The sequence below is a fragment of the Nuphar pumila genome, chromosome 11 (assembly GCF_984573655.1).
Source record: "Nuphar pumila chromosome 11, dmNupPumi1.hap1.1, whole genome shotgun sequence".
Lineage (NCBI taxonomy): Eukaryota > Viridiplantae > Streptophyta > Magnoliopsida > Nymphaeales > Nymphaeaceae > Nuphar > Nuphar pumila.
Window position 1 is genome coordinate 40,471,830 of NC_143259.1, and position 144,179 is coordinate 40,616,008.

At 37.3% G+C, this 144,179-nt stretch overlaps 2 protein-coding genes across 3 annotated transcripts; one reads left to right on the plus strand and one right to left on the minus strand.

The window, feature by feature from the left end:
• The first annotated feature begins 25,157 nt into the window (after nucleotides 1–25,157).
• On the plus strand, nucleotides 25,158–43,320 carry LOC149822296 (sec-independent protein translocase protein TATB, chloroplastic-like). Of its 2 annotated transcripts, none has more exons than XM_089981012.1 (6): nucleotides 25,158–25,646; nucleotides 25,759–25,880; nucleotides 26,916–26,975; nucleotides 28,181–28,307; nucleotides 42,521–42,646; nucleotides 42,887–43,320. In XM_089981012.1, exons 1-6 carry the CDS (start codon nucleotides 25,439–25,441, stop codon nucleotides 42,940–42,942), a joined length of 699 nt encoding a protein of 232 aa, XP_089837138.1. In that variant the 5' UTR covers nucleotides 25,158–25,438; the 3' UTR covers nucleotides 42,943–43,320. The 2 variants fall into 2 exon arrangements, with proteins under 2 accessions (XP_089837138.1, XP_089837139.1); XM_089981013.1 differs by having other exon boundaries at nucleotides 42,903–43,196.
• A 2,381-nt stretch (nucleotides 43,321–45,701) lies between these two features.
• LOC149822297 (uncharacterized) lies at nucleotides 45,702–86,416 on the minus strand. Its single transcript, XM_089981017.1, has 7 exons — nucleotides 86,229–86,416; nucleotides 81,812–84,933; nucleotides 56,406–56,489; nucleotides 53,825–53,929; nucleotides 53,443–53,551; nucleotides 46,786–46,937; nucleotides 45,702–46,241 (listed from the first exon to the last, which is right to left on the minus strand). Exons 2-7 carry the CDS (start codon nucleotides 84,911–84,913, stop codon nucleotides 45,774–45,776), a joined length of 4,020 nt encoding a protein of 1,339 aa, XP_089837143.1. The 5' UTR covers nucleotides 84,914–84,933; nucleotides 86,229–86,416; the 3' UTR covers nucleotides 45,702–45,773.
• Nucleotides 86,417–144,179: the final 57,763 nt, after the last annotated feature.

The following is a 144,179-nucleotide window of genomic DNA, read 5'->3' on the forward strand; positions in this document are numbered from 1 at the left end:
GTTGCATTGCACTAAAGAAACCAGGGTCATTGCTTGAATTCTTCTGTAGGTAATCAACCAAAGAACATATTCCTCCATTCTTCATGTTGTCTGACCTCTTCTTTCTCAAATGGTTTCTAAGATCCATAAGTATGAATGGTACATTCTCACAACTACCATTTATGTGCGCGCACAAATTGTATGTCTTCCTCGGTGCAATGCCGATGTTATCAACTATTTTAGCAATTACAGCATGTACTTCAGTTACTTTACGATGTGACCTTAACATAGGAGTCATAAATGAATGTGCTAATTCATGGTTATGATCATTGATTAAAGTACGAACTATATATTTCTCATTCAGAAGTCTTCTTAACACCATTCTCGCTGGACACCCACGTCTTGAATCTGGCTTGCTCCTTCTTGGATTTTCACTTGACTTCTTCTAACCTTGCTTAGAACAAACATATGCCTTTCTCACCATGACACCCTGTGCATTTTTTGCCCAAGAGTACCTTCTAACACTGAAGCCAAGTTATAAGGCATAATCATTGTAAAATTTGTATGCAACTTCCTCATTATTAAATTGTATTCCCTCTATGGGAACAGAGTCAAGTATACTATCATGTAGACTTGAGATGCCTGCACCTTTGTGAACTACATTGTCATGATCGTATACCTCATTATCAAATTGCATTTCATCTGATGGAATATCATTATCGAATTGCATTTTGTCTGCTATAATATTCAAGTCTAGAGTGAATCCAATGCTTGCACCCTTCTTATCATGTGCATCATTAGTGCACATATTCACTTCTTCAGGTGTGTCGATAGTACGGATGTTTGTTGCTCCATGACTTTCCAGTGATTGAGACACATCATCTTCACTGCAACTAGTTGATATGCTCAACACTGTCATGAGCAAAATATCATTTTGTGTTAGCCAACACATATGTTTACTACGATTTATTCAAGATGCATATAACAACGGCTACCGATTAGTTAAGCAAGTCAAAGAAACGATTGAATGAATCACAGTATCAAAGCAAACAACATAATATCTTACAATTAGATAATAACAAACAAAACTATATCTCACAAATTGACACTAGAAAACACATAATATCTTATAAATCAATATACGACAATTCAACATAATATATTACAAATCGCTATACGGTAATTCAGCATAATATCCTACAAATCGATATATGATAATTCAGCATAATATATTATAAATCGATATTAACAACCACTTATTATATCCCACAAATCGACACTAGAAAACACATAATATCTTACAAATCGATATACGACAATTCAACATAACATATTACAAATCGATATTAACAAACAAAACAATATCTCACAAATCGACACTGAAAAATACATAACATCTTACAAATCGATATACGAAAATTTAATATAATATACTATAAATCGACATTAACAACCAAAATAATATCTCATAAATCGACACTAAAAATTACATAATACCATACAAATTAATATATGATAATTCAACAAAATATATTACAAATCAATATTAACAAACAAAACAATATCTCACAAATCGACACTAGAAAATACATAATATCTTACAAATTGATATACGACAATTCAGCATAATATATTACAAATCAATATTAACAAACAAAATATCTCACAAATTGATACTAGAAAATATATAATATCTTACAAATCGATATATGGCAATTCAATATAATATATTATAAATCAATATTAACAAACAAAATAATATCTCACAAATCGACACTAGAAAACACATAATATCTTACAAATCGATATACATCAATTCAACATAATATATTACAAATCAATCGTAACAAACAAAACAATAGCTCACAAATCAACACTAGAAAACATATAATATCTTGCAGATCGATATACAGCAATTCAACATAATATATTACAAATCGAGATTAACAACCAAAATAATATCTCATAAATCGACACTAGAAATTACATAACACCTTACAAATCGATATACGAAAATTCAACATAATATATTACAAATCGAGATTAAAAACTGAAACAATATCTCATAAATCAATACTAGAAAATACATAATATCTTACAAATCGATATACAACAATTCAACATAATATATTATAAATCAATATTACACTACAAGAAACCTCTGGATTACCGATGACCTAAATTTGTCGCTAATCTGACGCTAATCTATCGCTAAACAGCTTAGCGATGAATTAGCATCAGATTAGAGACAGATAGCTTCCATCATAATTTTTTCGACGCTAATTAGCGATGGAATATATCTGTCGCTAAGTAGCGACAAAATGTATTTGTCGCTAGTTTCGTCGCTAAGTTACGACGGAATAACGAATGCCAACACCCATCGCAAGGTTGTCGTTACTATACGATGATTTTGGTGTTGCGATGGATTTATAGTCATCGCTAATCCGTTGTTGCATTCAACGCTAATAGTAATTAGCGATGGGTATATCCGTCGCTAATCCGTCGCAAACAAGGAAAAAAATAAAAAAAAAATATTTGAAAATTAAATATCGAGAAAAAATTTCTCGTGATATAATTTATATTTTCTGTACAATTTATATTTCCTGTGAATAAAAAACAAAGTACATATCAAAATACATATAAAAGGAAACTAAAACAATTAATCGATCCACTATAAAATTCGCAAGTTCTAATTATTTACAATTCAACATTTACATTTTTGAAACAAAAAGAAGGTAGAACAAATTAAACACATGAATCTAATCATCGCCAAGATTTTGTGCATCCTCTTATACATTGTCTTGATCTGTCCCTTTAGCTCCACTACGTTGATTATCATCAGCAACCTACACGAGAAAAGAAAGGTCAGTATTGATAAACAAAATATACTGAAATAAATTATACTCTATATGTGATTCTATCATGCTCATGTGTTCTAAGGCAGTAAAAAAACTGTATATGTGATTCTATCATGCTCATATGTGTTCTAAGGCAGTAAATAAACTGTATATGTGATTCTATCATGCTCATATGTGTTCTTAGGGCAGTAAAAAAAACTTATATGTGATTCAATCATGCTCATATGTACTCTAAGGCAGTCAAAAAAATGTATATGTGATTCTACCATGCTCATATGTGTTCTAAGGCAGTAAAAAAACTTTATATGTGATTCAATCATGCTCATATGTGTTCTAAAGATAGTAAAAAAATTATTTTTGTGATTCTATCATACTCATATATATGTGCTCTAAGGCAGTAAAAAAAAACCGTATATGTGATTCTATCATGCTCATATGTGTTCAAAGGCAGGCAAAAAATTGTATATATGATTATATCATGCTCATATGTGTTCTAAGGTGGTTAAAAAACTTTATATATGATTCAATCATACTCATATGTGTTCTAAAGGCAGTAAAAAAACTTTATATGTGATTCTACCATGCTCATATGTACTCTAAGGCAGTAAAAAAACTGTATATGGGATTCTACCATGCTCATATATGTTCTAAGGCAGTAAAAAAACTGTATATGTGATTCTATCATGCTCATATGTGTTCTAAGGCAGGCAAAAAACTTTATATGTGATTCTATCATGCTCATATGTGTTCTAAGGTAGGCAAAAAACTGTATATGTGATTATATCATGCTCATATGTGTTCTAAGGCAGTCAAAAAAACTGTATATGTGATTCTACCATGCTCATATGTACTCTAAGGCAGTCAAAAAACTGTATATGTGATTCTATCATGCTCATGTATGTTCTAAGGTAGGCAAAAAACTGTATATGTGATTATATCATGCTCATATGTGTTATAAGGCAGTCAAAAAAACAGTATATGTGATTCTATCATGCTCATATGTGCTCTAAGGCAGTCAAAAAATTGTATATGTGATTCTATCATGCTCATATATGTTCTAAGGCAGACAAAAAACTGTATATGTGATTATATCATACTCATATGTGTTCTAAGGCAGTAAAAAAAATTGTATATGTGATTCTATCATGCTCATATGTGCTCTAAGGCAGTCAAAAAACTGTATATGTGATTCTACCATGCTCATATGTGCTCTAAGGCAGTAAAAAAATTGTATATGTGATTCTATCATGTTCATATGTGTTCAAAGGCAGTAAAAAAACTGTATATGTGATTCTATCATGCTCATATGTGTTCTAAAGCAGTAAAAATATTATACTGAAATATTATATAAAAGGTAAGTATGGATAAACAAAATATACTGAAATAAATTATATGCAATGTACCTAAGTTAAGGCAATCAAAGTTATATGAAATCTAACGACATGCAATACATCACATGAAACTTTCATATCTGAGAGGCACCTGCAAACGAAGCTCCCCTATTCTGCAAAAAACTGTTAAACTCATCCCGGAGAACGTCGGCAATTGTTTCATGGAAGTAGTCACGCATTGTGTCCTTAACGATCTGGCGTACATCGTCCCAAGAATCAGTCGGATGCTTGAAGCTGATGTTGATGGGAGAAGTCTCTGAGTAATGACTGGAGGAAGCAACGGCTGGTGAGGTGTTCATATTACTCTCAAACTCGAACACATGACCCTTTTTGGGTTCACCTGCTGCAGTCACCCATGCGGCAGGATCAAATGATGGATGCTGAGTAGAGTCATTGTCATATCGCTCTACCATCTGTTGCTCATATGACTCCTACAAAATAATGTTTACAGTATGAATTAATAATTAAGAATTACAATGTTTATAATAACTTGTATATTACAATGATTATTAATATAGTAAATACATACCGTTGTCGTTCTCGCCTTCTCCGATACGAACTCTCTCGTGGTCTTACATTTATGTGTTTGAACAAACACATCCTTGTATTGCACAATGCCTCTTTTTTCTGCTTCTTGTGAAGTGAAATGATAAAAGATTTAGTTAACAGGTTTGCAACAATACTTATAAAATTGATTTGTTTATATATTGATGAGTTACCATTTTCTTCAGGTGGCTCCCAAAAGTCCTATATTCACCTGTGTATAGATGAGCTTCAGGCATTTTCGCTCGATTTTGTGCAGCCTTCGCTGAGCGATTTTGAAATGCATCCCCAACCCACTTGTCACACATTGCATCCCAAACATCTGATCTGATAGTAGGAGGTCCATGGCCTTTCCACTACAGTGGATCATCTATCCCGCAAGATGCTTTTCTTGCTGCAGTCTTTATATTGTGCAGCATGTCTGCAAATCGATTGGCAGTCACCTTCTGTCACACCTTTCTTGCATCATGTTCCTCCATCGTAGTCGCGAAGCGATTCAAAGCCTACAAATATTTTCATAAAGTTAGTAGACATGACTATAACAAATAATTAAATATGAAATACATTAACTATGACAAACAACTATATACCGTGAATGAGGACCATAATCTGTCTATCACCTATTTTGGATACTCTTTCCATTGAGCGATTCGTCCTGGTAGATGTTGAAGTAGTGAATTCCTAATATCACGTACTACTTCTTGTGGCTTGAACCTCGTGTTGCACATGAATTAGTACACAGTGAATATCTATATACAATATTTATAAGATATGCAATAAGTGAAAATGAAATACTTGCGGTCGATTATCGATATACACTATTTGAATGAGTCTTCTTGTGCCAGACTGAGAAGACCTTGCATCCTGTGTTGACTCCTGACTTGTATGATCAACTGGTGTAGGTGGGTTATGTACAGGTGAAACATCATCTGTAAAAAAATACGTTAGAAATTCTCAGAATGCGCATTTCAACTAATCAAGCATACAATTAGTTAAATGATATACCTATCAAAGGAGCCCGTGAAGATGAAGGCTGAGAGTGGCTACTACTGGATGAACGACCACTGTAAGATCCATAAACCATATTCTAACAAATAAAAAATGCCATGTAATATATTCAAATTGTTTCAAATCATTCACATCAAGTATTTCAATACATTCAAATAATTCAAATCAAGTATTGCAATACATTCAAATCATTAGAATACTTGCAAATCATTGCAATACATTCAAATAATTTAAATCAAGTATTGCAATGCATTTAAATCATTCAAATCATTGGAATACATGCAAATCATTCAAATCATTGCAATACATTTCAATACATTCAAATAATTCAAATCAAGTATTGCAATACATTTAAACCATTTAAATCATTGGAATACCTGCAAATTGTTCAAATCATTGCAATACATTCAAATCATTCACATCAAGTATTGCAATACATTCAAATCATTCACATCAAGTATTACAATACATTCAAATCATTGTCACACATTTCTATACATTCAAATAATCCAAATCATTTACATCAAGTATTGCAATACATTCAAAACATTGGAATACATTCAAATAGAGGTTTGTATTACATGATTTTGCTCACTAGCTCAAGAATTCTTCCTCATCACTTGTTTGACTTTCATATTCTTCTTCTTCTTCTTCATCTTCTTTATCTTCTTCTTTTTCATCTTCTTTATCTTCTTCTTTTTCATCTTCTTCTTTATTGTTTGTCCATCCACTTGGTATATTATTTGGATCACATTCTTTTATGAATGTTTCATCGACCAATGAAGATATGACATGCATATCATGCGCAACATCGTGACCATAAGAGAAGTCATAGATATCATCTGATTGATAGTAATCACTCTCTTCAGTTAACTTGTCTTTCTGTAACTGATCATACTCAGGGTATAGTTTGGACTTCACCTTGTAAATTGCCCATCATTCATTTCTATCTGACTTTTTTGTACTCGGATATGAAGTATAATAAACTTGTTGAGCTTGCGAGGCTAATATGAATGGTTCATATGTTCCAAACCTTGATTTATGATTCACCTCCACAATGCTTGAGGCTTTGTTGACTCTTGTTGCAGTTGGATCAAACCAATGACACTTGAATAAAGTTACCCTATTATTTATGCCTAAGTAAGTCAACTCCATTATTTCCTCTATAACACCATAGTAATCATGTTCATTTTCACCATAGCTGCTACCCTTGACACACACGCCACTATTCATCATTGATTTGTTTATACCGTAGTCTTTTGTATGGAATTGATAACCATTTACGATGTACCAAGGCGGACCTACAAACATAAACAATGATTGTGATCGCGACCAATTAAGTAACTTAGTGTTGTTTATAAGTACACAATTTATATGAGTGTCCTTACCAACTCTTTCAACCACTCCACAAACTTAGTTTCAAAGTGCTTCTAAGCTTCCGCGTCAACAAGATGCGTGATCTTGTCTTCATCATGTCAAACTTTATTTGCATGCCATCTCATGTGTTTAGTTGTCCTTGAAGACATATACAATCATTGCAATCTAGGAGTGATAGGAAAGTAGCGGAGCGACTTGTATGAAACTTCCTTTGATCTCGTGCTACCATTGTCTCTTATTTTTGGCTTGAACCGAGGATGCCCACATGATGGGCATGATATGTTGTTTTCTTGATCCTTAAAATACAACATGCAGTGATTTGGACAAACATCAATCTTTTTATACCCCATACCTAGAGCGTTGACCATAACTTTTGCACGATAGAAATTTTGTGGCAATTTTTTATCTTTGAGCAACATACTCTTCACAATCATGCACAAACGGTCAAAACATAAGTGACTCAAATTATACTCGGACTTCAAATTAATTAGTTGAAGAACTGTATACAAGATAGTGTGACTCTCGCAACCATTCCAAAGTAGTTCATCATCATCTCTAAGTAAATCATAAAATCTACTAGCTGCATCGTTTGGTGATTCTTCATCTACGACAGTTCTTATATCACTAGGACTCATAGCAGAACCCCGTTCTGTTCTCGCGGCATCAAATATCAAATTCATATATGGATTATCGTGCACCACATTCACCTGTGTATCAAAATTATTTCTAAATTCTTCACCATGAAACATCCAATTCTGATAATCACTCACAAAACCCTTCCTGTATAGGGGATGTCTAACGCCATGAGGTTCTACAAATCGATTGTTCATACAAATCTTGCAGAGACACCTAATCTGACCTGTGAGATCCACTATACTGACACTTGCCGTTGCAAATTCAATAAAACTTTCAACACCATCCATATCTTCATGCGATAACTCATTGTCAACTATCCTATGGTACATTCATTCACGATTTGCAGTCATTTTGTCGTATGATGTTATGAATAGTATCCTAACCAGTTACAAGAGAATCATCAGAATGTTATGATGAAGAAAATATCAAATTTATCATATACAATCACAAGAATTATGATGCATGCATTGATAACTTAATATTTTCATGTGCAAACTATTCATAACATGATACATTCATTTGAAGCATGCTTTCATTATACAATTTCATATGTAAGTCATAATCAAATTAAAAGTAACTACATGCAAGCATGGATACAATCACATCAAACATTGCAATACATCAAAAACATTCATATCAAAAAAATGTCAAACATGTACCTACAGCAAACACACTTTAATATCTCGCTAACTACTATCATGTCTAGCATGGAATCCGTACTCCAAAAATAAGAACATTTCTATTCTCATACATTAAAATCATGCTCATCATGATCTCCAAATTCTAACAAAGCAGTCCTAGATATCAACAACTAAGTGAGTGTGTGAACAGTAAAGTGTTGCATCCAATAAATTAAATAACATGTGATGTGCTTGCATCACTTACTCACCATGAGTATTTACCCGATTTACATTATTTTTGTCACTTATCACGGGTAGCGGGGCACAAGCGGGATCCGTTGAGAAATATGCAAGAGACACTATGTTAAAATAAAGTCACCCTCTGCCAAAAGGAACAAATTTAGAATAAATATCGAAGTCGGACGAGATTTCGGTGAGGCGGAATGCCTCCCAAGTGTCGCCACCTCTCTGTTTGGCCCAACAGGTTTTCGAGTTTGGTCGACCAGTCAGTAGGCTAGCGATGTACGACAGTGGCACGAGGTCTCCGGAGGCAATGATCGTTCCCCAGAGCGACAGGCACGAGGTGATGCCGTGGTTCAAGAACCCGGCAATCGTCGGGCGCCCCCCAGCACGTCGCCCTCCTTGCTAAAAAAAATGAGGCAGGAGGGGCGACCCCCTGCCGAAAAAAAAAATGAGGCAGGGGGTCCCCCCCCCCCCCTTGCTTGAAAAAAAAAAAGAGGTAGGGGGGCGACCCCCTGCCCGAATAAAAAAATGAGGCAAGGCAGGGGGCGGCCCCCTGCCAAAAAAGCAGGGGGGGGACCCCCACCCCCCCTGCCGGAAATAAAAAATGAGGCAGGGGGCGACCCTCTGTCGGAAAAAAAAATGAGGCAGGCGCCCCCTGCCGGAAAAAAAGAACGAGGCAGGGGGGGCGACCCCCTGCTGGAAAAAAATGACCCACTTACCTGTGAGATGCCGGGCGACGACGGGTGGCAAAACGGGGGGCGATGGGCTGGGGGAGGGACGATGGGCAGGGAGAGGGACGGGCTGCGGAACGGGGGGCGATGGGTCAGGGGAGGGACGAGCGGTGGACCGGGGAGCGACGGACGGTGGGCGACGGGCCAGGGAGTGCGTCGGGTGGGAGAGGGCAGCTACCGGGGGAGTGCGTCGAGCGGGAGAGACGAAACAGGAAAGAGAAAGAAGGCTTCTGATTAGGGATTTACGGGAAACTTAGCGACGAATTTGGCGATGGCCTACTTTTGTCGCAACTCCGTCGCAAATTTACATAACCAGTTAGCGACGGAATATTTTTGTCACTAACGTCGTCGCTACTTAACGAGGAAAAAATGTTCATCGCCAAATCCGTCGCTAAATGCCACGGGTATTGCGACAAAAAAGATGACGTTGCTAAGTCGTCGCTAATTAGCGACAAATTTGGCGACATAAGTTTTTTCATCGTTATTTTCGTAAATATTATGGATTTTAGCGGCGAATTTGTTTCTCTCGTTAATCTGCCGTAAAGTTGCGACGAAAAAAATTCATCGTAAACTTCTGTCGCTAATGACTATTTTTCTTGTAGTGTTAACAAACAAAATAATATCTCACAAATAGACACTAGAAAACACATAATATCTTCCAAATCAATATACGACAATTCAACATAATATATTACAAATCGATATTAACAATCAAAACAATATCTCACAAATTAACACTAGAAAACACATAATATCTTACAAATCAATATACGGCAATTCAGCATAATATATTACAAATCGATATTAACAAACAAAATAATATCTTACAAATTGATACTAGAAAACACATAATATCTTATAGATCGATATACGGCAATTTAACATAATATATTACAAATTGATATTAACAAACAAAACAATGTCTTAAAAAATGATATACGTGTTACTACAACCGCGATTTGCATTACATTGCATATACTAAGTGAATGGATGATACCGGATGGGGTAAAGGCCCTTGCTCGCATCTATAACTAAGCATTCTTGTCAACAGGTCCCAGCGTCTTACAAATATCTTCAAGTTTTCGACCGTTGAAACGATAAAATCTACCTGCAATAACAAAACAATGCCTTAATGACACTCTGGATGACATACGTTCTTCAACAATAGCATGATGACATGGAAAGGTACTCACAACGCTTTAATGGCACTTGTTGGAATGCTTGTACGTCATTGCTTTTTTTCATACTGCCTAACGAAAATGAAGAAGAAAAGAAGATTGTAAAAAGAGATGGCCGACAAATCCCTCTATAACGCCCACCAATGATTGAACCATTCGTTTGATTTATAGTTATCTCGACGAGGTAGGAACGAACCCCAGGAATGTTTTTTATCTAATACAAGGCAGAAATGAGAAGGCGGCCATATGTTGTAACACAAGCTAAAAACAAAGGTGGAACATGGAAATCTATATACGAAGAGCGGGAGGACATTTTCATCAAACACGCATATTTATCTTACGGGGAGACATTTCCGTCAAAAGCATATCTACCTTTTTTATATGTTATTTTATTATAAAGTCATCATGGGCAACATTGGCATATGAATTATTGTAGGTCCCAAGATATTCATCTGTACACACCGGAACACGCGAATGTGTGTGCCGGGAAGAACACACAACACCCTCTCAATCTTCCCACCCTTTACATGTTTTCAAAGAAAAGGTTGGCAGCTGTCATTTGACAGCTGCCATATGTCAAATTGAAATGACATGAGGAGAGAGACACATGTTGCTCTCCTTTGGGAAGAGGAATAGCCTCTCTCTCTCTCTCTCTCTCTCTCTCTCTAGTGGGAAGGTGGTATTTTTCGGCAACCATATCTCTCTCTCTGGGTTTTGGACAGGTTACAGACATTGCTACCAAAGTCCCACCCGATTAGTGTCGGGCCGAGCCTGATCCAATTATAATCGGGTCAGGCTTTTGTCAGCTGTTCAGACCGGCCCGGCTCGGCCTGATGGCCACCCCTAGGTAGAATAACGCACCACTTATTCATCAATTGAAAAAACAAAAACTAAAGTTGTACAGAAGTGTGTGCAATGGTGTGCATAAGTTTCCAATACCAGTTTCAAGTGTCCAAAGCTCAATGAACTAAAAACAGGAGCATGATATGGCTGGCAGGTAGGAACGTTCAGGTAACAAAGGGTAATCTATGTCACATGGATACGGATGTGGGTACAGGATACAATGCAGATATGCTTGGTATGACACAACACTTCTGAAAAATGAGGACACAACTTTTAAAAGAAAAAAAAAATACAAGTGAATACAAAATATGTGAACAAGATCATAAAAGAGAATAAATAAAGTCAATGACAGTGTGTGCTGTATCCATAAAGTTTCCCGGTGTGTCCAAGTGTCATGTCGTGTGGACACGGTATACACGCATGCTAACTGCTAAGTGATACTCACCTGAATATTTTGACTAAAGAGCTCCTCAACAGATAGATATTCATCAAGGAGGGATTGAACAATAACCCGAGCATGACTTTCTCTTCCTCCCTCATAAGACTTAACACGATTCACCATAGGCTCTATAAGTCTTTCTTGGGCAGCTCTGTCTTTCTCATAACAAGATGCAAGGTGTTCCTGCACACAAAGATCAGTAATACATGTTAAGAGAACCATGTATTTTCTTAAACATAGTAAAGTGTAGTTCAGTATATCAATGCTGAATGTGCTCCAGAAAGACCAAATTCTCCTGTAAACTAAATATAAGCACATGCATCCAGTTTCACAAAGACTAATCAGAGTTATGATATAGAGAAAACAGTCTGACCTCCAGAACCCCCTTTAGCAATTTGGCTGGAAAATCAACGATATGTGCATTCGAATTCACCTCATACCCCTTAAACTTTGTATCCAACTAGATATTTACATAGGTCGACATCATTGTCAGCGTCATTTAGGATTACAAATGGCTTCGAAAAAGTAAAGGTCATAAAAGCAACAAAGTCTAACATTCATGCTACCTCATTCCTGAGATCTTTTGGAAGGCGGGTTGCCAAAACTGCCATGCACTCTTGCCATTGGAGAAAGGGCAGCTCAGGACTATCTAGGCAAATCAGCAAATCATGCACAACCTGCATAAAGATAACCATCACATAGTTCACCCCAATGAAGAGCTAACAGAACAAATAAGCAAAAAGTAAAAAAGAATGAATTAAGTCAATATATAGGGAATGCATCCATCTTTTGGCATGTGTGTATAAAATGCCTATATTGGTAGAAAAAAAGATAATTTTGGATTCTTTGACTACTTTACTAAAAAGAACTCATTCAAACAGAGGCAACAATTTAAAAGCTAGGATAGTAGTTATAGCTCCAAATACTTAGCAGAGTAGCACCAAAGATTGTCTGCAATTCTCCAGATCAATAACTAGCTTTCTCTGCGCCATATACATATTCTTGGACCATTTCTGGTATACAGTGAGAACAAGGTTTAAGGAATACCTCATACCTGTCAGGAGTTTAATTGGATTTCTTCTTTATTTGTCTTAAAGGTTTTTCTCAAAAACTAGAAAACTTTCAATTTTTTCAAGCTTCAAATTTTAGTTGAGATAGAAAAGAGGATAAAGATTTTTCTTGTTTCTCCTAACCAAGGACAGAAAAATTGTATGTATCTAAAAGATATTTTCTGCTATTGATAGCACCATACTATTTAGTAGGAAATCATAATTGCAAGCTCTAGCTACTCAACCAAAGCCCATTGATGTATTTGCATGGTTTGTTTGTTTGGACACACACTATGAATTGAATTGTTTTGATTTTAATACTCGATTTTTAATTGTCAAATGCCAGTGCGTTGCAGTGACAACCATTGTTGAAGTTATTGAAAAACATGTTTACACCACAATTGCATGATCTTTAAAGTTCAAGACATTAAAACATTTTGCTGAAGCATCCACCAAAATCGTTATTTTGTTGCTGACACTCTTGGGATTTACCTAGAACTTTAAATTTAAGAATGAATTTGGAGATGCTCCTCTATGAGGTGTTACTGGTGCATTGGCACATATTGTACTTAGCCATGGACCAGTATCTGCACCAAGAAAACCAGACACGCCTTCCATTAACAGCATTATTCCCTCAATCCCTCTCCCTCCATCCAGACTCCCACATAGCAGAATATAGCAAAAGGGGTTGTTGGGGTCTCTTCCATTTGGTCCCCTTTCATTCATTTCATAGGGTTTGGTCGGCTCTTGCTGGTGTACGTTGTGGGGTTGGCGAGATGCATCTCCATGTCTCGCTCAGCTTGAAGAGAGTGATCGTTGATGAGTTGTGGAGCCTGATTCAGAGTTTTTGCCCTTGCAGTAAGGGGGGTTCGGAGGCTCCCCCTGGCGCAGGTCCCGCTACGCGGGCAGGGGTCCAGTGGGGGGCTGCCCCTGGCGGGGGGTCGTAGGGGGGTAGCGCTCCCCGAAAGAATTTTTTTGGGCTTTTGTTTGAGACCCAGTTTCGTATGGATCGGACCCGATTCGTTTAGGGTTAGGGTTGTCGCCCTTGCCTTATATAAATTCTTTCTTTTCTTTCTCTCTTGTAATTGTCGAAGAAGAGCAATAAAGTTTTCTCTGGGCGGCCGTGGTTTTTTACTCTCTCTCAGATTTGAGGAGAGGTTTTTCCATGTAAATCTCTGAGTCTTTGTTGTGTTTAGTTTGATCGTTCTTGTTTATTGTTTCCTTCGGTTGTTTCTTGCTTGCGGTTTTCCTAACAATCGTGTCCACCGGCAAAGGGTTCAGGGAGTTGATCAAGGTGAAGGTTGGTGGCTCGAGGAGGGTTTCTTCAGGACTGTGTTCTACACTTTGTTGTTCATCACGCTCATGGTTCGGTTTGTTTTTTTGCTGACGGCCATGGATAGACTCGATGGTCATAGCAGGTGTTCTTTAGGTAATGCTTGTTTTCTCTAATCTTAACGTTAGTTTTGTTTTGTTATATTATTGTTGATTTGCACGCACCATCTCTAATAGAAATTCTCGTCTCTTTTAGTTGTAAGTTATAACCAAATTGGTAACGTTATTTGGATGTGAAATAGCATCCTAGAATTGGCAGTGACAGTTTAGGGTACTTTGATCAGGTCATTGCAGCAAAGTTGTTGGAGCCTTAGAGGATTTTTTTTATTGTGGTAAAATTGCAGAAGATCAGTACAACTTGATCTACTCGACGAAAGAAGGGTCAAGGTAGTTGAGTACGCTCAAGCTTATCGTCAGAGGATAGCTCGACAGTATGTCAAGTCTGTCATCGAAAGAACATTCTGAGTTAATGATCTGGTCCTCAGGTCAATAGTTCATCTCAAGCACCACCCGCGCGGCAAATGGTCGCCCAATTGGGAAGGCCCTTACGTAGTTAAGGAAGCATTACCCCACAATTCATATCATCTTATCAATGCAGATGGGATGAAGTTATCGGATCTTCTCAATGCCTTACATTTAAAAAATTTACACCTAAAGTTCTTATTCTATCTTTTGTATTCTTCAAAGAGCTTACTATGTTTGGCAAATCACATATTTATGAATTAATAAATTTTTATAGTACTCCACTAGTGTGGATACCTATGGTAAGGTCATGGAAGAGACAAAAAAACTGATGACTATGTGAGACCCACATTATGATATTTGATCTATAGACTGCATGACTTAGTATGTAGTGAATGATGAATACTTGAAATTTATGATATGATAGAAAAATAACCTAGTTTGTGAATAACCTCATGATAGAGATATATCATGAAGAAAAAATTTAACTAACGTATGTAAACCTTATAATGTCATGAGTGCAATACATAATGCACTGGTTAAGATAAAATATGGGTGTTTGCCCCATATGGCCAAGTGAGAGATATTGGATCCTGGTATGGATTCAGTGTGGCCAAATGGGTCTCACATAAAATTCAATGACCCACTTAGTGGGCTATTGAGATATACACCACCAAGATAATGGTGAGGCCCATTACACATTGGATTTCCAGCATGTTTGGGAATCCAATGGGACAATTAGGATGAATAACAGTTACCTAGGGAAGGTTCAATTCTCAGCCCCTGCCTCTGCAGCAGACACACTGAAGAGGTTCAAAGATCCCCTCTTGATGCAGGTCATTAATCACTCCTCTTCTCCTCAAGTCTTCCCAACACACATCTTGATCTAAGATCCATCAAGAAAAAGACAGGGAAATGAATTGGGAGAGTAGCTATCAACATTGATGGTGTTGCAGAAATGAGAAACACATGGGAGGATGTGTCACTCTACGTTCTCAATGTGGGGCAGCGTCTTTCACTCATTTAATGGCTGAAAAGGATGAAAGGGTAGAGAGAGATCATTTAATCGCTGAAAAGGCCAAAAGTGATATATATAAAGAGAGAGAGCTTAAGTTCCTGACATGGACCTAAAGATGCAATTGAGTAAGTCTGATTCAGAGACGGATCTGAAATCCTAATTAAAACCCAGATACAGGTTAAGTTGATGGGTACAAGATCTTTTCAAGAGTATGTTGGATTTGTATTCGTGTTAATGTTCTATTAAGATCTGTAGAATACGGTTGTGGACAATACTTATGCTAGACGTTATCAAAAACTCTAATAGTGAGCAGGGATTTTGGCAGCCTAATGATGTATAGTAAATTAAATGAGAGGATGCACAACTAGATGCAGGTTGTACTAGTCTGTCGCACGCGGGGTTGTGCACAGACGCATAGGTGTGTATACGTATGTACAACGTGTAGAGAGGCTCACTGGCAAAGGAGAGAAGCCAAAAAAGCCAGTGGTGCCAAAGTAAACTGTGAAAGGTACCTGTGTGACGCCTTTAGATTAATGGATTCATCGGCAAAGGAGGGTGGCCAAGAAGGCCTCTGGTGCCTTGAACGAATCGTGAAAAGCACCTTAACAAAGGTGAGGGTCTTAAGAAAGGTGCACAATGGTAAGGGATTTCGTAACAAAAGAGGGTGACCCGTTAATGCCTCCAGTGTTGCGGGTGTTTGTGTAAATACACCTCAACAGAGGCGTGTGTTCCTAGAAGTGCACTCTAAAGGGGTGCATGACATTAGGGTCTCCACGTCATAGGGGGTGGTCATTTGAGGCCTCCTGTGTCATAGATATATCGTGTGAAGTGTCTCAACTACGCTTCAAGAATTAACCTACGTAAGGGACATGCATCTACATGGCCAAGTTGTAGGAGAGTTCAGATTTGCTCACCTAATTTTGAATTGGACAACACTCTTGTTGGCAGAGTTCCAAAAGTCGAGTTTGTTTAGATAAGACTCCAAAAAAAAAAATGAAACCACCAAGATGAAGAGGGCAGGGGAGCGGAGGTTTCTAGCAAAGCAGATCGAAAAAACAATGAAAGAAAGATAAAGAAATCTTAAAAGAGCTAGGTTTTAGAGAGAGATAGGAAATTAAAAGGGAGAGAATAAGAGTTAGAGAGAGATAGAGTTAGGGAAGGGGAGTCAGAATAAGATGAGAGAGAAGATGGGCGAGTGGGGGTATTTATAGCCCTCAGGTGGGAACCACACCCCCTGGGTATCATATAAAGGGAGAGGGGAGGGGTGTGTGAGACTCACCCCTCCCTGACCACGTGTCACCGTAGGGAGAGAAGAGGGGGTGACTCACCCTTTTCAGGTGGGTCCCACCCCATAAATCATGAGTCAAAACCATCAATTTGATGGTTTTGATTATTATATTATTATTTATTATTATTTTAATTATTAAATTTTTTTAATCCTATTTATTTTTATTATTTTACCCCTTTGTGGTTAAGGTGTTTACCTAAATATACTATTGGGTGGTAAATTACCATTTTATCCCTGATAATTTTATTAATTCTCTAAAAACACTCTTAATTTTTAAATTACCAATTTTTCCTCAGATAATTTAAATATTTATGAATATGTTTCAGAAATATGGGCCCGACTAAATATCTAAATCTGTCAAAAATATTCATTTGTATAACATCTGAATTCATTACAAAAATTTGTCTTAGTTTTGGATATAGGTCCAGATCAGTATCCAGATCTGGTAAAAGATCTAGATCTAAGTATTATTTGGATCAAGCTTCTGGGTTCTAGATCATATCTAGATTCAGTTAAAATTCACAAAACATAATGGCTTGAATTTCAGAATAATGAATCTATTTAACATAAGAAAAAATTATTACAATATCGGTGGTGGTACCATTGGAGTCAGATCATCTGCACTAGTATACTTAAGTTGTTATTTTGGGTATATCGATGTGGATTCGAAAGAGACCCTAAACCTCAGAACCTAAAGAAACCTCGTGGATTCGTGAATACATCTTTCGAGGAGAACTAGGGTACCCATTGTTTTTAAAAACCTCTCGTTACCTGTTATGGGCCTGTGTGAACCAATTGTTTGGGTTATGATGCATACCTAATCTAAAGCTCGTAAACTCCAAATCCAATTCATCACAGAGGAACCATCTCTGGAGAATTTCACGTACAGGATGACACCTCATATGATGCAAAATATCATATTTGATGAGGATGCTTAAGAAAGGACCTACACAGACATTTCTGATGAGTCTATGGACGACCAAAAAAGGGAAAAGGCCCCCCGATGTTCCTAGAATCCAACTCATGTCAGTACTGTCATCGGTCTCATAAAGTCCTTCATACGGGTTACAAGATAGGTAGTTCTAGCATGGATGAGTCAAACAAAAAATAAATCTCAAAGACCTTAGATTTTAAAGCTTGATATAAAAAACAACACCCTCACTAGTCTTGTAAAATCTCTTATGTGGCTTACGAGATGGACAACTCTAGCACAGGTGAGTCCACTAAATGACAAACCTCTAGGACCTTATATTTCAAAACCTAGTGTAAAAAAAGGGATATGCTAGCACAAGCAAGTCAGAACATGAAAATGATTGAGGAGAAAATGAAAGAGATCCAAGAAAGGTTGGGATAAGAATAGACACGAGTTGAAAGAAGAGCTAGAAGATCCCACAAATCAGAATATGAAAAGGCACTGGCCAATAGAGAGATTAGAAGGACCAAACAGACTTCAAAGCCACAAGAAGACAAAATATACAGTCAATGGGGAGAGTCCCAAGTGTCTGATCTGGAGAAGAGAGTCTATAGGTGTAGGCCAACCCATCCAGTCTAAACCATGTCGTCTGAGTTGGATAGAAAGATCAAATCATTGGAAGATATGGTCCAGAGCCTAACATCAAGAATGAGATACCTGGACATGGACCAGATATAATATTCTATGGATAACTTCTTACCTGAGGGATATGATGATGATGATGATGATACACCCTCCAAGTTTTTGAAATTCAATTGGAAAGAGAACCCAAGGAGTTACATAACCCTATTCATGGGCAGTATAGCCAAATATTGAAACAATAATAGGAGGTTGATCAACTAGTTCCTCAGGAGTCTAGAATGAGAGGCACTGGAATGGTTCTCTACAACAGGTCATGAAATTTAAGCAAATCATAAATCTATTCATAGACTGTTTCCACTTCAACTTGGAGGCCCTCTTGACCATCAAACAACTGTATGACCAAAAGTAGAAGATAGATGAATCTGCTCATGAATTTATAAACCGATGGTGATCTATGGCCAACAGGACGAAGGAGCCAATCTCAGACTCACATGCACTGGTCATCTTGATGAACAACTTCTCTCAACTTCTACGAAGCCTCATCAACATGGCTCAGGTTGAAACATACATTGAACTTATCAAGAAGGCTATCACTTTCGAGATAGGCATCCAAAGAGGAGTGTATGATGAGATACTAAAGCATAATAAGAACATCTATCAAAGTCAGACTCATCCAAGGGTCAGGCCAACACTGTACAAGGCCACAAAAAGCAAGACAATAAGGGTCAAAAAGTGAGCAACAAGATAATCACCCCAAAGAAGGCAGACCTAAATAGAAATAGGTATAGTGGGAACCCAAAATGGACTAAGGACAGAATGTTCTTCAAGTTCCAACAAGTCCGATCAAATGTTCTGGATCTCTTGTTAAAGGAAGGGTTAGTATAGTTGTTTGAGGTGTCTAACCCACCACAAATGAAGGAAAATAACCCAGCTAAGTATTATCAATACCACTGAGCTATGGGGCATGACACCAAGGAATGTTTTATCCTTCGACACGTTATCCAAAATAATATCAAAAGTGGTGACCTTCTCGTAAATCAAGAGCAAAAACAGTCTCAAGAAAACAAGGACATAAACCACAATAAAGAGGAAGAAGTCCAAGCATGTGAGCACATAGAAGAATGGTTCTCAAAATGAGTCAGTGAGCATAAAGCATCAACCAACATAGTGGTCTGCATTCCTCGAGTTATCTCATGTAGTGACGGTCCCTGTTAGCTATCAGCGGTTTTCCAAGTATGCTATCAAGGGGGCATAAAAGTACAGAAAAGATGTCACATAAGAGAAAGAAAAATTTTCAAAGACATTCCCTCAGATCATTGTGATCGCCTGGACTCATCAGACAATCATACTTCTCCCCTCTTGTACCCTGCAAGAAAGATTGCATCCTTCAAATGAACAGTCTCCTTGTGCTCTCATCCAAGGAGAAATGTCCGAGAGGTGGGGCAATCCATGTAAAAAATGGTACACCCTTATTCTCTCACCAAATCATCTCTCAACTCAAAAGTGCAAAGCACAAGAAAAGAATACATGATTCTCAGCTTAGAGTTCACCCTCAGTACAATCAAGTCTTTAAATGCCTCAATGGATGGAGAATCGCCTTGAACATGGGGTACCAACTTTTTGAAGGAATGAGAAAAGGTCAGTAGGGCTTAAGAGATTCTCTCCTAACAAAGCCCAAAGTGAGAACCTATGGTCTAGGCTATAAAGGGGGCTGAATAAAAAATGAGTAAAAGAGAAAAGCACAGATGGATCCTAAAAGTTCATTTCAGAAAGGGGTCAACCATCATCAACTCAGTAGAGAGGCTCATCATAAGAGATAACACATGATTGACATTTTCTCTGTATCAACTTAGCTTGGGTTCACAAAGGACAAATGAAAATTTGAGCTCCTCTTCCTCTCTGTTTGAAAAGGGTTAGCATGCTCAGAAAAAGATGACCATATGACAAGGTAGAACAATAATGGTATGGAGAAAAAAGGACATCTTGCACAGGTCACCATTTCATGGACCCAAGAAAGCCTTCAAAAACCTACACTCTATAAATAGCTTTTTGGAAAACTAAAAATATCCAAAAAATAACCAAAATTTTTAAAAAAAATAGAAAAGTTTTAAAAGTCCCAAAAAATATTTTTTTTAAAAAATCTCCCTCAAAAAGAGAAAAGTCAAGAAAATTCAAAAAGAATTTTCTTTCTAGGGTCCAAGTTATCCTCTTCGTTGCAGGAGTGTGTTATTCATGTTGACAAGACTAAGGGAGCTATTTATTTTCAAACCATTCTTAATGATGCCTTTCTGACAAAACCATGTGAGGGCATGTCAAAGGAGTCTTAACCTATACAAAACCCTAGGATAAGTTATCATAAAACCATCCAAAGTCCAAATCTCTTATACAAGAAGGGACCTCTAGCAGCCAAATATACAAATCCCCAAACTGGCTTAACCTTGTTCGACGAGACCCAAGTGGTCTTGAAAGCTTGGTTTACCTCTAGACACTGACCCAACCTCGTTCGGTGGGACCCATAATGGTCTTCACATCCCAGTTGTTTGGGACACAGTTCCAACCTCGTTTGATAAGGCCATAAAACAGTCTTAACATCTCAGTTGACCTTGAACGAGTTTGGCCTCGTTCGACAAGACCCATAATAGTCTTGACAGTCCAGTTTACCTTGACTCCCACAGTCATAGCAAGATGATAAAACTTCATCATGATGTTATGCATATCATTGGAAAATAATTAAAGGTCAGGGATCTTCTCTCAAAACGAATCTAGTTGTCTTCAAAACAATCCTTCCCTTAAGTAGGCCACTACATCCGAGAGTTTACCACATAAGATATCTAAGTCTTAGGAGAAAATAAGAAACTGATACTATGAGGCTAAAGTATTTTAATCTAATGATTCTAGCCCATGAGTCTATAATAATAAATTACAAGGGCATAAGATTATTATCAATGCATGAATGTTGATAAAATGAAAACCCACCTAGTCAACCAACTCTCCAAGAAGGAGGTTGGGTGTTGAATATCTTCAATGTTAATCAATTTTATAGGTTGGTCTCCTGATGAGCCTTTTTTTAATCTTGATGAGAGAAAAAAAAAACAATACTTACCTCTAGATCTATGGCGTGGTGGCAGGCTTAAATTATACGATTGCCTTAAGGGTAGAGGTTGGAATGGAATAAAAAAAATATTCAATGCTAGGAGAAAGTCAATACTTACCTCTAGACCTAGGCAAGGTGTCGAACTCCAGTCATATGGCATTTTGGAGGCAAATGTTAGATAGTTAAGGGCATCTCTCCTTGACCGAGAAGTCATAACCCATGGTTGACAAGCCTCAGGTCAAAGGATGACAAAAATGAGAAATAAAGCCCCTTCAAGCTAACAAAAAGGTCTTCAAAGAATTCACCCAGAGGCAAGAGGTGCACTTGAATGCATTCTCATCAAGCTCTAGTCTTTTAGAGTTCAAACCTTAGTGAATACCATTAGACCTAACAAGAATACTTTGAAACTTAATCCCATATCCCTATAACTAGTGAAGCCAAGTATTGCTATCTTAGACCAACCTGAGATAAGGAAAGTCCAAAGTGTAAGAATCTTAAGTGCAAGAATCAACTTGTTAGGAATATTCTAATTTAGAGAAGGTATAAAAGAACAAAAATATCTTGCCTTATATAATCAATCATTAATAGTTGTCAGCTACCCACTCTGCTACAAATGCAAAAGACTCACTGCATATCATAAAAGTTTATTGTATGCATCAAAGAGTCTAGTTATAGGGATCGTGAGTCTAAAGAGTACACAGAAAAATTTATCCTCTCTTCAGTGCTACCTAACCAAAGTATGCTTGACTTCCCTCGTTGGAGCAAGAAGTCTCATGTCTAAATTGATCATCTTAGAAAGGGTATCTCTACCCTAATGCCTTATTAAGGCAACTACACCCTATCTATAAACCCACAAGAGGTGTAAGACTTCTAGCGCCCACCCCTCATAAATTCTCAAAAAAAAAATCATCAAAAGGCATCAAAAATCAAAATGGGCTTAAAAGGCATGAAAATGAATCACATTTCTCTTGTGCTACACTGCCTGAAGCCTAACATTTTATCTCTACTATAAATAAAGTATTTTCTAAACTGACTCAACCTCGTTCAGTGAGACCCATAACAAGCTCTATATCCCAGTTCTTCCTCCTTTTTTACACTGACACTGACCTCCTTCGGCAAGATCACCAAATGGTCTTGGCAATCCAGTTACTAAACTTGCTCAACACGACCACCAAAATGGTCTTGGCAATCCAGTTATCCTCGGACTGATCTGACCTCGCTTGGTGAAACCCCTAGCAATCTCGACAGTCCAACTTCTTCCTTCGGATGTTGGCATCGACCTCATTCATTGAGACCCATCACGATCTCGACAACCTGGTTTTTCTTCAAACACTAGCCCAACCTCGTTCGACAAAACTACATTTAGTCTCAACGACCTAGTGTTCCAAGCCTTGAGTGTCTACTTCTTTGTCATAAACCAAATCACATCAATTAATGACAAAAAAGGGCATCTATAGACATCAAAATTTCATGATGCCCAAATGCTAATATCTTCCACAACAAGTGTTTGCATGTGTTAGGCAGGAATCATGCACCCCGCCATCTAGAAGACGACTCTCTAAATTGTTGTCTGTTACTGGATGGCATAACAGACCGCAATCCATTACTAGATGGTAGAACGGACCGTCGTCCGTCACAGGATGGCAGATCAAAATGTCATCCACTATTGGATGTCACAAACATTTCATTGTCTGTTGCATCAAACATTATCCCTATTCAACCCTAACCGGCCTTGTATGTCTTTTAGGGTGGGAGAACTCTTCCTAGATGAGTCTTCCTTCCAAGAGAACTCTCTTGGATAAGTCTTATCCTCATCTAGAATAGACTTAGATCTATTTAGATCAGGTTTAGACCTAGAAAGTTCAGTGACCTATTGCATAACTATATAGATAGGGGCTCACCCCAATAGCTGATCATCTGTAAATTAGATACTCAAGTGTTGGCCCTACAAAATCAAGCTTACTTCATCCCTGCCAACACATTGTCCCGACATTATTGAAGAGCACTCATACCTACAAAAAAGTGCTAATGAAAAAAAAAGAGCGTGAATGATAAAACAGACCATCGAGTCTGAAAAATGTATTTTTCATATCCCTAATATGTTTATTCTAATTTTATTTAGTTTTTAGATTAGGTGTTTATGCACGTTTCTTATTTTTATTTGCATATGCGATTCAAACTACAGAGATCGAGAAATTTGCCTCATCTTTTCCTTCCCATTAGGTGAAGGACGGTCGAAGCTTGCAACTTCCCATAATTTCAAAAAGGATTTCACGACTATAGGTAAGTCCCCTCCTTCCCAATTCAAAATATTTTTATCAACATATATATTTTATAATTGCTTGGTGTAGAAAGCAATAAATGCTTTAAACATGCTTTAAAATTCAAATTCTATTGGCTTTTTTCATGAAGGACAACAAATCACATCAAGATCATAGACATAGTTGCGTTGGCTAAGCTTGGCTCAAATCCTGTTGCTTACAACTTTGAAATATTCTTTTTTTGTTTTTTGAAAGGCAACCTTGGGTTAGGCGGACCCCTACCAGAACAACAGCCGCCCCATGTGTCCGAGGGATTCCATCTGGGCCTTAAGCTTGACACAGGACCCCTTTTACCACATGGGATACCACCTCGGCGGTAAATATTGTCTATTTTTTGTCTAAGAGTTATAACGCAACTACTTTCAACTTTGAAACAATGTATTTTTCTTTTAATCGAGTAGCTTTGCTTGTTTAGTTCAGGCTTGTCTGGAGCTTAGCTCAGCTCGGCTCACAAGCACAGAGTTCAGTTCACTTACCCATCTAAAAATTGGTTTAATTCACCAACTGGGGCTCAACATGTCTGGTAGGAGCAGCTAGTGCACTTCACCTTGTGTTGGGACGTTGCAGGTTCAAAACCCAATGGTATAGCTGTATAACTGGTAGGGCCCGCCTAACCCCAGCTTGCCTTTCAAAAAAAATAGGTTTAATTCAGGTTTTGTTGACCATCTACAACTGCTCTTGGTCCTACTAAACATGGCTGACCTAGTAAAACCCTAAACTAGTTGTACTGCAATTGCTTCTATGTCTATGAATCAGGTCGCAATGAAAATCCACTAAACAAGAGTAAACGGTCTCTGATCCTATGATTCCTATCCGGTCCAACAAAAATAAGTTTCTCGGCCCCATAATGAGTTCTTGAACTGAATTGAGATCGGGATCCGATCCATTGTGAACCAATTCTCCCTATGAATATCATGGGTGTTTCAACAACCATTTCACCAAAATCATGTTGGGATTTGATTATTATTTTTTTTTAAAAACAGGAACAAGGACACAGAATTTTTTAATCCATAAAAAACTAATTTTTGATCTTTTAAAAAAACTTAATTAAAATAATAGTTAAAACCGTTAAAACTATTAAAATATTAACTTTACGTGTCAGTGTCCGTGTCTACATACTAATCATGTCCGATCGTGTCAGAATGAGCGCGTCACCAAAATAACGTGTCCCTGGGACACTGTATGGGATTTCGTTCAGAGATAGGATAGAGACGCAAAGATTTTAGAGAGAGAGAGGCCTGGATCGTCGACAAAGATTTTTTCGATAAGCGGATAGACATAGATTTTGATTTGAGAGAGAGAGAGAGAGAGAGAGAGAGGAACTAAACAGCAAGTGCTTCTCTCATGATTGATGATACAGATTGTGGAGGGGATGAACGCTTTAATGGGGACTGGGGTGTACAAATTGAAGGAAAGAAGACAATAGTAGAGGAAGTGTGTGTGTGTGTGCGTATGTGATCTGATATCATCATCATGGCCTTAACTGTAGCCTCTGCAGCATCCTCATTTCCACAACTCCACTCTTTTCCACCAACACATCCAAAATCTGCCTTTATCTCTTCCCCTGCCCATTTTTCACTCACCCAATACACCAGGCTTCTTCCCTTCAAGTCATTGGCTCCCTCTAATGGCTCCATTCATTTGGTTGCCGCTCCAAGGCAAAGAAGACTAGGAAGGAGAGGTACCCACTTTGCCTTTTTGGTTTGCAAGTGTTGCTTTTTGTGGGTTTTGGTTTCCTGGGGTTGTTTGCTCTTGGTGGAATTTATGTTTGCACTTTGATGGGGTGGTTGCAGCAAGGAGGATGAAATCCAGATATGGGGCGGTTTATGCTTCCCTGTTTGGAGTTGGAGCTCCTGAAGCATTGGTGATTGGTGTGGTGGCTTTGTTGGTCTTTGGTCCCAAAGGCCTTGCTGAGGTACCAATTTTAGACATATTTATTCAACCACTTAAATCTATTCAATCATTGCTATGCTTAATGGTGATGGTGGTGCTTGTGGTTGTTTTGATGGTATCATCATCATCTATATCCTTGGCGTTGGTTTATGGAAAGGTGTTTGTTTTAGCAAAAGATGTGTGTCTACCTTTCTGATAATTTGATTGGAGTGGCTTTAGTGCAGGTTTTGATAGTTTTTTATTGCTTTTCCTATTTAAATTGTGAAATACTATGAATCATGTATCTTTGAAGTTCTCCCACTCTACAGGTTGAGTTACTCAAGGGAAATTAATCAATTAATGCTTTGTGGATTTTCAGCAGTGGATGTATCGTTACTAGACAGAGAGCATCACTGCTTATTTCATTTCTCGTTACCTGTTCTTTTAGAGATGATAGGTTTTGGTAAATGAACCCAGGACCCTTTTCTTTTGAAGTCTAAACTACCATTTCCACTCTTATCATTTATACATTCACTTACCAGTCATAAGCCTTTTGTAAGAATTTTTTTATAGTAATGCTGAGATTTTGTGAAAAGAATTGGTTTAATGGTTTTGCTTTTGAAGTCATACGAGCTTATTCTTTGGAAGATGCACTGTCCTATCATTACTGTACAACATTGCACGTGCTTACCATGGTAGTCCTTTTCATGTATTTTTGAAATTGAACAATCGGAAATTATTTTCTGAATCTGTGGGCATTATAACTTCAGTGGATTCTTTGCGTTAAAATTAAAAAAGAAAGGAAAGAAATTTTGAAGCTTGCGAATAATGGGATAGGGCCAGGAAAAATGTGCTTCGTTAACCTAATTCAGATTTGATTATTTTGATATTTCAGATGTTGTGGTGGTAATGGATTGGTTTCTTCCTATTGTCACTTAGCTTCTGTAACATTTGGAGCAAGTAATTGAACATTAAGCTAAATCCCATTTAGGGACTAAATGTCTATATCAGCAGACTTGTGGTGCTTGTGATTCCAAATTCTGTCTTTGAAATTTTGAATTGATTGATATAAATTCAGGTGGCCCGTAATCTGGGAAAGACTTTGCGTGCTTTTCGACCTACAATACAAGAACTTCAGGTGAGTATTTGAATTCCCTTTTTAAGTTCATTGTATATAAGTAAATAAACAAATACACATGTATTTGCTACTATCTACTGTATGTACAATCTAGTTGGAAAATCATAGGGGCAAGTTGCATCCACTCAATCTGACCTCATAGATGTGTTCAACATAGTTTATTTGCTAGGGATCACACTTTGCATCATCTTTTTTCAACTTAAAAATATGGTTTTTAGTCATAAAATTTGGGTACATTATGGCTGTTGATTTTTTAATTCCTTGGAAAATTAACTTACATGTTGCAAAAACATGATCCAAAACCTGTCTTCTACTAAAGAAACTATTTAGATCACATCTTTAAGATTAGATCTAAAAAAATAAGTGAAAAAATTGAAAAAATAAGTGTTTTCTGCTAGATTGCATGTACAAACATGTCATCTTGATAGTTTTTTAGTAAAAAAACAGTTTCTAGATTATGGTTTATAATTTTTACCAAAGATAGTACAGTACTATCTAGTAAGCCCCACTTTTTTCTAACTATTTGTTGGTGTGCTTAATGGATTGGACCCTACATATGTGATCTTGATATCTTTTAGATAATTATATGTTGACACTTGTATAGATTTTTGAATAGCAATGAAAAATCAACAGTCCCATAATGCTCGAAATCTCATATCACGGAAATTGGGATGTTACATCAGAACACTTATTTGAAGGCATGTTTAATAGTTAAAAAAGATGATTGGCACATCTATAGGGTTTGATTATGTAGATGATGTTGAAGCCATGAGAAAAGTATGAGTGAAGGAGAAGAAGAAATGAAGAGTGGGAAGAACACCCAAATGCTTCATACATTATTCAGATGGGATTACAACAAATAAAAAGGAGGTATCTATGGAGCCCACTACAAGATAAAACTAGGTAAGTGGAGTATTGAGATATAAGCTAGTTTACAGCACTTATACTAGAATTTTATGTACAAAAAGATACAAGAAGGGGGTATTACACATAATAGAACTATGGCATTTCCTCAACAGATGATACCTACAACTATAATCTTCTACTGGACAGTACAGTACTGTCGTGAATATGAAATATTTTGCATTTATATATCTGATGACTTTTGTAACTTTTCAGATATGACAAGACATAATTAGTTTCTTGTGGTTGTCAAATGCAATATTCAATTATATATGAGAATTGAGACATTATTTTTGACACAGGATGTGTCAAAGGAGTTTAAGAGCACACTTGAACGAGAGATTGGGCTTGATGATGTTCCATCCCAGCAGAATTATAGGCCCCCTTCAATGTACATGAACGAGAATTTGGAAGCTACAATAGACACAAGTGAGTGACTTCTTTCCTTTAATTTTCTTCCTTTGTCAATTCATTATTAACTTCAGCATTCTTTTCCAGAGATGGTTAATCTTATTAAAAACATAAATACCAGACAGGCAAATAAATGAAACAGTCTACTAAGAGGGAAAGTGTCTCTGCAAGCAGAGCCTATAGCAGTAATTTTTAAAATCAAGTAATCCATCCACAGAATTATTAAACTCTTATAAATCAGCATTCTATAGAAATCTTGGGTTTATTCCTTTCACAAATAGAAACCTTGGTTCATGCTGTCAGTGTACTTGAATAGCAAACACAAATCTTGTGAAGCTCTTTGATTATGAGCAGTAGCAAACTGTTTCGCATTGTCTTTCTTACATTATCTTTGGCAGTCCATAAGATGTAAACTGATGAAGTCCAATTTCATAAAGAGATATAGCAAACTAATAACTTTTACGTTTGACATGATAGCATCTATTGAAAAAAGCAGTTTGGTTAATTGTGACAACTCTAATACATATTGTTATTTAATTAGATAGGAAGACTTAGATAAGGTTAGTTAGGCATAGTATTAGCTGAACACTTCACAAGATATTTGCTAATCTCATGTTCCACAATCAAGGGACCGACATTTGGGCAGTGGGCATAAATGTAATAGCCAGAATGGTGGCAGTGCACAAGCATGTAAACTGGAGGTCAAATCTGGACAAAAGCTTATCCATCTAAAAGTTGATCCAAAGAGGGCCTTTGAGGATATGGATTTGGTTTATCTATCATGACCTGGTACAAATGGGATTCAATATTCTTGCTGAAAATGCATGTGGATTTGCTAGGCACTCATCCATTTCTGTGAAGAATGCCTTAATGGCTAGACTTTCAAAACCAGAATGCTGTTTGATAAGGTTCTAAACCACAAATCTAGATATTTGTCTGCCCCTATGCTATGCTATGCTATGGGTGAGATACATGACCATCCAATCTGTTGCACCGGATCCTCTAATAACCTACTTTCTAATAGAACAAGCCAACAGTTGCTGCCTCCCCAAATATCATGGGATCTACTACACTTTCATGTATGCAATATGAATGTGGACTATGTGCAGTGTTGCTTGGCCAAAATAACTGCATCTTGGATTGGCCTGCATCAAATGTAAATGAAAGTATGGAGAGTTTCTAGAAAATTGCTCATGTATTGTATCCATTATATACAATGTGTTTTTTGTGTTAATGTATATTATATATATATATATATATGTTATTTTGCATGTAATATAAAATACCCATCAGAGCTATTTTAGTCTTTTACTATTTGTAATAGGGTCAGCCTAGTGGGGCTGTTTCTATAATTTTGTTTTTCTTTTCTTTTGTTTTTTTATATATTTTTATATTATATGACTGTTGGGACAGCCCAACTAGTCGTTGGACTGGCTCTCTTTTGTGTCTATATATAGGGGACTTCCCCATTGTAAATGTAACGCTTTCTTAATCATTTTGTGAAGTAATACCTATTATACATTGTTGCTCTTGTGATTTTATAGTTGTTGTGTATCTCCTTTGTGAGATTGTATTTGGTCTATAAGTAGCCCATTTGTATTTGTGCTCTCTTGTAGTCCTTAGTGGCATCCTCTTGTATTTTTCCTTGTTTCATTACATTTTGTTGCCCTTTTCATTCATTCTAAATTTGTAAGAAAATCTATTGTGTTTAACAAATGTTGTCGTGATTGATTGTTTTTTTAGAATTCTTCTTTAAGGGGTTATAGGATACACAGAGTTTTGATCTTTTATACTCATTTGCTGAACAGCCATAGCATTTGAAACTCATGCTGGAAGTGAAGCATTGTGAGTTTGATGCTTTCCTAGTCAGAGTTGTTAAATTATGTATATATTAATACATATATATATACATATACTTATATATATATACATGTATATATATAAGTATATATATACATATATGTATATATACATAATTCTTTTTTCTTTTTCTGTTTTTCTGTACAACCAAAAACTCGATAGGGGTGTTTTGGTAAATTACCATGTAATTTTTCCTTTTTTTATTTTTTCCTTTTTTCTTTCTTTTTCTCTTTTTCCTTTTTCTTTTTTATTTCTTATTTTTCTCTTTGGAATACCATAAGGGGCCCCACCCATCTAGTTGTTGGGGCCCCAACGATCATATTTATGACCGTTGGGGCTCCCAATGACTAGAAGGAAGCCCCCCTTTATGGTCTCCTTTTAGTTCTCCTCCTCTATAAATAGCGGAGGCTCTCTCATTGTAAAGGCATTGGGTTTTCACCCTCCTCTTTCTTTCTTTAATAATATTCAACTTATGACTTTAAGTCATTTTCTACTTTTGTGAGTTTTGTGTATACACTTTTAGTGTTTGTGTTCTTGGCTCTTGTGGTCACTCTTAAATAGTGCTTTTGCTCTATTGGTGCTTCCGCCTCTTTTCATTACATGGTATCAGAGCTCGGTTGGTGATTGGGCTTCTCGTTGCTATCTTGGGACGTGTGCCTCTCAAGCTTTTGAAGAAAGAAAGAATATTTGGTGCCGATGGAACGTGATTCTAAAGTTGAGCTTTCTTTTAAGCTCAATGGGTCCAACTATCTTATGTGGGCTTCCGCTATGGAAAATCATCTAAGAGGTAAGAAACTATGGGGTTTTGTTATGAGAACTACTCCCGAGCCTTCTCTTGTTCTCACTAAAATCGAAAATGAGGTTGAAAAAGCTTTAGATGACGATGAGCGCATCAAAGCTATCAATGATCATCAATCCAAAGTTGAGGATTGGGAAAGTAACCATGCCAAAATTTTGGCATGGTTTATGAACAATGTTGACCTAAAAAATTGTGCTAATATTGCCAAATTTATGAGGGCCAATGAGGCGTGGTTTTTCCTTAAGGGTATGTATACCCAAAAGGATCTTGCCCGTCAATTTTTTTGTCAAGAAAAAATCCGTTCCACCAAACAAATGGAAATGAGTGTCCGGGACTACTTTAGCTCTCTAACTCCTCTTTGGGATGAACTCGTTCTTCTTGAGCCTAAATGGGTGGCTCCGGAAGATATTGAGTTAAGAAGGGAACAAATTGAAAAAGAACATTTTTTCCAATTTCTTCATGGTCTTCGACCAGAATTTGAACAAGTTAGGGCATCCCTTCTCCATAGAAGTAAAGCCTTACCCATTGAAGATGTTCCATCGGCACCAAATATTCTTTCTTTCTTCAAAAGCTTGAGAGGCACACGTCCCAAGATAGCAACGAGAAGCCCAATCACCAACCGAGCTTTGATACCATGTAATGAAAAGAGGCGGAAGCACCAATAGAGCAAAAGCACTCTTTAAGAGTGACCACAAGAGCCAAGAACACAAACACTAAAAGTGTATACACAAAACTCACAAAAGTAGAAAATGACTTAAAGTCATAAGTTGAATATTATTAAAGAAAGAAAGAGGAGGGTGAAAACCCAATGCCTTTACAATGAGAGAGCCTCCGCTATTTATAGAGGAGGAGAACTAAAAGGAGACCATAAAGGGGGGCTTCCTTCTAGTCGTTGGGAGCCCCAACGGTCATAAATATGATCGTTGGGGCCCCAACAACTAGATGGGTGGGGCCCCTTATGGTATTCCAAAGAGAAAAATAAGAAATAAAAAAGAAAAAGAGAAAAAGAAAGAAAAAAGGAAAAAATAAAAAAGGAAAAATTACATGGTAATTTACCAAAACACCCCTATCGGGTTTTTGGTTGTACAGAAAAAGAAAATAAATTATGTATATATACATATATGTATATATATACTTATATATATACGAATGTATATATATATAAGTATATGTATATATATATTAATATATACATAATTTAACACACTTTTCACAAAAAGAGCAGTACCAGTATAATAGGAACGAAATCCCAATTTAATCATGATATCACTAAATCGATTATACCAAGCCTTTGAGGCTTGCTTAAGACCATATAAAGCTTTTAAAAGTTTAAGTGTTTGACCTTGTCCAATGGTAACTCCGGGTGGCAGATCCATATATACTTCTTCATTGAGATTTCCATTAAGAAATGTATTTTTCACATCGAGTTGATATATAGGCCATTTTTTATTGATGCGACAACTATTAAGGTTTTAACACTTGTCATTCTGGCTACAAGAGCAAATGTTTCCTCGTAGTCAATCCCATATTCTTGCGAATATCCCTTAGCCACTAATCGGGCCTTATATCTTTCTAAGGATCCATCGCTTTTGGTTTTAACCTTATAGACCCGTCGGCATCCAATAGATTTTTTTATGTGAAGGTAGTTTGACTATTTTTCAAGTATTGGTCTTTTGTAAGCATTTAGTTCTACTTTCATGGTTTCAACCCAATATGATATAGTTTTGTCTTGATTATAGTGAGCAGGTTCATAATATGAATGTAGTGTTATTAGACAAGCCCAATAGTTAGGCGTTAGAGACTCATATGACACAAACCTATTGGGTAAAATTGATTCTCTAGAAGATCTCCTAACAGGGGGTTCCTCTAAAAATTCAGTAAGTTGAGAAAATTTCTCCAAGGCACTAATAGGCCTTTCTTGGTCTCTTCGGGTATAAACATTAATATTGTCATTACTGATATCATCATTATATGGTGATATATCATCACATATATCATCTATAAGATCATGTAAAAATATGTAGTCAACCTCATTTTGTTTTCCTAGGTTTTCAAATCCATTCTCTTTCTTCCAAAAAATTTACATCTTTTGAAACATATAGTTTGTTATTTTTGGAATCAAAACATCTATAGCCTTTTTTATTTTTCCCGTAGCCCCAAAAGACACATTCAATCGCCTTTGGAGATAGCTTATCTCTCTTATGTAAGAGGACAAAGCATTTACAACCAAAGATGCAAAGGTGATTGTAGTCGGGTGAGAATTTGAAAAGTTTTTCATATGGAGAAACATTTTTTAGTTTATAAGAGGGCATTCTATTGATTAAATATGTTGAGGTCAAGACTGCTTCAGCCCAAAAAAATTCAAAATATTTTTAAAGACAAGCAACGTTTTAGCGTTTTCGATAATATGCCTATTTTTTTTCGCTAGTCCATTTTGTTGTGGAGTTCTAGGGCACGATTTTTTGTGACAAATCCTATTTTGTTTTAAATAATTTTGAAATTCGACCGGAATCGGATCTATGAATGGATATATTACTTTGAAATTGATTTTGTATTTTCATATAAAACTCTTTAAAGAAGAAAAATACTTTGGATTTATGACTAAGAAAATAAATCCAAACATATCTAGTGAAGTCATCAATGAAAGTGACATAAGAAGAGTAACCACCTTTAGACATGACCGGAGATGGACTCCAAACATCCGAGTGCACAAATTCAAAAGGTCTTGTTCAAAGAAATGTTCTAATTGGAAATGGAATAGACTTCATTTTCCAAAAAATACAATCTTTGCAATTAATGTATTTTTTCTTACAAAATTTGGTTCCAAATGGAAAAAGATACATTTTAGAATAACTTGGATGTCCAAGTCGTTTATGCCAAGTTTCAATGCTTTTATCTTGGACATAAGTACAAAAAGAGTTTGTAGGAAGGTTTAGATGTTCCATATAATAGAGGTCCCTCTTCCTATGGCCTTTGCCCAATCTGCTTCCGGGACTGGAGATCCTGCACAAAGCAACCATTAGATGAGAAAGATATTTCACATCCATGGTCAGCAATTTGGGAAACCGAAAAAAGATTCAAATTAAACTTTGGAACAACTCTCACTTTAGGAATAAAGAGATTTTGAGAGTTAAGTGTTCCAATACTCGTGATTTTTAAAAAAGTCCCGATCGTAGAAACACATGAACTTTTTGAATTGGTGCATACATCGGTTAAAGCATTTTCATGAGGGGGCATATGAAAGGATGCTCTGGAATCTAGGATCCAAGAATACGTACCGGGTGATGATGTAGACGCAATGGCTGTTAAAATGTAAATTGTAATATATATATATATATATATTATTTAATATTATTATATTTTCTTTTATTATTTTCTTTTTCTATTTTTCTTTATTTTCTTTTTTAGCATCTAGTTCAATAGAAACTAGATATTTGATCCAGTCAAGTTCTTGTTGGGACTTGACTGTGCAAATAGCTGTTGGACTGTAACAGCTATAATAATAAATGTTGTTGGACTGTAGTCCAACAACTATATTAAGAGACGTTGGAATCCAATGTCTCTTTTGGAGAGCTCAAAATGAGCTCTCCTCTCTCTTCCACTTTTTTGTATATATAGGGGTGAACCCCTTCAATGTAAACAACCATGCTTCTTAAGCATTTTGTTCATGAATAAAGTATTATTTATTTTTCAAGTGTTCTTCCTTTTATACCCTTTCAAGGGTCATGCTTGTAGTGTCTCCAATAGACACTTGTTTGTGAGTTATTTGTGCATTTGTTGAAGACCACAATTTCATTAGATGGTATCAAAGCTACGAAATCCTTAGATCTTGAAGTGCTTCTCCTCGATTTCCATGCCACATTTACAAAAGGTGTTTCATCACCTTGTTCTTGGCTCAAGAAGATTTGTTTGAAGAAAGGCGAACTTGTGCTATAAAAAATTTTGGTTTTGTATCATCTCTTATTCCTTTGTCTACTCTTTTTCTTTTCTTTTTATTTTTCTCTCTCTCTCCTCCTATTTATTCCTCTCTTACCCATGTAAAAGATGGATGACAATGATAAGATCACCATCATTCCTATGAAGCTAAATGATACTAACTATGTAATGTGGGCTTCGATTATGAAGCACCACATTTGGGGAAAAGGTTTATGGGGTATAGTGGATGGTTCCGATTTGGAACCTAAACTATCTCTTACCAAGAAAGAGGGTGATAAAGAGGTTCCTCTAACGGAAGAAGAGAAGAGTAAGGCGTTAGCCACTTATGAAAAGAAATGGAAAGAATGGAGGATAGGGCATGCAAAAATTATGTCATGGCTCATCAATAGCATAGACATTAAAAAATGCTCTAGTCTAGCTAAGTTTGAGCATGCCGATAAGGCTTGGGAATACCTCAAAAACATGTATTCTCTTAAAGATATTGCACATGTATGCAATTTACAAGATAAAGTTCGGACAATGACTCAAAAAGTTAAAACTATTCGAGAATATTATAATGAGTTGTCCGAACTTTGGGAAGAGTTGGCTCTTCTTGAGCCCAAATGGCATTGTGCCGAAGACATCGAGTTTCGCCAAAAGCAACTCGATATGGAACATTTCTATCAATTTGTGAATGGTCTAAGGCCGGAGTTTGAATCCACCAAATCGGCCCTTTTACATTGTGGAAAAATTCCTTCTATTGTTGATACTCTAGAAGAGCTCACTATGGAGGAAAATAGACTTAGAAAAAGTACTCCAAAAGTTGATGATGACTCTGTTTTAGCTGTATTTAGATCGGGGAATCATACTCGTACTTACAAGCCGCCTCATTTTGGAAGGCAAAACGGCGACTTTGATAAAAGAAAAGTTATTTGTCATCATTGTCATGAACCGGGGCACTATAGGCCTCAATGTCCAAAGTTAAAAAGAAGAGAAGAAAAAAGAGTTGCATCTGTTGAATCTGAGTCAAAAGATCAAGATGCACCTGTGTCTATGGCTCAACTGATGGAAATCCTTCAACCTCTTCTCAAAGGGGTATCCTCCTCGACCGAAGCCTCAACTCGAGCGGCAATTGCATCTTTCTCCGGTCCAGGTAACTTTCCTTGGCTTTTAGATTTTGGTGCTTCTTTTCATATGACCCCAAATGTTAATAGTTTATCCGAATGTCTTAAAAATAACTCAAGTATGTCAAAGGTTTTTACAGCCAATGGCACATCTCTTGAAGTAAAAGGAATAGGATGTTTTGAAAATCTTCAAAAATCCAAAAGATTTTTTATCCCAGAAGTTAGATATATCCCTAAACTTAATTTGAATCTCTTATCTGTCTCGCAAATATCTGATTATGGATGTAATATCTCCTCTTCTCATGGTTGTTGGGTACAGGATCGTCAGTCAGGGAAGCTGATTGGGGAAGGCCATAGAGAAGGACTTTATTACATGGACTTTTTGGAATTACCCAAGAATGCATTTTGTTATAATATTCAGAAATTAGAATTGGATTTATGGCACAAAAGGCTTGGTCATCCTCATATGTCTAAAATTCAATATTTTCCAAGTTTGGAAAAATTTTGTAATTCTGAAAATTTTTCTTGTAAAGACTGCATTCTTGGCAAAATGAAAAGGTTATCATTTCTTAGTAGAACTTTTGTTTCCTCACGACCACTTGAGTTAATACATTCGGATGTTTGGGGCCCCGCACCAGTTATTTCCAAAGGTGGTTATACATATTATGTCATTTTTGTTGATGACTTTTCTAGACATACTTGGATTTATTTTCTTAAACATAAATCTGATGTCTTTGCTAACTTCCAAATATTTCATAAAATGGTTAAAAATAAGTTTCAAAATGATATTTCTGTTTTTCGCACTGATTCAGGGGGAGAATTTATGTCCAACGAATTCAAAGACTATCTCAATTTACATGGTATTATACATCAAAGATCATGTCCACACACTCCACAACAGAATGGTCTAGCCGAACGCAAACATCGACACATTATGGAAACTACTAGGACATTGCTAATTGCAAATCAAGTTCCAAAAAGTTTTTGGGCTGAAGCGGTCCTAACTGCCACCTACCTCATTAATAGGATGCCATCTTCCTCATTAAAGAATACAACTCCAATAGAAAAGCTTGTTAATTTAACTCCAGATTATTCTAGATTAAGAGTCTTTGGATGTAAATGTTTTGTTTTCACCAACAGAAATGACAAACTCTCTCCTCGTGCAATCCCATGTGCCTTTTTAGGATATGCTGATAATAAAAAAGGCTACATGTGTTTCGATTTTCAAAATGACAAATTATATGTGTCAAGAAATGTATTTCTTTTGAAAAAAAAAAGCTTCTTTGAATTTGAAAAATCCAAGGATGTCACTGAATACTCGTTTTTAATTGATCCAACTTCAAAATCCAATGAATGTGATGTTGGATGTGACCTTGACAATGATCAAAGTCCTATTGTTGTTGAAAATGATGATAATGAAGAGCAAATCCATAGGGATGTTAGTCTACAATATTCAAGACGTAGAGAGCAAAATCTTCCATGTGCATTACAAAAATACTCTGAAGTCTCACCTAGAAGAACGTCTAGAATCTCTAAACCTCCAGAAAAATTTGTGTCTTATGAATCTTTTTCACCCACGTATAGGGCCGCCATTACATTAATACAATCATATGTTGAACCATCATCCTATTCTCAAGCAAAAAATCATATAGAATGGATAGAAGCCATGAAAATAGAATTGGATGCACTAGAAAAGGCCAATACTTGGACGATACAAGATATCCCTCCGGGTAATAAACCTATAGGTTGTAGGTGGGTATACAAAGTCAAAACCAAAAGTGATGGGACCCTGGAAAGATATAAGGCCCGTTTAGTAGCAAAAGGATATGCCCAAGAGTATGACATCGATTATGAAGAAACATTTGCTCCAGTGGCCCGTATGACCACTGTTAGAACTTTAATAGCCTTGGCCTCCATTAGAACATGGCCTATCTTTCAATTAGATGTCAAAAATGCTTTCCTGAATGGGAATCTCGTTGAAGAATTATACATGGAAGCCCCACTTGGTATTAGTATCCCTAAGGGTAAAGCTCTTCGTCTAGAAAAAGCTCTTTATGGTCTTAAACAGGCTTCAAAAGCCTGGTATGACCGATTTAGTCATGTTATGCTTGATATTGGTTTTCAACCTTGTTTAACTGACACTGCTTTGTTTGTTAAGAAATCTGATGCAGGCATCATTATTCTTCTTCTCTATGTGGACGATATGATTATCACCGGAGGCGACAAACAGGGAGTTGCAAATATCAAATCTCTTCTTAAAACTCACTTTGAAATGACTGACTTAGGTTTATTAAGATATTTTTTAGGCATTGAAGTTGCTTATTCCCCTCGGGGGTATTTGATATCTCAATCTAAATTTGCTCTTTATATCGTTTTCAGGTCTGGAATTACAGATGATAAGAAAGTAGACACTCCAGAAGTTGTCAATGTTAAAATGAAAATTGATGATGGAGAACTTCTTGATGATCCTACTCCTTATAGACAGCTTGTTGAAGCTCTTTCTTATCTTTTCATTACTAGGCCAGATATAACTCATGCGGTTCATACAGTCAGTCAGTTTCAGCATGCTCTCACCTCCGTGCACATGGGAGCGATTTTGCGTATTATTAGATACTTAAAATCCTCTCTTTCACGAGGACTCTTCTTGTCTGCTTCATCTTCGTTAAATTTAATTGCATATATTGATGCTGACTGGGGAGGTGATCCCAATAATAGACACTCAACTACTGGTTTTTGTGTGTTTCTAGGTAAAACCTTAATTTCGTGGAGGTGCAAGAAGCAGCAGAAAGTCTCTCTTTCCTCCACCGAAGCTGAATACAAAGCCATGGCAACCACCACTATGGAGGTTGTTTGGCTCAGACGATTGCTAGCGGATATGGGAGCTAAAGCAACGCAAGCTTCAAAGATGTGCTGTGACAACAAAAGTGCGATCTACATTGCAAGCAACCGGACATTCCATGAGCGCACTAAACACATTGAGATGGACTGTCACTATGTCAGAGAGGAATACTTACATGGAACCATTGATCTGCCATATGTTACATCAGAATATCAATTAGCAGACTTCTTCACCAAGCCTCTCGCTGCTCCCAGATTTCACTTCCTCTTAGACAAACTTTCGCTCATTGTACCGTAAGTTTGAGGGGGAGTGTTAAAATGTAAACTGTAATATATATATATATATATATATATATATATATTATTTAATATTATTATATTTTCTTTTATTATTTTCTTTTTCTATTTTTCTTTATTTTTTTTTAGCATCTAGTTCAATAGAAACTAGATATTTGATCCATTCAAGTTCCACAAATAGCTGTTGGACTGTAGTCCAACAGCTATAATAATAAATGTTGTTGGACTGTAGTTCAACAGCTATATTAAGAGACGTTGGAATCCAACGTCTCTTTTGGAGAGCTCAAAATGAGCTCTCCTCTCTCTTCCACTTTTTTATATATATATAGGGGTGAACCCCTTCAATGTAAGCAACCATGCTTCTTAAGCATTTTGTTCATGAATAAAGTATTATTTATTTTTCAAGTGTTTTTCCTTTTATACCCTTTCAAGGGTCATGCTTGTAGTGTCTCCAATAGACACTTGTTTGTGAGTTATTTGTGCATTTGTTGAAGACCACCATTTCATTACAATGGCCGCACCCGATATGGAGGAAGTGGTTTTGAGAATTTGTTGTAGAGTCATAGATATTTGACCAAGTGTTTCTTTGAGGTTCTCATTCTTGCCTTCATCTTCTTTGTTGGTGGTAGATTCTTCAAGAGAAACCACCGTAGGCTTGAATGTTCCATTTAGCTTTGGGCAAGCGGGTTTGATGTGACTCGACTCATAACAATGATGACATACAATCATCTTTCTTCCTCCATTATAGTTTTCTTGTTTTCCAAAATGTGGTGGTTTATAGGTTTTGACATTGTTGCCGGGTTTTGATACGGCAAGCACTTCATCAATGTTTTTACTCATGCCAAGCCTAGTTTTCTCTTATGTGATTTCGGCTATGGCATCTTCAATAGGAGGAAAAATAGATCTATGAAGAAGTGATGACCTCATTTGCTCAAATTCGGGACGTAGTCCAAACAAAAATTGGAACAATCGGTCTTGTTCCATTTGTTTTTGTCTTAGTTCGACATCCTCCATAGCCACCCATTTTGGCTCTAAAAGAGCCAACTCATCCCATAATGGGTTTAATGCATTATAATAATCTTGTATACTTGAATCACCTTGATTAATGGTTCTAATTTTTTCTTGCAAAAAATATGCTCTTGCAAGGTTTTTTGGGGTATACATACTCTTCATAAAGAACCAAGCCTCATTCGCTCGACGGAATTTAGTTATATTTGTACATACCTTGAGTTCGACATTGTTCATGAACCAAACAAGGATCTTGGCGTGATTGCTTTCCCAATCTTCAACTTTCTTTTGGTGGTCTTCAATAGCTTTGAGACGAGCATCTCCCTCAAGATCCTTTTCTTGACCTCCTTCAATTTTGGTGAGCTCTAATCGAGGTTCTGGAATGGAACATATTACATAGCCCCAAAGTTTTTTACCTTTGAGGTTGTTCTCCATTGTCGATGACCACATCATGTAGTTCTTTCCATTGAGCTTGAAGGATAGGTCGATTTTGGATTTCATGATGCCACCAAAGTGTTGTGAAGAATCAGGACAATGAATGTAAAGATGAATATCACGCCTTTTTATGAACTGAATGGCTCTGATACCATGTAACGAAGTATGCAGAAAGATAAAGAATTTTAAAAAGCATTCACAATGTCCCACAATGGACTAATATACAAAAGAAACAATAGCCAAGTCCACTATGGGACAATACATACATAAGCTTTAAGGAAAGCACAAGCTAAAATATAAAAACTCTTTATTGAGAGAGAGCAAGAGAGCACCAAGGCTTCAAGGAATACAAGGGGATACACCCCTATTTATACAAATGAAATGGCATAAAAAAGGAGGCCAAAAGGAGGCTCCCAAAGAGTCGTTGGGAGCCCCCAACGACTCTAATGTGGGCTCCCTTAAGTAGGGGTGGCAATCGGGTCGGGTTGGCGGGTCAGGTCGGTGGGTTGGCGGGTCAGCATACCTCAACACGAACCCGACTTGTTTATTAAACGGGTCGGCTGTGGAAAACACGAACCCGACCCGTTTAATAAACGGGTAACCCGACACGACACGGTTAACCCGTTTAATAAACGGGTCGGGGAAACGGGTTGGCTGGTCGGGTTCGGGTAAACGGGTTGACCCGCCCGCCTAACCCGTTTATTAAACGGGTCAGCCGGGTTGGCGGGTTGGCATACCCCTAACACGAACCCGACCCGTTTAATAAACGGGTTAGGCGGGTCAACCCATTTACGATACAAACCCGTTTAAGCCAAACCCGAACCCGGCTAAGAAGGGGGTTGGCGGGTCGTGTCAGATTTTCCCACCCCTACCCTTAAGTGGCTTGAAAAAATACAAATAAAAGGAAAAAAATAAAAGTAAAAAATAAATAAAAAAGAAAAACAATTGTTTACTAAAACAATTGTAAAAAGACTATAATACCCTTTTCAGGTATTATATATATATACATATATTTTAACAGGTTACTGGTATTAAAATCTTGGCACAAAAAAAATCATAATTATGTTCTTGAAAACGCCAGTTTCATCGTTTGTCTCTGCTATTGAAAGGCATCACTCAACCCCCTATGTGAATGTTGCATATTACAGCCTTGAAAGAGCATTTAGTCTTGAGACCACTTGATGCTTGCACATGCAGGCAGGTCCCACATTGCATTGTGGGATCGAATGGAGATGCCTCCAAAATTGCCGGTTTGGATATTATCCAGATGGATTTGCTTTAGGTGAGACCTATGTCACATGGGTGCGAGTGCGGGTGCGGGGGTGCGGCAAAAATATAAAAAATTATATATATATATATATATATAAAGTCCAAAAGTTGGACATAAATGATCCTGGGTGTATTGACTACTCCCAGGGTCAGGTTGACCGCATCGGGTGCGGGTGCGGCACCTAGTTGAAGAGTCCCTGTGAGACCTGAGTGAGGTCCAATGATAATTGCACTAAATGACACAGCAACATCATAATATTATGAAATCTGAGAATCCATGTCTGATCTAGGTGTTTGTTCCCCTGTCAACTTATCAGTGGTCACCAGTGTACTACATGTGAAGTCAATCTTGCAAACAACTCTTCGATAATGTGTGCACCATTTTATATTAGACTGACTTAGGTTGCAAGGAATTCCTTGACTTGGAACTAACGAGGGTCCAGGGTTGCTGATTAGATGTTGCTGCCATTTTGTCTGCTTCAACTTCCAAGGGAAGCCAATGTTATAACTGACTCCCCATGGTTTATTCAACTCAACCATCTACTAGGTGACTGCTGTTCCAAAATGGCATATTCTAAAATTTGGGTTGTGTAGGGTCCATTAACCATTGCTTTATTTCAGTTCCAACTATAGTTTTTCCTTCAAACTTCTCCTTGGATACTGACATATCTTGTCATAAATTGCAGATGGCCCTCCAGCTGCTGGAAAACCTTATTCCAGTGAAGATTATCTGAAGGTAACTGAAGAACAACTTAAAGCTGCTCCTGCTGCAAAACAACTAGAGCCATCTGCTACTGAAAAAGCTTCTGAAGGTTTTTTCTCTTTTGATTCGTTACCTACATAAGATCATTAATATTCATTACTTCAAAGTTTTGTTCATATTTATAAATTTAAGATGATGTGATAGCAGTGCATAAAATTCACAAAAAAACTAAAAAACTTTCATGGTCAGCACTTTTGCCCAATACCTTTATCAAGAAACCCATGATGTACATTTTTTCTGTTTGCTGATTAAGCATTACCATTTTGATAAATATTATGTAAATTAACAGTGCCATTGGAAATCAGTACTCAGCTCAAGAACCCTGAAGGTGAGAAAACCGTGTAGCAAAGGCTCCTAGACGCTAGCAGCGTGTTTGGTAGCTGAACACCTCCTTGACTAAGTTGTTCATTTTATTATAAGCTTTGTATATGATGAGTCTGGTTAAGCATGATCTTAGGAAAACCTGCATAGGAAGGCTCTCTTCTTTCTTTCTCTTTTTTTGCTATTTTGCTGTAACAATGCAAAGGAAACAAATTCCTAGCATGCCTCACAAGGGAATTTTTGGTATAGCCCAAAAAATTTTATGTTACTGTTTGTCAGTTAAGAACTTAATAGATCTGGTTGTAGTTGTACCAAATCTTACGCAAAATCAACCATGGTCCATGGATCACCATGTTCTGCCTTGTTATGTATTATTCTATCAGCAAATCACAAATTCTGAAATTTTTGACATTTCAAGCAGATTCTTGGCTAAATACAAAGTAGGCCCTACATTTTGTGAACAGTTAAAATAATGTGTTGCGCTTATAAAAAAGGAAATAATTATCCTGTATGTAGGATTGCATGAGTGCTCGCACCCGCACCCGCACCCGCACCCGCACCCACACCCACACCCACACCCACACACACACACGAGAACATGCATGCACCAATGAGAAATGAAAAGCTGTAATTTTCTTTTTGAGGTCATTTAGTTGGTCTGAGAATTTTAAACCCAAAGGCTTGAGACTTCTAAGGGGCATTTGAGTCCCTCGAATCTCAAATCCAAGGATCTAAGCTAACATGGAGAAAGTTGATGTGGCACACAGCCGATACCAAAATTTGAGATGATTCAAATGCATGATCTAACATTAGAGATCTTAAATCCTTGATATACCGGCCGTGGAGGAGAGAAAGGATCTCCCTCTGACGGGATGGGGTCTCAGATGAGAGATCTTCAGATCTCTCATCCTCAGATTTTCAGATCCAAAAGATTGAAATGCCACTTGGGGCTCTGTTTGATTTATCTTGAATCTCGGAATCGAATGCCGAATTTGTGGCTGAAACGACATGCATCTCTCTCTCTCTCTCTCTCTCTCTCTCTCTCTCTCTCTCTCTCTCTCTCTCTCTCTCAGATCCAGGTTTAAACCTAAGATCCCCTCAATCCTCAGACCATAAGCGATCAAATTAAGGCCTCGGGCTCTACATGTCGATCCAGACCTCTCTCTCTCTCTCTCTCCTCTATTATGTTAGATCCACTTTTCAACCTAAGATCACCTGAATCAGACCATAAACGATTAAATTAAGGCCTTAGGCTCTGCATGGGAGGGACGCTGGGCATGCATTTGTAGATTCGACGCATGGAGAAATATGGATTTGAGGCCACCGATTGCGCTGGTTTAGGAGCACCTTTTAAAGTCCAGACGCTCCTTTACCAATTCCATCTGAACAATGCTTAGGAAAGAAAGACCGTTCACCATCATCGAAGGTGGGTGTCAGCGTGGTACTTACCAATTACCACCTCCCAGCAGTGGTCGTCGAATGGCAAAACTGGAGTAGGCAGCTCATATGCTCACACTCAGAAATTCCCTGTTTTTCATGGGATTCCTTAGCTCGGACTACCAGCTCCCAATCAGAGCCTCCGATGAATTTGCAGGGGTAGGGGATAGGAGTGGAGTGCTGACTCCAAAATGTCTCAGAAGTGAAGACAATATATTGCAGCTCAGCGATGCATCATGAACGGTCAGGCACTCAACCAAAAGGCTCAGGTGACCTTTGAAAGTACTAGATACGCAACTTTCAAGTGGCTGTGCAGTAGTACGGGAACCTTTTTTAGACTCTAGGCAGATAATAATTTTCATTATGAGAAAACCACTAATCAATGATTCCATTCCAACAAAAAAAAGAAATTTCAGTATGAGGAAATTTTCAAATAGGAATTCATAAGTTTCATTTTCTTGTGTGCAAAATGTACAAAGCAAATGTGCACAAAGAATTAGAATATAGGCACACACACACAGAGAGGGGTGGGCAACGGACAGGGCAGCCCGATGGGACAAGCTGACCCAGCCCACCATGGGCCGGGTTTGGGCCAATGTTTTAGACCCAGGCTCATTAGGTACCAGGCTGAAACCCGGCACGTTATATACGTGAGCTGGCCCAATGAGCCCAAGTTATATATTATTTTTTTAATAGTATAAAAATAAAATATTAACTATTGCATAATAACTTGGTAAATTACTATTTACCTAATTAGTTACATTAAATTTATGAAAACTAGAAATGTAATTAATTGGGTACATAAAAAGTTGAGAATTTGTTAATTATTACTATTTACAATGGATTTGGATCAAGCCAGACCGGACCCAGCCCACTTCACATTGGCCCATTGGGTCGGGCCATAGGCTGCTCTTCAAACCTGAACGCGATAAGAACCGGGCCAGGCCACAGTTAAAGCCCAGCAGGCCGAGCTCTAAACGGGCCCGGGCCGGCCTGATGCCCACCCCTACACACACAGATTAAAGAAGCATCTTAATCATTTTGAGTTTGGCTGGTTCACTTCCACGACCGTTTTGAGTCAGAAGTTGGGAAAAAAGAAAACAAAGGAAAAAAGAACTTCTCAAAAGACAATTTTGAGCATCTTCAAGTGCACAAAATCTAGCAACAATGCCAAAAAACCACACCTAAGAATGACAACATATAGTGTTTTCTTAGAAAATTTCTACACTGGAGAGCATGGTTGGCTATAGTTTCAAACAGTCTATTTCAAGACAAAATTAAGAAAAGGGCTAGTAAACATTTTCACAAAATAATTTGAGAAAAAAGTAAAAGGAAATCTCAAAGAAACTGTGAAAACCGGATATTTTCCTTGCATACATAAAATTACAGGCAACAATGCCAGAATATAAACCAAAGAATCACAACATATTTAGTGTTCTCTGAGACTCAAACTCAACATGTTCGCCACTCACCTGCGCACATGATACATTAAACTCATAATTGTCAAAAAATGTATCTTCTGTCACAACAGTTCCAATCTCTATACCCTTTAACCCCATAGGTGAACCCCATGGCATTCCACCCTGAACATTCAGGCTGGACACTTCCTGGTTCATGCCAATACCTGGTGGGGATGGCGTAGGAGTGGGTCCAATCTGATTCTGATGCCCAGGTGAATTTCCTGTTGATCTTTTGTTGGAAGAACTTGCTGCGGCCTGAGAAATGAACCCCTGCTGTTGCTGGTTCTTCTGTGGTGGAGACTTTGGCCGGAGATTCTCGATCTCTGGAGTTGTAGCCACAAGATGGGGAGCATCTGGTGGTGGGTTTCGGCCACCACCACCTTGCCAAACTTTACCATCTTTGTCGGTGAAGTTTTTGATATATGCCTGCAAGATTATGGAATATATGATCTATCTGTTTCCCACACAGGGACATGCACCTCATGCTATAATTGGTTCCAGATATCGAGAGAGGAAGCATCACCTTTAAGAGAGTATCATCCCCAAGGAGTCCAGCAACATGATGGTCAGAAACTAGTAGTGTAAAGATGTTTCTACAATAGTGTGTGGAAAAAATCTCATTTTTTTGTTTCGACAAAGATGGGAGCCATGTATATTGATACATCTAAGATCCAATCTGTATTATCACTTGTAATGGTAGGAACTAAACCATCGTGGCAAGGAAAAGTTTGGAGAAGTGGCAGAAACTAAGACGAATATCATTTGATTTGTCGGTCATTAGAAAAAGGTAATGGTGGGGTACCAATACATTTCCTTCAGCAGAAGACCTAGAGGTAACTATAGAGACTTTGAGCCATTTGGACGTGTGTGTGTGTGTGTAAGGTGTAAATTATCAAGATTAAGGTCAATGGATTTTCATTTTACTTTGAAATGCTAATACATCAATCAATAATCGCATAAAAGTGAATACCTCTGAATTGAAATTTGATGAAGTTAGACCCTTTCCAACAGAAAGCCAGCCTGAACGGATATTATGGTCCTCTCCAAAAAGCTCGATCCTTCTACGGCCCAGCGCAAAATGCTCAATTATTCGATAGAGGTCTTCTGGTTTCACTGTTGAGCCTGACAAAATTAGCCATATGATTTCTGTTAGTTGCATGATAAGTACGGACAACAATGTTGAATGCAAAGTATCATCATGCAGACAGTCTGGGCTGCGCTCATCTGACTGCCACAGGCCTGACTTGCATGCAAGCCAGCTTCAACCAAGCAATCCAAGTCCTAAGTAGGCAAACATAGGTTTAAGCATCATTGCTTGCTCACAATTCACAGTTTATTTTTGACAAAACGAGGAAGCACACCAAGGGAAGAGAATTGCAAAGTCCTATCTTCACAAGGTTTGCTTCTCTATTTACATGTTCTTAGCCAATTATGAGAAAAGAGGAGAACCTTAGGTCTATGGTTATCTCATCTAAATGGAGAATCTTAGGTTACTAGAGCATAGAAAGAAATATAGAATACTATAAACAATTCAGGAGAAGATTTTTGGAAAAGTGGAAATGAAATTGTTATGATTGTGAGTTATTAAGTGCATTAATAATGACAGACAAGGAGCTAGCATCTGTTATGTTTATGAAGCGAGGATGGAACAAAAGAAGCCATCAGTCCACAATGCTGATCTCAGTAACTATACAGAATATTAGGATATCACTGACTATATATGGAAGGAGTTTGTGCATAAAACTTTATACATAATAGCAGCATATTTAAATCCCCCATTTTGGGGGACAAGAAGCCACTTGACATTGTTACCACTAGAATGATTTTAATGCAAGGAGTTGGCACTAGAGTTGATAAAGTACTCTGTTAGAGATTCCAAGTTGTTTCAAAAGGGTTGGCCAATCTCATCTACTTGGCACATATAAGTTTTTCTCCTTATATATACATATTTTCAGTTGTCTTTTATATATGTCACGTTATTAAACTTTTAATGTGGCAGTGTGAAATTAGCAAATAGAGTGCTTTTACCTTTTCCTGAATTCTGGTGGGAAATATTTGCAAGTTACGTAACTTAGTACGAAAATTTTAGACCAACTATGTCGTTCTTCAGTTTGCAAGAGTTATGCATTTCATGCCACATTTATGAAGGAAAAAAACCCACTTTCACCAAAGATCTTCAATGATTTGATCAAATGTGAATCAAACTGTATTCAGAAAATAGATTTTTTCAAGGAAATAGAGCGAGAAGGATATTTATGGCATGATTGCAATGATATACCACTGGCAAGGATGTTATGACTTCTAGTCTCTACTTATAACGACTCAACATTTCCTACATGAAGTTAATTTGTTCTATATTTTTTATTGCTTGCTTTATAGCTAATTGTTTACTTGATTTTTTATGTTAAAGTTGATTCATTTCATTATTTTCATGACTTAATGCTTGTAACTTGTTAACTGCCAAATTTCTAGTAGTAACACCATAAATTCAATAAATTTTTGCTTATTTAGATTGTCTATCATTTTCTCACTCAAATTTAAGGTACCATGCTTAACCTATTTTCCTTTTCTTCGAAAAAAAATCTCATTTTTGTCAATTTTTATAATGCTTCTATTTTCCCAAGATTTTCCCAATATAAAAAAAGACCTTTATCTTGAGAGTTTGTCTTGTTGAGGAATAGTAGAGAGTAGAGACCATGGTTGCAATTCTCAGAACTCGATATCGGATTGGCCACATGCAACTTGGCGACTCGGGTGAGACATTGTTTCCTTAATTATTTTATAAAAAATAATAATAAATATAAACTTTGTAATACAAAAACTTAAATAATTAAAATATAAGTGTTTTGTTATATATAATAATACATTTTGGTTCAAAAAATATGTAAGCATGTGCATAGTGAAAATATCATAGTTTCATTTATCACCAAAAAAGCAAATTTAGCTTACCGTTTTAAACTATCAATCAACATGATATTTGCAAAATATTGCAATATATGTGATAAAATGTCAATATCACAATATATATATATATATATATATATTAAATATGAGATTTTGAACTCCCGGATTAAGGGCATGAGTTATTTAAGATGTACTAAAAATTGGTATTATATTTTTGGTAAATATAATACCAATATTGTCAATAAACTCTCTCTCTCTCAACTAATACCTTACCAAATACCATGCATCCATCTACTATGGTAACCGACTTTCCAAAAAGTCTAATGTTGGAAGGTGATGTACAAACCTCTTTCAAAAACTAGTTCATTTTTAAAGCATCGCGGCCGAGTCAATGATAAACTTGGACAACTCGACCAGCTTTTAGCTCAATCAACTGAGTTAAAACATTGGCTCGGCCCTAGTTTAGTCCCTAACTGAGTCAAACTAATTTCTTGACATGGTTAGGGACCGATCAGAGATGACTCTAGGTGAGTCACGAGTTGACTCGCCGAGTTTGCCAACTATGGTAGAAACCTATGTCAGGCACAGGAATTGGTACAGGTGTGGGTAGATAGGATGTGACACAAGAGATTCTAAAAGCCAAGGTATGAGGTACAGCTATATACATACACACTTAATTGTCAAAGGCGACGCGACCTAGGAGCAGACCCACCACATGGGCGACTTGGTTTGGGTGGTGGGTTTGGGCGTGGGCCCTATTTTACAGCCTAGGCTGAAAGCCTTTTTTGTTTTTTTTATGTTGACCACGATGGGTATAAAAAGGGGAAAAGGCTTTTCCTTTTTGCTCTCTCCCTCTCTCGCCCTTTTCGCTGTCTCTCTCTCTAGGGTTTTTGCATCAAGAAGAAGAAGAGGTACGGCCTGGCCCCACTCTCATTTTTTTGCAGCAAGAAGAAGGTACACCTCTCTCTCTCTCTCTCTCTCTCTCTCTCTCTCTCTCTCTCTCTCTCTCTCTCTCTCTCTCTCTCTCTCGTTGTCTCTCTCCTTTATCTCTCTCCCTCCTCTTACTCTCTCGTTGTCTTGCTCCTCTATCTCGCAACTCACTCACTCTCTTTTGCTCTTCTATCTCTCGTTGTCTCACTTTTCACTCTCTCTCTCTTTCTCTCACTCTCTCGTTCTCTCGCTCCTCTATCTCTCTCGCGGTCTCACTCCTCTCACTCTCATCATTGTCTCGCTCCTCTATCTCACTCTGTTTTTCTCACTCTCTCACTCCTCTATCTCTCTCGTTGTCTCACTTTTCACTCTCTCATTGTCTCGCTCCTCTATCTCTCATGTTCCTCTCACTCTCTGTCTCGCTTCTCTTCCCACTCTTTTTTTCCTTCTCTTTTCTTTTTTTCTTTTTTCCTTTTTTCTTCCCCCACTTTTTTTATTTTTCTTTCCCTTTTCCTTTTTTTTTTCTTCTTCTCGTTTTTTCTTCCTTTTTCCTTTTTTTTCATTGAATATGTTTTTCAGTGGTATGGTTTTATTTTTTGCCTTTTCCTTTTTCATTCTCTTTCCTTTTTCCTATTTTGTCTCTTGTTAATTCTTTTGCATACATCAGTTTATTTTTTGTATATTGTTCATTCGCGTTGTTAGTGGTATGGTTTAGAGTTATCGAAAGCGCCTAGGCATATGGGGAAGCACGCTTTCCTGATACGCGCTTCGGAAGCTCGAAACGTTGCGCTTCTGAAATGCGTGGGGAAGCGTCCCCCTTTTTTGGGAAGCACGTTTCCCTTTTATGGAAAGCACGCTTCCCCATTTTTTCATTTTTTCGCTTTCCCCTCACTTCCGGTTCGCTTCCCAGGTCGCTTACGAGACAACTCCTAATTTTCTTCTAAGCTATGTCACATGGGTGCGGGTGCGGGGATTCGGCACTTCCAAAAAACCCGGGTGCGGGGGTGCGGCAGGGGCAAAAATGTAAATATATATATATATAAGGGGTCGGGGGGGGCGGGTTTTTTCAAATTTCATTTTATATACAAGCAAGGCTACCACCATCATTGAAAAGTCAGGAGCTGACAGCAGCTGATTTTTTTTATATACAGTTGCACGATAGCACAAGCAAGGCTACCACCATCATTGAAAAGTCAGGAGCTGACAGCTGCTGTCAGCAGATTTTTTTTTATATACAGCTGCACGATAGCACAAGCAAGGCTACCACCATCATTGAAAAGTCAGCAGCTGACAGTTGCTGTCAGCAGATTTTTTTTTTATATACAGTTGCACGATAGCACAAGCAAGGCTACCACCATCATTGAAAAGTCAGGAGTGACAGCAGCTGACAGCAGATTTTTTTTAAAAAAAAAATCGCAGCCCATTTCATAGGGCAATTTTTTTAAAAAAAAAAATCCGAAAAAAAGGACATAAATGATCCTGGGTGCGGTCAACGCACCCAGGATCGTGTTGACCGCACCCGGTGCCGCACCCGCGTCGAGTCGCATCGACATGGGTGCGGCACCCTGCTAGCCGAATCCCTGTGACATAGCTTCTAAGTGGTCCCACGCTTCCCCGCTTCCTAAATTTTTGAAAGTGCCTCGCTTCCCGCTCTCGCTTCCCGTATCGTTTCCCGCTCCCGCTTCCTCGACTGGTAACTCTGGTATGGTTCGTTTATTCAATTGTTTAACAGATTATTTAATATAATTGCTTTACAGTGTTCAACAATATGCTATGTTTTGTCTATTGCTTATTGTTAATTGATTTTATGTTGTACAAATGTTAATTATTAATTTTAGCAGTTTGTTTACATATTTTGTGTTTTTTAAAAAAAAATATTTGGGGTACCGCCTATGCTCCACCTAGCGCCTTTGACAACTAAGCATACACATACACATCCACATGATATAATATATATATATATAGAGAGAGAGATGAGTGTATCATTATCCATCGGTCAAAGGCGTGTCGTTGATCACGTGCGTAATCAATGGCATGCCCTTTTTTTGTGTGTTTTGATGTTTTAGCAACGGTCCATGACCATCGCTAAAAGTGAAAAATTGTCAAAAAACAATGGATGTGCACATTTAGCAAACGTCTAATACCTATCCGACGAGAAGGGGGTCCGACGATACTCTCTCTCTCTCTCTCTCTCTCTCTCTCTCTCTCTCTCTCTCTCTCTCTATATATATATATATATATATATATATATATATATATATATATATATATATATATATATATATATATATATATATATATATATATATTACACACACACCATGCAAGAATGAATGAGAAAAAATCTTTATGCACCTTAAAATAGACAAAAGTGACCCTTCATGTTTGACCAGATATTGATAAATATAAAACAGGAAAATGGGACATGTCTAGCTCGGGTCCTTAAAAAAGCAGTCTGACCTGTACCCGAACATACCAGCACCTGTGCCGGAGTCAACACAGACACACAGGAGACTCCACGAAGTACTCATTACATAGGTCAAGAGATCTAATATATATATATATATATATATATATATATAAACAAATGGATGAAAACCGTTGACCCTCTATAGATCTCGTGTTTGCAAATGAGTAAGCAGGTTTTTCCAAAGGCTTCAAAATAAAAAATCAATGGCCTACAATCATAGTAACAAGTATCGCCGATATTTTGAATAAAATATCGCAAAAAAAAATGTGACACAGTTTTGGGATGAAGGCGTAGTTGTTGTTGTTGTTGAAAAAAAATGTGACACAGAAACATCAAATGAAATATTAACGTCATTTTCACGAGATATTCAAAATCAAGCTTAAACTCAATATCTCTTGTTTTTTCACGAAATTTGAAAAAGGCATGAATTACTTCCATGGTTTTGATGGCAGTCTTCTTTTTTTTCACATAACATTGAATACCAGGCATTCAATGCAGCACGACTGCCTTGTAAAGCAGTGAATGCTGCATGGCAGGCAGCAGTGATTGCTGCCTGCCCTTGGAAAATGGCATGCCAGACTACACTGTGGGAAGGAGGGCCTTCACCTCATTTTATAAGATACGGGAAGCGCTCCTTTCCCCACTCTGTTCGATGTGGGACTATTTCAAGTCCCTTGAAAGGCCACATATTATGCAGTATATATACTAAATTCCAATATCCCATTAAACTTCTCTTGTTCATTGCATACTTGTGTTTCATGTTCTTGCCCAAGTCAAACACTCTCTCTCTCAATATTATATATATTTTTATTTTTTATTTTTTATTTGCTGAGATTTCCCAAAAAAATCTGAGAAAAACTCATTTTTTGAAAAGATCCCGAGATATTCCTTTGCTGAGAATATCTCGAGAACGAGATTTGTGACTATGCCTACAATGTGCAAAATTTTGACTCAAAAAGCCACATTTTTACATTAAAAAAAACATGATCCATGTGATCTTAGCAAATAAATCATGTTAAACACATCTATGAAATCAGACTGAGTGACTTCAACTTGCACCAATGATTTCCAACTACATTGTTCATACAGACAATTGTAGCATATATGCATGTGCATGTGTGCGCACGAGCACACTGTGTATGTGTGTCAAGAAGACCCTCAAATCATGGATAAACAATCAGACGCAAATTCAAACACTCATTAACATGGTACATAATCCAGCATATTCAGAGGTTTTTAAAACAAAAGGGCACCAGTATCTGACTATGCCCAAGAACTGCACTAGCAGACAGGTTCTGAAAAGAACAAAGATGAAACACCAACCGTATGGTGGCTCTTCAGCAATTATTATATCGGTATCAATGTTGGCATGGATAATGTGCCCATCTGTGCTGCGGCGGACTGTTCCTTTTATACCCATCAAGCAGTGTTCCTGTCACCAATACACCAACTCAAATCAAGAAATTTATCTGACAATATAATTACAAACCCATATATATAGAGGATAGCCAACAGCATAAATTGTACACCACATAAAAAAAAAACTAACCTAAATTAAGCATAGATAGATCTCAAATCAGATTAGGTCCCATTCAGCATAACCACCTAAGTTTCTTTCATGTGATACAGGACTTCAGGCCTAATCAAGTTTACCTTTCTGGAAACCAAATTTTTTTGTTAGATTATACAGCAGAGCAGTACCAACCTTTGAACGCTGAAACAAAGTATGAGAATCATGGCGCAGTCCTGGGGTTGCATTTGATTTGTTAGTTTTCACCCAACAAATATCCTCACACCTCCGGAATCCCCACTGAAATCAACAATTCAAGCTCATCAGATGGCACTGGTTTAGAAGTACGAATATTATACAGAAGCACACACCAAAGGTTATGCATTATCAAATCTCTAGTCCAACAGACACTAAAAGTATAATTAGTAGCAAAAGAATTAAGAACAAACAGAATGTTGAAAAGTACCATGAGGGACGGAAGCAAGAGTAGTTGGAAAGTCTTACAAACACACAAATAAAAAGAAATTTCAGCTTTTGCCAGAAGTTTATAATAAAAGAAAAGATTAGTGTATAAAAAGGTTACAGAATAACCTTGACACACACTACTTTCATCATGGGGAAATGAGGATCATCTCAAAGATATTGCATGCCTACATTCAGTTTAATAAGTTCTAAGTCATAAAGCCTCAAGAATAAAGTGACAAATTGAAAATGATTGATATGAGAAAGAACCGATCCACCTGGGTAGCAGATACTGCTCATTGTGGCATTTAGAGATAGATTCCCAAGATGATCAAATTATCATATGTTTAGGTGAAACTTTCATATTTTATTTCCATGAGAACATGGCCATGTCACACATCAGATTTTCAAACTCAGTGATAAGAAACCTAGTGGAGCATATCTGCAACACCAAATCATGCTAATTATTATTATTCTCCAACAAGTTGTGGCAGGCGCTCATCCTAAACCTAATGCGGCTTGATAAATCAAAACCTCAATATGCATAGTAGTCAAAAGCATGAGTACCTAGATGTGCTACGCAACAAAGCAAATCTTGCTTCAATAAGGAGTTCATCTTTATGCACAAGCACACATGTTTTATCTATTCATACATCTTTCCCATTGATTATACACGTCAACACCTCCTAGTTCCAAACAACTCCGCATGGTAAATGCTGACTTCCTTTGAACAGGACTCAAGTCCAAAAGCTAAACAATGAAAATATAATCATTAAATCTGATAATCAAAGTTCCATTCCTGTCAAACATGAAAGACCCACATAAAATGTCAAAATCCCAAATGAGGAGCACTTTGCAAAATGCATGGCTTGGAGACATTCTTCCAAATCCAACTCAGAGATCAGATTTACCCACCAATACATTCCCCAATTCGTAAAGGAAAAGGTAACCAAAACAATCCAAACCTGATATGTGTTCTTCTGGAAAATAATAATACAAACACTCAACTAGGTCTATAACTACAAGGAAATGTCTCCACTGCCTATCTGCCTTAACAAAAGAAAGAGAGCAAACCTGACTTCTAAGCAGACTGAGCTAGGATTTTGACCATGCAAAAAGAAGCCTAAAAACCAATAAAAACTCCAGTGGGTATGCTTATCATTTCAAATTAGTGAAAAGTATGCCATGGAAAAAAACCTGCAAAAGTCACACCACTGGAAAGAAAATAAAAAAAGGAGAAAAAAAAAAAGAAACGAAGATGACATTTTTCACTATTCGGAATTATCAACTGCAGTTTTTAGGACACCTCATCTTCAACAATTTTTTTGGCAAAGGCAATATCTTAAGATAATTCAAAAATAAGTTTTTCTCAGGGAAACCTTACACTGTTAAAAAAAATATGAATTTAACAAAAGACTTCATTTAACAGAGGAGAATTTATGATATTAATTTTCAAACACAGGAAATTATCATGTGATATGTTCACAGAAATATTACAGTAATATTAAAGTTTGCCAACATTTCTACAGAATATTGCTATGGAATACCCTTAATTTTGTTTCCTCGGAATCTCAAATAAAATAGCACTGTTTAAAAAATATGACACTTGTGACAAGCCACATGTTTTTTTTAATTACGAAGAAAGTTGAATTGAGGAATTAGCTCCCATAGATTCCATAACTAAAGGTTATTGGACATTCACTAAAACTGTGGGTCACCAGATGCCCACACACTCTCAGTTGCTAGCATGGAGTCCTAGGTCAACAAAACATAAAACTAGATGAATGGGTGCTTGATATCCACATGAGATCACCAGATACATAAGAGCTCAAAAAATGAAGGATAGCATTCAAAAATTAAAACACCACATATCAGATACATATTGTTAAAACAAGAAAACACCTATAAAAATTTAACCTTTTGCCATTACAGAAAAGCTCTGTACTTTCTAAAACTTAAGAACAGACAACACTTAAAAGTATTTCCATGAAATAGCAACATAAAGCTTCGGCGACACACAAAGAGGTACAAATATATTTGCCTTGAATCCACAACTAAATTCATCAACAAAAAATATGACCAACAGAGGACTAGCACTAAAGCAATTTCTAGAAATTGGCAAAGATGTTGGTCTGAGAAACCAATCAGCAAGGCCCACATAAAAACATATAGACTAGTATTTAGTCATTATTACTGGCAGTTGATTTCAATAATTTATTATTTTTTGGATGCATGGATTGGTGTATTCCACCTACCAATGTTTAAATAAGAATGTACTGATTGTCCATTTATATAAAAACTTAAAGCAACATACCTTCTTTAGACAAAGACGGCCTTGCTCAAGTCCCACACCATCGCCTACCCAAAGAAAGATAAATGATGGAGTATCTGCAATTAACTGGGAAAAAGAGCATCAAACTAAGATGAGGAAACAGATCACGAGCATAATTTTGGTTCTCACAGAAAGCCCAAATTATAGAACATAACCAACATACGCAATTTACTAGAATGTGCCTTACAGCAGCAAACAAATAAAAAAGGAAAAACAAGTTGAGATTCTTAAATTAAGATGATATTTGTTTCTTCTTCTCTTTCATATATCATATAATCAAAACCCAAAAACTCATGCTTGTTTTGTGTACATGTGTGTTTATTGTGTTCTAAAGGACTTTTTCCATAAACCAAAGAAATCCAAAATATCACAATAAATTGAAAAAGGCTTCAAACAAAACATGCACAATTCTATTGTGACATGTCCCAAAAAATACTTATTGAGCCCTAGATTGGATCCCTTTATAAATTTCTCCATGCCATTTATACTTATTTTAAATAGCAAGTCTTGATGCTTGGATCTTCTACTTTTTTTATTGAGCTTTTATAAGTTTGGTGAGAAATCATGTGATGTTTCCAAAATAGAGAGGAACCTAATTTTTCTATTTTGCAACTACTTATTTTCTTACTTCCCACCACCACCACCATCATCAACATCAACATACCATCACCACCACCACCTCATCAACATCACCACGACCACCACCACCTCTATCAACATCACCTTCATCACCACCACCTCCATCACCATCACCATCACCACCATTACAACCTCTATCACCATCATCACCACCACCATCACTACAATTAGCACCACCACCTCCACCTCCATCATCACCACCACCACCCCCATCATCACTACTCATACTTTCCTCTTTTTCTTTTATTTTAGATTAAAAATTTGGTAATCCAAACATTCGCTTGATTAAAAATAAAAGGCAACATTTTTCTTTATAAAATGTGATTTAATTTATGCATGTAAACAATAAATAAAAACAGATCCAAACAGCGCCCAAGTCTTTATTTAGTTTTTATTCATAAAATCCCCAAGATTTTTAACAAAGATGAATTATTCTAACTTCTGCCAAGAAAACCCTGCCAAACATGAATCATTATATAACTTCTCCCAAGAAAAAACCCCTGCCGTTAGTAGTGACTGATTTTTGTCTGTATGCATGCCCGTATATGTGCGTAAATGCATGTGCTTTTCTTTTTGTGTGCTTCTTAAAATCTTGTATTGAAATTTATTTTTTCTTTTTCAACTCCAAATCATGTAAAATATACGTACAAACTATTGTTGCTGAATTTGTTTTCCTTCTTCAACCCCAAATCATGTAAAATATATGTCACTGAGAAATTTGAAGTAGACATCCATGTGATTCAAGCTATCAAGCAAAAGGTTGTGTCAATTTATGTCAAACCTTTGATTGGTGGTTGAAAGCATAGTCACAGACATTGTTTATATTTTGAAATTATCACATTTTTTGTGGTAAATTTATATATGATAAATAAAAGAAAAAACATGACACATTGAAAATGTTGCTTTTATTGCATTTTTGCAATGTTGAAACCATTTTTTCCAAAAAAATGGCACTGTTGGAAATTTAGTTCACTTTTAGTCGTTCATTTTATAGAGAAGTGGGATGGTCCACCCCTTGTCCTCCCCTTCAAAATCTATATGTTAGATATGTTTTTTAGCAAATCTGACCTTATAGATGTGATCTCCATGGTTGAAAACATATGAATAGACAATCAGTTCTTTGATGTGTAGGTAGGATTTTATAACATAGAAAATTTCAGATCCTTGTAAAATCCTGCCTACACATCAAAAGAGTTTGAACCAAGAGTCTATTAATATGTTTTCAACCATGGAGATAACACCCATACGGTCAGATTTGCCAAAAAACATATCCAACATCACATACATCAAAAGCATATGCACACTTCATAGTGCTTTGAATGAGAGAGGGGGTGTCATATATAAACATTGGAAGGACGACTGATCTTTTAGTTTCTTTCTGTTTGAAAAAGTGAGGAGAAATTATTTATATTTTTTGCTTATTTACTATATTATTAACTTATATTTACACTTTTCTTTTTGGCTGGGCCAAGGGAAAAACTCCCCCATCACCAGCCACACTGGCAGGCTTCCAGTTCGTAAAAGATATCTTCATACATATTTTACTCCAAAACTAATCACAGACTTTTATATTGATAGGGTGGCTGAAAAATAGTCAAGACGATACTGTGATGGAAGATGTATTTCATGACTATTTTCTGATCAACTGTGGCTAGAAATACTAAGAAAGGCCAGCCCTTTACCTGGAATTTGTAAGTCATTTTCCAGTTACCTCTTGTCAAAAAAGGACTACAAGGCAAGTTTTTAAAACCCAATGACTTGGGAACCAACTTGCCAAAGGCAAATTCTGGACTAGGCTGAGGAATTATTTGGACAATGAAATTCTATAGATGCATTTTACATGGTATTTTGAGTAAGAAATCTGCCTTAAGTCTAATTGGTTTGATGTTTTTTTGGAAAGTATTGGTGCATTATGGGCCATGGATTTCTAGTTCAACTGAAAACATGTATAAATCAAAAACCTCTTGATCTAATGCATGTTTTCAATTAAAAAGACCATGGAGGTTTACATCTGTCCAGTTAGATACACAAAATGTTCAGTAGAAATCTTTGAAAATAAATTATCCTAATAAAGACTACCATACTCTCAGGGTGCCAAAGAGGTTAGGCGTATTTTGTTGCTTTTAGCAATGTAATGCACATCAGAGAGATAGAGAGAGAACATTCAACTACTCGTATCCAAATTTTGAGAAAAAAAATTTATTTTTATCCCGTGTTTTCATCAGGTTTTTTTGTGCTACAAGTTTGACTTACCCCATACCATAGAAAAACTTGTTTTTCCCTTGATTTTAATAAGCCAAATCACCTTCCTCTATTTTCAAGTTACCAAGGAAGACAACACAGCATAAAACCAAGATTATGGAAATCAGTCTCATGGGACACTGTGATGTTGCCTGGAGAACATGGGGTACGGGCAATAAGAAAGGTTAGGCTACTGAATAAGGTGTTGCTAGGGAAATGGTGGTGGCAATTGGGCACTGAAGATGGACCTTGGATCAGGTTGTTAAAAACTACAGTATCATGGGTAGGTAATGGATTGGTCATTTAATGCCAAATGGAAGGTCAGATGTGTGGAGGACTTGTTACAGTGCTAGAGGAATTTAATTTGATTGAGATTTTGAAAAATGGCATGGTTTTGGATGCAAGATAATGGTGGGTATTAAGATTAATGTAGTCATTGTACAAATTCGTATATATACATAATATTATATATATACGTATGTGTGCATATACGTATATATATAATATATTTGAGTCAACAAAGGTTGACTTGACTTGCAGTTGGAGGATAGTCCAATGGCTAGTAGTAGGGCCTTTTCTCTCTCTCCTCTTTAATCCCGCTTTTTCTACTCTTTCTCTTTTATAAATATGGGTGGGTGGGTTCTTTGTAAGGTGAGAGAGTGATGGGTAGGTCTGGGCTTTTGTGTGTTTGAGTGTATTGTAGTGAGAACCTTATGTATTTTTCTTTTTGTATTTTTAATGTTCATTATTAAAGAAATCATTCATTCACAATATTTGTATTGCACCGCTAGGTAAAGATACATCAAGGTGGAACGAGGATGTCAAATTAGCTATTAAGGTTAAAAGAGAGTGCTATAAAAATCTAAGTAAGAGTCGTGATAATGAGAATTTGGAGAAGTATATGTTAGCAAAGAAGGAAGCTAAAAAAGTTGTTCGAAACGCGAGGGCTAAGGTATATAAGGAGGTTTATGACAAGTTGGATACCAAAGAAGGCGAGAAGGATATTCATACGCTTGCAAAGATGAGAGATAGGAAATCGAGGGATCTGGGTATGATTAGATATATCAAAGATGAAACACAAAAGGTTTTAGTCAAAGATGAGGAGATTAAGGAGAGATAAAAAGATTATTTTGATAAGTTATTTAATGGAAGTCATGCCCAGGATCTTGGAGACTTGTCCATTCTTTTTCATGAGATGAATCGTGACTTCATACGCAAGATTCAAAAGAAAGAAATTGCAGAGGCTTTGAAGAAAATGAAATCAAGAAGGGCAGTTGGCCCAGATGGTATACCTATCGAGGCTTGGAAATGCTTAGGAAAGAAAGGTTTAGAATGGTTGACAAATCTTTTTAACAAGATTTGGCAGATGTGTAATGAGTGGAGGAAGAGTACTTTGGTGCCTCTATATAAGAATAAGGGTGATATACAAGATTGCACAAACTATCGTGGTATAAAACTCATGAGTTATGAAACTTTGGGAGAGGGTGATTGAGACTAGGTTGAGGAAGGTTGTCATGATATCGAAGAATCAATTTGGTTTTATGCCTGGAAGATCAACTATGGAAGCTATACATCTTCTTAGACAACTTATTGAGAGAAATAGAGAGAGGAACAAAGATTTGCATATGGTTTTTATTGATTTGGAGAAGGCATACGATAGAGTACCTAAGGACTTTCTCTGGTGGACAATGATGAAGAAAGGTGTTTCTCTCAAGTACATTAGTATAATTAAGGATATGTATGAGTGAGTAGTAACCAATGTCCGCACTTGTGGAGGGGTGACAACCAATTTTCCGATAACGGTTGGGTTACATCAAGGATCTGCTTTAAGCCCTTTCCTATTTACTATAGTGATGGATGAGCTTACGAGATCAATTCAAGAAAACGTGTTGTGGTGTATGTTGTTTGTTGATGATATTGTTTTGATTGATGAGTCTAGAGTTGGGGTTAATGCTAAGTTAGAATTATGGAGACAGACATTGGAAGCAAGAGGTTTTGAGTTGAGTAAGAGTAAGACAAAATATATGGAATGTCAGTTTAGTAAGCAACGAAGTAGTGATGGGAGTGTAGTGAAGCTTGGTGAGCAAGAAATACTGCTGGATGATTGTTTCAAATATTTGGGATCTATCATTCAGAAGTATGGAGAAATTGATGGAGATGCAAATCATAGGATAGAGGTTGGGTGGATGAAATGGAAAAGTGCAACTGGAGTGTTGTGCGATCGTAGAATGTCATTGCGGTTGAAGGAAAAGTTTTATAGGACGACTATTAGGCCCGCTTTACTATATGGTACAGAATGTTGGGCTGTCAAAAGACATCATATTCAAAAAATGAGTGTAGCTGAGATGCGTATGCTTAGATGGATGTGTGGAAATACAATAAAAGATAAGATTCAGAACGAGGAGATACGTAAGAAGGTAGGCATTGCACCCATTGAAAATAAGATGAGAGAGAATCGTTTACAGTGGTTTGGACATATTCGGTGAAGGCCTAATGATGCTCCAGTTAGAAGGATGGAGAAATGGGAAAATATATTAGTTAAAAGAGGTTGGGGTAGGCCTAGGAAGACTTGGATGGAGATAATAGGAAAGGATATGAATGCTTTGAACCTCACTGAGGACATGGCATTGGATAGAAATGATTGGAGAAGGATTCACGTGGAAGACCCAGAATGATTTTCTTTGTTGGTTCATATCGCCGACCCCAATTGTTTTGGGATGAAGGCGTAGTTGTTGTTGTTGTTGTATTTGTTTCAATGTATCTTTTTTGTATCTAAGTCACACGGACTCGGCTAAAAGGTCAACGCACCCGCGTCGACACGCCCCGACACGGACGCAGACATGGGTGCGGCTTCGGACACGGGCGGACACGGTCAACTATGTGTCGAACTTGGTCAACACACCAGGGGCCGAGTCCAGTCAACTTTGACCAAGTCTATTTTTGTCCATTTATTAAAATTAATTTGGACTCAAGTCGGGTCCAGATCCAGACCCGATCCGGATCCAATACAGTATCGGGGTCGGATATTTTTTAAATATACATGTATATAGTCGTGTCCCTGTGTCCAAAAATTTTAAAATTGCTCTGCACCCGTGTCGCACCCGTACCCGTACCCTCACTCGCACCCATGTGACATAGGTTTGTATCCAAATGCTTTTTAGTTTGGCATTTGGGTTTCGGTTTAGAGTATCTTGGTTTTCGTGCCATTTCATGACATGGTATCAAAGCGAAGGCATCTTGGTCTTGGTATCTTGTTCGAGTTTGTGCTTCAAAAGAAAATTTTGAATTGATGTACGGCTTGGACTCAAGGCTCTCACATTCTATTATGTAGCTCTTGACTAGAGAAGTATCTATGGTAATATTTCAAATTTTGTTTATGGTATTTTTTGTTGAAAATTTGGAAGTGTCTTCAAATTAATTGAAATTAGAGTTTCTTTTTAAAATCCCCTTTTAAATGAGTTATCGTTTTATTGTCTCTTGCGTGAGCATGTTAATTCAAAGTATATTTTGGGTATGTTAGTATTTATGATTATTTATGCATGTTCCTACTTGTCATTTATAAAATATTGATTTTTATATTGTGCTCTCTTTGGTGTATGTCCTTAGTAGATTTTATGTACTCTTTGTGGCCCTTGTGATCATCCCTTGGTGCATAGTTATGCCATGTATCATATGTTACTTCTCATGCATATCATGCATTAGATTAATTTATCACTTGCATATATTCTTAAATATGTTCTTATGCATATCTTATGTGATCCTTCAAAGCTTTTGTATAGGATATGTGGCTTCAAGTTATTAGCATATTGCATATACATGAATTTTGATCTCTTTTTAAGAATCCATGATTAGTTGTACTTGTGTAGGCTCTTGGTTTTCTATATGGTTTTTTTAGAATCTCTATATGTGTTTTGGCCTTATTTAATGTTATATATCATTGTTGTCTCATAGTAGACTTGTAATGTATTGAGCTATCTCTTTATATAGCTCGCTTGTATTGGTCATGCTCATTGTTATTGATGTAATCTTGATATGACTGCACTATATTCATTCTAAGTTTTTCATCTACCTTTATTGGATTTAATTTGAAACTTTATTTTTCAATCGGTTCTTATATATGAAGCCCCTTATTTGGAAATTGATTTTCGTAAGCTTTTATCGGCTTATGTCATTAGTTTTGTCCATCACAAAATTTTATATGATGCATCATTTATTTTTGGCCTTGTTGTTGGGTAGGAGTTAGCCGTTGAGATGAGTTATGTGTGCACCTCAAGTCATCTTATCAGTTTGAATTATCAAGTTTATGAGTGTCGTGTTGACACCTAGCTTGGGTCTGATTGATAGTTGATTGGCCTCAGGAGTCAGGATCCATGTTGCTTTTGTTTAACTAGAGATGTTGTCGGGGTGAGTTGTGTGTACCTCGGTTTTTGTTAATTTAGATTGTCGACTTATAGTTTGGCTCTAACTAACGGTTGTTTGATCTCTCGTTTTATGAGTGTATTATATCATTCATTTGTATATTTGGCCATTGTTATTATGATGGATGCTTATAATTATGTTTATCAAGGATGGTTATCTATTTTTTAAACCATGGTGTTTCAAAAGCTTGTAAAATTTTATATCACTGCCTTGATTTGTAAATCATTATTCTTGTCCTCCTGGTGACATTGGTTTGTTTTTCATTACAAACTCTCTTTACCTCGTTGGTTTGTTCACTCGACCCTCTTATTTGAGTGATTTTTTTATTGGTTAAGAGAAATTTGTTTATCAGTTTTACAACCATGGTTGTGATGAGTTATGTGCACCCGTTGTAGCTGATGTTGTTTACCGTTGTACAATCATTTGTGAGGTGAGGGATGTGTACCTCTTATGGTTGTAGCTGGTATTTGATCCATAAGTGGCATTGTGATTGATTTCTTGTCCTATGCGCTGATACACTTGAATCGTGAGGTTTTTGGGGTTGGAGGTCAAAGAGGTGGTTGCTTGTGGTGAGCAAATTGGTGTTGAGATTTGCAAATAGCATTCATTGTATTGTGGGATTTCTTAAATCTCTCCATAAAATTTCTAAAGTTTTACTTCTCGTTTGCTCTTATATGGGAAATGTTTATTTACTGAAATATTTTCATGTATTGTTATGTGCATTGAATATGTGTTAATAGCATACCTAAGGATATTTAGATTTGTTCCATGTTGGTTGTCTTGGGTGTTTTGCATAAATTTAATATATTACTCTCTTAATGTCCTTGTAAGCATTTTCATTGTTTTTATATTTAAATCATTACATGGTCCATTAGCATGCTTATACATGATGATATGCCTTGGTTGCATAGGTTGATATATTTTGAATGTATTTATAGATATTGTTTCTATTATTAAAATTTAAATTGTTGAGTCTTTGCATCTCTTTGAGCCATTAAAGTATTGTCTTTGTACCTATGGTGTTTGCTTATTGACAAACTTGATATAGTTGTTGATCCATGTTTGCTAGTGTTACAAAGTATCTTTTCTCTGGATTTGTTGGATGTGGGATTTTGAATTTCCTCATTGTTTTTGTTGTGCATTTGTATGAAAATGGCTCTTTTTTGAAAAACCCTCTTGATGAATATTTTATTTTTCTCCTTGTGTGGATTTAACTCCTTGGTGAGTTGTCTTGTTTAATTGTTCTCCTTTGATCTTGTTTGTGATATTCAAAGGTTCATATTTATGACTTCATGTTAAATATATATGCTTTTGAAATTGTTTTTAATCTTTTTTTATTATGTTTAAAATTATGTGCTGAAAATTATTATTAAAAACCTTTTGTCTTAACACTAGTCCTTTTGGATATTTTTTATATATATTGTACTTTTGGTGTGTTGGTCATCCTTTCTCCATAATATATAACTAATATAGTTAATTTTAAAATTCTCCTTTATGTTTTATGATATATATATATATATATATATATATATATATAGTTGGGATGTTTTGTTAGCTCTATTTACATGTTCTCAAGTATTGATGATATTGAAGATCCTAAAGACCCTCTTTATGATAGAGCATATGATTGAAGATCAAAAGCACCCTTTAAGGAAGCAACGAATGGAAGAACTTCTTGAAGACAATAAAGACATTTTATGTAATGGGTTTTTTTCTTGTAATTGCAAACTTAAGGTGAGTCACAATAAGTTTGAGGGGGTGTTAAGATTAATGTAGTCTTTGTACATATTCTTATATATATACGTATGTATGTGTGTATATATATATAGAGAGAGAGATATACACATATTTATATAATATATATTTGAGTTAACCAAGGTTGACTTGACTACCGGTTGGGGGCTAGTCCAACAACTAGTAGGGCCTTTTCTCTCCTCTTTAATCCCTCTTTTTGTATTCTTTCTCTCTTATAAATATGAGTGGGTGTGTGCTTTGTAAGGTGAGAGAGTGATGGGTAGTTCTAGGCTTTTGTGGGTTTGAGTGTATTGTAGTGAGGACTTTATGTATTTTTTTTTTGTATTTTTAATTTTCATTATTAATGAAATCATTCATTCATAATATTTGTATTGTATTTGTTTCAATGTGTGTTGTTTATATCCAAATGCTTTTTGGTTTGGCATTTGGGTTTCGGTTTGGAGTATCTTGGTTTCTGTGTCATTTCATGACAATCTATGGTACCCAGACACTTCATTTTTCCCTCTGTGCCCATGTCGACATGCGTCAACACCCAAACACGCCATTTTACCCTCGTACATACAAGCTTGTATTCAAATTATAATTTATAATTATATTTTCAGTATATAATATATATTTTAGATATAGCATATATATTTAGATTATATTCAGTTTATTTTTAATTTATTTTGTATTTATGTGATATATATTGTGTCCCCGTACCCACATTTTTTGGAATTGTCGTGTTGTACCCTCCGTACCTGTACCCACACCCGTACCCAGGTGACATAGGTGAGAGTGGGTTCATAGCATTTTTTCATGGGTCACGAACATAGTGAATACGATAATTGGGCATATCTTAGTGATTGGCTAAATGCAAGTTGATAACCAACACAATATTTTAGTGTGCAATACCTCGAAAGATGGCTTTTTCTGAATCTCTTCCTATTAGAAGGCTGTATGCAGTCAGGCATGGATCTACTCACGAAAGATGTAATATGCATTAGGGGCCTTCACTACATGCTAAAATTAAAATGTTTTTCTAGGCATTATGTTCACGAAGAATCCATACTCTATCTAAAGAAGCATTACATATGTGATGTGCTATGATGAAGAGTCAATGCAACACTTTTTTTGGTATTATTCTTTTTCTATAAAATTTGTTTACATTAGTTTGGCCTGAGCTTGTTGTCAAAGTGAATCCAAGTTCATGCATTAGAGGTCTCGCCGAACCAGCACCCTTTTGAAGATCGAGAAAATGGAGGCATATTTGGAAGTGGTGGTTGCAAATTGCATGGCGGGTTGTGTGGCTGGAGAGGAACGGTCAGGTATTCAAGGATATCACTTCTAATGCACTAGTAGAGAATCCTGGGAATTAATACTTGTGTGCAAATTCAATTTGGGACTTATCTTGTATTGGGATTATCCAGGTTGTTCTCTCAATTTATAAGTTTACAACCTATAGTCTCGGTGACCTCTCATCGTCAGCAAGCTTTGCTAATTGAATAGATTTATTTTTATCATACCAAAAACAAGAAAAAGATTTCCCCGACTTTTATTCCTATATTAGTAGTAGTTTGGGGCTAGTGCATTTGTGTGTCTTATATTTGGTAGTATTGCCCATTGTTACCGAAACGCTATAGAACATGCGGAAGCACGCTTCCCCAAAATGCGGCACTTCCGAAATGCACAGGGAAGCGACCATTTAAATTGGGAAGCACACTTCCCATTTATGGAGAAACACGCTTCCCATTATTGGTAAGCTCGCTTCTTGCTCGTTTCTCGTTCGCTTCTCTCTCGCTTCCCAATATCGGAAAGTGAGTTTACTTTTTTGGGGGGCCTTAAACATTTTTAGCTTTAATAAAAAAAATTAACCCAATATCAAAAAAGCTTGATTCCTATTCGCTTCCCACTTGAATCTTAGGTCATTTCCCTCTTCATTTCCCCTTCGATTTTGGTTCGCTTTTGTTCTCGCTTCCGAGAAGATTTTCAGTTCGCTTTCAAGTCGTTTCATGCTTCCTGCTTCCTAAAATTTTAGAAGTGCCTTGCTTTCCGCTCCCGCTTCCTCGACTGGCAACTTTGGAGTCGCCCTATCTAGAAAGTCATAGTTGTGTGTTACTTATGTGAGCATCAAACTAAGTAGTTGATGAAGTACCTAAACATTCATCATTAGATACTCGGTTATAAGTTTGGTTATTTGCTTATACAAGCCCAAGCGGAAATCAAACTGAGTTTATTTGTAAATGAATCCATCTAATGTTAGTAAAAGTTCCACATATAGTTCATTAAGAGGAGCCTGATATCTATATTATATTTGTAAACACTCATCACATTTATGGACATCAACCTAGTGGTTAACAATGTTTTCTTGGAAAAGCGGTAATGGGTTTGAGCCCTGCTTTTTGCTTCAAGTATTCTCTAATAACAGTTTTTAATATATATACTGTTCGAGCATGGTAAGCTATGAACTTGAGACTTTACCCAAGTCAATCAAACTTGAACTCAAGCTTGCTTGAAGAGTTCATACCAAACTCGAGCTGAAGTTGACCCAATATTCACCCTTACCAAACCCAACTTGAAGGTGAAGTCAAGCTCAATTTTGTATCATGTGCAACCTAGTGTTTATCATGGTCCACTTACTAGAAAACCATGCTTTGGATAGAGTGTTTTCATGTAAATAAAAGTACATATATTTTGGTGCATTATGGGTCATTGAACTTAAATTTCTTAGAACACTGTCCAAACGTCAAAATTTCCTAATCTAGGACATGTTCTTGAATGAACTAAGGAAATCATATTTGTAGGGTTTGATTCAAGAGCATTCATTAGAATGTTGGAAAATAAATGGGGGCATACTAGATAGTATGGTACTACCAGTACCAATAGTACCATATAAGCTCACACGCACATACAAAGTTATTTATTTGTTTAATGGTTTACATATCTTTAAACAAGTTATAATAAAACTAGTTATAATAACATTAACAGCATTCAATGATTGAAATAACCAACATACCTTAAATGCAATGGCATTTTTTAAAATACAAACTACTTTTCGGGGTATACTTTCACTTTTCAAATTCAAATAACTAAAGTACACCTTGTTACTTTTTCAAAAAATGTGTTTGATTTTTTCTCATCAAACAAATGACTCACTCCCCCTAAAAAGTAACTACATATTTTCAAACATGTCATTGCTTTAAGATTGTTTTATATATATATATATATATATATATATATATATATAATGATAAGGTGGTTTTGGGATGAAGGTGTAGTTGTTGTTGTTGTTGTATAATGATAAGGTGCACTGAAAGCAACTACTCCATCAATCAGACCCCATGATGTCTTCAGCATAATCTTTTGCTAGGGATCTACCTTGGCTTGCATATTTTTAATGTGAAAAAAAATGACTTCTTGACTTTACAAGTCATGAGATTTTGGTACATTAAAGGCCATCTCTTGAAAAAATCTGCATGTCTCATAGTCACATATCCAAAACTCATTCTACTAGATCATATTCGTAGAGTCTAATAGACAAGAACTCGAAAATATGGAAAATTATGGTCTCAACTAGGGGGGGAAATAGTGCACCCTATTATTACTTTATATATATATATATATATAAAAGAAAAGAATTTCATAGTATCAGACAAAGTTCCTTTTCAAAAAAATGCTGATCAGATTGTATTTCATCTTGTTTCATAAGAAATGCTTATGCTTCCAAAGAAATTACAGGTCTTCGCATTAGAAGTCTCTCCGTATTGAATATGATCTACATGATGAAATGCTGGTGGCTGGTTCTATGCATTGGAAGGTTCTAAGAAGAGATTTGTGTCAAATTGGCCTACCAGTTTTTGGCATGATATTAAATGTGATGTACCTTTGGCTTCATCATTCCCTTCCATCTTCCAGATTGCTAGATACCTATGTCACAGGGATTCGGCCAACTAGGTGCCGCAGCCACGTCGACGCGACGCGGGTGCGGCATCCGGTGCAGTCAACCCGACCCTGGGTGCGGTCAGCGCACTCAAGGTCATTTTGGTCCAGTTTTTAGATCTAAAAAAAAATATTCTGCCCGATGAAATGGGCTGCAGAGGGGAGGATTAGGGCAAATTTTTTTTGCCCTAATCCTCCCTTTGTCTCCTCTCCGACTCCCTCTGCTCTCCGCCACCGCCGATCGCTCCGCCAGACCTCTTCAGGTATGCCCCCGACTCCCTCTGCTCTCATCCTCTCTTCTTATAATGTATTATCCAGCAAACAGATGAAGGACTCACAGCGATTATCAAGCACCTCGATTTAACTGTGCGTAGCAAAAACTGAAACAAGTTCTGAAAATAAACTCCTCGAACTATTCAAAAGAAAAAGAAACTACCTATTAGCATATTCCAACTAATATCCGGAAAAGGCTAAAACCCTAAATGGCAGAAAACACCAACGAACACAAAACCGAGCAAAATTATCCAAAAAAAAATATGATGGCTAAAAACTAGAGAAAGAGATAGAGAGATCTCACGGTAAAATGCCTCAGAGACCTCCCGATATCTCTCGATCACCGAAAAAAAATAGTGTTCTCTCTGCTGCGACGGCAAGCCCTCCTCGCTCTACAAGACAAAACCCTAACCCTAATTTGAGATGGCGCCCTTTGCTTCCCCCTTTATAGTTGGAGAGGTTGCTTCAACGGTTTGGATGTTATCCGACACCCAACCCGAATCCAGTTGCAATTAGCTGGATTAGGAAAATACGAATCCAATTAATTATGAGATTCAGATTTGACATAGAATTTTATAATTGAATTCATGGATATTTGATTCTGACGGACATCCAGATCCAACAACAACAACAACTACGCCTTCATCCCAAAACAATTGAGGTCGGCGATATGAACCAAAAAAGAAAATCATTCTGGGTCTTCCACATGAATCCTTCTCCTCCAATCATTTCTATCCAATGCCATGTCCTCGGTGAGGTTCAAAGCATTCATATCCTTTCCTATCATCTCCATCCAAGTCTTCCTAGGCCTACCCCGACCTCTTTTAACTAATATATTTTCCCATTTCTCCATCCTTCTAACTGGAGCATCATTAGGCCTTCGCTGAATATGTCCAAACCACCGTAAACGATTCTCTCTCATCTTATTTTCAATGGGTGCAACGCCTACCTTCTTATGTATCTCCTTGTTCTGAATCTTATCTTTTACATCCAGATCCAATTCATGTAAATAATCGGATTCGGTATTAGCCTTTGTCCATCCGAATCCGATTAGCCAATACGTGATTAGTCGGATTCAATAAAGGTTGCATCCAACCGGAATCTCAACCGATCCAAGAGGTAGGGATGTAAATGGTTAAGATTCGGATAGGATGTTTCCAATACCATATCCTACTGAACAGATGTTGGCTAAACAGATTCGATTAGGATGGTGAAAAAGCTTCTACTAGTTCGGCTTTTTTTTACATGTAAACAGATTCAGTATCCACATTCACTTATAATCGAGAGCAAGTGATCTGACAAATCACTTTTAGAAAAGTGATTTGGCATCCTCACCATCCACAACATAGGTCGTTGTGGGATGAAGCAATAGACTGTGAAGATGTCAGTGACTTCATAGATCACAGATCTGCTCTTCTTATAATCGGATATGGTTTTGGCTTACCAAATGCAATTAAATGGATAAAATCCGATTCATCGACATCCCTGCCAAGAGGGGTAAGAAAGTCAGACCAAAATAACAAAATTATCCAAAAACTATTTTGAAAATGACAAAAATATGCAATCCATCACTAATTGAATCAAATCTGGTTCTTTTTTAATCAAACTTAAAAATTATAATATATATATAAATATATATATATATATATATATATTGTCGCACCCGCACACGCACCCATGTGACATAGCTAGATACAGAGAAACCCAAGTTGTAGATTAGTCTGTTATGGACCAACTTAACATGAAATAGAAGAGTGGGAAAAATTGATTGTGCTTCTTACAGATGACATCCAGATTTACAAAATGTGGATGGTTTAGTCTGGCCTTGTTGTAAGCCAGTCAGATTTCCCATTAAATCTTGCCATCATTCCTTTCTCCATCAGATGACATCCAGGGTGTGGTATGGAGAACTAATCCGAATCAGGATGTGCCTACATTTATATAGTTGACCTCCCTTCCAACTCAGGCCAAGTGCAAGCTGAGAGGCTTTCAGCTAGCCAGACAATGTCTTTTACGCATACAAGCTGAAGAAAATTCTCAGCATCTGTTTATATCTTTCCCTTTCATTCATAAATTTTTCCTTCTAGCACGACATGATACTGTCCAAATTCCAGATGACTCAGCTCCAGATCCATTGCCCCTGTCAATCAAAGCAGATCCCAGTGTAGAAGACTCTTATCCGCACTCATTGGCCCAAATGGATCTAAGTATGGCAAATTCAGATCCAACTCCGTTATACCAAGGGATTTGGGTGGATCCAAGCATTACTACAAAGCTGAATGTCCAAGGTCCAAGCAATTGATTAGAACCCATGCCCTGCAAATCCATATCCAAGTTCCATCCTGCAGTGGGACCCACCTCTAAGGTGTCACATCAACATTTGCAGCATCCTCAGCCATGTACGACATTTGGTATGGGACATTACTTCATTCCGCATTTGGGACTCAGATCCATTTTGATGTTAGACGGGACGGAGCAAGAAGGAACCGAACCTGTTCAGACGGACGAAGCTCCAAGAGGCAATCAAGGACCAGCCAGCTATGTCACATAGGTGCGTGTGTGGCGATGCGGCACTTTAAAAACACTTGGGTGCGAGGTTGCGGCAAGGTATATATATATTTTAATATATATATATATATATAAAAATATTTTAGTATATATATATATATATAACTTATCCATAAAGCAAGCTCCCAATGAAAAAATTCTGCTGTTCACCAGAAATAATAAAAAGCAGGATGCAAATTCAGATGCAGAAAATTCATATTGAATCAGGATCCGATTGGTTAATCGGGTATATAGCCTAATCGGGTTACCAGTGGATTCAGCCATTCAACAATAAAATAGTTACTTGAAATTAGAGCAAACCTCTCCCCATTTAATGCAGAAATTCATTTCAATGCAGTTTTCATTTTCTTATTAATGCATTTATAACAAAGCTCTATAAAAAATATAAAAGAATGTACATGACTCAGCTTTTTATGACAAAGTTGTGTAAAAAGAATAAAAGAATATACATGGCTAGGAGCATTTAATGCACAACATTTTTGGTTGACGCTGGGACAAAACTTTAAATATTTTTAAAGTGAAGCATCTTTTACGACTCTCTGTAAAAGTATAAAAGAAGTATAAAAGTATAAAACAATGTACATGGCTCAGCTTTTTATAACAAAGCTTTGTAAAAACAATAAAAGAATGTATGTGGCTCAAAGCATTTAATGCACAACGTTTCAAAAACTTTGTAAAATATGTGGCTGACACTGGGACAAAATTTTAAATATTTTTAAATAATCTTAGGTGCGCGTTGAACGCACCGGGTGTCGCACCTGCACCTGCGTCGCATCGACGCGGCGTGCGGCGGCCTCTATGCCGAGTCCCTGTGACATAGCCAGCCAGCTATCTGGGGCCCACTAGGGAGGTCGACCTCCTCCCTTGGGAGGAGCCTTTGTGGATGTGAGAAGGAAGTAAAGAGGGGCTGGGAATTGGTGTCCCTAATTTTGGCTAAGTCAACAAGGTCTTACCTATTCTTGAGTAAGGGCTTGGGAGGTGTTACCATGGTTGCCAGTTGAGGAAGCGATACGGGAAGCGGGAGCGGGAAGCGAGGCACTTTCAAAATTTTAGGAAGCAGGAAGCGTGGGACCACTTAGGAGTGAATCGGGAATCGTCTCAGAAGTGACCTAGGAAGCGAACCGAAAGCGAGGGGGAAGCAAAAAAAATAAAAAAAAAAATTGAAAAAAATGGGGGAAGCGAGGGGGAAGCATGGGGAAAGCATGGGAGAAGTGAGGGGGAAGCGCGCTTCCCATAAAAGGGAAGTGTGCTTCCCATTTAAAAGTGGTGCTTCCCTGTGCGTTTCAGAAGCGCAACGTTTCGCGCTTCCGAAGCGCGCTTCGCCACTTACCTAGGCGGTTCCGGTAACTCTGGGTGTTACCTAGTTTTAGAACGTGGTCAAGAAATCTTTATCTCCTTTAGATTCCTTTTAAATTGTGTTGAAAACTTGTAGAGAGGTGTAAATACCTTTTCTACAACCTATATATACCCCATTGTTTTGTGCTATGCATATTAAGAAATGAAATGAAGTTTGAATCTCTCTCTCTCTCTCTCTCTCTCTCTCTCTCATGTTCTATGTCACACGGACTCGGCTAGGGAGGAGCCGCACCCGAGTCGACACGCCCCGACACGGGTGCGGCTTTGGACTCGGCCTGGACACGATCAACGCCGAGTCGGACTCGGTCAACGAGTCGAGGCCGAGTTCGTCCTTTTTTGGACTCGGTCAACGTTGACTGAGTCCAAAAATTATCCATTTTTAGGAGAAAAAACAAAAAAAAATTATCTTTTTATATATTTTTTTAAATATATATATATATAGCATGAGTCTCAAACATAAGCCCCAGAAAAAAAATCCGGGGGGCGCTGCCCCCCCCTGGACCCCCGCCCGCTGACCGCGCAGCGGGACCCACGCCGGGGGGAGCCCCTGGACCCCCCCTTTCTGCAAGGGCAAAAGTATAATTTGCAAAGTTTATAAAAACACTCATGTTGGTGCCAAACTTTAGAGGACAATATCCACATATATGCACACAGGATATATATATATATATAGCCGAGTCCCCGTGTCCAAAATTTTTAAAATTGCGCCGCACCCGCATCCGCACCCATGTGACATAGCTCATGTTTTTCTCTCTCTACACATTGTGCTTACATCAAGCTCAGACCTCTAGCCTGGACCTTGGAACCTTGGCCCAAGCCAAGTGTGGACGGTGGACTCGAGCTCGACAGTGGCCGAACCCTTGTTGCACCAATTTGCGTCCAGACGACCCCCCAGACTTGCAGCCTAGTAGCAGACCTTTCCAAGAGTGCCCTCTAGGTCTCAGTAAGTCAAACCATGCCTAACCTAAGCCCAAACCCACATTTGCCTTAGACTCAAACAGGTTTTAAAACCCAACTTATTATGTATGATGTGAACTGCAGAATTTGACCAAACTTCCTTGAGTCAGATCTTCCTAACCCAACCTCATCTACCTTTCAAATTTTAAAAAGAGCTTTCCCTACGTGTTCCAAAGCTACCCTCCAAAAATCAACCTCAGATCATACCCCAGTAATAAGATATTAATTTTCTACTGAACCTGGCAGGCCTAAAACCCAGTTCAGCCCAGTTCTGTCACCCATTACAAATTCCCTGATCACGAGCCCATTTCTCCCAAACCTAAACGAGTTTGACTCTGAAATTTTTATAGTCATTTCTCACATGTCTAGAAGTTCCACCTAAAAAATCAGTCATTTCTGTTCAGCCAATTAGGAGAAATCACTTTTTCCATAAAACTTGCCAAACCCAAACAGAACTTGTTTTGAACTTGGCTCTGTTTTGACCTACTCTACCTACCCCAAACCTAGGTTCAAACCCAGACTCACTGTGGGCCCACTAGGAACGTAACAACATAGTACCTTTTTATATTTGACAATACTTTGGCCTATTACAAGTGGAAAATAGACGGTAAGATCTCACATTTCAAAATGGCGACTCACTTGCATCTGGCTCACATGGAAAGAGGAAATCTAGGAGCTTTTATGGTGCATCTTCCTTGTCCTTTTGGATTCATTTATAAGTCAAGCAAGTTTTGAAAGGAACTGACTGTGACCTGGATAGGCTCTATGAGAATCCATCATTATTACTTTGTTTTTCTTTTAACATGTGCCTATACTCATATTTATTTAGAGCTGGTGTCTTGTCACATTGTTCTATGCTCCTTGGATCAGTGTTTTGAAAACTGGACAACCCTTATCGGCCTTTTTAAGGGGTTATCCCCGAATGATCCAAAATGCTAAGACACCAATCACTTGGCCAAGTCAGCCGAGTTTGGGCATGACCCGACCAAGTCATATTATATATATATAGTCACTAGAATATGAGAACTAATGTGTGAACCACAATTTTCATGGATTTTTTATTATTATCTCTTGAATCTAAGTGTACAGATGTGATCTACATGCTTGGTTTTATAAGAACCTGCTCTTGAATCATCGAATTTTGAGAAATAAACGAGAATTTTTAAGGCTTTAAAATCAATGGCTCATAATCTTCATAAATATTCAAGCATTCAAAAATCATATTTTTTCATCAAAAATACATGATCCAATGGTTGATTCCTAGCAAATTCACCATGCCAAGCACATCCACATGGTTGGATTTGCAAAAAAGGTGTTAAAAATGCCCATATTTCAGTTCTCATATTCTAGTGACTATATATATATATATATATATATATATATATATATATATATATATATATATATATATATATATAGGAATGAAAACCTGCCCACTAAAAAACATGCCAAACTTAACCACTAGTGGTCCAGTTGCAACTTCTGGCGAAGATTCTGGCCAATTCCAGCGGAATCCAAGCGAGCCAAGTACTTTTTGGCATACTACACGCCAAGATCTTTCCAACGGTGGTCGTGGATCGATGATCAGAGATACTTTGCGATGCGGCCCATTTTATCATACTTGAACCCTGCATAGTTACAGAGCTATGTCACATAGGTGCGGGTGCGGATGCGGCACTTTAAAAAAATTTGGGTGCAGGGAGGATATATATATATATATATATATATATATATATATATATATATATATATATATATATATATATATATATATATATATAAATTTTAATGGTTTTAAGTTAACACTACGTGTATTTGTGTGCATTTATGTATTTATATATATAATATAGATAAAAATGAACTTCATAAGGGTTAACTGAATCTACTTTTGGATAGAAATGGACTTCAGTATGGTTGACTACACCTAACACAAAGGAAGTTGTGTCCAAGTGTCTCACTCGCCTGGGTGAGGTTGCGACGTGGGTGTGGTACCCCGTTAAAAGAGTCTCTGTGACATAGTTACAGAGATATGGTGTTTCATCTGACTTTGTCCCCGTTTTCCAGCGTCGTCCAACAACATTTGGTGACGCGCCAACTATCATGAGCCCAAAACCTCCGGGCGCTCGTCCAGTCAACTGGTAGACCCGCGTGAAGTGGTGTACTTGATCACAAATGGGTCCAAGTTTTAGTGGGTAGGTTTGGCATGGTTTTTAGTGGGCACGTTTTCATCTCTCTCTCTCTCTCTCTCTCTCTCTCTCTATATATATATATATATATATATATATATATATATAGAAACTAGAATATGTAAACCAGCAAACTATGTTTTCAGGAGTTGTTCGATTTTCCAATCCGATGGCTCCAGTGTTTCCCCCTTCCCCTCCCACCATCTCCACCACCTCCTCCCATCACCTTCATCACCACACCACCGCCCGTCGGCCAAAGTTCTCCGAGAACGGCCGAAATCCGATGATGGCCGAAGCCAAGAGGCGTTTGCTATAAAGGCCAGAATCTGGCGGTTGTCGCGAGTTCACGTCATACCCCCGAAATCATGTGGTGGCCCACCATGGGCTCGTTGTTGCTCAACTCCGCGCACTCCCCCCCCCCCCCGACAACCTTCTACAGGTGTTTGAGAACGAGGCGATGTTGTCGTGGAAAGAGTAGTTGACAGTGAGGGCATTCATGGCAAGCTTCGTGCTAGGGGTGATGTTCAACGTGAACATGATGAAGTTGAACCTCACCACTGACATCATACCCACGCTCAACGTCACCGTAAGTCTCCTCGGCTTCTTCTTGCAGATTCCATGTGTTTCACGCTTCCGAAACGCACTTCCCCACTTGCCTAGGCATTTTCGGTAACTCTGGTTCAAACCAATATACATATTTTAGTGATATACATATTTTAGTGATATACATATTCTAGTTTCCTTAATTGTCAAAAGCTTTAGGCGGAAGACCCTTAAAAGGACTAGTCAAGGCCTAGGCGGGGCTAAAAAATAAAACATTAAGAAAAGCGAAAAACTTATAATAAATAGTTCAATTTAGTAACAAACATATAATTGTAATTATGGATGAAGTGTGTAATTCAGTGTAACATGTCGCAAAATTCATGAAATTACATAATATTGAACATGCACCAAAGCTTGGGGCACACCATCCGATTACTCTATATACATACATAATAGCTACCCCTTTTTCGTTAGGTCACTGTTAGGACCCTCCAAAATCAGAGTTTTTAGATGTTTTATACTCGATCTTAACAGTTGGATGTGTTTAGGATTGTTGTCGAATGGAGAACATGTAATTGATTATGCATCTTTATGCTCATGTGTATATTAAAGAGGTAAAAAAATCATCAGTTGATATTGTATTAAAATTTCATGATAAGATGTTCACATTTTTTTACGTCAAATCAATTTGAAACAAAGTTTGTTTCTCAATCAATGTTGTGAAAAGCATTGAGGCGTAGTAAAGCGCTTCACCAAAAACTAAAGTGAGGTGTAAGCTTCCAGGTGCAAAGCGTAAGCCTCAAAAAAAATTAAACTTAAAAAAAACTTTAAAAAATATCTAAAAATACAAATAATTAAAAGAAATGTTTTATTGATGAAGCTAACAACCAATAAGAAATAACAAAACTCAAATAAATACCAAAAAAAATATGAGATTAACATGTAAAAGTAACATTAATATGAGAATACAATTCGTTTAATGCAAATGCAAAAAGATATGCAATTTCATCTAATAAGAACTTAAAAACTGATGCAATTTTATCTAATAAGAACTGATATGTAATTTGACCTAATAAGAACTTAAAAACAAAAGGAATTCATCATTCCAAGTAAAACTGCAATCATTGTTTACATGCATACATGTTTCACAACAAGACATGTAATGTGAATAGGAACAGATAAAATACAAATTCAAGATATACAATTTCATCTAATAACAACTTAAAAACAAACAAAATTCAACATTTGAAGTAAAACTGAAAAAAAATTGATATGCAAAAAAGAATTCAACGTTAGAGGTAGAGACAAAGAGAGAGGGAGACATTGAGACACAATACAAAGAGAGGGAGACAGTGAGACACGAGACAGGAGAGACAGCAAGAGACGAGACGGAGAGAGGGAGACAGCGAGAGACGAGACAGAGAGAGGGAGACAATGAGAGATGAGACAGAGAGAGAGAGATATCGATGATGATCTTCTTCTCCTTCTTTCAACAGAGAGAGAGAGAGAGGGAGACAGCAAGAGGGAGGGCGAGAGACAAGAGAGGGAGAGACGAGAGGGGAGTGACATAATGAATCGGGCCTCCCCTATTTTGTGTCAAATGGGGGCTTTGACCCCATTTGACCCGAAGCCAATAAGGCGTGTGTGATCGTTGCAAAAATTCGCCATGAAGCATGTGCCTCATAGCGTATAAGGTGTGCGCCTCATAGGCTATTGTGCATTTTAGTGCGCCTCAAGGACAAAGGGTCATTGCTCTGTGGCGAGACATGCATTTTGCACCTTGAGGCATTCTTTTAACAACAATGTTCTCAATAAATAAGTAATGATAAACACATGTAATGGTTCAAATTGAGCATAAAACACCTAAACCTTGATATTTGGATGGTCTTAATGGTGACATAAAGAAAAAGGGATAGGATGAACCTCATTCTCATATATATATATGGGTTAATGTAACATTAAATTTGTTGTGTTTAACATTAGATGGATTCAACCTTATTAAAATGACTAGAAAATCATTAAAAGAATGGTATTTTTAAAATGCAATGAGTAAAAAAATCATTAAAAGAATGGTATTTAAAATGCATGCTTACTTTTATAGGCATTATAGGTCTTTTGAACTTGGAGAGCATTGAAAAGTCAAACACCTTTTCCAAAAAAGTAACTTTACGAATCTAGCAAAGTTACCTTTTTTACCTCAAAAAGTAATCATGTATTTTTAAAAATGCCTTCTTTTAAGGATATTTTAATTATTTTAATAAGGTTGAATCCATCTAATGTTAAACACAAGTAGTTTAATGTTAGATTAACCCTATATATAGATAGATAAATAACTGAAAAAACAAATTTTATATGTGTGTCAAAAACACATGCATACATGTAAACAAAAAATAAATAAAAAAGATAAAAAGTGAGAAAAGGGAAGAAAAAAAAGAGAATGGAGGGGCGAGACGAGGAAAAAGAAGGGAAAAAAAAGAAAAGGAGAAAAAGGAAGAAGAAAAAGAGAAGTGGGCGGGGTGAAAGGAGTAAGAAGAAAAAAATAAGGTAAAAAAGAAAAGCAAAAGAAGAAGAAGAAAAGGAGAAAACAAAAAAATAAAGCTTTTGGGGTGAGAGGAAGAACAAAAAGAAAATAAAAGGAGACAAAAAAATTTAAAAATGACAATCATGTCCCTGCGGCCTAGGCAGATACAGCCAAGGTCAAAAAACAGGGCCTTACAGCCTAGACCCATAAGCCTAGGCGGTGGCCCTGTTTTTGACAACTAAGTTAGTTTCCTAAAGAGAGTGACCCCACATACACACACAAAAACACATATATTATATATTTATATACAATTATGTATTATAATTCATACATCACATATAATATGCATATTATAAGTTTCTCCTACTCTTATGTATATTATATATTATATGCAAAAGAATGTATACATATATTAGCAATATAACATATAATAAACATATTATAAAAGATGCCACTTTGTATACATATATATAATATGTTTTGTAATATAATATAAAAAAACAAACAAATTATATACATAGATTTACATCATAGTCACCTATATAGTTCAAGGTATCTTCTCGGTAAAGGTATTTCTCGAAGAGTTTTTCAAACGTTGGAAATCTCAGGAGTGAGTTTTAAAAATACAAAAAATATGAAAATTAATAAGAAATATAAGAAAATAATAGGTATTATTGGAAAAATATAAGGAAATGACTTTGAAAAGCTTTTAAAATATATAAAATAAGATTCTTTTTCAAAACCATCATTATAATATTATGATATTATCATGGTATTTTTGTTCCTGGCAATATTTTGAAAATTTCACAATATTTTGCCAATATTATCGGCTGACCTAGATTTGACGATAATATCGCGATATTTTCAAAATATCAGCGATATTGATGACACTGATTTACATATTTTATATAAAATATAAAGTTGTCATGACCCAGCCAAGTCACGAGTCAAACACATGCCAGGTTGGGTTACAAACCATTGGGTTTAAACCATGCCTTGACTATGTTCTGTTTTTTTTTTCTCTTCTTATTTTTTCCTTAAAAACGTTTATATCAGTGCACACCAAATCCATACTTGAATAACATCATTAACTGTCTTATTTTAGATAAACTTGGATGTAGATCAACTCTGACCAACCTATATCCACCCACACATGTTTCTAAACATAGTTAAGGTATCTAAATTAGTTTTACAGTTTTCCTAGTGAAGGTTAGGGCAAGAGGTAGGTTTAATTTTCACAAAAAATAAGGTAATCTGAGGAAAAACTACTACGTACAGCATGGCCCTTTAGATGTAATATGAATATCCTAATGTTAGAGGCTTACACCCAACAAGCTAAATAACTTTTACAAATATAAAGCATGGCCCAAATATATACATGCATACGTACATATATACAGTATACACACATATATATACATGCCTAAACATATGGATAAATATCGGCTACCATAGATAGCACCACTGTCCGGTAGACGCCACCAATAACTTTAATGTTGAATGTTTTGTGGATCAAACTTAACAGATTATTTACTTCAAAAAAGGAGAGAGAGAGAGAGGCTCTAAATCATGTTATTCTCATATGTAACATCTTTTTAAAGAACATCTAAAAATCAGCAGCCTGCGATGCACTAAAATTCCACAATTAAAAAATTTGAGTTTCTACACGAACAAATACACTCCAGAGTACGTTTCCTAAAACACTGACCATGCTAATTACGTATATAGGTCCAATTGAGTAGATAAAACTAACACCCATAATTTCCCAATGCACAATGTGTATCTATTGATAGTAAACATAAAGCAGATGAGGGACCGTAAATATTTTAGTATAAAGCAGTGTGATATAACATGAAGATTCTATTCACAGACTGACAATGTGAATCCAATGAGTATTGCTAATCTGCCATCAAGCCGCTAGGAGAAAATGCAACCAAAATAGCTAACAATTTTCACATTAAAAAATGGTATTAGCATTAAAAATGAACAAAAGAAGAAAACTCATGTCATACCTCAATTTTAAGATTTTGTATTTCTTCAAAAGTCCAATACTCCATATGGTCTGCAACACCAGGAGCACGATGAACATATTCCTCCCACGGTGGATCCACAAGGATGACATCGAACTTGGTTCCAAAAAACTCAGGAGAAAGGGCATGTTCCTTTAGGTCACATTTGTAATACATTGGTGGGGAAGCAGATTTTTGAACAATCTCATCCTTTTTCTGAATAAGCTCCCTGAGTTTTGGATAGTCTTCCACCACATTAGTAAGCTCCAGCTCCCTAATAAAATTCTGAGGCCTCATACCTGTGTCAACAAAATTCTGAGAATAGTCATTTTGCTCACCTCTGGATGGCGCTTTACCAGGAGGCCCACTACTTCTTGGAGGAGCCCAGCCTAATGGTGGTTTATCGTTCCCCATACCGCGTCCAAGTGGTATTGCATTAGAACCAGCAAAAGCAGGACCAGGCACATTAGGCGAAACCCCTCGGACAGGGCCAGGTTGATTAAAATACAAAGCATGACCTGGACCAGTTCCAATTGTAGGAGGGAATCTGGGTCCTGAAGGTCCAGGTGGTGGAACATGAGAAACACCAGGTGGCACAGGTAGCATGTTCATATCTACACCACGAGGTCCAGGCCAAACAATATGAGCAGGAAAAGGAGGCATATAAAGACCAGGACCAATTGGAGGACCTGGAGCGGGGGACATGTTCGGGCCCATTGGCTGCATGGGACCAGGGGGCAGACCAAGATGACCAAATGGATTTCCCATCATGGGACCATGAATTCCAACTCGTTGTGCATCTCTTGCAGGCACCCTTCCTCTTCCTCCTCGACCAGGTCGGTTAACCTTTCCTCCTTGCTGAACCACTCTATTATATGATACTGATCCTTGGTTGTTTCCAAAAGGAGATGGCGTATTAGTGGTTGTCTGCCTCAAAGAAACATGGGTAGCACTCATAGCACTCTTCATCTCCCTCCCTCTTCCAGCATTTGCTAAATCAGAGTCAACCCTTACCGAGTTCAAACCAAAACTTTGATCAATTAGAGAGAAGCCATCAGCAGCATATCGCTCCTGTAGGTCTCCTCCTGAAGCATAAGTGTCAGTCGTCCTTGCCCTATCACTGGATGGATACCCCCAATCTTCATCACCCATGCTTGAAATAAAATCAGGAAGGCCTCTTACATCACCTCTCCTAACCATAAGACCAGATCCAGATTCCTCCCTTTCATAATCAACTGACTTCTGTCTGACAGCAGAAATATCTGGATTATAGTTTCCAGATGCATAACTTGATGCCCCTTTTGTACTCTCTGTTCTACCTCTGTCCTTTCTGTATGCAGGTCTATCATGAACCTTATCAACATCCATCCTCTCCCGCTCACGTCTACTTGATTCCCATTCCCTGTCATAATCAGAGTCTTCATCCCCATCTTTCATACCTTTCTCATGCCTACTTTGATGCCTTTTCTTCCAAAGATCTTTTGAATCTTCCCACTCCCTACTACTATACCCATGACCCCTACCCCTGGATCTATCATCTCTTCTTTCTTCCCTTTCCTTATCCTTTCCCTTGAAACTGATGCTTCTTTCATTATCTGATTCAGCTCTATCATCTGAGAACCCTCTGTCAAACTCTTCAGAGTCTTGACGATAGTGTCCACTTCCCTCAGGGCTTCTAGACTTTCTTGTATTTTTTACAGCCCTAGTGTTCCTTGTCACATTACTGGACCTGCCTCTATTGTCAAGATCCTCCCAAGTACAGTCCCTTCTATTCCTTAACCGTGCTTTGTCAGCATGACCTTCATCATCAGTATTAGCTGATCTCTCCCAGCTTCCTACTTCATCTCGCCCACCATACGCAGAGTCTCTGTGCTCTCGATACTTCTCTTGCTTCTCGCCGTGAGCCTTGGAGCTCTGCCTACACTCGACATTTTCCATAAAATCAAGTTTTTCTCTCAGCCTTTTTGCTTTATCATCCCTTGTCTCATCTGATCTATTCTCACGGCTAGCAGTGATCACCCTATTGCCATCATGGTCTTCTTCACATGTCTCCCACCTGCCCTTTGTCTTACTCCTTTCAGATTCAACCTTATTCTCCTCCCTACTGCTTGATCTGACAGATTTGGGTTCACTTGCATGACTCCAAGCCTTGTCACCTTTGTCATAGCCAGAACCTCCATATCTGCTACGGCTTCTAGGAGAGATGTCACTTGGTTCCACCCTTGCATCAACAGTTCTTTCCCGAGAAATCCCTGGCTTATCAGAAACCTTACCACTCCTTGAATCTTCTCTTTCTGTATAACCATCATCACTCATGAAGCTGGTCATCCTAACCACATCAGACTCATCCCATTTCCTCCATGGGCTCCTTTCCTGCTCCTCATTATCATGCTTACTGCCCCTGTTTCCCAGAGCTTTCTCCCTACTACTCTCCTTCCTCTCATAATAGCGTGAATCTTCAGACTCGCCCTTGCTTGACTTGTCTGGTGTTTTGTCAAATTGATCACCAATGAAGTATTCTGACTTTGCTTTTGACTTGCTCCATGAATTCTCCAGACTTGAACCACTGCCAATCAGTTTTTTTGATGAATCCCACTCATCATCATCAAAGAAGTTACCATCATCAAGTTTTCTAGGCCGAACTTCCTCCTCCAGTCGGCCATATTTCTTATTCGCAGCAGCATCTTTGCTCCTTTTGACATTTTCTGGCAAAACATCAGGATATCCATTGCTCAGTTTCTTCTCTCCGCTGCTTCCACGGTTTACTTGCTCATCAAAATCTATGATTTCTCTAAGCATCTTGGAGCGTGATTCTCTTCTACTATCATAACCATCTTCACCTAAGCCATCAGATCTATTAGAGCCATTAGATTTCCTTCTGCCCTCGTTCTGCTCCACAGAAGTTTTTCCCTTTGCTTCACGTTCCCAATCTTCGGATTCATCCATGTTATTATGCTTCCTTGATTTGCCTGATCGGAGCTTCTTCTTTTCAGAACCTTCATATTCTTCATCAACTTCAAACGTCTCTACATCCCCCTTCTTTGATTCAGAGCCTTCTGCAAACCCACGTTTCAAATAATGTGCACCGTGTGTTGGTGCATCCATTGCCACAAAAAAATATTGAACTGAAATTTGAACATCAGAAACCATTAAAAAGGACAGGCAAAATATAGATCCAAAAAAAATAAAAGGCACTGGATGTAAAGGAGGAATAACCAAAGAAAGAAACATATATATCAGAACAGCAATAAGACAAAGGAGTCACATAGCCACCAGGACTTTCAGTAGTAAGTGAAAGTCCAGTAGATGGCCAGAAGCCCATAGTTGCATAGAAATATTTGAATTCTAATGAACCTATCACGGTAGGCTATGATGGTCATCATTCACCAGTTTGTGACTCAAACTATAGAACCCAGTAATTATTGGATAAACATGGCAGTAACATTAGGAAGGAACCATATCATCTTCAAAATATAAGGGTGAGTTTGCTTCCAAAATTAGATAAAGAGAAAGAGAGGAAGTGTGAGTTTGCTGAACATTAACGATTGCTATCGTTGTAGTTTTCTGGACTAGAAAGCAATTAAAGGGCATTTTATCAAATGCATAAAGTTTTTTGAAGTAGCATGTTTGGGTTTAGATGATAGATAAATGGTGGGAATGGGTGGAAAATTAATTGGTTTGGCAGGAGATGGGTACGTTTGACTGCAGGGCAGATTTTTAGATTGAAATGTTGGATTGTATGATATATCTCCTGCAGTATTAAGGGAAACCCATATCAAAGAACCACACGATTCATGTACAGATCCATCCAAAAGCATCAAAAAATAGCTTCTGCGCTTAAACAATGACAAAAAGAAGAAGAAGAAATCATACAGTAGTCAAAAGACAACAAACAAAACATTGTTGCCAAAATACGTTGTTCTAATTTAAAAAAATAAATAAACAAATAATGCAACACAATCTTGAGAAATTCAACCACAGATTCATCCTTATCCAATCTGACAAACAATTTCCACTTACATAATCAACTATCCCCTCTCCCACCAAAAGCAACCCGAAAAATAAAACTACAATTTGCAACCAAAACAACTCGCAACATCATGAACCCGATTCCTTCCACAACTAAACCCCATCTGATCAATCCCCGAACACATAAAAAAATGTCTGCATCCCAATCGAAAAAAAACCACTCCGATCCACCAAAGCCTCACCGAAGCTCCAGACCACCAAAAACACCAATCCCCATCAACCCAAACTCTCTACAAACCCTACCGGTTACTAAGCCAAATCAACCACGCTCTAAGCACGAAAACCACCCAAATTTGCGCGCCCCGACCACCCGAAACCCAAATTCCCAAACGCCCAACAGATACAAGAAGAAAAAAAGCCGAAAACCCTAGAGAGAGAAGGAAACTCGTACCTCTTTGTAGAGAGAACCGAGACGAACCCTGAATTTGGGGAATTAGGGTTCCGCTGTTACGGCGATGCCCTAATAGATTTGTTTCATCGGAGGAGAAAAAGAGGGAATCGAATCGAGGGGGGGAAGCGAGGGGATCTGAAACAACGCCTCTCCTCTCTCTTCTCTCTTCTCTCTTTCTCTCTCTCTCTCTCCCTTTTCTCTCTCTTGAATTTAGGTATTTACGAAAGAGCGGCCCAACTTATAACCTGTTGATTGAAAGCAGGCCCAAATTTCTATTATCACACTAAACCACCTATAAAACTTTACATTTCAACGGGCACAACGCAATTGCGTCGGCTAAGCAGGATGGATCCGAAGAATCGAAGCGATTGGACCCGACCCGGTTTTTCAGTCTCATGATTTGGGTCGAGATAAAGTTTGGACTCATTTTAAAAACGAGTTGATCCTTGGGTGTATGTATGATAACCCTAAGGAGTTTGTACATAATACCTGAGCCTATTATCTCGCTATTTGTAGTATAGACACCGACGCTTATGGGAAACCTAATATTACCAAATATCTGTCTACATTATTAACAAACCGAACCGACCAAGGACCCGAATGGATAAAAAGAACAAATCTCTCTCTCTCTCTCTCTCTCTCTCTCTCTCTCTCTCTCTCTCAGTGATTGGTAGGGTATGCACTTGTGTGCAACCACCTTAACTAACTCAACCTCTCTCTCACTAAATCTAACCCTGTTTGGTCTCACCTATTTATCCAGTTATCCAGGATAAATTGGGATATTCTATTGAGCATCAAAGTGCAATGTTCCAACTTGTCCTGGTTTTTCTAGGTTGAGGGAGTGCATCCGAACACTCCCGTATAGAATGTTAAGCATGGTTTAGGCTTTAAATCATGTTCTGGTAGCGTTTGAATGACACCCAAAACCTTATTAAAAAACAAGTTTTTTTGGGGTGTTAAGTCTGGTTTATGCATTAAAACACAGTTTGCCTACTGTTTGGGTGACACAAACTGGTTTACAAAACTTTATAAAATGCGGTCCACCTGTTTTTTAATTCCAAAATTTGGTTTGGATCTTTGGATACGCTCCCTCTCCCCGACCCCTTCCACACCACCTTTCAGTATTTTCTTATGTCCGGCCATTCTGCTGGAAAATTGTCGGGATGATGCGATTCGACCGGCATCAAAGGCGTAGCTGGGGGGGGCAGGACTCGGCTGTATCCCAGTCCTACCTCCCGAAACAGTTAAAAAAAAAATTAAAGCCCAGTCCTAGCCCAGCCCTGATTTCATATGAAATAGATTTTTATCCATTTTTGTAGCCCAGCCCCGACTGCAGCAAATAGTTTGATTCGTCCATATGAAATAGTTTTTTATTAATAATTGTAGCCATTTTTTATTTTATCTCAAAAAAAAAATGGGGGCACTGCCCCCGAACCCCCGACTATCACACAATTTTTTTTTTTGCTACACCCCTGTTTGCCCCCCCCCCCCACATGAATCCTAGCTACACCACTGACCGGGCATGACACCACCCCGATCAGTGATCAGCTAGAAAATGGCCAGACTTTTTTTTTATGAAAAAAAAAACTACTTCCAGTCATTTTTTGGCGAGCCATCGACCTTAAAGTGGCTGGATAATTTTCTTTGATTTTTTCCTTTTTCATATTATTTTTTATTTTCCAATTTTCAGTCAGCTGGAAAATGGATAGACTGCTTACCCCCCACCACGCCCGATGGTACCAGTTTAGCCTTAGTCAGAATCTTCGCAAATCACCTTGTCTACGCTCATTAGGAAAAGTGATAGTAATTAAGACTATGATGAGTGGGAAAATCAGCAAAGGGCACGCTTGGCCCTATAGCATCAATGAATGAAGATTGAGGCAGTTCTTGGACCGAGCTCTTGATGGACTCGGTTATGAGGTACTATGGTATGTATCACCCGAGCTTTTTTAACAAGACCTATACAATCAAAAGATATTGGTTGAATTTTGCTAGCCAGATGCTTATCTTAATATCAATCCCGATCCTTCGTTAGAGAATTCATATACTTGGAGCACAAAAGTCCCAAAGAACAAGGGCGTAGCTAGGGGGGCCCAGTCCTGCCTCCCGAAACAGTTAAATTTTTTTGTTTTATTGTTTTAAAAGCCCAGTCCTAGCCCAGCCCTGACTGCAGCAAATAGTTTGATTTGTCCATATGAAATAGATTTTTATTAATAATTGTAGCCATTTTTTATTTTATCTCAAAAAAAAAAAAATTCGGGGACGCTGCCCCCGAACCCCCGACTATCGCACAAATAAATTTTTTTTTGCTACACCCCTGTTTGCCCCCCCCCCCCACACACACACACATGAATCCTAGCTACGCCCCTGCCAAAGAACCAAAAGAAGAGTCATCAGATGATGATAAGCCCAAAGAAATATTCCAAGGGCTCCTATTTGAGCCTCACCTCTTTTTTTTTTCTACTGAGGCATCAATAAGTGTGAGACTTATGGGATGACTTGCTACCTAGATAACGCCATCAAAAATCCATGCAGAATATGAAGAATGGTTTAACGAATAGAGAGTGTAGTTCTCTACAAAAGTTGAAACCCAGGATCTTATCCAAAGATAATTGGATAGCATGAGGGAGGAGAAGAAAGAAAATCCATCTCCCCCTTCCTGATCCTTATGATCTCTGGTTGAAGTGGCAGCCCCCAAAGCCCAAAGATCCATATATTGTTTACTTGGAGACTCGAGGATATTGCTGGGAACACGTGCTCGGGATGGGTCTGAATCCATATGAAGATCGTTGACAGCTACCGAATGGCAATCGAAAGAGTATAGCGAATTCGATGGGATATTGCCCTACATATACACATCCTTCAAAGAATTTCTGTTTGGCAGATTTATCCACCAAGGTACTCATAAGAGGCAATGGAGAAACTGATCAGAACCCTTTGATTCAAATTGGGTTGACTTCAGCTTGTGGGATCTTTTTCAAGTTGACATAGATTCAATCCATGTTACCCTAAATAGATTTTGGAGAATCTCTAGAAGGATGAAAACTAACTCCACTCTATCTAAACCCTTTAAAAAGGCAAATTATAACCCCACGGCGCCTGAGGAACTCTCAATCCTGAAAAACCTAGAAGAAAACTTGTCTATAGGCTTAGGTTTTGAAACCTTAGAATTAGATGCTTGGTTCTCTCAGTGATACAAAAACCTCAGGTATGTGATCTTGATCTTGGTTTTATATTGTAACATGCAAAAAATAAAAAACCCACAAATACTTATGTTTTCTTGTCAAAAGATGACACAGTCTCTTCCCCATTTCAGAATCTTCCAGTGTTTGAGGATGGGAATTAGGAAGTTTGTGTCAAACCTCCCCCTTTTGTCAATGTCTTTGTTTCTTATCCAAAAAAAAAAATCAAATATTTCAAAAATAAAAAACAAAAGTTGAAAAACATGACATTGTCATTTTTTAAGGAAGTATATTGCATGGATAAAGGAGAGTCTGGAGAAGATATCACAGAGCTTTCTGAGTTTAAAAGAATTTTTGAAATACAAGAAAACCCTTATCCATTACTCAGAGAGAAAAGTATAGAAGTCAACCTAAGCACCCTAAAAAATTCTCATGTTGTTAAGGTAGGAACTTTGTTGAATCTAGAAGAAAGAAAACCTTAGTTGAGTTCTTAGTCTAGTATAAGGACATATTCGCATGGTCATATCAAGACATGCTAAGTTTGGATCTATAACTTGTCAAACACTACCTTATCTGCACTCTGACTCCAAGCATGTCAAATAAAAACCAAAGAAGATTAACCAAATGGTAGAATTTCAGATCAAAACAGGCCTAGAAGATATGCTTAAAATCAAATTCATCGTACTGATAGACTATCTTGCATGGTTAGCCAACATTGTTGTCATCCTCAAACTGAATGGTAAAGTTAGAGTTTTCGTAGACTTTAGGGACATCAATAAAATTATAACTAAGGATGACTTTCATCTACCCAATATTCACCTTATAGTGGACAACACCGTCAGACATGAAATGTTTTCATTCATAGATAGTTTCTTATGTTACAACCAAATCAAGCTAGTCGTGATTGACTAGCCCAAAACTGCATTCACCACACCTTGAGACACCTTCTGTTATATTGTCATGCTTTCTGTTCTCGAGAATGCTGGGGCAACATACCAGAGAGCTGTGGTTGTTATTTTAATGTCTAAAAAAATATTAACTTAGGATAAACCTTCAAAAGTATCTTTAATGTTGAGTCATGTAAACTTCTTAGCTTTATTGTTAGCAAATATGACATTGAAATATATCCTATCAAGATCAAAGCCATCATGAGCATGCCTCTTCCCACCAATCTCAAGCAATCGAGGGACCTCCAAAGAAAAGTTCAAACTATTAAGTGATTCAACCTAATCACTAGCTGTAAACTTTCCAATAGGCTTCTGAGGAAAGACGTTGAGTTTGTATGGGATAAGGAATGGCAAAAGTCCTTTAAAAGACTGAAGCAATATCTCCTCAATCTTACTCAGACTTGGAGTAGTCTGACCCCTATAAATTATCATTTTTCAGGAAGCAAATAAAATTTTTTGGAGTAATTGCGAGCATCGCATCGGGTGGCGCCATGAGACCATAACTTCTTGAGGATGTCCTATCGAATTCTGATTTGAATTTGTAAATTTTGTTATTTTAAGACTTAATGAATTATTAAGGGTTGTAATAATTATTTAGAATAATGTTTATTTTGTTTATGAATGAAAGCTTTTATCAGATGTTTGTAACTCACCCAAGATATTCACTCTGAACTGTATTAAGTGATTCCGCTGTGGTTTAAAAAAAATATATGCAATTGAGCCAAAGTAGGCTCTTAACCATGTGTGTGGTAATATATGTCGAAGGGCATAAATGAACAAGAGAATTAATAATCAAATATGAAAGTAACTTAATTTTCTTGTACTTACAAGCAGAGAGTAAGTGGTACAAAGGTGTTTTAGGGGGGTACTTTAAGCTCAAATGGTGGCTTTTCTTAGCCCCGGACTTGAAGAGAAAATGCTTCACTTAGTACTTTAGAGTGTTGGCAAACTGACTTCAGTTGAATAAATATTGATATATCAGGGATTGCATTTCGGGATTGTCTCTCGACATTGGATCGCCCAATTCTATGATCGGGCAATGTATAATGCCAGGTTAATAAAACATAAGTTATTGAATGTACACCCTGAGCCTCTTGCCACTGTGCTGGCATTTGTATTGTACCCACAAGCTATTCAGGAATATGAATAAAACTTGTGTTGTGCACGTAAGTTAGAACATTGCATGCATCACTTAAAGAAAGAAAAGTTAATTAAAGATAAGAAGCTACCCATGCATATAGGGGTGGTTTGGTTTATTGGGTAACTTTATGCATTGATTAATTGCTTATGCATAACTGGTTGTGTATACTAGATTTTGTATGTATCTGAATGTGGATTGTGAACATATCCTGAATAAGTGAATGTTAAGTATGAATATGTTTTGAATTGATATCTTATGCATGAATGCATTTATAACATATGTATGCTTAAACTTTTTTTGAAGCATCATATGTTTGCTTAATCTATAACATGATTATTGTTTTAAATGTATGTTTAGTTCTTTATGTGATTCATTGGTAGTGTTATCTTATTGAGAACTCAGTTGGAGTATGACCCATATGTTATAACAACATAAATGATTAGACATGTTGGAGCAATAGCAGGATGTTGCGGAAAGAGCTATGGGCCAACTGTTTGGGTTTTGGCGTTATTTTGACAACTATTATTATTTGGGTTGTTTAAATTGTTTAAACTCTTATTTAACCAAATGTGATTTCTACTATATCTTCGTTTCATACAATAAAAGATTGATTTAAAAAAAAAATTATCGTGTTTTTGGGTTAAATTCTTGGGGTGTTAAAACTACCTTGTTTTACATGTTCTACCTATGAAAGCTATGGACACACTCGTGCCCTAGTGGGGTTTGATCCAGTGCCTTCATCTCAGCAACCCTATTGGCCACACAGATGACTTCGAAAAAAGTCAAGTGACACTTAGAAAGAACATGCATTGGACATTCACCTAAAGATTGTGAGCAAAGGGAAGAGGGGATTAAGGTGTGTTTGATAGCAACAAAAAGGAAAAGAAAAAAGGAAAGAAAGCAAGCTATATAGGAAGGCCTCAAGGGGGGTTGGCGCTCCAAGAACAATTCACGTTGCTGCATGGTTCCCAACGTGCATAATTTTCAAGAGGAAATCGATTAAAAAGAGAAGCAAATAAAGAAATAAGTTGTTGGCATGGTTGAAGAAGGTGATGCTGCAAATAAGAATGGTGTAAATCTAATAAGCATGGTTTTCTATGTTGAAAATGTGCACAAAACCCAAGAAATCCCCAAACAAGAAAATCAGCTATGAGAAGAAGCCCAAAAAGAAGAGGAATAGGTGATGAAGAAAATGAAGAGGATAAACAACTCACCTTTAGGCATTGGTAGAGGCTATGGCTGAAGGAAGAATAGGGTGAAGGCACAAATCTCCAAAATTGTTGGCATGAATCCCAATGTAATGGTCGGATATGGTGAAGGAAGAAGAAGAGATGTTTTTCTCAAAACCAAAACAAGGAAAAAAGAGAATGGGGGTGTTGATTATTTGGATTGAGAAAGAAAGAAATAAGAGGGGGTCAGGTGACCTAGTTGGCCCCGCCCAACCTCTCATTAAACCCCTTATATGCCCCTTCCAAACCAGATCCAAATCGGGTCCGGTTTGGGTCCATTTGCTTTCAACCCTAAATCGGGTTTGAACAACACAACACCCAAGTAATTACTAATAATACCTATTATTTATCTATAATATTTTTCAAATTAATATAATAAAAGAACTATTAACTCATTTAACTATTTAGAATCCATAAAATACACTAAGTTGGATTGACCCATTGGGTCCAAACCCATATGAACTCTGGGTCCATACCAAAACTGATTTTACTAAACCAATAACCTAGACATTGCTAGACTAATGTAAAATTTATTTTATCAAATTATTGTTTTAGATATTTTTAATTACTCTATATCAAGATTTAAAATACTTGTTTAAATTATTTTTGACCAAAATACCATTTTCGATAAAAAATCATTTGCAAGCTACTTAAATGCATTCAGTTAAGTTCAAAACATTGTGAAAACACTTGATAAGTCATAGACACACCTAAATAAATAAATATATATATATATATATAATATAATATTTTCACTAGTTAATTGCCTGACAAAATTCTAGAAATGCTAATTATACTCTTATTAGCCAGAAATGAGTACCTAAGTATGTAATACATCAATAAATAAATTTTAAAAGTCATAAATAAATTTCTAACTTGATGATAAAGATGTTTTCTTTATTTATTTATAATCCTAAAAAATTATAGGTTTTATAATAGTCGTTTGGATATACATGGATCCAAGATTTTTTTGAAGAAATAAAAATGGATTTTAAGGCAGTTTTTTCAAAAACTAGATCCATATAAAGAGTTGTGGGGTCTAGTTCTACAAGTAGTTTATTTTTGCTCATTCGCCAAGCAAGGATCAACCACTCTAGGAACTTCAAATATGCAGACTTGTGGTTTTTTATGAGCAACACGACTTACCTTGTGCACGAGCTTATAGAAAGAAGGTAAGGTTGATGTTGTAAAGCACCACCAATGCTCGAAAAACATGAAAACAAACTACATATATTAAAATTATACTTAAATTAAATAAAATGAAATGAATAAAAGTGATTGAATAAGGATACTCATAATGGGCTTAGGCGAGCACTTAAGTTTATCGATAAGCATGCAATTTCATAGCACCTCTGTAGAGCACAAACAAAGGGAGGCTTGGGTCTGATAGAGTGGACCTTAAGACTAAACTTAGAACTAACAAATGGGCTGGTTTGTTCGACAGGTTGGGGGTACCTATGCTAAATCAAGCTCTTAATGTAGCAGTGGTTCCTCAATCCCATTCCAGATACCTAAAATGAGAGAGCTAGACCCCTATTTCTAGTTTTCTAACTAGATTTTGGACCGAGGTTTATGGAACTTTGGGTTTGGATATTCGGATTTGGTTGGTGCATAGTAGCTACTCTTGATATGCTAGAGGGTCTACATGTCAATCATGGATTGACCAGTACGAAGTGGCTAATTCTGATTGGTTGAGGCTGCATTTTTAATTAATGGCTAAATTTATAGGATAAGCATGATGAGTAGGATAGGAGCTAGGGAATTTGAAAAGAGGAGTAGGTTCATTGAATATATCAAATCACAATATAGGATGAGAATGACAACCTAGATAGACTTATTTTCATTCCTCACATAAATTTGTACCAAATGAGGTAATTTTTGTGCTAACAACAATGCATGTTTGAAAACCATCCATGCTATTGACAATACAAAAGTCTTGATGACAATACACCAATTTGGGACCTTTTTAATGACAATACAACAAAAGCTAATGTAGTGTCATTGGAAGATTCTAACGACAATGTGAGAACACATTAGAAATAGGTTGAGAGCACTTATCTCACTATCCAGACGTCAAATCAAGGCATGGTTTGGTACATTGAACAACTAAAATTCACTATTTTAATTCATCTTTCACTACAAGAAAATTGTTAATTAGCGACGAAAATTAGCGACAGATTTTTTTCGTCGCAAATTAGCGACAGATTAGCTAGAGAAAACTTTCTTCATGAATCTGTCGCTAATTAGCGACAAATTAACGACAATAATTTTTCGTCGCTAATTCTCAATACAAGAAAACCATTTTAGTGAGGGATTTAGCGAGGGAATTTTTCCGTCGCTAATTAGCGATGAATTGGCGACGGAAAAATTCCCTCGCTAAATCCCTCGCTAATTTTCGATTGAAACCTAACGTGAAATTTTCCCTCTCTCCCCGTTCGAAATTTAAATCGACCGCGCATGATTTAAACCGCTCTCTCCCCGTCGAAGAGCGCGCTAGAGAGCATGACGGCAACGAGGCAGTTTCACGGAGGACGGCGATGCCGGCGGACGACGACGACGGAGGACGGCGACGACGACGACGGAGGATGACGATGACGGAGGATGACGACGACTTCAGAGGACGGCGATGACGGAGGACGACGACGACGGAGGACAACGACGATAGAGGATGGCGACGACTTCGGAGGACGCAGTTTCACGGAGGACGGCAACGCCGGAGGATGACGATGACTTCGGAGGACATAGTTTCACGAAGGACGGCGACGCCAGAGGACGGCGACGTCGGAGGACAGCGACGACTTTAAAAGACGCTGTTTCATGGAGGATGGCGACGAGGCTGAGCGATTGCTGGAAGACGGCAACGCCGGTTCACGGAGGACGGCGATGCCGGAGAGCACCGGTTCACGGAGGACGATACAAGTCCGACAACGAGGCAGAGCGATCGTTCTGTGCAATGCCTGTCAGGTGCGGTATAAGTCTGGCTTATTGCTACCGGAATACCGCTCGACAGGGATTAATTTTTTTTTTTAAAATTTAGCGATAGATTAGCGACGGATAATGTCCGTCGCTAATTTGTCGCAAATTTGTGACAGAATTAACGACAGATAAGTTTTTCACCAATTAGCGAGCAAAAATTCGCGATGGCCTCTATCCATCGCTAATCCGTCGCTAAACAGTTTAGCGACGGATTAGCGATGGATAGAGGCCATCGCTAATCCACAATTTTCTTGTAGTGTTTTAAGTAAAAATCAAATTTTATCATTTTGTTAGTAAAAAATGCATTCAAAGTGAACCTTATATAAAAAAATAGGGTTTACTGAACAAGTCACCCTGTTTTGGCTAGAACTCCGTACTCTAATATGGAATTGACCTGATCTTTGTGTATTAACACTATAATTTAATTCATATTTTGAATAAAAACCTTAAGGAAAAATTTGAAAGCAAGAAAAAAAATTGCCTATGAGATGTTTTGATATGATAACTTTTCTAAATGGGAAAATTTTACTTGTTTGTGTAGCACGAGAAAAATAGATTGGAAAATGTGAGAAAATGAGAGGACGGTGGGTCGATCAGCCCCCTCTTAGAGAGAGAGAGGGTAGATCTGCCCACTCAGAGAGAGAGAGAGAAACCTGAAATGGTGGTGGGTGGGAGAAAGATGAAGATGAAGATGAAGATGAAGATGAAGATGAAGATGGAGGAAGCTCTTCTTGTGGCAGCCCATGGGATGAGATGTGTTGCGGGTGAATGGTTGCCCTAAAAAAAGAAATTTTGATAAGAAAAATTCTCACCGCGAGGTGGAGAAAAAATTCTATAAAAGATCACTCTTTTTAAAAAAACTGTTCTTTCAAAAAAATTCTCTAATTTGAAATGGTAGAAAAAGTTGTCATTTTTCTTTCCTACTTGCATTTTTCTTACCATTTTCTTGCTTCCAAACATGTCCTAAGGATGCCATTTTAAAGAACAAAAGACTCCAAATATGTTTTCTCAAAGAGATTTTTGTAAAAAAATATTTGGTCAAAATTGAGGTTTCTACACCATTTTTTTCAACTTTTTTTTCCAAATTTTCATGGATCTAACCTTATGTATATGACCTGCATAGTTTGTTTAGTAGAAAACATGATTTAATCATGCACTTGCAACATATAAACAAGTTTTTCAAGGGCTAGCTTCATAAGTCAATGGCTTGTGTCAAAATTTCAAGAACTAAAATATCATATTTTTACATCAAATAAATATGTTCCAAGGTTCATCACATCTAATTGATGGATACAGCTTGCACCTATGATTTTTCAGTTGGATTCAGCACACACACACATATATATATATATATATATACATACATACATGATAGCATTTGCTCCCCTCGTGGGTAAGGAACCCCTAGTTGGAACTCCTAAGGGGAGTTTGTTTTGACCAAATATGACTTCATGGATGTGTCCAACATGGTAAAAATAACAAGAATCGACCCTTAAGAAAAAAATTATATATATAGGAATGAAAACCTTCCCATTGAAAACCGTCCCAGACCTACCAAATGAAAAAAATTTGGGTGCTTTTTCAAAAGTCTGACTGTACAGATGAGTTGAGCATGATTTACTAGAAATCGACACTTGGATCATGAATTTCGGATAGGAAAATTAGAATTTAGAGTCTAAACATTGATGAAAATTGTATGCGGTTGATTTTTGACACTTATAAAAAGCTATCCAAGCATCGGAATCAAATGCTCCACGAACTGATTCCTATAATTCAATAAATAGATCACATGTGTACAGTTTGAATTTTGAAAAAAAAAGACCAAAAATCCAATAAAACGTCCATTTGGTAGGTATGGGAGGGGTTTCCATTAGAGAGGTTTTCATTCCTCTCTCTCTCTCTCTCTCTATATATATATATATATATATATATATATATATATATATATATATATATATATATATGTGTGTGTGTGTGGTGGTGGTTCTGTACCATGATATCATAAGGTAGTACACGCTCTTGTTTGTGCAGATCTTGCCACCAAATGGCAACTATAACCATCTAGATGTGTTTAGCATGATTTATTAAGTATATTAGAAGCTTTTATCATGTTAAATATACCATGAAGTTCTATTTTTGAGACGGTGAAAATCAATGGTGCACAGTTTATGAAAATAAGGTGGTTTGAAAAATGGTATAAAACTTCATATTTTAGTCACCTTTAACATGAAAATAATAAACAGAATGTGCTAAACATGATCCAACGGTTAGATATTGATTTTGGTGCTTGGATCTATATAAATCAAGTGTGCACAATATATATAAGGATATTTGTTATCCGATTAGGGTAAAGACTAAGAGCCTTCAAGTTAAAAAGAAAAACAGAATATTTTTAATTTTTTTTATTTTTAATTATATTCTACCGCCACCGCACATCTCTGTTGATTGAGCTCTTTCAAAAGAATAGTCTCTTGGCTAATGGACATCCCTACTTGTACCAGTTCTCAAGAAAGTCTTTTGTTTTTTATAGAACTGGTCAAAGTGGAAGTAAACCGTGTAACGGTGATGCATTCTTATCACGACCTTCTTTACTCAGAAGTTGAAAATGAGAAGCTCATCTTCGGACGTACCCACGATGGTTTCGGCCATGTTGCCCCTCCCCCATTTAGCCCTAATTGTATTAGTAAGAGTCTTGCGGGGGAATATGGAATTGAAATTTGAAATTGATCAAGCAAACATTACAGAGAAGAGGAAGCAAGGAAAAGTATTAAAATTTTACACAAGTTCAATTCCTTTACAAAGATGATAGCACAATTTTTACATCGAAACCCTAAAGCAAAACTATAATAAATTCAACATTGCTGATGAGTAAAAGAAAGAAATAATAAAACAAGGGATAGAACAATTAATTAACAAATAAAAGGAGCATCAAAAGAATAATGAATATAAAAGTCATTCTCATGCAGCCCTTCAACCGCATGCTCAACACGATCACCTGAACTAAACCAAACAGCAGCCCACCATGCCCTCCTCCTCCTCCTCCCTGGAGACGATCGCGGAAATGCCCATGGGTCTTTTGGAAGCAGTCGTTCTGCACTTCCTTAAAACCTTGTACCCACACTCCCAATCCCCACGCTCTCCTCCTCCTCCTTCATTCCTCCTCTAACCACGCAGATGGCAAAGTGAAGCTTCTTGGTGCTGCCATCTCTGAAGCACCACACCTGCACCGCGTCACTCTCGCCCTGCAGATCATGTTCGTCGATGATGTGTTTCCAGTCTCCTATCATCACGAACGTCTTGCTGCTGTACCAATACTTGAAGCACAGGTTCCGCCATCGGTCCTTCCCGTCAAACACCTGTACCCACATGCCTTCAGCTTTCCCATCGGTTCCCGTCAAACCCATGACCATGCCTCGCTCCCGATCGTCCATCTCCGGGAAGAAATTGGTCCACACCTTGTGCTTGGGTATCGCGAGGCGGTTGAGTTGGTGGCTGGTGGTGAAGGCCCATCATCTCCCATAACCATTCTGGTGGATTCTGCTTCGTGTAGGGGATCAACAACGAGTGTCCCTTCTCCTCTCTCTCGCAACTGCTGCGATCATGACCGTGTGTGTCTCTCTCTCCATGAGCAAGAGCAGAGCGGCGTCTGCGAGCACATGGAGGTTATGGTTGTCATTGTGAAGGTGATCCACACGGGGTCATCCTCATCCTCGTCATTTTCATCTTTGTACTGCTTCTTCCCCTCTCGCTCTTCGTCCTTGTCTTACTTTTCTTTTCCACTTTCTAGGGTTTCTTTTTCTTTTTTGGGGGTGTTCCTTCCACAGTGAAAAATATCGCAAGATTTATGACAAATCTCGCGATAATATAGCAGAAAAATTATCTGAGTTAAAAACGGTAATTGTGGACATTTGAGCAGAAACCCGTGCAACTGTCCTAAAAGTAATTGTGGACATTACGTTCAACCGATCAAGCACTTAACGGACGTTTTTCCCCCAAAGAGAGTCCTGCAACGACTGAAATTGGCAATCACCGACCCACTACTTGCTTACGTGGCACCGTGCTCTCTCTCTCTCTCTCCTACCTGATTCAATCGACGAAGACAAGATGATATAAATAAGGGTACGGGCTTTCCTTTTCCAACAGAAACTTCTTCGAACCAGAGCCTGATCTCTGTTAGGAGATTCGGAAGGAAAGAACACCAAAAAAAAAAAAAACTAGAAAGTGGAAAAGGAAACTAAGCCAAGAATTCCACAAGGATGAAGAGCAAGAGGGGAAGATGCATTACGAAGATGAAGATGACGAGGATGAGGATGGCCCCGTATGGGTTAGTGGATCACCTTCACAACGACAACCATAACCTCCATATGCTCGCAGACGCCGCTCTGCTCCTGCTCATGGAGAGAGACGCGCATGGTCATGATGGCAGCAGTTGCGAGAGGGAGAAGAAGGGACACTCGCTGCTGATCCCCAGCACAAAGCAGAATCCACCAGAATGGTTATGGGAGATGGTGGGGCTTCACCGTGGGAGTGAGCCGGTCTTGCTGTGCGAGAAGACGCTCACCCACAGTGACACCAACCACCAACTCAACCGTCTCGCGATACCCAAGCACAAGGTATGGACCAATTTCTTCCCGGAGATGGACGATTGGGAGCGAGGCATGGTCATGGGCTTGACAGGAACCGATGGGAAGGCTGAAGGCCTCTGGGTACAGGTGTTTGAAGGGAAGGACCGGTGGCGGAACCTGTGCTTCAAGTATTGGTACAGCAGCAAGACGTTCATGATGATAGGAGACTGGAAACACATCGTCGACGAACACAGTCTCCAGGGCGAGAGTGACGCGGTGCAGGTGTGGTGCTTCAGAGATGGCAGCACCAAGAAGCTTCACTTTGCCATCTGCGTGGTTAGAGGAGGAACGAAGGATGAGAGCGTGGGGATTGGGAGTGTGGAGGAAGAGTGTGGGTACAAGGTTTTCAGGAAGTGCAGGAAGACTGCTTCCAAAAGACCCATGGGCATTGCCGCGATCATCTCCAGGGAGGAGGAGGTGGGCTGCTGCTCGGTTTAGTTCAGGTGATCGCGGTTGAAGGGCTGCATGAGAATGACTCTTATATTCATTATTCTTTTGATGCTCCTTTTATTTGTTAATTAATTAATTGTTGTATCCCTTGTTTTATTATTTCTTTCTTTTATTCACCAGCAATGTTGAATTTATTATAGTTTTGCTTTAGGGTCTCGATGTAAAAATTGTATACTTTTCCTTACTTCCTCTCGCTTCTCTGTGATGTTTGATTGTGAAATATTAATTATTGCTTCTTATATTTTCCCCCAAGACTCTTAAAAAAACAATTAGGGCTAGAAGATCGTGATAAGAATGCCATCACCGTTGCATGGTTTCTTGCATATGCGTCCACTTCCACTTGACCACGACAGTTCTATATATCAGAAACAAAAGACTTCCATAGAATTGGTACAAGTAGAGAGATGTTTTAGAAGTGTCCATTGACTAAGAGACTACTCTTTTGAAAGAGCCCAATCAAGTGAGATGTGCGGTGGTGGTAGAATATGATTAACCTGAAACAATACAATAGGACGGCCTTAATTAGAGTCCAGGGAGTTAGAAAGTAAAGGGCCTTTTGTCTCCTCTCCTTGGACAATATCCTCTCTCCTCTTGCAAGAGTTACCTCCTCAAGTTCTCCTCCAACTAGAGTTTTGACCCAAATAGTTCTCCTCCCAAGCGGTGGGTTCCACCCTCACAGTCAAAGAGAGGTGCATATATAGGTCTTCATGCACAATGGACTTACCTGTTCGTTCAAAACTTAGGCTCAGTTTTCGTGAACTTTGGCTTCAACTTGGTTTGTTTATTAGATAATGGAACCCACTGCACGGCAATCTGCCCTTCCTTGTACAATATGACGGCAATCTGCCCTTGATCATAAAATCAATTTCTGCACCTTATTAAAATGCACAAATGGTGGTTGTGCATTGAACTCATGGAGGGAGGTTATTTTAACTAAATCTGACCTCGTGGATGTGTTTAGCATGGTCAATATAGTAGGAATCGAACCTTGGATGACAGTTTTCCTATATCGACCCCAAACTGACCTTCAAAAAATACATTTTTCTTTTTAAACAATTGTAGAAAGCCTTACAAAGACGAGGAGCGCATTACATATTAAATATTTTCATTCCATCAATCATTTCAAATGTAAAGTCAATTTAAAACTATGAATTAAACCTCATTTATTAAATCAAATAAGTCAAGAAAGTTCAGAAATTCAAAATCAACTCTATTTCATCTTGTGTACATCAAAACCTGAGCCACCAAATCATAAACCTCGAGTCCTCTAACTAGCCAGTCCTTCTCATCATTGAGCCTTGGTGCTTGAAAAATATTTTTAGAGAACGGGTAAGAACTGAAGTTTTCATACGAGATCCTTTAAAAATCTAACAGTAAAAAAATAACATAAACTAAATCAAGCACAAGTTTAAGAGAAAATCACATGGCAACAAGTCATCATAACTAACTTACCATCTAAGCAGTTCAAATAAGCATTCAACAATTTTATGTTAATTCAATCATTCAGGAATGCATGAAATTAATGCTAAACATTTAAGGATGCATGTATTAATGCAACATGATTGAATAACTTTTTAAGTTAATTATCAAATTCCTTTGTAATGCATGTCCTCATTTAATGTACACAAATTTAATTTTACTTTCTTACCAACCCGCGAATACTCAAAATGAGTAAAGTTCTCGAGGTTCAAAGCAGTTACAGTCATAGCTTAACATAATTTATATTTTAATTATTGGGTTCCACACTTGTTCCTCAACCGATATCAAGAATTCTTACCATCTATCGAAATATTAGGAATTCTCATCTAATATTGGGATATCAATAAAAATCTTCAACCATTGATGTCACTTTCTTGGTATACCAATAACTAAAGCCAAGTCAATAACAATACTCCTACACAAAATAACTGAAAGTTCCCTACAATCGTGGCTGAAAACATGAATCACACATCGAGTTCTTTGGAACAATAATTGCACGCATATCCTCACAGTTTTCCATGACCGCCATCCAAGGTTCTCACCTTTTAAGAGGTTCACTAGGGAAGAAAAATTATTATAATATTTGGTCTTTTTTACCATCTTAATTAATTAAGAGTTTTTTACACAAGAACAATTATGCAAATCCACATGAATAACAAATTTGAGTCATTTCCCTAGTGCAGAAAGCTTTGAGGCAGAACTGAACAAGCTACATAAGGTATGGATCCCAATAGGTAGAGAAAATGCAGCTCACATGACTAGCATATTTGTCATGAAGTATATCGAAGATTAGACAATTTTTTTTCCAAATGCGAAGGATGGTTTATGAACAATAGAGGGTCCGACAATAGAAATAGATCAAATAGATGGTCATCAACATCACTGTTATCATTGCAAAATTTTACTTTTGCAAGTCAAACTGACCTTTTGAAAAATATTTTGAAAATAACTCGCCTCTGTTTTAAAATATGGGAAAATTTTGTAGAACAGGACTCACCTATCAGTACGAGGTTCAACCGTTCCTGGAACCATAACCAGAGGTAATCAAACCAATGATCAATCATGTACTTTGCTTTGCTCAACTGTCTAAATCGTTATTATATTCCTAAATGCATGAAGAAGTAGGCATGTGCTATGAACTTTAGAAAATGCAGATTAAAAACATGATATATGCTTTGAATATTTGAGAATATCTGGAAAAGGAGATGCTTTAAAAATCATTTTTCAGACTTAAAGAACACTTTCAAAGAAGGGAAAACTTGGAAAATCGTGAGCCAAACTGGGAATACTGTATTATGAAAAAATCAATTTTTGAAGATAGAAAATTTTGATGTTTTGAGAAAATCAATTTTTGAGGAAAAGGACTTAGAAATGATGCTGACTAACCTATATGATGAATGAAATATGATTTTATAAAATTATATTTGGAAAAGGAAAATTCGAAAAGGCTTTGAGAAATCCTTTTTCTTTCAGAAATCGATTTTGTATAAAAGGGTTTTTATGTTCCTTATAAAATTTAGATGAAATAAATTCACCATATATCACTGACTATTACCACAAATATGTATTGAATATATCTCATTTGATTTTAAAAGGAAAAATACTTGGAAAATCTTTTAAAAATATGCAATGATTTTTTAAGATAGCCTAAGAGTGTAGGCCGTTTGTTACTTAAAAGAAGATAAATATGAGTTTCGTTCATATTCTGACTATGACAACAAATACGAATTCCACTAAGTTTATTAACTCCTTATTAACAAGTGCAAGTGCCATTCGTGTTTAACTGTAAACACCCCAAATTTTTACCCTCATCCAGTGTTTACATTTCATGTGTCATTGCATATCACTGCATGCATTCGACATATCATTTCATTGCATTGCATAACATTGCATGTCATTGCATCTCATCATCGAGATCCAGAATTCCTGTTTTCAAAATATTAAATCCATATTCGAGTTTTAAAACATTTCTTTCAAAATCAATGTCAAAACCTGTGTTTTAAATCGACATTTTTGTCATTTTCCAACCCCCAGGATCTTATATTTTGAAATATTTTCCTCAAAAAATAATCTGGATTCGTTGGAGACTCAATTTCAATTCTCAGATGAGACCCATTTAGGTGGTGTCACTTCTGGATTCCTTTATTTATCAAAAATCTCAAAAAATTTAGTCCTAGTTGGATCATGACTCTGTATTTTCATCTTTTTGAACCTTTTTAAAACTCTATTTTTTTATTTTAAACCAGTTGTGGTCATATTCCTTGCATATTTCTGTCATTTTAGTCAAAATTTTAGAGTCCTAGTTGGATCAGAACTCTTTTTTCGGAGTCCTAGTCGGATCAGAACTCTACTTTTTACTACCCTTTTTACCTGTTTTTGAGAAAACCTATCAAAATCCTTTGTTTTGGCTAAAATCCTAGAGTCCTAGTCGAATTAGGACTCTTCCTCAGAGTCCTAATTAAATCAGGACTCTATCCCAATTTCATCCTTTACTTCTGTTCTTCACTGATTTTTAAAATCTTCTATTTTAGCCAAAATTGTAGAGTTCTAACCAGATTAGGACTCTTTCTTGGAGTCCTAATTGAATCAGAACTCTATCTTTCATTGGTATCATGCCTATCTTTAATCAAATATTTTAAAATCTGTCAAAATAAGTCAAAAACTTAGAGTTTTAGTTGAACCAGGACTCTATTCAAAGAGTCCTAGTTGGATTAGGATTCTGACCACGATTTCAATTTTGAGAGAATCTTTCCAGAACCTTTTTATTTATCTTTCCAAATTTCAAAATTGTCACATTTCTATCATAGAATTTCAAAATTCTAGGATTTTATCCTAGAGTCCTGATCAAATCAGGACTTTGTCCAAAGTTTATCGTATCGCGATTTACATAAGTGTCACTGAACAAATCATTGTAATGTTCGACCTTCATAAATAAAAATCGAATAAGCATTTAACATTATGTACTGTGAAAATTATGATTTGCTTTTACGAGCTATCTTTCTATCATGATTTACACAATGATTGATAAAAGGCTGAAACAATTTGTACGTATGAAGGCTACGTGCTATCTCGATTTGCTTGATACCGATTGGTTTGCAACCAGTTATAATTCTTTGTTGTAACATAACATTCTATAATTATATAGGAAGTATCCTATTACGATTTGTACAGCCACAGACATAAAGTAGAAAAGATTTGTCTTATCGTGATTTGCTTTTATGAGTTTTGTCTATGTGAACGATATGTCGTATCACAATTTACATAATGTCTGATTCATAAAAGGCAAAAAGGAAAACCAATAATCAAATCGACATGATGTTTAGATGTAGTACAATACAAATCGAGGTAACTTCATAAATACAAATCGATATTACTTCATAAATACAAGTCGATTTCGTTTACAAAGATAAACAAAGATATATCGTTATCGCGGTAACTTCATAACTACAAATCGACGTGATTTACAACCACATTCATTTATAAAAAATATGAGTATTTAGTTACAATACATCATGACCAATCGTTTGGCTTATATACAATACATGACCATCATCATCAAAGAAAACAAACATCATCGTGAGCATCACCCCCACGTCTAAATAGTGACGTGCTTCAAATGCAATCCAAGTGCGCATAAAATCCAGCTTGCTAGTGTAGAACGCTTTGAGGCAGAGTTGACGAAGCTGTAGAATGTATGTGATCCCATCATCATCGGTATATTTCTACAGGCAAAGAAGACAAAATTGCATGATTGTAGCATATTTGTCATTGTTGTATTCTGCATAAACATTGATATACTTCACGACAAATATGCCACAGTCGTGGTCTCTTCGTTTGTTTTAGATCAAGCACATATAAGGCTTTGCATGACCAATAGGCAACCAAGCCCTTCGTTCATGCTTGCGGGCATCGATTTAGGAACGACGATTGTGGCGTATGTGTCATGAATATATTGATGTATACACAGAAGATAACCACCATAATCATCATCAAAGATTATTCAGATCTTTTCTTATAGCATGAAACAACTAGGTTATCAACATCAAACCCCATCTATCAAGCATAAGTAGAAGGAACATAGAAGAACAAAGAAGAAAGAAGAAGGAGAAGAAGAAGAAGGCGGAGGAGAAAAAAGAAGAAGAACTAAAAGTTGCGTTGCCGCAGAAAAGAGGAAGAGAGGTTAAATAGATTAGGTTTTTAGACCTGGACAACGGGTCAGGTCGGGTAGGGTAGGGTTTTACATAAAATAGGGTTTTACACAGATCTATATTAAGGCTTTACATAGATTAGGGTTTTACGCACGTGTACACAAGTCGATATGATGTTTAGACTTAGTAAAGTACAAATCGAGATAACTTCATAAATACAAATTGATTTACAACTTGATACCGATTTAAGTAACAATTGCAAATCACTTTAGCAATTTCGTTCACAATATTTTAGTAACAGTTGCAAACTGATATGAGTAAATCGCGATATTACATATTGTGATCGTTCACAAAGACATATCGTTGTCGCGGTAACTTCATAAATACAATCGACGTCCTGATAATTATTTGTTGTAAGTTTTTACTTCTTTTTTGTAATTCTATAATTCTTTTTTATAACATTATATTTTATAATTGTATAATTATTCACAAAACAACTTTTTGCATAACGATTCAACTATATTATATATATAACGATTGTTATATGTGAAGGCTAGAAAAGACAATGAATTTTACTTTTAATACAGTAAATTGCTATATTACATATTGATATCATTCACAAAGACAAACAAAGACAAACAACGATCACAATCAACCCAATCCAATCACTCTCCCACCTAAACCCATCAATTCAATCGAATGCATCCCATTCCATAAAATTCGTTTGAATATCCTATTGCGATTTGCCTTTACGAGTTTTGTCTATATGAACAATATGTCGTATCGTGATTTACACAATGACTGATTCATAAAAAGCAAAAAAGAAAAACAATAAACAAAACAAAATGATGTTTAGACTTAGTAAAGTACAAATCAAGTTAACTTTAACGATACAAATTGAGGTAACTTCATAAATACAAATTGATTTCATTTACAAAGACAAACAAAGACATATCATTTCTTGATACCGATTGGCTTGCAAGCAGTTATAATTATTTTTTGTAAATGGCAAATGAAACAATATTTTTTAATTAATGCCCAATATAATTTATTTGCGTGCAGTTTTTTAAAATGAGCGGTATATGAAAAGACATTTCCTTTATAAATGAATGACACATCGCACAAGAGATTGAGAGGGTGTCACTTCTCTTTGCTTCGTCAGTAAGGAAGAGACGAACCGACGTTTCCTTTATAAATAATGTATTCATGGGTCGACTATATAACCTGCTTCATTGTAAAGGTGTATCAATAACGAGGAAGGAGACGATGACTACACTGCCAATGACAATGATTTAGGCATATATTTTCTAAACCTCGTAACGAGTTTCTTTAAAATTTATTTCTTTTATGTCATATATTCGATTTGTTTTGTGTACTGTAGAAAGTAATTACAATATAATGCGACAGATCATTTATATTACTCTTGCTGCTTCTTGTTTTAACCTTACTACTATCACTGTTTAGTTCAACAAAGTTTCATCAGACGATTGCCATACGCCATTGGATTTCAAGATGGACTACAATGCTAGGGTAACGATGACCACTGTGGAGACTTTTGGTCAAGTGAAAAGGTAAGTGAAGAAACCTGTTATAACGCCCCAAATGTTTAACTTAAAAATTTTGAAATAAATTTTTTTTTAAAACAACAACAAAAATGTTTTATTAATTCCTCAGCCAATTTATTTGGACAGGTTACAAGTGATAGCACAGACTCAATATCATTAGGCAAATTAAATTCTTGTCTTGGAATTTTACAAGTCATAAATTATAAGTTAATGAATTTATTAGAGTCAGAGTTCCACAGGACATTCACAGAAGATATGGTCTCATGACACTGTCCGCAGCGACGACCGCAATTGTCTGTCTTTATCTGTTTCCTGAAAATATTAATTCAGAAGAGGTCAGACTACCCCGTCTGAGTAAGAAGCATAATATCTATACGAATGTACACAGTATCATGCGTACAAGTATATATGCAACACATTCATATAAAAATAACAAATACTTAAACATGCTCTGGATGTATAATTCACTAAATTCGAGCATTTCATGATCTATTACCTAAAAGAAAGACATCAATGAATGACACATCATATGAATTTATCACATTTAGGTTATCACATTTTGCATATAAAGGAAAATAGGTCTAAGCTATGCATCACATGAGTGAATCACAATCATATTCTAACAAATGCAACATCAAGCATTGTGCGAATACTTGAAGACTTTCAGAAGTGTACTAACTTTATGTTTTCTCTTGTTAATTACTCTGTGAGTACACACAGGCATTCAACATCGTAGCAGATCGAGACCACAAGGGGGTTTATTATGTTTTTCTTCTTCAATTAATATCTCGTATGACTAGTCGTACGGAGGTCCAAAGGGGACAGTTCACAACCAAGAGAGAGCTCCCCAATGACTAGAACTAAAAATTAGGATGCACCCTGTAACTTCTGCAGAAGACTTGGATCTACCACCTAGGACGTATTGATAGTCATGGCCCCTAACTCCGAGGACTGGGGACCGGGTGAGATGCCTCACTCTCACAAAACCAAAACTGTCTCACAGAGCTTGTACCATCTACCCTCTCCAAGGTAGACCATGGGTCCGGTAACATACACCATCTTTTAGGTGTACCCAGAGCCCTGGAAAACTAGTAACATATACCATTTTTAGGTATACCCAGTATCTTGGAAAATCGGTAACATATACCGTCTTTCAGATATACCCAGAATCCCACATTTAAATTATGTGTGCATATTTTTCATTCTTGTTTGTTTCTAGGTGCAAGTTATTGCACCACAAGGGATTTTTAAAATCTCAACCCACACTCGGAGTGATCTCAGTATATGCACATTACCCATCGAACGCCCAATAGGCACCAACAATATCTTCTCAGAATTTTAGCTCAACTTTGAGCCGAGTACTTATACTTACAATATTAATTTTTTTTTTTGAGCAAGGGTGTATGTTTCGTACCCCATTGATCATGCACTCATATTGCATGTCTCAAGTACAACTTTTTCATAGGTGCTTGTATGGCACTACAGTGGTCCCGCAAGACCGCAAGCTCGGTTTTGAGCTTTCACATGATCATGGCATGAAAAATATCCTTTATTATGGAAACTTTTGCAGAACAAGAATAGATCAACTAGCATAGAAACATGTCATAACATTCACGTACAATCACCATTCAATTTATATGTGAGTGAATTAACCTCATAGTGCCCTTATAATTACCACAAGGATTTGGCATGCTCAGTTTCAATCTTGTACTATCGTGCCCTTGTAGTTTTTCTCATTTGTGTAGTTATAACAAAAATATGCATTTAACAACAGCCAATTCATGCATTGAAACATTGGTCGTAACCTTCATATTTCAACCACATACAAAACTATGCGCAACAAGAATACATCATGGATATCTTATTCACTTGCCACATTCATCAACATATAACATTCTTTTCATAAGCATATAACAAAATCATCATGCTATCTAAACATGTGCACTAAAGTGAGCTTTTACCATAGCCAATATATGTGCATAATAGTAAACCTCAAATGTAACACACTTTTCATTTGTAGAAAAAATAACAAGTATAATTGACATGTCACAACTCAAGAATGAGATAAACATTTATTTAAGGAACAAACAGTGCAAAAAATATAACTTTTGCAAAAGTGTGTCTGCGTACACTATAATGGTCAAAACAATCTGAATTTCCCATTTTTCTTTAGATTGTCGAATAAAATGAGGGTATGTATAAAATTGAGGTTTTACGAATTCGTGCATTTAACATTTAAAAATCGTGCCAACCTTATCTTTAAAAAGGTTTTAATAAATATAATTATATCTATATATTTATTTATCTATGTATACTCTTGAGACTATAGTCGGGTCGCGATGAGTCATTGACAAGTCAACAATCCATAGCACCTTCATGTTCAATGCAGCCCCTATATGTTCCCGTGTTTGCGGGGTGCTTATAAGATGATAACCAATAGATGGGCTAGGGTCAAACAAACCCCTACCGGTTCACATTCGAAAATACCAAATCCATATACTATATTTCCATTATGTTTAAAATAAGTCAGCCAAAGAATGTGCTTCATGGATCAGACGCTATGTGTATGTTGCCCTTTTTTTTTTAAGCAATGTATGGTACAGACCTAGTGTGCTCAACCCGCACGTTGATGTCGTGTACCCACTTTTCGAACCGATGATGGCCTGCTGTCATGAGTGACAACAATGCCCAGTAGGGTACTGCACATGTCGCAACAACTAGGTGTAAACACCCCAAATTTTCACCCTCATTCACAAACACCTGCCTCCTGCCACTAGGACCCACTTTATGCAGTCTTCAGGGAACCAACTGGTCAAAATCTGAGCCAGGGTTGTTCACAACCCAAATTTTTACAAAAATTTCAATACTTCATCCTACAATCAAGATTCAACCCTCATTTTGGCTCAATTTCAATTATCAATTCTCATCCTCAAATGAAAATCTTCAAATTCTTTGTCTCTGTCTGGGATCCGGGATTCCAAGTCCCTCATCTAGGCTTTACATTTTACATGTCATTGCATATCACTGCATGCATTCAACATATCATTTCATTGCATTGCATAGCATTGTATAACATTGCATGTCATTGCATCTCATCATCGAGATCCAACACTCCTGTTTTCAAAATATTGGATCCAGATTCGAGTTTTAAAACTTTTTTTGCAAAATCTGTTTTAAAACCTATGTTTTGAATCGATATTTTGTCATTCGCCAACCCCCAGGACACTTATATTTTAAATGTTTTTCTCAGAAAACAATCTGGATTCAATTTAAACTCAATTTTAATTGATTTCAATTCTCAGATGAGACCCATTTAGGTGGTGTCGCTCTTGGATTCCTTTATTTATAAAAAATCTTAAAAATTTCAGAGTCCTAGTTGGATTAGGACTCTATATTTTCATCTTTTTCAACCTTTTTAAAACTCCATTTTTTATTTTAAACCAGTCATGGTCATATCTCTTGCCCATTTCTGTCATTTTGGCCAAAATCCCAGAGTCCTAGTTGGATTAGGACTCTTTTTCAAGAACCCCAGTCGGATTAGGACTCTTCTTCAGAGTTTCGCTCGGATTAGGACTTTATCTTTCATGGCTATTTTTGCTATTTTGAATCAAATCTTTTAAAATATTTCAAAATGAGTCAAAAACTCAGAGTTTCAATTGAACCAGAACCCCATTCAAAGAGTCCTAGTTGGATCAGGACTTTGACTCTTATTTCAGTTTTGAGAGAATCTTTCCAAAATCTTTTTCAAATTTCAAAATTGTTTCACCTTTATAGAATTTCAAAAATTCTGGGATTTTATCCTAGAGTCTTGATCGAATCAAGACTTTGTCCCAGAGTCCTGATCGAATCAGGACTCTATCCCGAGTTCATTTTTTACTTCATTCTCACTGGTTTTCAAAAGTTCTATTTAAATCTCATCATTCACTTTTTAGAAAAACCAAAAATTCTCAGAGTTCTAGTCAAATTAGGACTCTTCCTCAGAGTCCTAATCAGATCAGGACTTTGAACCAGACTTCAACTCTATCTTGTTTTCATCTGTTTATCAAGATCCTTTCATTTATTTTCTCAGAAAATCCAAAATTCTGAGAGTCCTAGTTCAATTAGGACTCTGTCCCCAAAGTCCCAGTTGGATCAGAACTTTATTTTGATTTCAATACTTATTATTTTCACAAGTTCCTTCATCTATTTTTTAGAAAAACCAAAAATTCTCAGAGTTCTAGTCGAATTAGGACTCTTCCTCAGAGTCCTAATCAGATCAGGACTCTGAACCGAACTTCAACTCTATCTTGTTTTCACCTGTTTATCAAGATCCTTTCATTTGTTTTCTCAGAAAATCCAAAATTCGGAGAGTCCTAATTCAATTAGGACTCTATCCCCAAATTCCCAGTTGGATCAGAACTCTATTTTGATTTTAATACTTGTTATTTTTACTATTTTCACAAGTTCCTTCATCTGTTTTTTAGAAAATACCAAAAAGATCTAGAGTTTCAGTCCGATCAGGACTCTATCCCAGAGTCCTAATCCAGTTAGGAGTCTATTATAAAGTTTGTTTTTACTTCCATTTTTATATTTTTCACTTATTTTTCAAAAGAATTAGGTCATTTTGCAGAGTTCCAGTTGATTCAGGACTCTATTTTAGAGTTTTGATTGAGTTAGAACTCTAACCCTGACTATATTTTCTGATTTATTTTACCAGTTATGATAAAATATTTCAAAAAACTTCATCATTTTGTTTTCAAAAATCTAAAATCTTAGAGTCCTAATTGGTTCAAGACTCTGGTTCAGAGTTTCAGTTCGCTCAGAACTCTATTTTCAACCCTTGAATTCCATTTGTTGATTTTAACCCCCTTTTAAAGCCATTTTCAGTCTTTATTTCAAAATTTTCAAAATCCTAATGTGGGGCCCACTCAGTTGGTGCCATATCTAGAGAAATTCTGACCCAGTCAGGACTCCGTGCCATTTCAAAACCTTCAATTCCAAGTTTACTTTTGAATATCTTTTGAAAAACCTCTCATTTTCAAGTTTTAAAATCATTTTTGAAAATTCAAGTGGGGCCCACTCCAGGTGGCACCACATCTGAAGAAGTCAAGGTTATACTAGGGTTAGTAAGTGTCCTACTTAGGTTAGATGTCTAGGTGAGTCAAAGTTTGTTTTTGAAACTCCCATTTTTTTACTTTTTGTTTTTAACTTTGATTTTAAAGCTTTAAAATTTTAGGGTTTTCAAAAAAACCCAAATGATGCCCACAAGGGGTGGCGCCACATTTGGGGTATTTTAGAGTTTTGATTAGAGATTAGATAGTTTAGTAATTAGGTTAAATCCCTTTAGAAAAATTTCCCCCACATTGCTTCATTAAGATGAGTTCTAGTTAAACTAGAACTCTCCTTAATTAAATTGTAAAAATTCTTTATTTAAAGAGCTCATAGGGGGGGTCGACCCCTATTCCTCTTCCTTCTCAAATCTTGGAGCTTCTCTCTCCTCTCCAGCACCTCCTCTTTCCTCCATTGCAACTACAGCCCCAAGGTAAGATGCTTTGATATTTTTTCATAAATTTTATTGATTATTCATATGCTTTACCATGGATTTCACCATGGGCGCCCCTTGTTCATAGATTTCAACCATGATTTTCAATCAAGAACATCAAAACCTATCCAAGAAGATGATCTAACCTTGTTTGGTGCTACTTTTCGAGATTCTAATCCATTAGAATCGTTTATATTGCTATTTTTCATATTCTTAACCAATGGAATATGCGATTTACCCATTAAATGGGCTAAATCCATATTTTCAAAGGGTAAATCAATTTCGACCATGCATTCCCTGTATTTTTTTTAATTTTCTTATCATACTAATATTTATTTTCTATATTTCAGTATTAAATTAAATTTCATTTTGATGTTTAGGTATTTTTTTTTGTTTTCCATGTTTAAATCATAGTTTTTAGTGTTTTATTAGATTTTCATATGTTTTGATTCTAGGTCTGTAGAAATCATGATATTTCATGTTTAAATCTATTAGAAAATATTGATTTTTTTATATTTAGTCTACAGATTTGTCAGTAAGTTCCTATAAAAAAATCAAAGGTTTTGGGATTCGAGAACCCCGTTAGAAAAATACAAAGTCGAATCATAATTCCTGTGGTTTAAAATTGCTATTCATATTCAAGTATAACTTGCAGTTGTGTTATTTTTGTCATCCAAGATTCAATTTGTAATCCATAAATTGAAATAGCTTCATATTAGAGTCTATTATTTACTGTAATTTTCTTATAATTTTCTTTCACTATTTGCTATTTTTCCTTTGTTAGAGAGTCAAATCAATGTTTTAGAACTTGTTATATTTTATTAAAACCCTAATTCAACTTGTGTTGATCGTATCTCCCTAATCAAAGATCCGATAAATGATCTTTAAAAAAAAAGTTTCTTATCTGTATGTTCTCTATTCACTGCTAAAATCCTAAAATTTTTTGATGTGTTTTGCTATTTGTATCTATATTTAAAACCAAAAGCATCTGTTTTGATAGTTTTCATATTCGTTATAATTGATCAAATATTGCTGAAATGATATCTCCCTAACTGAAGATGATTTTTCCAATATGTAAAAAGGAGAATATTTATTCTTATGTCTATTATTTCTCTGTAAAATCTTATGAATTTTTATGGTGGTTTGACTCCTGATCTGGGTCGTATGTGCTTGTGGGTAAAAATAGCATATTTTAAGGTTTTTTTGTAATTTTCGTATTAAAATTATGTAAAATTTTGATCTTTCTATTTCCAATATAATTTTAGGGTTATAATCAGTATATATGTCTATTTTTATTAATTTTGGATATCATTTGATGCTTGAATTGAATATATTGCAAAATAGGGTGCCCGAAGGATCCCAAAACACTGACAAAATCATGGTTTTCATGATATTTTTGATTTTTTTATAGAAGTTCATGTTTTTAGGGGTTTTGTATATTTTTAATCATTTTAGGGTGTTTTTCATCTGATTTTATGTTTATTTGAACCCCAAATCCAAAGTTTTTACCAAAATATTTTCTAAAAACCTTGATTTCATGGCCATAGTCTTGCTATCAGCGACATTTTGGTCATTTGACCTGAATTTCGAAATTTCAAACTTTGATTTTCTCATTTTCAATCATATCATATCATCTTGTGTTTGATTTATTCTTATTTGAATTTCAAAATTTTTATTTTACAAAATATCTTTCTGAAAAATCCTGATTTCAAGGCCATAGTCTTGCTATCAGGGGCATTTTGGTCATTTTGACTCTAATTTCAAAATTTTAAATCTCATTTTCATATTTCCAATTCAATTTCATCATTTATGTTTATATCAGGAAGGTATGAATCGGGTTTACATTTGGATAATATCCAATAATTTCTCAATATTTTTGGATAAATCCAAATAAACCTACATTTCTGTGCTAACTTATTTTCTAGTTTTGCAGGGATATTCAGAAGAAAGATTTTTTCTTTATTTACTTTTATTTCATTCAATGTAATATCACATATAATATTGGAATAAGAGTTATATTTCTGCATAGAATAGGATGCATTGCATATAGTTTAATTTTGTAATTTCAATATCTGATGGATGTATAATTCATGCATATTCTTTTCAAATCCACTATGGTTGACACGAATGACACGTGCAAAAGCTCTTAGGGATTTGAAAAACTAGGTGGAATTCATATTCATGGCCATAGTCAGAATACGAATGAGTCTCAGATTTGTGATCTTCATATTAGCCATATTCAACTTACACTCTTAGGCTACATTCAAAATGCACTACATTTCTCAAAAATACAAAAAGATTTTCTCAATTCTTCAAAACAATGTCTTTCAAATCCACATTTATTCATTTCATTCAATTTGCAAATTCCAATTCTAGTTCAGAGAAATCGATTTTCTCAAAAATTTCTAAGTCTTACTAGAAATTGATTTTCTTAAAATTTTGAGCTTTAAAGTGGTATTTCAAGTATTTCTCAAGTTCAAATCACGATTTTTCAAGTTATAATATCTTTAATTTCAAAGTTTAAATTCAGAGAAATCAACTTTCTCAAAGTCATTTTGAGTTTGATCAGAAATCAATTTTTCTCAAAACTTTAAGATTTCTTTAGAAATCAATTTTCATTTTCCTTAGAAATCATTCTCTCAACATGGGTCACGATTTTCTAAGTGCTCCTTTTCCAAGAAATTTCTAAATATTTCAAATCTATGAAGCATACATCATATTTTTAAACCTGCATTTTTTGAAATTCATAGCACATGCCTAATTCCCTGTGCATTTAGGAAATAGAACATGATTTAGACAAGTTGAACAAAGCAAAACATTAGATTGATCCTTGGTTAAATTACCTTTGGTAAAAGCGCCAAGAATGATTGAAGCTCGTACCGACACGTGAGTCACATTCTATGGAATTTTCCTGTATTTTAAAACAGAGGCAAGTTATTTTCAAAATCATTTTCAAAGGTCAGTTTGACTTACAAAAGTAAAATTTTGCAATGATAACAGGTTTGGCGATCATGATGTGACCTGTCTTCGTCTGATCAATTGTGTGCTTGACTTAGCTCAATTATTAAAATCATGTTCTATGGAATGTCAGCTTTATTTTCTAATATCATGTAAACCTAGGAGCCTAGACTTGAACCCAGCTGACATGTATTGTATGTAGGCTATGTATGGTTGGTAGGACCATATTGATGATGAAATTTTCATGCTCACATAGACTTTGGTCTAATATAACCCTCCTCAATTTAGGATTTGTATGAAAATAATGTTTGCTTCTTCAAAAAATTTCAAAAAAATCTATCTCTTTAGGATTTAGAGCCATCTGTTTGCTTGCATGTGCTCATGTTTTTAAAAACCACCCCACCTATCTTTACCCGGTATTCATTTTATTGGGATTTCTTCCAGAACCATAGTTTGGGATAAAGCCTCACAACTGGGTCACCTATTTGGGTTAAACCCCTCTGTCACGTACCAAGGCCATAGTCCAAAGTATATCGATAGGTGCTCAAGGATGTTGGAAGACATGAACCTAGAACCAGAGAAATGGATTTTATGTCACGTACATCGAGCCTTGGCTCGAGTATATCGACATAGCATGATTGGATACAGATGATATGAGCCTTAGAGTTAGGATTAAGGTCCTACAGCTATTTCAAAACTTGTGCATCTAGAGTCAACTTTTAGGGAATGTTGTGTGTGCATGATGTGATTGAAAGTACTTTGTTTATTTTCCTTAATTTTCTTTATTCTCTCATATTTTCCCAAATTTTCCAAAACCACTGGACGATTTTTCAAAATCCCTAATTTTTTCATCTATTTCCATATACTGCCTAAAATCCCTATTTTATTCAAACCCTGGACGATTTTTAAAAAGATCCTCTACTTTCTTTAAAAACTTCAGGTGATTTTCATCCTCTCTTCCCTCTGGATCTCGAATTTCCAAATTTGGTTTTTTTAGTCTGCCTGCATTTTCTTCAAAAATCGTGTGGATTTTCTCTCAAATTCTTATCCTTACTTCTTCGGTATTTTCCAGCCTATCATGATGGCATCCAGTCAGCTTGATTCAGTCTTTCTTGAGGGTCACATCTCCTACGAGGTGCAACAAGGTCTTCCCGAACATCAAACTCTCAGCACCGGATCCTTCATTCCCCGGTGGTATTATTCATGGCTCAAGAACTTCTTTCATATGTTTTTGGACCATTTGAGTGATTGTGGATTGAAAGTGGCATCCACAGTGGGAAAACATTTAGTTAACGATAATTTGATCCATGCATTAGCAGAGCGATGGAACACGCACACTTATACTTTCTAGTTCTCATGGGGTGAGATGACCCTGCTGATGGATGAGTTTTCAGAAATTATGGGATTTCCTAAGCCAGTCGATCAACCTGGAGATCCATTGGAACAACAGTTCTTGATTAATGTCAAGGATCTGGATCCTCGAGACACCTTAGCTCACGTGAAAGGATGTAAGTCTTGGCCGTTGATCGAGGAAGATGGAAATGAATATGTGAACCTGCTCGAGATTTACAAATAGTATGAAGCATTCATAGAAGTTAGCTTCTTATCCCGAACAACTCGAGGGAGAATCCAGCATGCGATGGTCCTATGCACTGTGGGATTGACTCTCTTTCCAGATAGACAAAGTTACGTAGACATCAGGATAGTTCAGCTTCTACGAAGGTGGGGAAGTCGACAAACTTGTCGCCTCTCTATAGCCATGGCCGTATTGTATTTCTTGTATCGAGGGTTGACCTGTTTCACACTTAGAGAATTAATTCTAGTCGAAGGATGCACCTACGTGTTACAATCCTGGTTCCTCCGGCATGTACCCACTAGGGCGAGTTCATTCAGATACAATAGGAAAAAACTTCTTCCAGTGGCACGATACCGATTCTTGATCGACAACCTTCAAGAGGAAGAAGTCATGTGTGATTACTTTGATCGTCAGGAATCACCTCCTAGATATACTTATGCATACAACAAGAAATTCAGGCTACTTGGCCCATTCTTTTGCACCTACTACCATCCAGAACGATGTGTCAGGCAGTTTTCTCAGAGACAGAAGCGCATAGAAGCTCATCTACTATCAGGGATCATGCCAGAGTTCGATCTCACATCAGATCAGTGGTCCAGAGCATACCATTCTACCAGACATGGCTGAGATTCTTTTGTAACTCTTACTATTTTTCCTGGTCCTCGAGTGTCATTGGATTATAAAGAGTGGTGGCAAATTGTTTGCCAGCCCCCTCTTTCTCAAGCATATTATTAATAAAATTATTTTCCCTTCAACAATTCACACTCTTTTATGGTTTGACGACCTCGCCTAGGTAACAAGGCATATTCTAGTTGTTTATCTCTTTCTACAAAAAATATCAACGCAATTGCCATGATTCCAGTGACGACCCAATCCCTGGTAATGGGGTATCCTTCAAAATTGTCAATCTAACCCTCGTCAAATGTTTTCCCCTCTATTTGTTTTATTCCAAAGCTATTCTTCCAAGCTAATTACCCATTTTGTCTTGAAGAGAGCACTTTCAATCTTATATGGTTCAGACAAGATCCGGCAGGAAAACCACACCAGTTCAGCATATCAGTTCCCCTTCAGCCTCTGAACAAGAAATGTCATCTCCATGATCTCTTAGAGGTCAGAGCCAACATGGCAATGATGATATTAATCCCCAGATGTATGCTTTATTTCAAAGAATGATGAAGAAAATGTTGTCTGAAGAAACAAAGACCAGTTCAGAAAAGATTCATAATAAGAAAAAGGGCAAGGGCCACACAGTAAAAAAGAATGTGAAGATCTTCAAAAAGCAAAGTCATCACAAGGAAACTTCTGACAAAGCAGAATTAGTGGGTGATACTGATGAAGAATATGAAATTCAACAAGAATTTAGAAGGTTGACTCAGGGACAAGGGTCAGCTTACAAGTCCAAGAACCAGTCTGTTAATGACTTTGACCAACCACAACTCAGAGATGTGGTCAGGATGGTCAGGGACTTGCAAACTCATGACAAAGGCAAAAAGGTCATTACAAGCAAAGATTTTTATGACGGGCTGGATGAGGATGATAATCTCGACAATCTCCCCAAGAAATTTATCAAATTTGATGGTTCTGGTGACTCGAAAGCGCATTTTGCTATGTTCTTCACTGAATGTGCAAAATTCAAGCAGGACAATGGAGCTCTTTTTCTTTGTTTTCCTCGCAGTCTGGAGGGAACAACTGCAAAATGGTATTCAGAGCATGCGAATTCGATCGAATTAAAAGAATTTGACATGGTGGTGAATTCGTTCATCGAACGATTCCTGTTCAATGCTGAAGCACTTTCAACCCTCAGTCATCTCTACGACCTCAAGCAGAAAGAGAATGAAAAGACCAGAGACTTTATTCACTGATGGAGGTCAGCTTGCAATAAGTTGAGAGACCCCATATCAGAGGGACACACCCTGCCATTAATATTGAGCAATTTTTCACAACCTCTGAGAGGCCTCATTTCTACTGCACCATCGAGAACATTCATTGAGTTGACAGAGTGAGCTGAATGGCTCGAGCTAAGCATATAAAACAGAGTCTATGAAGGCTTCACATTTACCAAGAGCAATGATCAGAATGAGCAGAAAAAGAAAGCTCAATTCACCCATTCTACCAGAAACAATAATTGAAATCATCACAAAGTGCAAAACAAAGACTTATGTTATGGTGCAAGGGTTTTAATCCCTACAAGAATGACCAGAAAGGCAAGTCAGCTCTTCAATACAATAAACTACTTCAGCTAGAGCAGGGACCAAAACCCCGTGAAAAGGTGAAACATGAAGGGTGAAGCTATGACAGAAAATTCACTCTGTTGGATCAATCGCTCGAGACCATGCTCGAGTATATGTTGACCAAAGACATGGTCAAATTGCCCAGAATGGTCGATCCCCCCATGCCCATGGGGAAGTTCAAAGATCAATTTTGTAAGTTTCACAAGACAGTGGGGCATAACACTGAAAATTGCTTTGTTCTCAAGAACATTGTCCAGGACCTTATCGACAAAAATCTTCTCATAGAGGGTTCTGAAGATGAAAATATGGAAATTCTAAAACAACCATTTTTTCATCATTCCACGGCAATTATCTTAGAGAAATCATTTCAGCCGCAGGATCATATTAAGCCATGCTCCTACAATGATATCCAAGTCCAAAATCAGATCCTCGTACTTCAACAGGCTCAGTCAGATACTCAGAAAATGAACCTCATTTAAGCCTTCAGCAAGCTAGATATATATGCAAAAATAGCCAAGAGAATTCTGGGACTCCTCAAACATTTCATTAAATCCATTCCAGAAAAGGGTGAGACATCTGCACAAAAACCAATAACTTCTCTATACAATGTCTCAATTTTGGATTTGACACAGGCTTCATCCAAGCATCGACAAGTGTTGAGTAACTTATTGCGGAAAATCAAGGTGAAGTCGAGCACTACTCCCGAAGATATGGCCCAGATCGTCAATCAAGCAATGATTAATGCTCTGATCACCTTTTCAGATGAAGACCTGCCGAAACCTTATGCATTTCACAACAATGCTCTGTACGTTGTGATTCGAACTAGAGGAATGACTATTCCTCATGTGTTGATAGATGGAGGCATCAACCTCAATATATGCCCGAAAATGACAACAAAAGCTTTGATCATCAAGAAGGAAGAGTACATCCGGATCCAATCACCATCTATGGGTTCAATAATCATGGTCAGACTGCAAAGGGAAAAATCTTCCTAGAGATCTTCATTGATTATTCTGTCCATTCAGTTCTCTTCCATGTGGTTAACATGCCGCCAACATACAATCTGCTGTTGGGACGAACGTGGATCCACAACACAAATGGAGTGCCATCTACCTTGCATCAGTGTATAAAGTGGTCAAAAGGTGGCATCATCACAACAGTCTTGGGAGAAGATCCAAAACAGAGGCTTTCACAATCCATGATTCCCAGACCCACTTTTACTGCCGATATCCCAAGCATCAGAAAAATTGATGAAGTCAACGTTGGAGAAAGTATGGACATACTACAAATAGCAGAGTCACCAAAGCATGCCGTAGCCATGACTCAATAGAAAAAACCACAATTCTTCAAGATTGGTGGTCTTCTGGATTACAACACGGTTAAGAATCACCCCTTGTTTCCATAATTCATGAAAGCCAAGAAGGGGTTTGATCTATTACTAAAGCATGATTATCAGCCCTTCAGAGGCTTGGGCAAGGATAAAGATGGCCGACTTGAGCTAGTAACCCCTAATTACCATCCTCGCAGAATCAGATTGGGTTTCACTGGCAAAAGATCTCAGAAGAACACTGTCTTTGTCAAGGGAGCACATTAGAAGCATTTGCTATCTTTTCATTTCTATTCTTTTGTTTTCACATCGGGATAATATCCCATGTCATTTCACTCATTGTTATTTGATCAATTTAGTTGCAAGTTTTTCTTCATCTATCTGGATGCCATATGTCTTCTTACTTCAAATCTTCACGAATTTATCATCATTTTACTTTCTTATTTTTCTAATTATTTTCTTAACAAAAGCAATTTGTTTTATGATGGGCGATTTCCCTGAATAAAATTCATTCTACAATTTTCAGAATGTCTTTCCGATCAATCAAGAAGCTCACCTTCAATCCAAATGCCTTTCCAAAACCAGCAGTGATCCACCGAGTTAAGGCAAGAGCAGAATGCAGTCAGACGATAAAGCAATCAGAAGAGCCCACAGAATTTGATTCAACTCTTCAAGAATTACCTGAGTTCACAGTGATTCAGAAACAAGATGAGCTGTCATCCTTAGTTCAAGATCCGACTAAGGACATCAATATCAGATCAGAAGATAATCCCAAAATTCTCAAGATCGGCACCAGTTTGAGCCCAGAAAAAAGGAAAGGCTCACCAATTTTCTCAAACAGCATGAAGAAGTGTTTGCATGGACTTATGAAGACATGCCGGGTCTGGATACTAAATTAGTCAAGCATCGCCTCATCCTAAAGCCAGATGTTAAGCTAGTTAAGCAGAAATTGAGAAAGATGGATCCCCGAGTAGAGCAGCAAGTCAAGGAAGAACTTGAGGACTTGCTCAAAGCTAGATTCATTCAAACTATTGATTACCCAGATTAGTTAGCAAATATTGCTGTTGTTTCCAAGAAGAATGGTAAAGTTCGATTTTGCATCGATTTCAGAGATCTCAATAAAGCAACTCCAAAGGATGATTATCCACTTTCTAATATTGATCTTCTGATCTACAACACGACAGGGCATGCCATGTTCTCTTTTATGGATGAATATTCCAGATATAATCAAATCAAGTTGGTCGCTCGTGACCAATCTAAAACATCCTTCACTATGCCTTGGGGCACTTTCTGTTATACTGTCATGCCATTTGGGCTCAAGAATGTTGGAGCAACCTATCAGCGTGCAATGGCTATCATCTTCCATGACTAGATGCACAAAATCATGGACGCATATGTTGATGACATTTTGGAGAAGTCCAAAGAAGAAGAGGATCATATTGGTGCTCTCGATCAAGTCTTCAAGCGACTCATTCTTTACAAGCTAAGACTCAATCCTCAGAAGTGTGTCTTCGAAGTTGAATCAGGCAAGTTGTTAGGCTTTTTGGTCAGCAAAAAGGGGATAGAAGTGGATCCCTCTAAGGCAAAGACCATCATCGATATGCCGCCCCCGACTACTCTCAAAGAATTACGTAGCCTTCAGGGACGCATGCAATCAATCCGATGATTTATATCCAACTTGACCATGAGATGTGAGCCTTTTAACCACTTACTCAGAAAAGGAGTAAAGTTTGAATAGGGGCCAGAATGTCAGCAATCGTTTAAACGTATCAAGAAGTATCTTCTCAATCCTCTTGTCTTGAAGCTGCCAGATTTAGAAAAACCCCTTTTGCTATATGTTTCAATTAATCAAGTCGTCTGTGGTGGATTCTTAGCATAATATGAAGATGGCAGTCTGATTGAGCACGCCATCTATTATGTGAGTAAAACATTCATTGACTATGAAAAGAAATACTCTCAAATAGAGAAGACATGTCTAGCCCTGGTTTGGATGTGTCAGAAGTTGCGACACTACCTGTTGGCATCCGAAGTCAAGATTCTATCAAAACTAAATCCTCTTAAATATATTCTAGAACAACATTTTCTCAGCGGACGGATCGCTAAATGAAAAGTTCTATTGATGCAGTATGATTTGGAGTATGTCTCTCAGTAATCTATCAAAGGCCAAGCAATTGCGGACCAATTAACAGACTTTTCTTTGGAAGATGATGTAAAAGCCGAAGATGATTTCTCCGATGAGCGGATATGTAATATTCAATAATCTCCAGTTTGGAATTTATTTTTTGATGGTTTCAAGAATATGGCAGGCATAGGAATCAAGATCTTATTAATTGCACCAGAAAAAGAGATGATCCTTTTTTTCTCTCAAGCTGGATTTCCAATGCACTCATAATATGGCCGAGTATGAAGCTCTGATTTAAGGCTTGAAAATTTTACAAGACTTCAATGTCAAGAGAGTGCATGCCTATGGCGATTTGTTGCTCGTTGTCAATCAAGTCCTAGCTGAATGGCAAGTGAAAGATCAAAAGCTACTTCTCTATCAGAAGATTGTTTCAGCCCTTATCAATAATTTTGAAGAATTTCAGCTTTTTCATATCAAGAGAGATTTCAATCAAGTAATAGATAGTTTAGCCAACCTAGGCTCCATTATATCTTTCAAGAGCAGAGAATCCTATCGTTCCTTTAAATTGGCAGACTTGATCAATCTACCTTCATACCAGCAAAGCAGATAAACTAGGTAGAGCAAAAGAAGAAGCTCTGATATCATGTCATCAAGAATTTTATTAAAACTGATGAGATTCCACCAGGATCGTCAAAGAGGGAGCAGAAAATGATTCAGCGTATGTCCGCCCATTATTTTATTCTTACCAATGTTCTCTATCATTGGGGCTTCAGTTTTGAGTATTCCAGGTGTTTAGATGAAGATGAAGTCAAAGAAGTTATGCGAGAAGCACACAAAGGCATTTGTGGTGGCCACGTCGGCTACTAGACTCTAGTTAAGTAGATCATTCGGGCAGGGTACTATTGGAAAACCATGCAGATTGACTACTATCATTTTGTGAAAAAATGTGTGCAATGCCAGATGCACGCACCTTCTATTTATGCGCCAACAACATATTTGCAATCCGTCGTCTCTCCATGGCCATTTTCTATCTGAGCCTTTGATGTCGTTGGTCCCATAACCCATTCTGCTTCAAATGGCCACAAATATTTTCTTGCTGCAACAGAATACTTCACCAAGTTGGTTGAAGCTGTCACTCTACGCACAGTAGAAGGTCGACACGTGGTTTCATTCATCCACAAGAATATTCTTTGTCGTTTCGGCATACCACATGACATCGTGTCAAACAATGGCAGTCATTTCAAGAATGAGAGAATTAGGACATTCTGCTCAAAGTTCAGAATCCATCATCACTTCTCTGCTCCATATTATCCTCAAGGGAATGGTCAGACAGAGGCCACTAATAAGATTCTGATTTGAATCTTGGAGCGAACTTTGGAAACAGACCATGACTGACATGAAAAGATCCACGATGCATTATGGGCATATCGGACCACCATTTGTACTCCAACCAACGCTACACCATCAGAACTTGTCTATGGAACTGAAGTAGTACTGCCTTTACATGTTCAAAAACCCGCTCTAAAGTTCGCATAACTCTTAGAGCTTCCCCTTGATCAGTATCAGCAACAATGACTGGTACAACTTGATTTTCTCGATGAGAAAAGACTCAAAGCGGCAGAACATGCTCAATCATATCGTTAGAGGATAGCCAAAAAGTATGCTAAATCTGTCATTGAAAAAAAATTTTGAGTCAACGATCTAGTACTCAGATCAACGACTTATCACAAGCACCACTCAGGTGGCAAATGGTCACAAAATTGAGAAGGACCCTACGTGGTCAATGAAGCCTTACCTCACAACTCGTATCAGCTCATCAATGCCGATGGTGTGGAATTACCAGATCCCATCAATGCTCGGCATTTAAAAAAATTCTATACTTAAATCATCTGTATTATTCTTTGTAATTCCTTAAATTTTCTTCAATAATGGTCAAATTCTCCTTTCCCAGTTACACTGAGGCATTTTTGAAATTTTGTTTTTATCTACAAATATCTTGTATGCGGGCAGGATAAACAAATCTCTCATTTTGCATGCATGAGCACCCATTTACATCATTTTGCATTCGTATTTGCATACATCTGCATTCATTTGCATTTGCATCAAATTCATTTCCCCTTCAGGTTAAGGGATAAACCTGAGCTACCTATTCAGAATAAGGGATAATCTTGAGACCCCGACAATCATTCCCGTCATAATTCCCAAACATCTTTGGAATGCCTATCTCTTTCCAAAAATTCAAATCTCAATTGAAAAACAAGGTTCATTTTCAAAACCTAGTTTTTACACTTGTTCATTTTCAAAACCTAGGGCTCGTACTGGTATATTTTCAAAATCCAGTGCTCGTACTGGTACATTTTCAAAATCCAGTGCTCGAACTAGTACATTCTCAAAATCCAATGCTCGAACTAGTATATTTTCAAAATCCAGTGCTCGTACTGGTACATTTTTAAAATCCAATGCTCGAACTGGTACATTTTCAAAACCCAGTGCTCGAACTGGTATATTTTTAAAAATCCAATGCTTATATTGATACATTTTCGAAACCCGGTACTCATACTGGTATTCTTTCAAAATTTAGCACTCGTGTTAGTGTCTCGCTTGTTGGTCGTGTTAAGTTGACCTCTTGGGTTCAGTCTTCGTGCTGATCATTCATCAAAATTCAAGCTTTATTTTCCAATTTCAACCTTCAGGTCACCCAATTCCCAATTCCCAAATTCCAATTTACAATTTCCAATTTCCAATTTCTAATCTCCATTTTTTAACTTTCAATCTCCAATTTCCCATTTCCCATTTCCCATTTCCAATTTCCTATTTCCAATCTCTAATTTCCAATTTCCAATTTCCAATTTCCAATTTCCAATTTCCAATTTTCAATTTCCAATTTTCAATTTCCAATTTCAACCTTTTGGTTACTCAATACCAATTTCAATCATTTTCTCTTGCGAGAGACCCTTTTTATAGGGAGAGTTCAAGGAAGCTTGTTCTTTTTGCATGGTATCCTTTTGTTCACATAGCCCCTTTTCAGGGAGAGTTTGAAGGGACTCGTGTCCTTGTGAACCGTTTGCAAAATAATTTTCAATTTCAGACAAGGAACCCTTATTTCAGGGAGAGCTTCAACGAAGTTTCGCTTTCCTTGTTGCCTCCCAACTTTCTATACTAGGCCATTTCATCATGGAGGACCCTCTTTTCAGGTAGAGTATATAACGCCCCAAAAATCCAGGACTTGTAACTTTTAGAATAGTTTAGAAAGCTTTGAAATCATACAATTATCAGAGTTTAAATAGTAATTCAGCGGAAAATGATATTTTTAAAACAACAAGTCAATGGACCTTGAGCGCATTACAACGTAAACTTTCATTTATCGAATTCCGCACAACTATTGAAATCAAACGGTTTCAAAATGCAGTTTCAATAATTGAGAATTTGTTCATAGGATTTTACAACCCATTATATTTATTGAAACCAAAAAGAAGTTTACTAAAACAGTTTTAGTAACTCAAGGTTTAATTAAAAGAGAATTTTTGAAATACACTTTATACAAAATTTACCAACATGTCCTCAGGAGCGAAACATCAGGAAAAGAGCTTCATTTTGATCTCATCACACCATTGTGCCATCGTAGGTTGTATCACCTATATATCACCAACCCATGAAATGGGTCAGTTTCACGAAAAGCTGGTAGGTGCACATGCAGGACGATATAGAACATAATTAAGCAAGATAATTTAATATGTCCAGTAGACAGGCAATTAAATAACACTTTAATTTCAACAGAGTCATGGAGAAAACTATTATGAGTACAATGCTAAAATTATTACAGGCATTTCACCGGCACAAGTAGGCTAACTATTACAAACGAAGAACTGCGTAAGCAATTTAACTAGCAAAATACCATGCTACATCAACCACACGCATAATTCCATAAGTATTGAAACCAGTTGCATGCTATAACCTTCATACGTGCATAACTCAACAAATTGTGTGATCAGATTTAAATTATATTTTGATATTAACTGGCCAAGTGGGTACGCACAAGGTACGACTCTAGAAACAACCTAGACTAATCCGGGGGTTTATTATATTATGTATTTTATGATAATCCCGATAGTTGACTGAGTCTGCACCTAAGGGGACAGTAAGTGACCAAGAGGAGAAATCCCCAAAGCAGCATAAACAATGGATGCATCCTGAACATGGAGGGCTACCACCTAGGATAATTATGGTAATCCTCTTCCCCTAACTCTGATGACTGGGGAAACCGAGTCCTTTGCTCGTAACTGCCATTAATGGCTTGTCCATCGAAGTTTTTGTACCTTCTCATCCTCTCTCCTGACAGGAGTCAGCGGTTCGAATGAGTACATTAGGGTTACTTAACTAAAGACCCATTCTACATACTCTTGTCATTCGACCCAACTCGAGCATCTTGCCGGTGAAGGTGAAAACATAGCCTATTTAGGTGATCTTAGCATTTTTTATTTGTACTCATTGAGGTTGCCACAACCTACTCATCCAATCATCGTAACATAAGAAGACATACTTGTCAAAAAGTATAGTCGAACTTGTCAAAAGTACGACTACGATGAAAAGAAAATGGTTTCATAAAAGAAACCCCAACATATATTATATGTAAAAGAAGTAATACAATAAAGTTTGGCAAGATCGGTCTTGAATTCATTACAACAATATTTTGCATATTCCACGATACAAGGTCATCTCGGATCTCTCGTTCGATCAACAAAGTATTTAACATGTTGTGTATGTCTAAAAGTACGCTATACTGAAAAGGAAAGGGGTGCATAGGCTTCACAACAAGAAACCCCCAACACACAACTTCATGGCGATCCAAAGAATATAGGAGTGCTCATTTGGCATGATTCATCCTTGAAAGCCACAATGCCACATTGAGTCAATCACACAAGGCACATCACTATCGATTTTGCATCCAAAATTCATCTTAGTATCAACATGATTTGCACAACACTCAACACTAAGTTTGATAAATGAAGAATGGGTCCTTCAACAGAGCCCCACTCACTCATAGGCTCATGCCCTTGATCGGGATTATTCAAATTGGGTCGAAACTCGAATCGGGGTTATAAAACATTTCTCCCAAGTGTGTGGACTTGGGAGGGCCCAAATGTGACTTCGCAATCCGACAAAACTTAAAACTTAACTTTGCAAAAGTTGTGCATTTTGAAGAGCACTGGGTTCGCAGAAGGAAACCCTCTTTAAAAGAACTATAGCGCACAAGCGAAACTTCCATTATTTGAGTAACAAACAAAACACGATATGCACGAGACTATATTTATGTAGGTACATACTAACAATGAATATGAGCCTGTGCACATTATACCATGATGGCAAAACGCAAGGCAACTCTCGATTTGCGAAGACGCGCATTGCAATGCACATAAGTAATACACAAAGTAGTAAATGGTACCTCGGACAACTAAAGACTGTAGGAAAATACACAAAGTACGAGATTGTACCATAGCCAAATATACAGGCCAACAAATAAGGTCATAGGTAATACACGAGGTACATAATCATACATCGCTCAAACGAACATAGTGAAAAGTATATATGCAAGCAATTAAAGGCATAAGTATTGCAAAAAGTATGAAACCACACCTCAACCACATAAGCAAATACACAAATTAATACTCAAAGAGTGAAACCATACCTCGACTTATAAATATGCAGACAAGAAAATACGCAACACAGAAGCAATATAAATCTAAGTATATCTAGCATGGACATCTTAATTATTTCAACTTAATTAGGTTCATCTATTGCCGTTTATGCGAGTTTACCCTACCTCAAAAAGTTGTGAGGTTGCAATAGTCTCTGAGCGTAGGCAAGCACGAGCTCGAGCCACGAAGGGCGAGCAGGATTCACCGTTCAACCTGTGATGCTTAGAACGTTAGTATGCACACCGAAAGCCAACAGCGGGTTCGGTAACACCTGCAGTAGTACCAGACCACAAGGGTAGGCAGGGAGCTCAACTCCTTACAAAAAAGCAACAGAGGCAGCAAGGCCTCGCACCTGCAGGCTGCAGAGGCAAGAAATTTGCACCCTGTCAACAAGGGTGCCAGAGGCATGGGCCTCACCCCTGCCTGGCAAAAAGCTGCAGATGCAGGGGGCAGGGGCTCTCTGCCTGCCTGGACAGAAAAGGCAGAGGAGGGAGCATAAACACCCTTCCAAACATGCCACAACCAGATAGGGGGTGACACCCTCTATTGGAAACGAGACAGGCAGGGGCTCTGCCGGCACAAAGATCAAGGCAGAGGGGCTAAGCGCCCTGCTGAAAAACAAACAAGATGCAGGGGGCTTCGCCCCCTACTTGAAAAGAGGAAGAAGGCAAGGGGGCTTTGCCCCCTACTGGGAACCAAAGGAGGCAGGGGGAGCTTCGCCCCATGCCAACAAACCGCAGGAGGCAGAACCGCCTGCCGAGAAGCAACAGGAGAGCAGGGGGGCTCCTGAAATTCCACTAGAGGGGGGGTGAATAGTGAAATTCTAAATAGATTGATAAATTAAAAATAGAATGCAATAAAGCACAACACATAAAACACAGAATTTATATTGGTTCGGTCAAGACCCTGACCTACATTCAGTCCCCAAGCAAACCACTTGAGCTTTCCACTATAACATCCGAGTTACTAGATAAATAGTACAACATCCTCTTCCTTAGAGGTCTTCTTCTCTCAACAGAGAAGGGGCACACCCTCTTTCACAGAGGTCTTCTTATCTCAACAGAGAAGGGGCACACCCTCTTTCACAGAGGTCTTCTTCTTTCAACAAAGAAGGAATACAGTGAATAACAGAAAGTTACAATACTTCCTATAGAACCTTCAGAATGATGTGAATGCACGAATGAAGGATTTCTCAGAATGTTATGTTATTTTCACTCAGAAGATACTCTTTGTCAAAGAGCTATTCTTGACTTTTTTCTCTTTCTTTTTCTAGGCTCTCTTTCAAATATCGAATAAGAATTTTTCTCGTTGTAAGCTCACATGTCCATGCCGAATAAATTGTTTTGATTATGTTTATATAACCTTAGAAAAATAGTCGTCGCCTTTTTTAAATGATGGTCTTTTTGGGATGTGAGATGTCAAGTCATTTCAAAAACACTTTATGGTTTTTCAAAAAAGTCTTCTTTCTATAAGTGTAGATTTGGGGTACACTATTCGTTGTAGTATTTTAGGTATGATATATTTTATGTAAAAAGTCTATTTCTCATAATAGTACATTGAACGTTGGATTGTAAATCATCATGTAGTTTTATCTTTATTCAATTTAATGATTTGTAGTATATTAGTATTTTTATTACAAATCATCACTTCTTTACTTAAATGTATGTAAGTACAATAAATGCTTTGTTGAGTACTTTATTTGTAAATAGTCATTTCTTAAAAATGCTTTATGAGGTGTTATTTAATGTCTACAGAAAGAATAATGACTTTAAGTAAGTCGATATTTCTGAGTATGAATTTATTATTAAATAAATAAATGCTTTTTGAGGTGACATTTAATGTTTACATAAAGAATGATGACTTTAAGTATAAGTCGACATTCTTGAGTGTGGATTTTAGTATTAAATAAATAAATGGTCATATCCTGAGTAAATGCTTTGAAGTACCATTTAATGCTTATTAAAAAATGATGTTCTCAAATATAATTCGTCATTTCTTGAGTGAGTATTTTTGAAATACATTTAGTGCTTTGAATAATACATATATTAAAATTGTCATTTCTTGAATTAATTGCTTTGAAGTACAATTATTGCTTGAGTATTTTAAATAATGTTTTCAAATACAAGTCATCATTTCTTAAATAAATGTTTTGTTCAACAATAAATGTTTGTGTATAAAAATAATGTTCATTTTCTCAAATCATCATTTTTCAAATAAATGCTTGTGTATATCTTTTCACAATTTGTCTTTTCTTACATAAATGCTTATGTATTATGAACCAATATATCTTTTCACAATTTGTCTTTTCTTATATAAATGCTTATGTATTATGAACCAAAATATCTTACGTAAATGTTTGTGTATTATGAATTAATTCATTTTGTCTTTTTCTTTCATATTTGAAATCATTAGCTTTTATATCTTTTCAAGTTGTCTTTTTCATAAATGCATGTTAGAAGGTACAATTAATGCTTTTGAAATCATGAGCTATTATATCTTGTCAAAATGATTTTTTCATAAATGCTTGTAAGAAAGTACAATTAATGCTTTTGAAATCATGAGCTATTATATCTTGTCAAAATGTCTTTTTCATAAATGCTTGTAGGAAGTACAATGATTTGTTTCAAAAAGGTGTTTTTAAAATGCTACAATATACATAACGTATCCTTTTATGAAAGCTTAACTTTTTGTAAATAAATGGCTTGTATGATTTCAAAGCATATAGTCTAATATGAAATATGCATGCTTCTGAAGGTTCTGTTACATATGACTCTAAAGAAGAAAAAATCTTCATCTTGAAGTAGCCAATCTTCTTGGATAATCTTTATGAATGAATGGCCCATCAAGATTTTTCTTCAGAGTAGTATGATTGCATCAAATAGTTGCACTTGATCAAGATGTCTTCACTCTTCTTAAGTGAAATAATCTTGCATCAAATACTCGTTAAATACATAGCACATCATATCCAGTCATAATATAACATATTCAGTTTCACATATGAAAGCATATCATATTTATCATATCTTATGAAAGCATATCATGTATTTATCATGTATCATATATATGCATCATGAAAGTATATCATATTTATCATGTATCATCAAAACATAGTTTCTCAACAGCTCTGCCTTCTACTGGGAAAACAACTGAAGGCAAGGTGGCGAAGCCCCCCCTGCCGAAAAACAAAATGAAGGCAAGGGGGCCTTGCCCCCTACTGGAAAATAAAACGAAGGCAGGGGGGCCTCGCCCTATGCCGAGAAACAAAATGAAGGCGGGGTGCGAAGCCCCCTACCGAAGACAAAACAAAGGCAGGGGGACCTCGTCCCCCGCCGGAAAACACAAGGCAGGAGGGCGAAGCCCCCTGCCAAAAACAGGATGGGGGCAGAGGGGTCAAAGCCCCCTGCTGGAAGACCGCAAGAGGCAGGGTGCAGAACCCCCAACTAGAAAAATGAGCCGACATAGGGAGCTCTGCCCCCTGTCGGCGATAGGAAGGAAAAAGAAGGGGAGAAATAGAGGCAGCGAGGAGGGGTGCTCGACACCACCCTCCTGATAGACCCAGAGCCACCCACGATGGTGGCTCTAGTCCACCACCACCAAACGGGAAAAGGGGTGGGGGAAGAGACGGCAACAATGGGAGAGGGATCAGGTTACCTGAGGGGGATGGCGCGGTCGCCAGCAACGGCTTGCCGGAGGGGAGCTCGCAAGGAGAGGAGCGGAGCGGCATGAAGGAAGCCACAGGCGTCGAGCTTCGACAGGTTGACAAGGGAAGAGGGAGCGAGGAGTTGGAGGAGGAGGAGAGAAGGGAGGTGCACCCCCCTCCCTTCCTACCATGCTCTTAAAGAACTCGGTGGAGGGTGATCTTCGGGAAAACCCTAAAGGGGTTTCCCTTATTCTGTTGAGTGAGTGGAGCGGCGTGGGTAGGGTGCGGCGCACAAAGGAGATGCGTCGTGTTTTAAAAATCCTAACGAGAATGGACCCGGGTCGGGTCCAGACCCGACCCTGATCCAAATTTTTTTACGTGGGTTTTACATTCTACCCCTTTTAAAAGAATTTCGTCTGCAAAATTTCATTTAAGGTTTATCTGCAACGATCCGGTTCTTAGTTAATCGCTGTTAATGAGGATGCACCATATGTGTGAGTGATCCCAAACACGTATGCTTTTAAAGTAATCAAGATGACTCATAATGAGTTCCTGAGAAAGGTTTCAGTTGAACAAACTAAATGCGTGATTTCCTTACAAAACTTTTGTTTCTTGAATGGAGTCTCTATACTTTATCAATATCAGGTTGTCGTTCGTTGCCCTTGCTATTTCTAACAGTCTCCTTGTCTGGAATATCCTTAACTTATCCCCATATCTCAAGGCCATGCACGGCCAGTTGTCCTATCTTCGCCTAAGTTATCTTTCTTAGAATGGGCCCAACTTTCATAGAAGACAAAAACATAACATCATATCACGATTTAGAATAAGTAAGGATCTGATTCTCTAATCTAAAACCAGTATATAATAATCATGCTACAACAGAAAGCCAAATTTAAAGATTCATAACTGGCGATATCAATTGCTCTCAGAAAAGCATCATAACACACCATAATTCTCTATGAAATCAAAATCTACAAGTTCCATGCTGGATCACCTGGTCTGGGAAATATACGATCTCATAAGGAATTACCGCCATAGATGGTTTTTCTGGTCTTGAACAATATACTTCCTCATAGGAATTCACCGTCTTTGCGATTACCCAATCTTGGACAATGTACTTCCTTACAGAGATTCACCACTCTAGTCGGATTACTTGATCTTGATCATACATACCCTCACAGAGAATCGTTTGCAGACAAGGTCCTCAACAAGTACCATAATCAGTGATGCATGCATCAAAACAAATGACCGCTCTCAGGGTCGATAGCCACCAATAATGGGCACAAGTATATATATCATCAATGAGCATCACATCACTTTATATGGTATTCAAATCATAAAATCACACCTTTCACTAATAAGGTTCTATGAACCATAGTTCACTATTGAACTTAAACATTTATCACATGCTTTCAAAATCTCAGATCGTGTGGCATTTCAATCATATCGTATAAAAGCATACTATCCTATGCATCATATCATTGCCACCCGGAGCATTGCATTATCTAAATCTAACCTCAAAGCATGAGTTCTATATAATGTGATTATGTATATATCAAGAATCAACTAAACCTCAAGATACGTAACTTGTACACTGTTTGAGTTATGCACACACGATTCAAGTCATATATGCATCTAAGACATTCAGATCATTGCATCATCTTCATAAGCATTCAAATTTTTTTTTTTACATCAAATCACATTCGACTATATCCAACATGAAACACACACACATACCTCCTAAGTAATTTAATTAGACATTCATGACTCTTCAATATACTTACTCAGACAATCACAATACAATCCTCTGCAATACAGCTACGTAGGTGTGATGTATCTTTCAAAAATTAAAGTTTGTAGTCGAAAGGTGTCATTCACCTAAGAATCTGAACTAATCATTTATAAGTGTGATATGTCATTCACCTATACACTAACATATGCATCACAATTATAAGGGTCTAGGTTGGACAAAATTCATACATAATTTCATTGATAAACTTTTGCTTGACAAGATCCGTACTGAAAAATAAAGTCTTAAACTTATTAAAGTGTCTATTCGCTAATTCTCTACCTAACCCGTCATGATGAAAATAAACACGGTTCACTACTTTCATTGCTACTAGTGAGGCAACTTCGGTTGTTGTTGCAGACTTTCCTTTGCAGTTTGCTTCTTCAGATCTGCTTTCTTCTTATGACAAACTCTAGCGAAATGCCCCATCTTTTCGCAATAGAAACAACCTCCAGTGTCTTGAGGGCATGGTTGTCCAGGATGACCATAATTACACTTTAAGCATTTTCGACTAGACGATCGATGTAGCTTGATTCCTTTGCCTTGCTTTTGTTTCTTAGATGGGGGTCCCTGCATTCTATCATTGGCAAGTCAGCATTTGCTAACTTCCTTACTATCCACTGACTTTTTGTTTTGAATATCTTTAACTTGCTTCCCTTGCTCCAGGCCTTGTGTGGCCAGTTGCCACTTATCATACTTTCGCTTATGGCGGCATTCTTTCTTTGAATGGTCCACCTTTCCGCAAAAAGTGCAAACAATAGAATCTCAGGGGTATAATCGATTCGGGAGAACTTGATGGTTACCTATCTGAGTATCGCACTGACCCTGAAAGGTGTTTTCGAAAGCCACACTATGACTCAAGTTATGGACCAAAGATTTTAGATGAATAACGGTGCCGGTCAAGACATTTATTGCCTCGCTCATCTCATTATACGACATATAAATCGAAGCAAAATATTTTAATCAAATTAAGTACAAGACAAAAAAATCAACAATACTTATTGTACGATGCAGATGTCGGATAGTCAAGAATTCCTATTTTTCCTGTCATTCTGATAACAACTTGTAACACCCCAAAAATCCAGGACTTGAAACTTTTAGAATAGTTTAGAAAACTTTGAAATCATACGATTGTCAGAGTTTAAATAGTACTTCAGCGGAAAATGATATTTTTAAAACAACAAGTCAATGGACCTTGAGTGCATTACAACATAAACTTTCCTTTGTCGAATTCTGCACAACTATTGAAATCAAACGGTTTCAAAATGCAGTTTCAATAATTGAGAATTTGTTCATGGGATTTTACAACCCATTATATTTATTGAAACAAAAAAGAAGTTTACTAAAATAGTTTTAGTAACTCAAGGTTTAATTAAAAGAGAACTTTTGAAATACACTTTATACCAAATTTACCAACATGTCCTCAGGAGCGAAACGTCAGGAAAAGAGCTTCATTTTGATCTCATCACACCATCGTGCCATCGTAGGTTGTATCACCTATACATCACCAACCCATGAAATGGGTCAGTTTCACGAAAAGCTGGTAGGTGCACATGCAGGACAATATAGAACATAATTAAGCAAGATAATTTAATATGTCCAGTAGACAGGCAATTAAATAACACTTTAATTTCAACAGAGTCATGGAGCAAACTATCATGAGTACAATGCTAAAATTATTACAGGCATTTCACTGGCACAAGTAGGCTAACTATTACAAACGAAGAACTGCATAAGCAATTTAACTAGCAAAATACCATGCCACATCAACCACATGCATAATTCCATAAGTATTGAAACCAGTTGCATGCTATAACCTTCATACGTGCATAACTCAACAAATTGTGTGATCAGATTTAAATTATATTTTGATATTAATTGGCCAAGTGGGTACGCACAAGGCACAACTCTAGAAACAACCTAGACTGATCCGGGGGTTTATTATACTATGTATTTTATGATAATCCAGATAGTTGACTGAGTCTGCACCTAAGGGGACAGTAAGTGACCAAGAGAGAAATCCCCAAAGCAGCATAAACAATGGATGCATCCTGAACATGGAGGGCTACCACCTAGGATAATTATGGTAATCCTCTTCCCCTAACTCTGATGACTGGGGAAACCGAGTCCTTTGCTCGTAACTGCCATTAATGGCTTGTCCATCGAAGTTTTTGTACCTTCTCATTCTCTCTCCTGACAGGAGTCAGTGGTTCGAATGACTACATTAGGGTTAGTTAACTGAAGACCCATTCTACATACTCTTGTCATTCGACCCAACTCGAGCATCTTGCCAGTGAAGGCGAAAACATCGCCTATTTAGGTGATCTTAGCATTTTTTATTTGCACTCATCGAGGTTGCCACAACCTACTCATCCAATCATCGCAACATAAGAAGACATACTTGTCAAAAAGTACAGTCGGACTTGTCAAAAGTAGGACTACGATGAAAAGGAAATGGTTTCACAAAAGAAACCCCAACAGATATTATATGCAAAAGAAGTAATACAATAAAGTTTGGCAAGATCAGTCTTGAATTCATTTCAACAACATTTTGCACATTCCATGATGCAAGGTCATCTCAGATCTCTCATATGATCAACAAAGTATTTAACATGTTGTGCATGTCTAAAAGTATGCTATACAGAAAAAGAAAGGGGTGAGTAGACTTCTCAACAGGAAACCCCCAACACACAACTTCACGGCGATCCAAAGAATATAGGAGTGCTCATTTGGCATGATTCATCCTTGAAAGCCACAATGCCACATTGAAGCATTCACACAAGGCACATCGCTATCGATTTTGCATCCAAAATTCAACTTAGTATCAACATGATTCGCACAACACTCAACACCAGGTTTGATAAATGAAGAATGGGTCCTTCAACAGAGCCCCACTCACTCATAGGCTTATGCCTCAGATCGTGGTTATTCGAATTGGGTCGCAACTCGAATCGAGGTTATAAAACATTTCTCCCAAGTGTGTGGACTTGGGAGGGCCCAAATGTGACTTCGCAATCTAGCAAGACTTAAAACTTAACTTTGCAAAAGTTGTGCATTTTGAAGAGCACTGGGTTCGCAGAAGGAAACCCTCTTTAAAAGAACTATAGCGCACAAGCGCAACTTCCATTATTTGAATAACAAGCAAAACAAGATATGCACGAGACTATATTTATGTAGGTACATACTTACAATGAATAGGAGCCTGTGCACATTATACCATGATGGCAAAATGCAAGGCAACTCTCAATTTGTGAAGCCGCACATCGCAATGCACATAAGTAATACACAAAGTAGAAAATGGTACCTCGAACAACTAAAAACTGTAGGCAAATACACAAAGTATGAGATTATACCATAGCCAAATATACAGGCCAACAAATAAGGTGATAGGTAATACACGAGGTACAAAATCATACATCACCCAAACGAACATAGTAAAAATTATATGTGCAAGCAATTAAAGGCATAAGTATTGCAAAAAGTATGAAACCACACCTCAACCACATAAGCAATTACGCAAATTAATACTCGAAGAGTGAAACCATACCTCGACTCATAAATATGCAGACAAGAAAATATGCAACGCAGAAGCAATATAAATCTAAGTACATCTAGCATGGACATCTTAATTATTTCAACTTAATTAGGTTCATCTATTGCCCCTTGTGCGACTTTACCCTACCTCAGAAAGTTGCGAGGTTGCGATAGTCTCTGAGCGTAGGCAAGCACGAGCTCGAGCCACGAAGAGCGAGCAATATTCATCGTTCAACTTGCGATGCTTAGAACATTAGTATGCACACCGAAAGCCATCAGCGGGTCCGATAAGACCTGCAGTAGTACCAGACCACATGGGTAGGCAGAGAGCTCAACTCCTTGCAGAAAAACAACAGAGGCAGCAAGGCCTCGCACCTGTAGGCTGCAGAGGCAGAAACTCTGCACCCTGCCGACAAGGGTGCCAGAGGCATGGGCCTCACCCCTGCCTGGCAAAACGCAGCAGATGCAGGAGGCAGGGGCTCCCTGCCTGCCCGAACAGAGAAGGCAGACGAGGGAGCAGAAACACCCTGCCAAACATGACACAACCGGATAGGGGGTGACACCCCTTGCTGGAAACGAGACAGGCAGGGGCTCTGCCCCTGCTGACAGAAAGATCAAGGTAGGGGGGAAAAGCTCCCTGCCGAAAAACAAACAAGATGCAAGGAGCTTCACCCCCTGCTGAAAAACAGGAAGAAGGCAGGGGGGCGTCGCCCCCTGCTAAGAACCAAAGGAGGCAAGGGGAGCTTCGCCCCCTATCGGCAAAACGCATGAGGCAGAACCCTCTGCCGAAAAGCAACAGGAGAGCAGAGGGGCTCCGCCCTCTGCCGAAAAAACAAATGAAGGCCAGGGGGCGAAGCCCTCCCTGCCGAAAAACAAAACACAGGCAAGGTGGCCTCGCCCATTACCGGGAAACAAAAGAAGGTAGGGGGGCGAAGCCCCTTGTCGAAAAACAAAACAAAGGCAGGGGGACTTCGCCCTCTGTCGAGAAACATAAGAAGGCAGGGGGGCGGAGCCCCCTACTGAAGACAAAACAAAGGCAGGGGGACCTTACCCCCTGCTGGGAAACACATGGCAGGGGGCAACGCCCCCTGCTAGAAACTAGATGGGAGCAGGGGGGCAGAGCCCCCTGTCAAAAGACCACAGAAGGCAGAGGGAAGAACCCCCTGCCGGAAAAATGAGCGGACATAGGGAGCTCTTCCCCTTGCCGGCGATAGGAAGGAAAAAGAAGGGGAGAAAGGGAGGCAACGAGGAGAGGTGCTCAACACCACCCTCCTGATAGACCCAGAAGGGGTGGGGGAAGGGATGGTAGCAATGGGAGAGGGATCGGGTTATCTGAGGGGGATGGCGTAGTCACCGACAACAGGTTGTCGGAGGGGAGCTCGCAAGGAGGGGAGCGAAGCGGCACAGGGGAAGCCACCGGTGTCGAGCTTCGGCAGGTTCACATGGAAAGAGGGAGCAAGGAGGAGGAGGAGAGAATGGAGCCCTGTAAACACCCCAAATTTTCATTATCCATTCTCAAATAACCCTCCTCGTGCAGTGTCAACCCTGTTAGGTCAGTGTAGGAGTCAAACCTCGAGTCAGTTCCAGAAAATCACCATTTTACCAACTTTCATTAGGAAAATTACCATTTTACCCCTAGGTCATCCCGGACCCCAGTCAGTCAGAGTCAACCAAGATCACTGGTCAGTTCAGAACATTTAGAATATCAGTCATTCCAAGCTCACAGTGAGAAAACCATTTTCATTTCTGATAATTCCTGCCAAAATGGGATCATTTCTTCAGAAATAAGCTCATTTCTTGCTCAAATCCAAGTCAATTGTCTCTGAGTCAGTCATTCATAGTCAGTCATACTCCCTAGAGTCTAACTTGAGCTCACCAAGAGTTTGAGTGCTCCCATTTCAGTTCAAAACCATTTCTAAGTGTCCAGGAGCTCATTTTAGTCCATTTCAGCTCTTTCAGCTGAAATTGAGTCGAGTTTAGTCAGTTGAGCTAGTGTTTGAGCCTCGATTTTAGTTCATCTCAGTATTACTGACTTTTGTTTTAGCTCAAACCCAGTTCAGGTTCCTAATTCATTTCATTCCAGTGATCATTTCATACCATTTCTCTAAAAATGACAGCTTTTCTTGAAAATTCAGTCGAAAAGGTCAGTTGTGTCAGTATCATTGTCAGCTCATTGGAGTTCTGAAACTATAAAACCCAGCTCAATCCAGCTCATCTCGGTTCAATCCAACTCGAACACCAATTTTCAGTGTCACTCTAACCCAGTAGAGTCTCGGAAACCATTTCTTGAGCTATTTTGCAAATTTTGTCAATTTTAATGCTTTTTAAACTGCTACAGCTGCCAATCGGGGTCTAACATCTAAAATTCTTCATTCAGGTTCTGCATTTCGCATGTCATTTCATATCATTTCTTAGCATTTCATAAAATTTAATCACATTTCATTTCATTTTCGAAGTCCAGAACTCCAGTTTTATAAATTTCAATCCAGATTGAGTTTTAAAAGTTTTCAAAAATCAATTTCAAACCTCGGGTTTCCAAAATTGACATTTTCACCCCAGGAGTCTAAATTTGGAAATATTTTCTCAAGAAAAATAATCTGGATTTCTTTCAAAATTAAATTTTCAAATTTTACACTGGATCTGCTTCGCAATGAGCTATTGAACTTTAAAATCTGAGATCATTTCAAAAACTGCCAAAAATAGCTTGTTTTGTCTGAAAATAGAATTGGAAGCATTTTATCGAGAAAAACAATTTGGATTCCTTTCAAAATTACATTTTTAAATTCTATATTGGATTTGCTTTGCAACGGGGTATTGAACTTCAAAATCTGAGATCGTTTCAAAAACTGCCAAAAATAGCTAGTTTTGTCTGAAAATAGATTTGGAAGCATTTTCTCAAAAAAAACAATCTGGATTTCTTTCAAAATTACATTTTTAAATTCTACATTGGATTTGCTTCGCAACGGGGTATTGAACTTCAAAATCCGAGCTCGTTTCAAAAACTGCCAAAAATAGCTCGTTTCGTCTGAATTTTTTTTGAAAAGACTATTTTACCCCTCTAATCGTCAAAATGAATTTCAAAATAGGAATTTGGACCCGCTTTGAGATGACCCATTCATTTACATTTCTACTTTATTAAAAAAATGTTTCTTTTTATTTGTTTGTTTTTGTTTTTATTGATTTTTATTTTTTTATTTTATTTTATTTTAGAGAGGAGGTGGGACCCACAAGTTGGTCACCCAAACCTCCAGCCCCACTTTCCATTGTTTTTCTCATTTTTTTCTTTCCCTTTTCCTTTTCCCCTCCTTTTCTTTCTTTCCTTTCTTTTTCCCTTTTCTTTCTTTTTTTCCTTCCCTTCCTTCTTCCCTTCTTTCCTCCCTTCCTTTCCCTCTTACCCATCCATTCACGTAAACCCTTTTTTTTTCCCTTTCAAAAAAAGTTATTGGCATAAAAAAACTTAGGAAAATCTTATGAGTTCCTAAGTTAAAAAAAAAGAAACAACAAAAGAAAGAGAGGAGGAGATTCATACGGCTGCCCAAGAGTCCCCCCCCCCTCTCTCTCTCTCTCTCTCTCTCTCTCTCTCTCTCTCCACCTCCCTTCTTCTCTCCTTAGCAGCTGCAGACCATCTTCAACCTTCAGCCACCACAGCAGGCTCCTTCTCCACACCCAGCAGCACCAGCCGGTTTCTCTTTTTCCAGCAACCTATCAGTTGCTTCTTCCTTCAGCCAGCAGCTGCACCATAGCCCACTTTGCTGCATCCCTCAACCAGCTCCACCAGGGATCCACACCCAGCAGCCAGCATCTACTTCCTTGGACGCCCCAGCCCAGCACCCCAGAAGGCAGCTTCCCTTCAGTCCTCTACTTCAGCTCCTCCCAACCGTGGAGGCTACTACCTCCAGTCCATTCAACGGTGGAATCCACCATCTCCACTGCAGCCATCACATCCGCCCTCCTTTAGCCGATCCAAGGTAAGCCCAGACTCCTCTTTGTGCTGTATCGATTTCCTTGAAAAAAGTATGCCCTCTTTAAGGTGATGAATTCAATAGAAAAAAGAGAGAGAATAGTTTAGAACTGGGATTATATGATCGAAAATGTTCATTCTTCATGTTGAGGCCACGTAGGTGAGAGGATCCATTCGATGGATGGGCTGGATCCCTCGCTTCGATGGCCAACATCAAATATCAAGCATATATCTCTGTCATTTCCTAGTTTATTTTCGTGATTATCATGTATTTTTTTCATTTTTTGTCATGGTATTTAGAACGTTTTCCCTATTTCATAAGCATGTAATATAACTTTCATCGATTTTTAATTTAGTTTCATTTAGGCACCAAGTCCACTTATGATTTTATGTGAAGTTTCCTGTTCAAAAATCCTAAAAATATTATTATAGTCGTGGTTATGTGTCTGTGTTTCCCTTTCAAAAACCCAGGTTTGTTCGGGTTTTGGAACCCATCTAAACCGATCAAAATCTAAATCGAGTTTTGAACCCTTCAAAAATTTCAATTTCTGTCTTAGCAGAAAAGAACCTCCGGTACCACCCTTGTGGGAGACCCGAATTATCTTCAAAAAATCACGGTGTATTTATAATCAAATTTACTAAGGATCTGTAGATTTTGAAGTTTTTCCAAATAGTTTTGATCTCTGTCAAAAATAGGATTTCTCAGACCCCTGAGACAATCTCAATTTTCCTTCATCAGGGTATAGAAATACTCTAATGCATCAAGTCCGCCCAATCAGTAGCCTTTCTACAAAAACTTTCAACATGAAAGTTGTTCCTAACATAATTTCCTGTCATTTTCCAAAATTTGGGAATTTTGGGATCTGTTTCATTATTTTTCCTGGATTTTCATTTTCTGTCTAACAGATTCCAATGTCCAGAAATCTCAGAGATTTAGGTCTCTGATAACAGTATGGCCTTTTCCAAACCATAACCCGAATCCCAATGGTGTCAAAAGATCAAATCTTCCTCTGTTTGTCAGGGACAGTTTCCCACAATTTCAGCCTTTTTCCAATCTGTCTTCCATTTGTCCCATGTTTTCTACCGAAACCTGTCTGTTTCCCCTAAATCCTAGAGTCGCCGGATTCCGATCCGACTTCCCGGAGAGGCACAGCTCCGACAATAGATCAAAACCAGAAAGTGTAAAAGTAAAAAATCCTTTCCTTACTGTCTTCTATCACCCCATAAAATTTGGGAAATTTTTATGGAAATTTGATATCCTAAATCCTCTTTAGAATCAACATTTTCGACAAAAATCACAAAATTTAGGGTTTTTATTTGAATTTCCATATTTAAAAATACAAAACAAATTAGATTTTCGAGCTCCATTATGTTTCTAGGGTTATTTTAGGTGTCCATGCCAAATTTGGTTTAATTCCAAGTTCATTTGCTCCATGTGTTAGTTTATCTTTAAATTCAGAAGCGAAAATCAGGTTAAATTTGATATTTATGATATTTTCGCCATTTTAGGGTTTTTATCATATACATAAGCATGTATAATCATATTAGGGTTAATTTCAATCTCCTTTGCATTTCATATTTTTCAATTTTACAAAATTTATTTCAGAAAACCCTGGTTTCAAGGCCATAGTCTTGTTATCGGGGGTATTTTGGTCATTTTGACCTAAATTTCAAAATTTCAATTTCTAATTCTCCAAAATTTCATGCATATCATCATATATCATCATATTATGTTTGATTTATTTCGTTTGATTTTCAAATTTCCAAAATTTATAAAAATTCTTTTAGAAAAACCTGATTTCAAGGTCATCAGGGGTATTTTAGTCAATTTGACCCCAATTTCGAATTCTCAAG

What these genes read in the sequence shown, in the direction of transcription:
- LOC149822297 (XM_089981017.1), bottom strand. Translation starts at nt 84,913, where the DNA reads ATGGATGCACCAACACACGGTGCACATTATTTGAAACGTGGGTTTGCA. An exon ending in GCCGTCTTTGTCTAAAGAAG is followed by an intron (nt 53,930 to 56,405) that starts GTATGTTGCTTT and finishes TGTTGATTTCAG; the next exon opens with TGGGGATTCCGGAGGTGTGA. An exon ending in CATCAAATTTCAATTCAGAG is followed by an intron (nt 46,242 to 46,785) that starts GTATTCACTTTT and finishes ATAATCTTGCAG; the next exon opens with GCATATATCAAAAACTTCAC.
- LOC149822296 (XM_089981012.1), top strand. Translation starts at nt 25,439, where the DNA reads ATGGCCTTAACTGTAGCCTCTGCAGCATCCTCATTTCCACAACTCCAC. An exon ending in GTCCCAAAGGCCTTGCTGAG is followed by an intron (nt 25,881 to 26,915) that starts GTACCAATTTTA and finishes ATATAAATTCAG; the next exon opens with GTGGCCCGTAATCTGGGAAA. An exon ending in CTACAATACAAGAACTTCAG is followed by an intron (nt 26,976 to 28,180) that starts GTGAGTATTTGA and finishes TTTTTGACACAG; the next exon opens with GATGTGTCAAAGGAGTTTAA.